The 136,926-nt window shown below is 51.4% G+C and overlaps 6 protein-coding genes across 13 annotated transcripts in view; 4 read left to right on the top strand and 2 right to left on the bottom strand.

Moving 5' to 3' along the window:
• SEC14L5 (SEC14 like lipid binding 5) overlaps positions 1 to 28,088 on the top strand; it is a 37,709-nt gene extending 9,621 nt beyond the window's left edge. For all 3 annotated transcript variants that reach the window (XM_062503342.1, XM_062503343.1, XM_062503341.1), the window contains 14 exons: positions 9,872 to 10,021; positions 10,111 to 10,242; positions 12,333 to 12,461; positions 13,049 to 13,259; positions 14,885 to 14,997; positions 19,350 to 19,539; positions 19,826 to 19,914; positions 20,308 to 20,378; positions 21,025 to 21,196; positions 21,830 to 21,964; positions 22,336 to 22,473; positions 23,201 to 23,446; positions 24,325 to 24,503; positions 25,514 to 28,088. In XM_062503342.1, coding sequence (XP_062359326.1) covers positions 9,872 to 10,021; positions 10,111 to 10,242; positions 12,333 to 12,461; positions 13,049 to 13,259; positions 14,885 to 14,997; positions 19,350 to 19,539; positions 19,826 to 19,914; positions 20,308 to 20,378; positions 21,025 to 21,196; positions 21,830 to 21,964; positions 22,336 to 22,473; positions 23,201 to 23,446; positions 24,325 to 24,503; positions 25,514 to 25,619 — 2,061 coding nt within the window. In that variant the 3' untranslated portion in view covers positions 25,620 to 28,088. The remainder of the gene's footprint in view (positions 1 to 9,871; positions 10,022 to 10,110; positions 10,243 to 12,332; positions 12,462 to 13,048; positions 13,260 to 14,884; positions 14,998 to 19,349; positions 19,540 to 19,825; positions 19,915 to 20,307; positions 20,379 to 21,024; positions 21,197 to 21,829; positions 21,965 to 22,335; positions 22,474 to 23,200; positions 23,447 to 24,324; positions 24,504 to 25,513) is intronic.
• A 1,754-nt stretch (positions 28,089 to 29,842) lies between these two features.
• On the bottom strand, positions 29,843 to 40,424 carry NAGPA (N-acetylglucosamine-1-phosphodiester alpha-N-acetylglucosaminidase). The gene is made up of 11 exons (XM_062503349.1): positions 40,255 to 40,424; positions 39,548 to 40,033; positions 36,939 to 37,078; positions 36,258 to 36,366; positions 35,907 to 36,035; positions 34,914 to 35,122; positions 34,079 to 34,126; positions 33,650 to 33,778; positions 32,552 to 32,683; positions 32,347 to 32,407; positions 29,843 to 31,245 (listed from the first exon to the last, which is right to left on the bottom strand). The coding sequence occupies exons 1-11, from the start codon at positions 40,422 to 40,424 to the stop codon at positions 31,017 to 31,019; spliced, it is 1,842 nt and encodes a 613-aa protein (XP_062359333.1). The 3' UTR covers positions 29,843 to 31,016.
• Positions 40,425 to 46,098: 5,674 nt separating this feature from the next.
• On the top strand, positions 46,099 to 55,359 carry ALG1 (ALG1 chitobiosyldiphosphodolichol beta-mannosyltransferase). The gene is made up of 13 exons (XM_062503454.1): positions 46,099 to 46,306; positions 46,382 to 46,459; positions 47,659 to 47,762; positions 48,223 to 48,371; positions 48,872 to 48,961; positions 49,528 to 49,638; positions 50,489 to 50,604; positions 51,498 to 51,536; positions 52,081 to 52,140; positions 52,892 to 53,002; positions 53,937 to 54,051; positions 54,769 to 54,844; positions 55,165 to 55,359. The coding sequence occupies exons 1-13, from the start codon at positions 46,099 to 46,101 to the stop codon at positions 55,297 to 55,299; spliced, it is 1,392 nt and encodes a 463-aa protein (XP_062359438.1). The 3' UTR covers positions 55,300 to 55,359.
• Positions 55,360 to 56,743: 1,384 nt separating this feature from the next.
• EEF2KMT (eukaryotic elongation factor 2 lysine methyltransferase) lies at positions 56,744 to 62,474 on the bottom strand. 2 transcript variants are annotated; one of them, XM_062503318.1, is made up of 8 exons: positions 62,391 to 62,474; positions 62,242 to 62,304; positions 61,527 to 61,607; positions 61,230 to 61,331; positions 60,926 to 61,059; positions 59,451 to 59,758; positions 58,375 to 58,524; positions 56,744 to 57,678 (listed from the first exon to the last, which is right to left on the bottom strand). In XM_062503318.1, the coding sequence occupies exons 1-8, from the start codon at positions 62,472 to 62,474 to the stop codon at positions 57,578 to 57,580; spliced, it is 1,023 nt and encodes a 340-aa protein (XP_062359302.1). In that variant the 3' UTR covers positions 56,744 to 57,577. The 2 variants fall into 2 exon arrangements, with proteins under 2 accessions (XP_062359302.1, XP_062359303.1); XM_062503319.1 differs by having other exon boundaries at positions 61,230 to 61,607; positions 62,148 to 62,304; positions 62,391 to 62,472.
• Positions 62,475 to 63,388: 914 nt separating this feature from the next.
• Positions 63,389 to 66,187, top strand: NDUFB6 (NADH:ubiquinone oxidoreductase subunit B6). 3 transcript variants are annotated; one of them, XM_062503509.1, is made up of 4 exons: positions 63,389 to 63,648; positions 63,724 to 63,816; positions 64,883 to 64,927; positions 66,038 to 66,187. In XM_062503509.1, exons 1-4 carry the CDS (start codon positions 63,469 to 63,471, stop codon positions 66,104 to 66,106), a joined length of 387 nt encoding a protein of 128 aa, XP_062359493.1. In that variant the 5' UTR covers positions 63,389 to 63,468; the 3' UTR covers positions 66,107 to 66,187. The 3 variants fall into 3 exon arrangements, with proteins under 3 accessions (XP_062359493.1, XP_062359495.1, XP_062359494.1); XM_062503511.1 differs by lacking the exon at positions 63,724 to 63,816; XM_062503510.1 differs by lacking the exon at positions 64,883 to 64,927.
• A 10,677-nt stretch (positions 66,188 to 76,864) lies between these two features.
• On the top strand, positions 76,865 to 127,796 carry CAPN15 (calpain 15). Of its 3 annotated transcripts, XM_062503678.1 has the most exons (15): positions 76,865 to 77,081; positions 77,170 to 77,336; positions 79,969 to 80,009; positions 87,301 to 87,620; positions 113,382 to 114,876; positions 118,216 to 118,424; positions 118,629 to 118,812; positions 121,520 to 121,743; positions 122,583 to 122,708; positions 123,349 to 123,501; positions 123,666 to 123,827; positions 124,476 to 124,702; positions 124,893 to 125,053; positions 125,325 to 125,503; positions 125,916 to 127,796. In XM_062503678.1, the coding sequence occupies exons 4-15, from the start codon at positions 87,445 to 87,447 to the stop codon at positions 126,091 to 126,093; spliced, it is 3,474 nt and encodes a 1,157-aa protein (XP_062359662.1). In that variant the 5' UTR covers positions 76,865 to 77,081; positions 77,170 to 77,336; positions 79,969 to 80,009; positions 87,301 to 87,444; the 3' UTR covers positions 126,094 to 127,796. The 3 variants fall into 3 exon arrangements, with proteins under 3 accessions (XP_062359662.1, XP_062359663.1, XP_062359661.1); XM_062503679.1 differs by lacking the exons at positions 79,969 to 80,009; positions 87,301 to 87,620; XM_062503677.1 differs by lacking the exons at positions 76,865 to 77,081; positions 77,170 to 77,336; positions 79,969 to 80,009 and having other exon boundaries at positions 86,800 to 87,620.
• The last annotated feature ends 9,130 nt before the right edge of the window (positions 127,797 to 136,926 follow it).

Here is a 136,926-nt window from a genome sequence, read left to right as displayed (position 1 = left end):
CTTTGTGCATTACTATATGAAAATAAGTCACAATTTTGGGAAAAAATAACAAAGATCAGGTGGTGGGAAGTTTGCAAGAGCATCAGCTCCTATTGCCTGTGCAGTTGTATTTTGTGCTTGAGACAAAACTACTGTGGAGCCCCACATGTGCCTGATGTGAGTCAGTGCTGCTTTCTGCTTGACCTCATTTCTTGGTGCTGCCCACGGCATGTGCTGACACATATCTGTGCAGCTGGGAGCCCAACACACGCACATGGAGAGCCTTGGTGTGTGTTTCTGTGCTGGCTGAGTGCTGCTCATCAGGCCAGGGCAATTCTGCTCCTGCAGTGAGAATTTGGGTGGGGGTGGCTCCTCTTGGAGTGCCCGTTTGGTGTGGGTGTTTTTCTCATGTCCAGCATCCCGCAGAGTCTCTGATAGACCTGTGGCAGCTCATGAGTTCCCTGTCTGGTCTTCAAGTGAAAGCTGCAACATCTGAGCTCCTGGCCTGCACTTCTGTGCAGTTCCCTGATTCTTCTTGTTTTAATGGCAGTTCAGTGTTCTTTGAATCACAGAACAGTTTGGGTTAAAGGGACCTTAAAGCCCATCTCATTCCACCCCTTGCCATGGGCAGGGACACCTTCCCCTAGTGCAGGCTGCTCCAAGCCCTGTCCATCCTGGCCTTGGGCACTGCCAGGGATCCAGAGGCAGCCACAGCTTCTCTGGGTGCCTTGTGCCAGGGCCTCTCCACCCTCCCAGGGAACAATTCCTTCACAGTATCCCATCTAATTGTGCCCTGTGGCAGGGTGAAATCATTCCCTTTGTCCTGTCACTCCATGCCCTCATCCAAAATCCATCTCCTGATTTGTAGGTCTCTAATGTTCTTTTCATTTAGTTGATCTGCAGTTTTTTTATTTCACAGGTAAGACAAAGCAGGGAGTTACCAGTGGATAGTTCTGCTTCAGCTCAGTACAGTTTGAGTGTCAGGTTCTAATGAGCTGAGTGACAAATTTAATTCAGGCTTCAAATGCTGCAATTTAATTATTTAAAGTCAGAACTTACTTCTCATGGAGTAAGCAGCAGAAGTACTCCTTCTCCATCATCTTTACTCTTTCATCCTGTACACAGGATCATACCCATGAAAAGCAAACATCCATGGTCCTAAAGTGAGATGTCTGTGTCTTGTTCCTGACCCTCAGGAGCAGTCCCAGTGATTGTCAATGGGTTTGGCAGTGGTCCTCACTACTGTCCCTCAGTCATCAGCCTTCTCTGCACTGGCAAAGCTTTTGCTCCTTTCCAACAGCTGAGGATCTAGCTCAGGGTTAAATGCAAGAGTCAGGACAACTAAAATCAAAATGCATCACTCTTTTCACAACCATCCCAACATTGTTCTGTGTCAGCAGTGTTAAGAGGTTTGTAGATGCAGCCTAATTGAAAACAGCTCCTTGCTATTTTGACTGTCAGGCTTAGCTGCAGGAAAAGAAACTCTGAATGCTGGAGGTCAGGTCCTGACAGCCAGAACTGCTTTCCATACACTTTTTCAAACTTATTTTCCTCTTCAGCATCAACGTGCATTGTGTTAAAGTTTTTAGACTTTAAGTAGCTTTCTTGAATAACTTCTTCCTGTTGCCTTTAGCAGATTGAATGTATAAAGAGACTGCTTAAATCCTGGTGTGCTAGGTATGCTCTCCTCCCTAATGCTGTGGTGTTGTAAAGGGTTGATATTTCACTGGCTGATGAAGTGATGCTCCTGCAACAGAACCTCTGAGCCCCCTTTTGCTTCTTAACACCCAAACAGCTCAGGGTGTGCTGGTAACAGATAAATGGTGTGAGAGCAGTACAATGCACAAGCAGGCTGATGTCTTGCAGGGCTCGCATCAGCTCTGTGGGTTTGTTCACAGTGACAGTTCAATGTGTGTGTTCACAGCCCAGCCAGGCCTCAAAGGCTGCTGCTGTCTTGCTTCCTAAGTGCTGCAGATTGCTTGTCAGGTCACCCACAGTGCCACGTCCTACAGTGCCATGGCACTGATGCACCACAGAGGACACTTTGGGGGGTTCCTAAGTGCAGAGTTGTAATTACAGGCTGGAATAGCCCCATCTGGAGTTCCAAGGTGTTGTCACTGTTATGGTTTTAAATAAAGAAAAGCAGAATCTTAACTTAAATATTTGATGCTGGCTCATAGCCGCTGCTTTCAAGTGTGAGCTCTGGAGCCAGGAGAGTACTTGCTGCAGGGAAGCAGAGCAGTTCCTGCCAGCTGGAATCCTCAGAAGCAGCAGTGAAAGCACAGAGGGCTGTGTGGAGCAGCCAGGGAGGTTGGAGTGGAGTTCTCAGTTCAGCAGCTGCGGGAGTGTCAGGGAGAGGATCCTACTGCCCTCTATGTCCCTGGGTGGCTGCAGGTGACACAGGAAGAGCTTTGCAGTGTATCCAGTGCTTGGAAGTTCCTTTGCAACTGTTGTGATGCAGGTAATGGCACAGCTTTTAGGTACTGCCTGTAATGGTGTTGCTGGGTGGCAGGACCCTGCAGATGGGGAGAGAATTATTGGTGCAAGGGGGAAAAATGCTTCAAAACAGGTGTTTTTTGGTGGTCAACCCATGCCACATGTGACATGAAATGCCTTGATAATAACCTAAGCAGTAGTTAAGAGGTATCTTCAAAGCTGGATTTGCTTTGTTTGTTATTGTTTGTTACAGATTATAGGTAAATGTTATATATTTTTATTGGTATATAGATTGTGGGTTATATAAAACTTGACAGTTTCTCCTTGGATGTGGATGGTGTGCCTGCACCCATGGGCTGTGCCAGGTATTATAAAGAAGGTAGCTTCCCTTGTCTCTACTTTTTGCCATGTTTGGAAGGAGAGTTCGCTGTGACTGCCAGAAGCTACTGGGTTAACATTTTATGCACTTAGAGATAATCTAGTGTTGACTCAAGACATGATGCTTCAGTGTGACTTGAAGGCTTGAAACTCTGCTGTCAAGATACACTAAAAATATCCCCATATCTTCCTGCTGAGCAGCATTTGGCACCAGGAGCCTGGGAGTGATGCTCTGTGTGTCAGCTGGGCTGGCTCTGCACTGGGTGCTCAGCCCCGAGCCCTTCCCCCTCCTCCCTTGGCATGAAGCAGGTTGAGAGTGAGCAATAGCTGGGGAAGAGCTGACATTTCTCCTGGGATCGTGGTGTGGGATGGTCCCCTCAAGCCAGCAGAAAGTGTTTGGTGAGTGCTGTATGTCACAGCTGCTGGATGGTGGAAGAGCTGCTTATTCACTGGGAGCTCTGGAGAACTGCTGGCAACATCTGCACATCACACTCTGTGTGTTTTGTGGGGGTGACAGAGGTCTCTGAGAGCTTTGCTTTGCCAGTGCTCAGACTCCATTTGCTGGGCAGGATGGTGCTGGCACCATGTGTGGACTGAGAAGGTTTACACTCATTCCAAGGATCTGTATGGGTTTACTCACCTTCTCCAACTGCAGCATGGAGGTTATTTCCTTGAAATTGCGTCTCAGGCTTAATTGGTGGGTGCTGGCTGGTGCAGGGATGGCTGAACTCTGAAGGGAACTCCAGTTCAGAGGCACAGCATAAGGAGACACTTCCAGCTCTGCTGTATCACCCTCATCTCATCCTCCAGTAGTGACCAAAAGACCCTTCTCAGCTGAAGAGAAGGTGCAGGAGACAAATTATAAACTCTTCAGCAGGGACTAAAAGAGGTGGTAAAATTTAGAATCGTAACTAATTCTTATATCTCAACCAGTATGGGCTTGTTTTAACTGTTAAGCACAGTGACCTGTCCAAGTCTGACCCTGACCCTGGCCAATTTGTATAAATTCTCACAGCAGCTTCTGGCAATGACAGTGTCCTTCCAAGTAGCCATTAGACTGTGAGCCAGCCTGTTTGATTTTGGGGTGAATCATCAAGCAGTAAATGTGTGATGTGACACTTGACTGCTGTGTTTTGCTCTTTCAGGTGTTAGTCACATGAGATCTCTGCTTCCTTGCCTTCCCATTTTGGTTTTTCTCTCTCCACACTGGGCTGTGGCAAGCAGTGGTTCCTGGATAAGGTGTCACTTCAGTAGTTTTTTGTAAAGGCTGAAGTCTTGTGCTGTTGGTGACCCCAACTGCTCCACACAGAGTTCCTTCTCCCAGCAGAGGAAAGAGAAGGCTGCACCAGGACAGCTTGAATGGGATATTGTTCCTTCTCAGACAGGAGGTCAGGCACGTTGGTGGCTTCCTGGGAGGGCTTTGTGCCTGTATTGCAATAGATGCTGCTGCTCCCTGAATTGTTTCTTTCACCAAAATCTGAAGGAATGAGGCCAATTATTGGCTCTAGTCCAGGCAGAGATAACACTGGGTCAATGTTTGTAGCCCGGGTGCTGTTGTCCCATGCATTTCTCACTGGCAAATCTTTTTCCTCTGGCCAGCAGAAGTGTTTCTTTTTTTCCCCTCGGGCCCCAAAGGCTTTTGCTGTGCATACTCTGCACCTCCTTGAAATGAAGTTCTATTTTCCCTGAATCAGTGCCTTTCTGTATGCTAAATATGCATTTGGTCTCTCCCACATTGTTCCTTGTATATTTTATCTTACTTGTGGCTAGTGGGAAGCTGGTACCTGATCTGTTCAAAGCACGTGGATTATTGTGTCTGGTGTGTGCAGACTCTGTGGTTCCCTTCAGATCAAGCAGTAGGAGGGACTGCAGGATGAAGTTCTTTTTTCCTAGAAGGCCTGAATCTGCAGAGGAATATTTATGTATCATTAGAGCTGCTCAAAATCTGCTCCAAATGCATCCTGTTCCTACTTAAAAGTGATGAGGTGTCTTCATCTTGCTTCTTGTCATTTCTTTTCAAAGGGATGATGATCTGGGCATCTTCAGCTCAAAATCTGGTATTGTACCTCCTCATCACTTCCCTTTCTCTGAACACAGGGGGTTCCTTTTTCCTGGCAGCCTGCATGTGGCTGTAACAACCTTGAGGAATCTCATTAATTAAAATAGATTTAAACATTGTCTGATCATGAACATTTGAAGTGTTTTAGCACAAGGATGAAGTCTTCTCCTTGTCATATATTTGTGTAATATTGACTATAAATTCTGTCTACATCAGGTGCATCACAATTAAGTTTCTTTGTGCTCCACACAATGCAATGTCCCCCCCACAGCTTTTGTGCTCTTGGAGGTCCCATCTCACAGAAACTGCCTCTGGAAGGACATGGAAACCACTCAGGACCCGGCAGGCTGGAGGGAACTGCCTGGAGGTGTACAGGGGGGGTTGGCTGCTGAGGTGTTTTGTTTCCAGCAGTAATTCACTGGTTACACGTCCCTGTTGTTGTGCATTCCTGAGGCCTCTGTGGTGTAATTGATTTCAAGGTCACTTCCGAGAAAACCCTGCCAAGGAGAAACAGGAGTAGCTGTTAGAAAGATCCTGCCTGCTGGCCACGTCCTGTGGGGCTTGTAGGAACAGCTCTTCCAGTGGAGGGGCAGGAGCACTGGCACTGCAGCATCTCTGACAGCCTGGGGCTGGCACTGTGCAGGACCTGCAGAGGGGGCCGAGCAGCTGCAGCAGGGGGGTGTAGGGGAGGGTAATTGCTTGTTTTCTCTGTGGCTGTGAGGCTTAGAATGTCACTTTTGAAGTCTGACACTTGTGGTTTTGTATAATTTGTTCTTGCTTGGCATCTGGCTGACCTTTGTAGTGCTCTCTTCTCATAGGTGTGGAGTTTGTACTGGTTACTGAGTATTTAGCCAACGGTTTGTAACACTTCCAAGCATGGCTTCTTGCATTGTTCTCAAGCCCTCTTTTCATGAGCTGATTTTCTCTTTTCACAAATAATCTGTTTGGGATGGGTATTTACCAGACCAAGTAGATGCATTTCCCAGGAGATCACAGGACAAAAGCTTGGGCAGAGCACTCTGCTGATTCCACAGTATCACTGTTAATGACTGCTCCTCGCAATTAATCATTTGTCAGCTTCAGTGGCACTAAGGGGTCTTTGTTGGGATGCAGAGGTCACTGTAACCAGCTGGAAATGTCCTTATCCTAGTTTGGGCTCCCTTCAGTGTGAAGGGAAAATCTGACAGTATTGCACCTTTGAAATCTTTGACTTTCCTGCTTGTTTTAACTTTTCAGCTAGAAATTGTTTCACTTGTGGTTTTTTATTATTAAATCTCTTCCTTGTTGAATTTTTTCACTCCAATGAACTGCATCTAAATGCTTTTTTCTTTACATTTAGATGCACCCAATAGTTCTAAGCAGAAGATCTTAATGAGTTCAGACTCCTGGTCCCTCTGTCTTCACTCAGCCCTCTTGTGAAATTTAATGTGTCGTTTCAGTTTCAGGATTGCAGAGATTTAAATGATTCTTTGAATTGTTGGTCACAGCCCACTACAATAAAAGCACTGATTTTTACAACAATTCTTTTGTCAGAAAGCTGGGGAAATCCACCTTGATTTAGGGAAGGACCTGGTGGGCCTGAGCCAGCACCTCTTGTGGAATGGTTGGTTTGGGTTTGAGGTGCTAATCTCTGTGGGGTTTAGAAGAAGGGAGGGAGTGGCTTTATGGCACCATTAATTTTATTATATATATACATATATCTGATTCTGTTGGAGACTTTAGTTATCCCAGTGTCTGTCTGAAGTGCAGACACACTCATCAGTAGAGCTTTAACACCCAGACCTGGCACAACACTGCTGTTGTTCCTTCTGGGAAAGGCACAAAGGGAGAGGCAAATCCTAATTCCTGTATCCTGCTCAGTGCAGAGCTCCTGCAGGAAGGATCTGAAGGAGCAAGTGCAGGCAACCAAGGCATTAAAGCACTTAATACCAAATACTCCATGCCTTTCATTTCTCTGGGATGTTCTGTTGTCCACCTTGGACTCTGCATAATCCCAGAGGAGGAGATGTAACAGCCTTGTGATGGCTTGGAAAAAATGCAGTATTTCTCTGTGTTTATAACCTCCCTCAATTTCCCTGTTGGAGCAGCAATGGGCTGTTGCACAGAGGTGATGATTTTGATAAGAGGATGCTGGGTGCAGAAACATGCTGCTCTCCTGCTCAGCTCAGTCTGCAGGGATGGAAGGTCTGGGTGCTCTGGGAACAGCTTTGCTGTGACTGCAGCATGGGGCTTCAGCTGTCCTTCATGTGATCCCAGGCATCTTCCCTGCTGTATTTTTAGAGCTGTTGTGCAAAGAAGATTAGCAAAGGACTTAATATCGAGGTGGATATGGATTCTTTCTCAAATATGGCAATGTTCCCCCTGTTTAGGCAATGTGTTTGGGCTCATGTCACAGTTATATCACCAAGCTGTGCACTGCCATGTGCCTCTGCCCTGGCCTCTCTTCCTGCTCCAGATGTTGTTTAGCTGACTGAAAAAGTGTCTGCACTCATAGTCCTGGTCTTAGTTTTGCTGGATCTAATGACAGTTTATTAGGGAGCCTGTTTCCAGCTGGATCAAGTCCATAGTTAGTGGAGAAAGAAGCAGCTGGGAGTCGAGTTCCAGTGGTTTACCTTCAGATGGGAGCCACAGGCACCTGGATTCAGTGGTGGTTTCAGACTGGCTCTTGTGGTCTCTCCATGGTGAGGGGACACTTATAGGTGAAGCTGCTCAAGTGAGGCCTTTGGAGGGTCCTGGTCCCACTAGAACACCTCTTGTTTGTCTGGAAGCTTCCTCAAATGTTCCTGGCACAGCTGCACCCCTGAAAGAGCAGAATCATGGAATAATTTGGGTGGGAAGAGACCTTAAAAACCCATCCAGTCTCACCCCCTGCCATGGTCAGGGTCACCTTTTACTATCCCAGGCTGCTCCAAGCTCTGTCCAACTGCCAGAGATCCAGGGGCAGCGACAGCTTCTCTGGACACCATGAGTCAGGGCCTCACCACCCTCACAGGGAACAGTTTTTTCTTAACATCTGATTAAAGTGTGTCCTCTTTCAGTTTAAGACCCTTTCCCATTGTCCTATCAAGCTGTCCACCCTTGCTGTGGAGTTAATTGGGGCAGCCTTCTCTCAGAAAACAGCTTTCAGTGATACTTTTTGCAAGGGTGTTAAGGGCACACGTATAGAATGACATGGGACAAACTGTTTAAAAACCTATAAATGTTCTGGTATCCTATTGACTTCTGAAGGTGTTCTCAGCATGCACTGTCCAACCACTTGGGACTCCACTAACTGAAGAGATACATCTTGTATGTGCTGGAACAGAAGAGACCAGCAAAATGAAGGCTTTGGCCTCAGGATAGCCCTGGATGGTGGTTGGGAGTGGGCAGGTGGAATACAAATAGGAAGTGTTGGCTCTGCCTGAGCAGATGAATGAGCTGGCAAGTGCAGGGAAGAGAGCAGGTATTGAGGTGTGCAGCCCTCCTGGAGCAAAGGGCACTGGGAAAGGATGGCTGGGAGTGTCCTGTGGCAATGCCTGACACAGATCCATGAACTCCCATCCTAACAAATGAAGCTGCTTAAAGCAGTGCGTGAGCTTCTCTTGGCCGGAGCCAGGTGGATCTCTGTTGGAAACAGTCACTTACCATGGGAATTTTGGATTTATCTAAACTGGTTTGATATTCCTGTGATGAGGTGTGAAAAGCACAGGTAGCAGAACATGGGAGAAGTTCTCTGAGAAGTGAGGCAAAGCAAGCAGGACATTGCCGAGGGACTGGGAGAGCAGGGTTTCAAACCTGCATGCTTTGTTCTGGCCAGGACTCCAGCTGGCAGCTGCTTGTACTTCCCTCCTGATACTGGAGCAACATGATAATCTGAAATAACTTCTTTCCCATCCAGAGGTCCGGGAGCAAGAGATATGGAATGTGTCCTTAAGTGCCTGGGCTATTCTGGGAGCAGGGGACATGAATCTGTGCAGGGGCATCCAAGCTTTGCATTGCTGTACTAATGGCGAGCTGACAGCATAGCCCAGCTCCAGCATCAGAACATCAATGTTTGCTTTTGGAGTAGAGAACTCATGAATATTTTTATTTTTCTGTGCTGTATAAAATGGTGATGTCTTCTGAAGATGGGAAGATGACAGCAGTTCTTAGAGGAGTTGCCTTGGAACAATGGGAAAAACATCTTAGGATGTGGAGCTCTGAGAGTCCAGTGGAAGAGTCCAGGTTCTCTTTCTGGAACAGCTGCAGTGGAATTCTGGGCAGATTGTGCAGCTACCCCATATTTGAAACAGCAACACAACATGCAAGAGGTTTTTCAGAAATCCAAGGAAAATGTTCCATTCTGCAAACATCTTAGAATTATAATAAAAGATGAATAAGTTAGGGAAGGAGCAGCAGCTGTATGTACTGCTTATGCAAGTTAACTTCAGTGCAAGTGCCAGGGAAGACTGGATTTCTGCTAGACCTGCTAAAGAAGCTTTGGAGAAAGGGCTTCTCAGAGGGATGTGCTATTTAGAACAGGGAAGTTTTCAGAGCCAGGACAGAGTTGCTTTAAAAATGGATAAATTGAGGCAAAGTGAGTAGCCAGTAATTGGTGGCATTACCCTTGACAGTTTAAGGCAACTGGAACTGTTTGGCACATCATATTTCAAGGCTTCATACAGACAGTATTGACCCAAAGATTATAAAATTCGAGTCTTTAGCAGAATTCAGCAGACCTGTGCTTACTTTTGCTAGTTAGGAGCTTCCTGATGTTAAAGTGATGATTCCCCTCCTAGTATTCTTCAACAGCAGGATTCTGTTTCTATTTCATGTGTGAAGGAAAAGTTCTGTTAGGACATGCTTGGCTGGTGACTGACATGGTGCTGTCCCTGCTTGTACCTGCTCTGCTTTAACTTCACCTCTGAGAAAACTGGGGCCAGCTCAGGGGTTCAGGGGCCTTTATTTTGTTGGACTTTCGCTGTAAGGTAATTAATTAATTCATAAAGAATTAAAATTGATTCACCCAGAAGCTGAAATTTACTTAATTTTCACTTGTAGGCCTATGAGAAACGCTTTCCTACATGCCCAGAGATCCCAGTGTTCCTGGGGAGTGAAATCCTGCACGAATCCAGGAGTGAGGACGGAGCCATCCATGTCATTGAGCGGAGCTGCAAGCTGAATGTGGATGCTCCCAGGCTGCTGAAGAAGGCAGGTGGAACCTTGGGAGAGAGAGGTCTGGATTTTGTTGGATTTTCCTAAAGTTATTCTTCTCTCTGTGTTTCCCCCCTCCTCTTCAGATTGCAGGGGTAGATTATGTCTTCTTCATCCAGAAGAACACAGTGAACTGGAGAGAGAGAACCCTGCGCATCGAAGCCCACAATGAGACCTTTGCCAACCGTGTGGTGGTCAGGGAGACCTGCAGCTACTCAGTGAGAGCTCTGCTGTGTCTGGCTGTGCTGGGAGGGGGGGAACTGTGCACTCACACCCAGGGGGAGGTGTCTGAATGGGTTTGAGCACCCCTGCAGCACTGGGCTGGCATTTGAGCCTCGGGCTGAAAAGGCTCTCAGATCCTGGGTGTGGGCTTGTTCAGTTGCTTTGGAGGAAAGGCCTGGAGAGGCAAGACAAGGAGGAATGGCTTCCCACAGACAAACTGGACATTTGGGAAGGAATTCTTCCCTGTGAGAGTGGTGAGGCCCTGGCACAGCTTGACTCTGGATCCCTGGAAGTGTCCAAGGCCAGGTTGGACAGGGTTTGGAGCAACCTGGGATAGGGGAAGGCGTCCCAGACTAAGGCAGGGGGTGGATCAAGATGGGCTTTATGGTCTTGATGATCTTAAAGGTCTCTTCCAACCTAGTCATTCTGTGTGTGATTCTGTGTGTCTATCCAAACCATTCCGTGATTTCATAGGGCTTGAGAAACTTCAGGTTGATTGTGTTTCCCTGCTTGGAGTGAAAGTGGAAAACAGAATTGGTGTTCTGGAACTGCTGGTATTCCCTCAGTTTCTTTTTGATTGAAATTCAGGCTAAGAAAAACTTCTAGAGCTTGGGCATGTCTATAAATCTGGATATCTAGAATTAAATCCTTACTATTCATTATTATAAGGGTCAGAGTGAAGTCTGGCAGTTAATCTTGCCCACAAATAAGTGACAGTTTTAGCACCTTGTTTGTTATTTTCATGCTCTAAAGATTTGGAGAAACGACTAGATGCCTTATTTGTGGTCTGGGCTGTCTCCCTCTGTGGCTGTTTCTGTGCTGTTTCACTGTTATGGTACTCTGAGGGCCCAGTCACCATGAAGTAGTCTCAACTGTTTCTGGAAGCAATCAGATCCTGCTTGTTGTTCCTTACACAAATGTCCACATCCTGTTACTTACCTGCCCTTTTGGAAAGCCTCTTGGGAGTAAGCAGGCTGTGAGGAGCTTCAGGCAAGAGGAGGAGTGGAAAAGCTGTGAACCTTTTGGATGGTGTGAGTGCTCCTGAACCAGAGATTCCTTGGTGGCTGCATGAGGCCTCCTCAGAACTGCTGTTAATCAAACTTCCATCATGGTCAGAGGCACTGACAGGTCTGAAATGCTCCCAGGTCAACTCTGAGACAGGCCCCTGCTGATTTTGGCTGTGTCCTTAGGAAGGAAACGTCAGCATCTGGGCTTTGAGGGGAACAGGGTGGGAGCTGCTGGCTGCATCCTCAAGATGGTTCCCTGCTCTATTTTTACCAGTTCCCTTTTCCCTGCCAGAGTGCACCGGAAGCAAGTTTATTCTCATCTTTCCTTTTCTGCAGTGTTCTCTGAGGCAACGTGGAGAAATATGATCCTGCTCCTGCAGTTACTTATATCTCCCCAGGGAATTTGTCTTTTATGGTATCTTTGTGTGGGGGCTGGAGTTGTTTTTCTTTCCTGTCAGTTTTTGAACAGCAGCACCTGCAGAGTGAAAGCTGTGCCTTCTCAGGAAAAGGTTAAGTTTAAAAGAGGAAAAAATTCTACTATATATAGAGGAATAGAGAGGAAATAAGGGAAAGGTGTGTGTTGAGCTGAAGAGTGGGGAAATTCCCTGCTGTGCCATGTCTCCAGTGTTTTGGGGAGAAGGCTGATTTTAGTGGCTGAGTGTCCCATCCAAAGCTAAAAAAAACCCAAAAACCTGGTTTGCATTTTTCTTCTTTGCAGGTGTAGGAGTTTTAATCGCATGTTCCACAAGGCCATCCCTGTCTTTCCATAAAGAGACCTTGACATGATGGTTTGAAGTTAGGCAGTTCCACTGCTAATTTTGTGCAGCTTTTGCTACTGCAGTTCAGGTCTGCTGGAGCAGGGATGGGTTTAAATCTTGATTTTCTTGTGCATGTGAAGAACGTTGGGTTAGCAAGAATCTGGATGTCCAGTTCACAATGGGTTCTCCCAATGGGAATGAACCTGGCTGGTCAATCTGGGTGTGGCACTGCCTCCTCTGCCCCCTCTCTGTAGCTGTGGAGGGTAAACAGCCAGTGTGGTGCCAGGGCCATGAGCTATCTGTGTGTTCCCCTGGCTGCAGGTTCACCCTGACAACGAGGATTGGACATGCTTTGAGCAGTCGGCCTCTCTCGACATCAAATCCTTCTTTGGCTTTGAAAGCACCGTGGAGAAAATTGCCATGAAGCAGTACACCTCCAACATCAAACGGGTAAGGTGGGCTTCCCTGGCTGCCAGAACTGCCCACTTCCTCTGTTTGCCTTTCTGTAAACACACCCAGTATAGTTCTGTGCCCTTGCTTATGGCTCTGAAATCCCTCAGCTGGGCAAAGCCAGTGTGCAAAGAGCGCAGGACGATCTGCTGGATGTGCAGGGCTGGTGCAGGCTGTGCCAGAGGAGGGTGGCAGTGAGTGCTGTGGGTTTTGGGCTCCTCAGACACTGAGGACACTCTTCTTGTGCAGGAACGGAAAGTTCTGGGTGAAAATCACCCCCTGTGTCTCCAGAGCTTGGGCTTGGTTCATTGGCTCTGGGCTGCAGGGGAACTGGGCAGTTTGTTAGGTCTGGGAGCAGGAGGATGAGGTAAAAGTGTTAGAAAGGCAACTGCATCCATAGACCAGCCATTATTGGAATTCATCATTCAGAGGGGGCTTTCTGGATGCCTTTTACAGGATCATGGGGATGGAAGGAGAGATTTCCCCTTTGTTTATCCTTAGCAGCATTAATCATCTGTCCTGAGGAAATTCTTGTGCCTTGCTGGCTCCGGGGGAGGCTTTTTCCTAATGACAGCTTTCCCCTTCAGGGCAAGGAGGTGATTGAGCACTACCTGAAGGAGCTGATCTCCCAGGGGATCACGTTCATCCCTCGCTGGAGCCCTCCTGCGGCCAAGGACGAGGGAGCCCCGGCTGTGGGACAGGCCCCCGGTGACATCCTGCTGGATTCTGGGGCTGCTGGCACCAGCAGGGAGCCGGCTGCAAGCCCCTGCCCTCCCCCAGAAGCTGCCAGCCCTGACGGTAGGCACTGCCCAGGCAGCAGCACTCAGTCAGTAGCACTGACCAAGGAGCTTATTTTCATTTCTCTTGACACCAGGTTTTTCGTGTGGAGTGTGGGGGAGGAAGAGGGAGAGCTATTTTCGTTTTTCAAGAAAAATAAACAATGGAACTTTTTTCCCCCTAGAACAAAAAAGCTGTGCAGGCAGTACGTTTTAGAGCTTAGAAGAAAATTAGGTTTGATCAGCCCTCTAAAGTAATTTATACCTTAAAATGGAAAAGGTGTCTTCAGTATGCTGGAATTAAGTATTTTATCTGTTCCAAAATGAATATTCTTGGGGACAGGTTTGGATGGGTTTTGGCCCTGTATCAGGCCAGGATAAACTTGAGTAATGTGTCCTAATGCATTTTTCCCACTCAATGCCTGAAACAAATATTATCCTTCTGTGTGTGGATCTGATGATATCTTCTAGACTAAATAAAATACTTCTCTGGCAAAAAGAAATAGGAGGCACCTTTGAATCCAGAGCTGTTTTAGGAGAGCCAGTTGTTGTCATTCCTGAGATGGAAGGGCAGCACTTGTTTTGCTGAGTGTAACTAGCGAAAAAGCTTGGAATTTGAAAAATATCTGTAGCTCTGTTCTCACTTGACATTGTCTGGGAGCTTTCCTGGAAAAAGGTGGAAATCCACAGAGAAGCTGACTGGGAGAAATTTTTGAGATTAATATTGACCTCAGAGTGCTGAGTCCTGTCTAGCAGAAGAGGAGAGCAGCCCTTATTTTTCTGCCCATATTTCTGTTCAGGACAGGATTAGCTTCCCTGGGCCTGCTCCCAACCTTTCTGGCTGTGGGGGTTCCATGGGATGTCTCACTTCCAAAAGCAATTTCTTTGTTATCCTGCTTATCCTCTGGGTGTCCAGGCATCCCTCTGTAGGTGATGGCATCTACTGAGAGCCTTGTGCCTGACAAAGAATCAGGTGAGGTGTCCCCAGCCCTGCTCCCTTGTCTTCCACCCCAACTGCTGCCTGGGCTACTCCCCCTGGCTGCCCCGTTCTGCTGGCTGACAGCTGCCAGCCCTGGGTGGCACATCCCTGTGTCCCTCAGTGCTGGCAGTCACCAACCCCTTGTCCTTTGTCTGTGAGCTGGAGGAGCCTTGAGCTGCTTGGTGTGCACAGGATTTCTCCTCCTGCCAAGTGTCTCCCTGGCTGTCAGAAATGTGCTGTTGTTCTCCCTTTGTGTCTGAGCAGAATAATGGCTTGATTTTGCAGCAAGCCTCTTGTCACTGCAGTTGTCCATGAGATTTAGGACACATGGAGATGGAAGTGCTCAGGTCTTGGAGCAGTTGGTGAGCTGAATGCCAAAGCTCATGATAGATCTTTCGAAGCTCCTGCTGGAGCAATTCAGGGCTGAATGGAATATTGGTGTTCCCAGAGAAAGGTGGAGTGATCCAGCTGTGATTCAGCACATGCTGCCTGTGGCCTCGTGCCCCAATCACCAGGAGAGTGTACCTCCATCCCTCCCTCCCTCAGGCTGCTGGAATGAGGCTTCTGAACAAATCTTGTGTAAATCATAGGGAACCCAATGTGTAGCAATAACTGCTGACCTCCCTGCTGGCTGTGCCAGTGTGCTCTGAGTTGTTTGCTCCCTCCAGCTGACAAACTGGACACTGATTACATCGAGCGCTACCTGGGCCAGCTGACCCCGATGCAGGAGAGCTGCCTGATCCGCCTGCGCCAGTGGCTCCAGGAGACTCACAAAGGAAAGGTGGGTGGGGGAGCACAGAGGGGCATCCAGGGGATCCCCAGCTGGGATGGGAAATCCTGCATGCACAAACACACTGGGGAATGAGAGGCTGGAGTGTGGCACCACAAGAAGGGACCTGGGGGTCCTGCTCGATGTCGAGCTGAATGTGAGTCAACCCTGGCAGCCCAAAGAATCACCATGTCCTGTGGGCACTGTCCTGCTCTGCTCTGTGCCAGAGTGGCCTCACCTCTACTCCTGGGCACCACAATGTTAGGAGAGGGACAGCTCTGATCTCTGCTCCCTGTGACAGGGACAGGAAATGGCTGGAGCTGTGCCAGGGGAGCTTTAGGTTATGTATCAGGGAAAGGTTCTTCCCCAGAGGGTGCTGGCACTGCCCAGGCTCTCCAGGGAATGGGCACAGCCCCGAGGCTGCCAGAGCTCCAGGAGTGTTTGGACAGCACTGCCAGGGATGCACAGGGTGGGATTGTTGGGGTGTCTGTGCAGGGACAGGGGCTGGACTGGATGATTCCTGTGTGTCCTTTCCCACTCAAGGAAATTCTGTGGTTCTCTGATTTTTCCCTGAGAAGCAGCACAGGCACTGAGGGACAGGTGTGTGTCTACTCTGCTGGGATCTCCAGAAGCTACCTGAGCTCCTTTTGGTTAAAGGAAAGTCTCTGTCAGACCAGCAGGGTAACTGGTATGTGGCTGGGAAAAGAAAGGGTCTAGAGCAGCTTGAATGCCTCAAGAGGGGTATAACTCCAGATTTCCTGATGGAGAGGGTTAGGAGGGAAGGAAAGAAGGACCAAGGATAGCACCAGAGAGAGTAATTGGGTGGACTTAGTAGATAAAGCATGCTTAGGAAGAGGAGCAAGTGATCCCTCTTGAAAGGAGAGAACAGCTGGATGTAGTTTCAACAGTAAAAGCTTCCTGACTTAGAAGGAGTCAGCTCGGTCAGGATGAGTTGGGTGAGGTACTCTGCATTTCTAGGTTTGGGAAGATCTTCGTTCTTTTTTCTTTACCTGGCCTTTCCAAAAGAAACTGCTGTTTACAAGAAGCTTTGCCAGTCCTGAATGCTGTGCTGTATGTCTCAGAGCTGAGCATGTCTCTGAATACAGGGAGCCTGAACATGATTTAGAATGCTGTTTTTTCTTGGAAAAGTGAACGTGAATCACCTCTGTAGAAATAAAATATAACAAAGATGTAGTGCTATTGTTCTGCTGCTGGTGAACTTCTGAAGTTCCCTTGTGTGTGAGCAGGCACATGGGTTTTCTTGGTACCCAGGAATGTGGATGGAGAAACAGCTCCCAGAAAACCTCAGTCTGATGAGAACAGGAGGTGCTGGGACAGTGTGAGAAGCTCCCAGCAGCTGAAAAGCTGCTGACACCAACAGTGCGGTTGAATTGTAAGAGGTGATAAATTCCCACCACCAAATATCTGCCAAAGCTGGTCAAGGCCATCAGCAGCAGATTGGAGAACTTGGACCAGAAGGGTGGTGGCTGCTGGGGGCAGGTGAGACTACAGGGATGTATATATGGTACAGAATATATTGTGTATGTATACACACCTGATGTTGCAAAGGGCCCCTTGAAGGACTGTGGCACCTCCTTGGCAGCTGCTCTCCTGTCACTGTGACACTCTGCCCTTGAGGAAGGAGCTGGGGCTGGGCTCCCAGCCAGCCAGGGGGTGCTGAGTGAGCTGTGGGAGCAGGAACAGCTTCACCAAGAAAAAGAGCTCTGCTGGAAACAGCTTTTGATCTGTCTGTGGTTCAGCCTTTGGTCAGATGAGAGGCCCTGGACAGGTAGGGATCAGACTGTGCTCTGAGACAGAGGGCAGGAGGCTTTGCATGGAGACCTGGACAGTGAAATGGTGTGGGCTCCATTGGGCTAGGAGAGATCTCACCTAGTGGGTCTGGGGTGGAAGGACATCCCAAAGTCAGGGAGGCTTTGTGCCTGCTGTGACCTGCAAGGATCCTGCTTTCAGCTGCAACAGGTACCACCTAAACCTTTGTTTAGGTTGAAAAAGTATCAACCCACACGTTGGTTTTCCTCCCTCCATGTCAGAGGTTGGGAAATGGAAGCTGGAGAAGGAAAAAGTGAGAGAGCATGAGCAAAATGTGGAACAGCTGCCCCTTGGGTGCTTGAAGCTGGGCAGGAAGTGGCAGCCCTTGTCCCCTGTGCTGTGCTGGGAGCCTTGGGAAGGTGCAGCTGAATCCTGAGCTCTAGAGACAGCAGGAGCTGCCTTGGGCCTTTAGGTGGCCTTGGTGGGCCTTGTCCCCAGGAGGATGTGGGCACACAGGAAGGGAGGTGCTAGCTACTGAAACTTCATGTTGAACCCCTTCACTGCCTGGCTGTTTTCTTCTCCTGATTCACTGACAGAGAGGCCAAAATCAGGAGCTTATCCTGCAAGGCTGGGGTTTTCTCTGGAGATCCTCTTACCTTGCTGTTCTTTTAATTCAGAGCAGGGATGGCCTTATTCCTCTGATAAAAATTATCAAGAAATAGATCTCCTGTTTCTTGGAAAATAGTCCTTCTTATTTTGTCTTCTGCCCTATTTCACTATCACTTCCCTGTTCCTTCCAAAGCAGACATTGCCTTTACAATCAGATAAGTTGTTGCTTAAAAAATCTGAGGAGTTGAAGGAGCAAACTGCAAATGGTGTTAAATTTCAGCAACTTGAAGCTCTGTTCAAGGCTTTGCACGATGAAGGAGAGTGCAGCAGTTTCACCAGTGAATACAGAAGCAGGCTGAAGTTAAACCTTCGTTTTCTTGCATGTGGGAATTGCTGCTTTGGTTGGACAAGGATAAAAGACTGATTCCACTGTGGAATTTAAGTCTTCTTGGAGCTTCCTGCCTTTGGTCCAAACAGAAGTGTTGGATTTGCCTCTTGCCTGGAGCTGTGCATAAGGGAGGTTTGAAACATGAAAAGTGTAAAACCTTCCACCAGCCATCCCCTGTCCTGCAGACATCCAGGGTGTTGTGTCTTGGGTCTGATGAGTGACAGCTGCCTCTGAGCAGCAGGAACACAAACCTGAATTATCTGGTGAACACTCTGCTGGCTTTAAACTTGCTGTGATACTGAATTCCTCCAAATATTCCCAAGATCATCTTTGGGAAGGCTGTTCTCTCCTTTCCAGGACACACAGATGCAGTGTTAGAACCAGTGTTAATCTCCCCTCTGCTCCTAAAGTGCTTTAAGATTGGTTTAGGCTGTCTGAACGCTGCCTCTTCTTTAGGTGATTCAGTTCTTACCATCCCTTGCTTGTGAATCTGAGATTGACCCCTCCTGACACAGCTGCCAGCCTTGCTTTCTACCCAGCTTTGTGTTTCCCTGAACATGGCAGTGGACAAACAAAGGAGCGTTGATTCCTGAACATGGGGGTTTGTGTTCCAGCAGGACTGGGAGTGCTTGGGTTTTGCTAGCACTGTATGGATGCTCTGGAAGAGAGGACCCCTGTTCCACAGAGCTGGAGTTTCTTATAGAAACTTAGAGAAAATGAGGCCAAGCACTTCTGGGGAAGTTGGGAGCGAGGGACTGGGAATCCAGCAGCACATGCAGCTTTAATCCAGTTGGATTTGCAGCTGACAGGCTTAGTCAGATTTGGCACTTCTGTAGAATCCGTCAGGTTCGTTGTTAATTCCTGCTGCTTGGCATTCCTGGCAAGTTTTCTTTGATTCTGCAGCTAAAGAGAACATGGCTGATCTGGGAGGAGGTTGAAATAAGACTTGCAGGCTTGCTTTGGAAAGCTTTTGTGATGTTAGGATTACTGCTGGTGCTGGGGTGAGTGATGGGGAAAAGGGTGCGTTGTAGTTTTGGTTGATTTGGAGCAAGAGTTACTGTGGTTTGTGGAGCAGGGAATCCTTTGGAAGCACTCAGCAGCTTTCTTGTTCAAACACCAGCAGCAGGGCCTGGAATTGGTACTGGTGGCATCACTGAGACTGCACACTTGTGATTCCCTTCCTGTGCCTGGCGTGGTCACTGTGTTACCTGTGGCTGTTTATTACCTGTTGCCATCCTGTGCTGATTCACCGTGGGCAGGTGAACTTGCAGCTCCTTGACTTTCACACAGTATTTTGGAGGGTCCTTGTGGATAACCAGCCAAAGGAAACATCAGCCAGACCGGGGTTTGCTGGGGCTTCTGGGAATTGCACTTGGGAAGGGCTTCCCACAGTCGGTGAGCTGGTCCCTTCTTTTGTGCTCCTGGCACCCTCTGCTGCTTCCAGCTGGGTTAGCTACAGAGACAGGGAGGCAAAAGGGAAGTTTAATATTTACCGTCTTAGTTTTAAGAGATTAAAAAATGGTGTAGACTGTGCAGCCTCTTCTGCAGGCCAAATGGAACATTCCAGTCCTGCTCCTGAGCCTTTCTCTTCTGGCAGATCCCCAAGGACGAGCACATCCTGCGGTTCCTGCGCGCCCGCGACTTCAACATCGACAAAGCGCGGGAGATGCTGTGCCAGTCGCTGGCCTGGCGCAAGCAGTACCAGGTGGATTTCATCCTGCAGTCCTGGAGACCCCCAGCCCTGCTGCAGGAGTACTACACCGGGGGGTGGCACTACCAGGACAAAGGTGAGGAGCTGCCCCTGGCACAGGCTGGTTCCTGGGATGTTAAAGAAAGCCGTGTTGGCATTTCTAAAGCAGTTCAGCCTGTGAGTAGCCACTGTGCTTCCCTGGAATTGTATTTCTTGTGCACAGATCAGGCAGATCAGTCAGTGCAAAGCAATTTCTCTGAAAAGGTTGCTTTTGGCAGGGATTTTTATCCTTTTCGAATATTGAATGTGGCTTTTAAAAATGGTATGGGAGTGATAGCCTGGGAGACTGAAGTGCTCCCCTCTCTAAACCCTTTGTTTTGAAGATGGGCGGCCGCTCTACATCCTGCGCCTTGGCCAGATGGACACCAAGGGTTTGGTGAAGGCCCTGGGAGAGGAATCCCTGCTGCGACATGTGAGTTGTGTCTTTGTGTGTCACCTGTTCCCCCTGGAGTGTTGGGGAGTCTTGTCATAGTGCATCAGGAATCCTGGATTGGTTTGGGTGGGAAGGACCTTAAATCCTATCCCATCTCAACCCCTGTCATGGGCAGGGTCACCTTCCACTGCCCAGGCTGCTCCAAGCCCTGTCCAGCCTGGCTCTGGACACTTCCAGGGATCCAGGGGCAGCCACAGCTTCTCTGGGCACCCTGTGCCAGGACCTCCCCACCCTCTCAGGGAACAATTCCTTCCCTATATCCCACCTAACCCTGCACTTGCTTTCTCTATTTCTTAAAATAAGATCTCCAGGTCATCCTGGTTACTCAGCCATACTCAGGTTAATCCCTGTCTGTGCTGTCTTTGATTCCAGGTTCTGTCCATTAATGAGGAAGGACAGAAGAGATGTGAGGAAAACACCAACATCTTTGGCCGCCCCATCACGTCAGTATAATTGTTTTTCCTGAGTCCTTGCAGACTCTCCTTGCCATGGTGAAGGATGCTGCTCTGCTTTGGGATGTTGTCCTTAAGGCTGCAGTGTAGACAGCAGTGTGTGTTATGGGCTGTATGGGGACCACAGATATGTGTATCTGTTTATATATATATAAATTTATTTGTTGGACTTAAATGCAGACAGATCCTGCAGTTTCATTGGAAAGCAAGTATTGATCCTTCCTTACACCATTTTCATATTGCATCTCAGAATAATGTAATCTTCCTATCTTGGTGATTTTAATCCACATCTTTGAAATTCTGGGGATTTTTCAATACAGGAGTCTGTCTGCCAGATTCCACTTTCATTTAAAATGCATTTCGATATTATTTTTAGAAATAGGCCTGCATACCTTCACCTTCTCCCAGAGTGATAGATGTTCTTGCCCTTGGTGGGGGTGGGTGTCTGTGTTACCTGGAGCTCACCTGGATTCAAGTGTGTGCTGCCCAAGTGGAGATGTACTTTTATTAGAACTGCTTGTGTCCCTTGTTGGCTTCCCTGGATCCTGCACGGGCTGTGGGGTTACTGTGGATTCTAAACTGAGTGGCCACCACACTCTAAAGTTCTGATAGGTCTTTTTCTGCGTGATGATTTTAGATCCTGGACATGCCTGGTGGACTTGGAAGGGCTCAATATGAGGCACCTCTGGCGGCCTGGGGTGAAGGCCCTGCTCAGGATCATTGAGGTGGTGGAGGACAACTACCCTGAGACCCTGGGGAGGCTCCTGATCGTGAGAGCACCACGGGTCTTCCCTGTGCTCTGGACTCTGGTGGGTGAAACCTGGGCTCTGCAGCATCACTGGCACTTGTGCAGGTTCACAAACAGCTACATCAGCAGAGGCAGGGAGGGAAAATCTCCAGGCAGCTTGTGGTGAGCTCCTTCAGAGGCCACAGCAGAGCCAGGTCATGGGGTGACTGTAGCTCATTGGGTTCTGGTGACTGCCATCCACCAGGACAGGATGAGAAACCTGAGTCAAAATTCCCCATTCCACCCAAACTTGGTGGGCTTTCACATAGATAGGAAAAGACAGATACCTTTTAATCTCATGCTGTAGGGCTCTCAAGGGTAATAGGTAGTAAATAATAAATCTGGTTCTGCCTGGCACCTGCTGACTGCTCTGGCAATGTGAGAACGTGGTTGTTACATTTCTTGTGATGTTTGTAGGTGAGGCAGTCACTGCAGACTTTCTTTACATGAAGCAGAGAGTGTTGTGAGATGATGATCCAGAGAGAAAGAACATTTTCTGTTTGTTATCCCTCTCTTTGGGAAAAGCCTCAGAGCTGTGAATTACTGCACACTGCTGAGACATTCCAGGCTAGAGCCCATTGTGGTGAGATGGCTCAGATGGTGTCTCCAGCTGCCCTCAATGACAGCCATGTCTCATGTGCCCTTTGTCTTTCAGGTCAGTCCCTTTATCAATGAGAACACACGGCAGAAGTTCCTCATCTACAGTGGCAATAACTACCAGGGCTCAGGAGGGCTGGTGGACTATGTGGACAAGGATGTGATCCCAGACTTCCTGGGTGGAGACTGCATGGTGGGTTTTCTTTCCTCTTGTGCAGGTGCAATCTGGAGCCGATTCCCTCTTCCTCACCACCCTGGCCTTCCACTGCCTTCTGGAAGGGGTTAAGCCTCTGTGCTGGTCAGCATCCCCCTGCTCTAGGCACAGGGCAGTTCATTTGGGCACGGGGGCTGGCCCCTGCAGTGATGATGCTGCCCTGGGGATCCTGGAGCAGGGTCAGAGGGCAGCTCTCTACAGGGACTTCACATTAAGTTCTAGAGAACTCAGAGCCACTGTGCAATTCTGGCTCAGCTGAGGGGTCAGCCCGTGTCTGACAGCCAGCAAGTGTTCCTGGTTCACTGCTGGAGCATCCTAAGCCCCCCTGTTTGTCTGTCTGGCCATTGCAGTGCACTGTCTCAGAAGGGGGACTCGTCCCCAAGTCCCTTTACCAGACCGAGGATGAGCCGGAGAACTCGGATCACATCCGGCTGTGGACAGAAACCATTTACCACTCTGCAAGTGTCCTCAAAGGAGCCCCACACGAGGTACAGAGCACAGCTTGAGGTGCTGGGCTGGAACAGTGACATGTCCCCTCTGCTGGGGCTGACTGGAGCAGTCAAGGGTTCCCACAGAGGGAGCGGGAGAGGGCTCAGCAGCAGCTGCTGTTCCTGGAAGGGAACAGCTGGAAGTGTGGGAGTTAAGAACAGCAGTTTGAGCAGCAGTGTCTCTGATCTCTGCTATGGCCTGATCTTCTGTAAGGTCCAGTCTCTTCCTCCTCCTGGGAGAAGTAAAGGCCACTCAGTTTCCCTTCAGATAGTTCAGCTCCCATTCCCAGGGGCATAGCTGGGACAGTAAAATGGGTGATGAAGGAAGGTGTGTGCTGGGAACTGCTTGATAGGAGTCACCAGGAAACAGGTGATCCCAAAAAGGAGCAATTAAGTGTCAAATCAGTCTTATGGCCTCTCTGATGGGGAGTGAACTCTGATTTGGCTCTTAGCTGTGTCCTGCTTTGTGCCTCAGTTCCACTGAGGTTTTCCTACAAGTAACTCATTTACTACTAATGCTGATATGGGGAGAAAAGGTAAAGACAGTAAGTGGGTGTACTGTGGTAGGGCTGGGAGTGGGAATTGTGTGTATGTCCCTCAGGAATCAAGACCATCGGCCAGCTGAAGGATTGTGGAGACAAGTGTGTTTGCCCCTGAGTGGGGAGAAACACACTGCTGCCACCTGACCACTGACCCTGCAAGGAGCTTGTTCTGTTCCTTTCTTAAGATACTTGTGGAGATACTGGAAGGGGAATCAGTCATCACCTGGGACTTTGACATCCTGAAGGGAGATGTGGTGTTCAGCCTCTTTCACTCCAAACGAGCTCCTGAGCCAAGTCACAAGGAAGCCACATCACCAAGTCCCTCTGCTGCAGGGGACAATGTGCAGCTCATTGACAAGACCTGGGTTCTGGGCGTAGATTACAGCCGGGTGGAGTCTCCTCTGGTCTGCAGGGAAGGAGAGAGCATCCAGGTCAGAGGGGTTTGGGTCCTGCCTTGGCTTCAGGGTCCTGCAAACTCCAGAGTAATTGGGAGGTAGGGAGGGAATTGATAGCGTGGGAAGTCAGGTACTGCTAGAAATGGGGGCTGTGGTCGTTCCCAGAGCAGGGAAGGGGGGATTCTGTCCCACTCAGATGAGACCCCACCTGCAGAGCTGCCTCCAAATCTGGGGACTAAAAGCAGAAGGATGTGGAGCTGCTGGAAAGAGCCAGAGGAGGCCATGGAGATACTCTTGACAGCTGGAGCCCCTCTGCTCTGGAGCCAGGCTGGCAGAGCTGGGTGTGCTCACCTGGAGAAGAGAAGGCTCCAGGGACACCTCAGAGCCTCTGCCAGGGCCCAGAGGGGCTCCAGGAGAGCTGGAGAGGGACTGGGGACAAGGGATGGAGGGACAGGACACAGAGAATGGCTTCCCACTGCCAGAGGGCAGGGATGAATGGGGTATTGGGAAGGAATTGTTCCCTGGGAGGGTGGGGAGGCCCTGGCAGAGGGTGCTCAGAGAAGCTGTGGCTGACCCTGGATCCCTGGAAGTGTCCAAGGCCAGGTTGTATGGGGCTTGGAGCAGCCTGAGACAGTGGAAGAGGGTGGAATGGGATGAGCTTTGAGGTCCCTTCCCACCCAAACCATTCTGTAATCATTTTATGTGAAAGTGGGAAATCAAATTTAGAGTAAGTCATTGGAAAGAGACTCCAAGCTAAAATTCTAATGGAAAGTAAGCTCTAAATAAGCTTTTTTTTTTTCCCCTACTGGTTCTACAGGGCTGTCTCTCAGGCAGGTGAATGACACACCTGTGCTGGGTTGTTCAGCCATTCCCCAAGACATCCATGGTCACCTGTTGTCCCTCCTTATCTGCAGGGGTCCCATGTCACACGCTGGCCTGGCTTTTACATCCTGCAGTGGAGGATGCACGGGCCCCTGCCCTGCTCCAGCTCCAGCCTCCCACGTGTGGATGATGTCCTGGCCTCCCTGCAGGGCTCCAGCCACAAGTGCAAGCTGATCTACTACTATGAGGTGCTGGCCTCCAAGGACTTCAGGTAGAGCATTTACAAGGAGCTTACTACGAATTGCACTGAGTGTGAGTGAAACACTTGGATATCAGAGGGGGAATGCACAGGGGATGTGTTTCACTGCTGAGTGATGGACACAAAATTGGTGGTATTGGTGGCATTTTGTGCAGCCAATCTTCTCTGGTGCTGCAGGTATTTAAAAATTTTCTTGACTCTGTCCACCAGTGGAATTTGTGCTTTGGTTCTTGCTTGCAGCTGCCTGAAGAGCAGGAGGTTTTTGACTCGGGAGGGTTTTTACCTTAGTTGGGAATATTTTGAGAAGCTGCTTTTGGAGTAATTTGTGTATCATCTGGGCTATTTCCCAGATGGTTTTGTTTGGCACTTGAGAAGGATGAGCACTTCTGAACAGGTGAACAGCCAGCCTTGGCAGGGTGTGCCTGGCCTCCTCCTCCTCCAGTGCCAGAAGCACCTCCCCATCTCCTGTTAGTCTGAGCTCTGTGCAAGTCCTTGACCCTTCCCTAGAGCTGGAGGAGGCATTGGGCAGAAGACACCTGAAGGTGATAAGCTTGAGGTGTGACCTGGCCAGGCCCTGTGGGGTCAGAGCAGCAGAAATGCCTCACTCCAGTCATGCTTGTTCGTTGGGGCTCTTCCTGAGCCCAGCCTGCTTTTGGCAGGAGGAGCTGGAGATGCTGAGTTGGGACTCTGGTGTTCAGCAGCCTGGAGTCCCTGGGTACACAAGTCTGCATTTGGAATGTACTGGAGCTTTCCTTTCTCCTCAGGGACAGCTCCCATAGGTTCCAGCTGCATGCCCTTCCCCAGAACAATAGTCAGAGACCAGGAATAATATCTGTAACTGGGAAAGAATGTCTCTGACTGAATTTTTCATTATGACATGGACATTCTTAGAGGGCAGGTGGGAAATAATGGGCCAAAAAGCACTTGTGTGAATGCTAGAGAGGGGGAGCTCATCTGTGGGAGGAATAGTTATCCCTTCATTGCTGCCTTGCTAAGAGCACATCTGTTCTGTCCCATCCCAGGGGATCCATGTCAAGCCTGGAATCCTGCAACAGTGGCTTTTCCCAGCTGAGTGGAGTCACCACATCTTCCAGCCAGTCTCAGAGCAGCTCCCATGTTTCCAGATAGCAGAGCCAAGGCTACAGCAGCAGGGGGACCCCGGGGCTGCTCCAGTCCCAAACCAAAGAGCTCCAGGGCTGAGCCGTGGCGCAGTCGCAGCCATTTGGACACAGAGAGGCCTCTGGGAGCTGCTTCGGCCACAACAACTGAAATTCCAAGGGCAGGTTTAGGAGTTTTGGGTGAGCTGCCTGCTTCTCAGTAGCCTCCTTCACCACCTGTGGATTTTGGGTGCCTGTGAGTTTGCAGGAATCCATTCCACTCCACTACAAAGGGCTCTTCCCATCGTTCCTTTTCCTGCAGAGGAGGCTGATGTTGCCTTACCTGTTGGACCTTCAGGTAATTCCTGGGTGGCAGAACCAGGGCAGTGTCCTGGGTGCCCACGGGGTACTGGTTCCACACTGCACAGCCAAGTGGGCATTCCAGGGGCAGGGCCTTGGAAGGAACTGCCAGCACCTGAGTCACAGGTAGGGTGGTTCAGAAATCACTTCCAGGCCAAACCAAAAACCTCTTCTGGTCTGGCAGGATGCTCTGGAAAATGTGTTGGATTTTTTTTAACCCTGCTGAGAAACAAAGTCAAAATGGTTTTTTTTGTTTTGTTTTGGTTTGTTTTTTTTTTTTAGAAATTCCAGGCATTGAATCTGCCTGCAGTGAGTGGCATCTTCCAAACCACTGTTTCTTTTTACTCAGGTTTACAGCAATAATTAGTAGGTCTGTCCCATTCCCGAGTGGAGGGGAACCAAATCCAATCCTAAAGGGCTAAGAAAAGCAATATTTGATTTCCTGAAGGCACAAGATTTTTCTGGCAGTATTACAGAACTTGCTTCTTTTAAACATGAGCTCACTTGAAATCTTTCAGAGAAGCATGTGTGTATGTAAGCACTTACTGAAATCTATTTATTCTATATTACCTTATTTTAAATTAATTTTTAACTTATTTATAATGTCAGAAATTACTATTTATTAAATACAGTCACCTTTTTTTAATGGGATGAACTTTGATTTAGAAAGGAATAACTGATTGTCTTTAATCCCAAGTAGTCTTTCTGCTTGGATCCTGATCTTTGTGATCACTGGATGTTCTTGCAAAAGGGCTGCATTCAAGTAAGGGCTGTGTCACCTTCCTTGCAAGGAAAGGTGAGAGTCCAGTGCTTTTTTAGACTATTTTTTAGGATTAAGAAACAAGGATTGAGTTCAGGACTTGTCATGAAGATTGCAGTCTTCCTAAACACCAAAAATGCCATGTTTGTCCCTAATATCTGATTGTTCATGTAGTCAGGTTGGGGAGCAAAGTTATCCATGTTCTTGTCCAGGTGGAAAAAAAAATGAGAGGGGGTGTCAAATATTCACCAAGTTTTTTGTCAGCAATCTGTGAAGTTGTTCATTCCCACTCTGCTTTTTTTTAATCACTGATTTTGAAGCACCAGGCTCTGCCAAAGGAGAAAAGAGCCAAAATACTTGGGACAATGGGAGACAAAGACCTTGACGTGGTTTTGAGTTGTCTGGTGGTTTTTTTTTTTTAAGGATTGGAGCCAAGGGAATCACTGTGCGCCTTGCATTTCTCCCTGTGAAGAGGGAATTTTGTTATGTAGAGCTCAGGGAAGTTCTAATTTCCAGTTCTCAGTTGTTCCATAGACTTCAATGTTTCTCCCAGACAAATGAAACTTCTGTCTCTGGCATCTCAGCATAGCTGGAGTCTGATAGAGAGGAACAAATACCACCTTTCCTCTGGAAAGTCAGGAACTCTGGAAGCAAACGTTCATCTGTGTATCTCTCATGGAAAATACTTGACTCAGAATAAAATCTGATTCTAGAAACAGTTTCAGATTCCCAAAGCCCCAGAAGCAAACCCAGCCCTGTTTCCCCTGTGCTGTTTCAGGATTTTACTTTCCTTGCTCACATCTTACAGTGGCAACATTCCTGGGTTTGCTCTGGGTAAGAATCTCTTCCTTTGCCCTGGATTTTTTTTTAATTTATTTTGAAATGTGGGATATGCTGTTTGCTGCCCACTAGAAGTTTTGGGTGTTTAACTTTAGTCAGTGAAGCACCTGGAACTTGGTCCCTGACACATCTCTGAAGGATGAGGTCAAGGGCTGGTTCCACAGAATGTTCCACACTCTGGGGATATCCCAATCCTAGTTTTTCCTCTTGTCCCTTGGCAGTACCACTCCTCTGCCTATCAGAAATCATGGCACAGGTTTGTGAAGCTGCTAGTGATGCCTCCTTGGCAAGGCTTCCTGGTTTATCTCACCTGATAATTTACTTTGAAACCAATTTAAATAATTCAGTATTTTTTTTCTTTTTTCTCCTGAATATTAAAAGGAGAAAGGGAGCAAGAGCCTGGGTGTTGTGCTGTGCTTTTTTAAACCTGACCTTGTGAACTGCAGATGCCAGAGACCCAGAATTCTTGTACATCACCATTTTCCCCCTCAAATGACATCAATCTACTTCAGAAAATAAATTCAGTTTTCTTCACAGTGAGCTGAGTCTGGACAGGGCTCTGGATCCTCAGAACTCCCTTAAGCCAGAACCTTGGCAATGGTCTCATTTTGGGTGATGCAGCAAAGCCCTACCTGCTCCCTCCCCAGCAGCTGCTCTGCAGCAAGGCCAATGAGCTTGGGCTGTGTGCAGGGAATGAGCTAATTAAAACCTGGCTCCCAGTAAATTGGGGTTCTCCCTGGTTCAGATATTCCCTATGCAAACACAACACCTACCTCAGAGTTCGTGCCATGTCTGGGGGGTGGTGGGGGAGTGCAGGGTACTCTGCAAGGTGCCAAGGGCTGTGCCACAGGTTGCAAACACAACCAGGTGTGATACCTTCAGTGCCAGGGAGTTCTCCAGCTTTGCCCCGTTCCCTGGGCTCTGTGCCAGGACTGGGAAGGGCAAACACAGAGTACGGAGGGTGGATGTTAGATGACCCCAGCTGCCATTCTGGGCACAGTCTTGAGCCGTTTCTCTGCTCTCCGGCGTGCAAAGGGGCTTTGTTGTTGCCGAAGGATCAGGGCTGAGCCCCGGGGCTCCTCCAGCCCCACAGGTGTCACCACCGAGCCAGGGCAGCGCGGTGAGCCGGCACTGAGTGCTCTCCCAGGGAGGCACCGGAGCAGCTCAGCCGTTCCTCAGCTCCGGTACTCACTGCTGGGAACAGAATTCCCGACGGGCACCAGGCCAGGGAGTCCCGAGTGCCTGAGATGCAGCCGTGTTCCTCTGCTCTGAACAGTTCCGTCCATTCCCTTTCAGGAACTGTGAGTAGCAACTTGGAATCCCAGTTTGGTTTATTGGCAAAAGATTTTGAAAATGCCATATGCTACTGGCACTTCCCAGTAGGAAATGGCAAGCCCAGCTCTCCACCCTGGCCTGGGAAGCTGCTGGGGCTGAGGCCAGCCCTGCTCCAGGCAGGGAATCCCTCATTTCAAAAGGCATTTTACAAGCCCACACTGCTTTAATATCCCAGATGTTTGCACTGTGAGCGATTAATGCAAGGAACAGCTATTAGAGACTTACCTGAGAGCAGCTGTCAAAGATTCCTGCATGAAAATAGCTTTAATATTCCTCTAACATGTTTGTGATGTTCCTTACATCTGATTATTTCTCTCTTGGAAGGTGAAATTGGAGTCAAGTCCCATTTGCTGCTAGTGACACTAACACCCACTTCCAGGCTTTCAGTTACACAGAAGTTAAATGGGCATTAATTAAGTTTTTTTAGCAGCACTTACTTCCCTCCTTTGAGGCTGGCTTTGGTTTTACACACTGAAATCCTCATTTTTCTCAGCCAAAACCCTCAAACCTCCTGTAAGAGCCCACTGCAGGGCACTGGAATAACAGATAACCTCCAGTGATGGTGTCTGTGGGTCCTGATAGAGCTGTACTTTTGGGTATGTGGGAAATAAAACATCTCTGAGAACATGTGGAATTGTTTGATTCAACTGTTGAAATTGCAGGGTAATGAAAAGTCAAGCCTGTGGTGCTGCTCTCTTTGCCCCTAGAAGCAGAGGTAAGGCTTATATTCACTTCTTCCTGCTTTTTAACTAAAATGTTTGGGCTTTTTTTCTACAGAACCAGCATCTTTTGTTTAGTTTCCTAGCACAGAAGTGGGCTGAACAGTATATCCTGCAGTGTAGGTGTTATTAAAAATAAAAGAGCCCCTGGGTTCCAGTGGGTGGCTGAGGTTAACTGGGAAAGGATCACTTCCTTCTGCAGCTGCATATCAGGAGGTTTGAGTTTCAGACAGGTTCCACTAATAGACTTTATTCAAGTTTCAAATAATCTGTAAATCATAGAAAAATAGAGTCTCTTGGGGTTACAGCCTGATTTGATGCCAACACTGGCACAGAAATTACACATCCTTTACTTGGAGAGGTAAAAAGGGAGTGAGTGCATAAAGATGTGTGGGGCTCAGACAGGCTCTCACCCCTCTGCAGCATCCAAGGGGCTCATCCAAGGCTGGGTTTCCCTCATGGGGAAGCAAACTCAAACACTGTTCTAATGTAACTGTGCAAGAATGTGTTCCAAATTTCCAGAGGAGGTGCTCGGGATCCTGGCTGGGCTGGAGACCTTGCTGCTCCATCTGAGGAGTGCCCAGCTGGGCCAGGGCAGCCCAGTCTGTGTTATGCCACCCATGCCAGGCTGTCCCTGTCTGTGCCCCTCCCCACGGAGACAGCTCCAGGCTCTGTCAGTGCCAGGGTCCCTCCTCCCACACAGCCAGGCACAGCCTCTGGCTCCTGAGAGTTGGAGAGATGCAGAAATGGAACCTGGGATCTGACAGGGCTTCCTGTGGTGCTGTGCTGCAGGAGCTGCCCCAAAACACAGCACTCATCACCCCCTGGGGCTGCTCTGGCCTGAGGATTGGTCAGAAAACACTCCAGCCCTGCCCAGGGCTGTCACAACCCTGTGTGTCACCCCTGAGCCACCACCGTGGCTGGGACAGGAGTGCTCTGCTGGCACTGGGTGCTGCACCTACTTCAACATTTGAGAACAAACTTTTTGTCACTTTTCTGATTAAAATCTGAGCTTAGCAAGGAAAGGCAGACATTGACTGTAATACTCTTAAGCCCAGCTTTGTACTAGAGGCAGTTTAACTTCCATCTTAAAAAGCACTGCTCAGGTGAGCAGGGATCTTTCTGAGGTGCCTGTAACTTGCATCCCACATCTGTTTCCCTCAAGTGTTAGAAGGAACTAGCCTATCTACTTTCCTGCTGCAGCTATTCCCTCACCCACAGGATGTCCTGCATCCCCTAATGCTGCAGTGCTGGGTGCTGGGGCAGCAGAGGAAAGGAAACCACGGCCTCAGTAGGACAGTTCTCGAGCTGATGCTCCTCAGGCAGCAGTCTGAGGCTCCCAGTGGGAACAACCCCAGTCCCAATTGGTGCTGAGGGGCAATGCAGGGTGAAATACCTCATCCTATCCATGACTCTAAAGGAACTCTTGGTTTGGGTCCTGAGTGTCCTCGGGCTCCTGGATCTCTTCCTGGTCCCAGGCAGCAGAGGTGGGGCAGTGAGGGGTGTCGCCGTTGATGTCCCTCAGGGGGTGGTACTGATAGTCCCGGTCCCGCTGCCGCCCCCGCAGCACCAGCGCCACGTTCCCCAGGGCACTCAGCACAAGCAGCAGGGCCAAGGCACAGCTCAGGGCCAGCCACGAGCTTCTGTGGGACACACAAGTCATCACCAACTGTGGAGGGAGCAGGGCCCCTCACGAGGCCTCCTTGGAGAACTATCCCCTAGATAAGAATCGTTCAGGCACAGTGACTAGGCTAAGAGACCCTTCTCCTCGCTTCAGACCCCTTTGGGGCTTTATCTCCTTGTAACACTATTGGTCCCATTTCCTTAGCCCCAAACCATTGGTCATTCTGTCAAGCCATACTTTCCCTATAAAAACCCCTACTTTGACCCAGTTCAGTGGATTGCTGCTGTCCCTGGACTCCCCTTGGCAGAGGACAATAAAGAACTCTGCAGAACTTCTACACAGCGCTCCCGCTCTCATTTCTCTGCGCTGGCCAAAGGTGCCTTGCAAGCCAAGCTGAAATCACTTGGAGCTGGACTCACTGTAAGAGCTGATCACCTGAACTCCAGGCACTGCTTCCATCTTGGTACCTTGTGGCTGAGACTGCCTAGACTCCAGAAGAGGCTGTTTCTTGTGGGACTTCGCTATCCAGGAAGTCACGTGGAAGCCAGGGTCGGACCGACCACTGGCCCGGTCACAACAACCAAGAGCTCACCTGTGGCACATGTGCCCAGTGTGCAGAGGATTGTCCTCCCTTCCCTGTATTCCCAAGCTTGTGGGCTACTCTCACACAGGAGAGAACCAGGAAATCCTTTAGGTTGGAAAAGCCCTCCAAGATCACGGAGTCCAACCATTAACCCAGCACTGCCAAGGCCACCAGTGAACCATGTCCCCAGCTGCCACATCCACACAGCTTCTATATCCCTCCAGGGAAGGCGACTCTACCACCTCCCCGGGCACCCTGTGCCACTGCCTGACCACCCTTCCAGTGAAGGAATTTCCTCAACATCCAAACTAAACCTCCCCTGGCACAACTCAAGGCCTTTTCCCCTTGTCCTGTCCCTGTTCCCTGAGAGCAGAGCCCGACCCCCCCCTCCCCCCCCCCCCCCCCCCCCCGCGCTGTCCCCTCCTGTCAGGGAGTTGTAAAGAGTGAGGTCACCCCTGAGCCTCCTTTTCTGCAAACTGAACACCTCCCATTTTCTGTGACAACCTCTGAGATGCACAGTAAGCACCTCGCACTTACTCTGGCAGAGAGAATTTTTCTTTGCTCTTTTCCTTTTTCTGGGAAGCCAAACACTGTCCAGCTGGAAAACAAAGAGGGAAGAAAGGTGGGGCGGCATGTAAAATTTCACTAAAAAAGAGCAAGGTTAAGCAGAGCTGGTGACTAAGCGAACACCAATATGCCCCGAAGCTGCTCTTCCAAACTCCACCCCCCTGCAGTGTGTTACCTCTGTGTAGGTGGTCCTGCAGTGCCCCGTGGTGGGTGATGTTACAGCTGCCTGTCTCGGGGTCACAGGGACACAGGTGGTCACACACACAGCGGCTCTGGCAGCTCGGCCCAAACCAGCCCAGGGGACACTCTGGGGATGGGAGCAGAAAGGGATTGGTCATTGCCAAAGCTCCACCTGCTCTGAGACCACCCAGGCTGTGGCTGCAGCTCCCTCAGCTCAGCTGAGCCTGCAGCAGCCTGGGAGCACCATCCTGGGAGTTCAGGGCTGCTCTCTGGTGTGCCTCAGAGGGGGTGTTTGTGTAAAACTGGGATCATGGAATCATGGAATTGTTTGAGTTGGAAGGGACTTTAAAACTCATCTTGCTCCAACCCCCTGCCGTGGATAGGAACACCTTCCACTGTTCCAGGCTGCTCCAAGCCCATCCAGCCTGGCCTTGGACACTTCCAGGCATCCAGGGACAGCCACAGCTTCTCTGGACAACATCTCTGGGATGGGATTGGCTGAGTGTTCCCACGACGGAACAGAGCATCGCTGAGAGAATCAGGCACCCAGGAAGTTCACGCCTGACTGTAACAAACTCATTCACTCAGATACAGGGGGGCCTGAAGTGGTTACATGAGGCCAGACAGGGCCAGCTCCGTTAGCACTGGTGCAAGGAATGTGAAGGTGGGATGGCAGGACAGTGCTCTGGAGCATTCCGCAGGCACTGACCTGCGTCACCTGAAGTCTGGGCTACAGCAGGGCCTGGTACAACACCCTGGAGCAGAGGATGTTTTGTGTTCTCTCAGGGGCTCTGGGAAAAGAATGCAGTTCTTTGGGGCTGAGATGAAACACGAACCCACAATTTTCTGTTGATAAAGCAAACTCCTCTTTCTTCTCTGCTCCTTCCTCTCCTTTTTAACCCATTTGGGTAGGACAGGCAGGCCGAGAAGAGCTGGGAGCCAGCTGGCAGTGTTCAGGCCTGAGCTCCCCTGGCAGAACTGCCCCTAGCTTTGCCTACAAGAGGTGGCTCAGAGGTGACACAAAATGCTGTCCCCAGCCCTGGAGGTCGCTGAGAGCAACCGTGATCCCGTACCCTGCTCACAGGGCCCTTACCCTGCTCACAGCTGGTGCCATAGAAGCCGGCAGGGCAGGAGCAGGCTCCATACACGGGGTCACAGGAGCTGCTGTGCTGGCACTGGCATTTCTGGCTGCAGGATTCCCCGTAGAAACCAGGAGCACAGGCTGCAGGAGACAAGCAGAGATGTCACCAGGGCCCTGGCAGCAGAGACAAGCAATCCCAGCACACAGCACAGCTGAGGGTGTGGAGGGATGCTCAGCAATAAGCTCAGTGTGTACCCTGAATAAGGAGCAAGGGCTTGAGTGTCTCACATCAAGCTAATTGCAGATGCTCCAGCTGCAATTAAACTCACACTGTCAGAAAAGAGCAGCCCAGCCCACAGGTGGCCTTTCCCTTCCCTGCAGCTGTTGGAAAGTGGTTCCTACTCCCCTCTCCCTGGCAGGGGAGTAGCAGTCAGTATTTACCTTCAGTGCAGTTGCTGCCAGTCCAGCCAGGGTCACACAGGCATCCAGCTATACAAACACACGGAACAGCATTACTGACAACAAAACAACACTTGCAAGCAGCAAGGACTTGAAATTAGGAGCCTCTGCCTCTTGAGGTACCTTCTTACCCCTGCCAGCAAACCCCCAGAAGAGGAACCCTGCGCTCACACAAAGGGTGGGTTCACACACACCCCCTCCCAAATGCAATCCCTGCTGATGGCATTCCCTGGGATCAACTCTGGGTCAGCTAAAGGCAACATCTGCAGCCACCAAGCTCTGCCCAGCCACTGCACCAGGGCACACTTGAAAGAGAATTGAGTAAGGAGGACAGGAAGAGAGTAATGGGATGGGGGCACAGAGGGGGAGAAGCTGGGGGCAGACATTCCAGCAATCCCTAGGTTCAGATTCATGGAAGAGTAGCATCTGCACACTTTTAAAAATTATGAAGTGGGAGAGGCAAGTAAAGGAACAGCAAGGGGAAGGGCAGAAGCATCTGCTTTCACACAGCATAATGCACAGCCCTGCCCATCAGCAGCCTCACATAAAACACAGAGCACAACCCTGGGGCTGAAAGGGAAACTGAGGCACAAAGCTTGAAGTTTCCAACCCCAAGCCCTGGCCCAGCCCTTCTGCTAGCTCCTAAAGACAACGAGTTCTGACCATCTGTGCCTCAGGCGCTGGAGGAGAGGAGGGGAAGCAGCCCTACCCAGCCATCTGATGCCTGGCAGGCAGGCACACCGTACTCCCCAGGGATATTCCCCAGGAATGCACCTCCCCTGCACGCCCCTCGGTGCTGTCCAGCGCAGGGACTCACAGGCGCTGCACACGCCGTGCAGGCTGCAGTTGGCCGGGCCGCAGTCCAGGGTGTCACAGGCGGGACCTGCCCAGAAGTGGCTGTCGCAGTGGCACTGCCCGGCCACGCAGAGCCCGTGGCCGCTGCAGTCAGGAGGGTCACAGTCCGGCTCGTGCACACACACCACGGTGGAGATGCTCCGGGGACAGCGCCACATGTTGTCAAAGGGGCTGGGGACAGCAACAGGGGACATGAATAGAGCCAGCACTGCGCTGCCCAGCCCAGCCCAAAACCCGCTCTGTAACCCAGAGATTTCATCCTGATCCACACTGCCAAACATGAACATTAATACTGGGGAAAAAGAAACATAAAACTACATGGGAGTCAATGTTTTAACTGAGTTATGAATCCCATCTGATAAGTATCATTTCAGACATGGAATTACAGAAGCAACACAGTCTCCCTTAAAGCAGTCCCAGCTTCCCTCATTCTGGCACCCAGCACACATTTTCTTGGATGTTATTTGCTTTGATATAAATTATATCACTGTGGTTATATCAACTAAATGTTAAATCCCTTCCTGTTTACAGTCAGAACTGACGAAAAAGTTGAATTTAAAACAAAATACTCTTTAGATTCTCTCCAATGAGGCAGGTCAGGGTCTCCCAGTCAGTGTTTCTCTTCCATAATAATAAGCTGCTGACAGATCTCTGCTAATTCCCATGGATGTGCAGCTCTGAATCTCCCAGACTAAGAGCTGCTGCCTTATCCGATTCCCACATCAGCCACTCAGTCACAGCCACAGCTTTGCTGCCTGTATGGAACCAGCTCAGCTTTAAACCTGGATGACTAAGTGGAAAAAACATGAAGTCACTCAATCTCCTTAAATTCTAGAGCTGCTCTCTCCCACAGATCCTGCCACCTGCCTTTGCTGTGCCCTCCCAGCCAGGCCAAGGCATGGTTCTGGGCTCTGCACCCTGCCAGGAGCCCTGGGCACAAGCCAGCAGCACCTACCAGTGCTCAGAGGGGTAGTTGGCCAGGGTCCCATTCAGCACCAGCGTGGCAGAGCCTCCACCATCCAGGTTGATAGCATTGATGACTCCCTGCTGCTTCAGGAATTCTGCCATTTCCCACAGGTTGACCCTGCAAAGCAGAGGTTGTTTGTTGATTTGCCTTCAGTGAAGCTGTTAGATCAAGAGCTTGTTGCTCTCTGTGGTGGAAGGGGAATCCCTCTCATCCCAGGCATCCTGAGGAGGGCTGTGTGAGCCTCTTCTGGCTCTCCTGAGCTCTGCAAGTCTCTGCCTTAAAACATGCCCCCGACAGCAGCAGCAGTGTCCCTCCAGTCCAAGGAATTTAAGCCCTTACCCTCTGGATTCTGTCTGTCCATCCACATGAACCAAGACCAGCTGGCCCTGACGGTCGTGTCCCACCGCAGTCCTGGCTGAGATCACGTTGATGAACCTGTCGAAGGTTCCTGCAGGACAGGGAACAATTCACACTCAGCTGGGGCACAAAATGGGCTGTTAAGGCAGATCTGTCTGCAAAAGAACTCCCAGTAAGCACCTCATCTGAACTGAAACACGGTGAGAGCACAGCCCAGGCTCCTCTTGTTCATCAAAGCCCTACAAAATTGCTCTTAAGTTCTTATCTGGCACAGGGACAAAGCAGGGGATTCACAATCCCTTGGCTTTAAACTCCTGTAACAGGCACCTACTTTGAGTTTCTCTGGGCAGGTTAGACAGGATAAGAATTCTTAGCTCTGAGGGTGGAGAAGCCCTAGCACAGGGTGCCCAGAGAAGCTGTGGCTGCCCCTGGATCCCTCAAAGTGTCCAAGGCCAGGTAGGATGGAGCTTGGAGCAGCCTGGGATAGTGGAAGTTGTCCCTGCTCACAGCAGGGATATGGAATAAGACCGTTTTTAAGGTACTTCCAATTCAAATTATTCCATGATTCTAGGAAAGCTGGATTTCTTAAGTGCCCCTTCTCCCAAGAGCCCCAGGGGAAGGACAATCCATGGCCAGGCTGAAGCCAGGCCCCACAGTATTTACCTGTGGTTTGAGTGTCACCACACTCGGCCACCCAGCTCTGGTTGATGTACACTTCTCCATTCCTCAGCAGCCAAACCACGCCACTCACAAGCTGCACAAAAGGGTTGGATTGATCCAGGACATCCTCCTCAGACAGGTAACTAGGAACAGAGGGCAGGAGTGTCACCCACAGTCACAGCATGCCATGGTAAAGCCTCTCCTACTGCCAGCAGGCTCTTGAGGCAGGGTGAAAGCAGAAGGTAGAATGAAGGATAGCTACATCCAAAACCAGGGGCCAGGCAGTGTGAAACATCACTTTAACAGCCAGAGCAGCCCCTGCTCTCTGCTCTTCTGCACAAACCCAAAGCTAGTGATGGTCCCAGGCCACTGTGCCTGAAACAATGTGGCCAGCAATGGCAGCAATGTGACCAGCGGATCCAAGCCAGGGTAACAAGGGCAGCAAGCATCTGGCAGAACACAAGGACAGAGGCACTGCCAAATACTCAGGGATCTGTGGAAGCAGCTGTAACATCTTGATGCCTGTCAGCTTCTATTCTCCAAAAATGTCACCCCGAACAGATTTGGAGAGCATCTGGAGTTACAGCATCCAGCCTGCCTGCAGCTGCACTAGATGCTGCCTGCTCCTTCCATCTGGGTGTTGTGTGTCACCACAGGAAGGATGCTGCTCTCTCCTGAATGAGGGTGAAGAGGAACAGATGCCTCATCAGAGCCTGATGCTGGGGGATGTTTGCAACTGAGAGGACAGCAGCAGAGGCAGGAGCTGGACAGCTGTGGTCTGCCAGAGGTTTTGGGTTTAAAGGTGACTTTTTTATGTCTTGTGGGAGCTGGATGCTCAATTTTTACTTGTATGGTGTCTGTGACTGCAGGCAAACAAAGCGTTGTGCTCTGTAGAAAAGTGTAACTGCAAATACCTCAATGGAAAACATGCAAAACAAATTCCCTCTTCTCATGGGAAAGGAACAAGAAGACAACATGAACATGGATGAAAACAGATCAAACAACAAAACAGTTTGGGCAGGGACTGACAGCTTTTAAAGCCTGTATTCACCCCCTGTCAGCCCAGGGAGCAGCAGCAGCTTTGCAGGGTGGGGTAACTGTGCCCTGGGCTGCACCCTGCTGGTTGTGATGAAGGGTGAAAGAGTGAAGTTATGAACGACTTTCCCCATTGTCCTGACAGCCAAAATTATTTACACCCAAACTATTTTTCTGATCGTGGTTTGGAAGGCACAAAGCCACCAAAGACCACAACAGCTCCATTTAACAGGGACATCCTGCCAAAGCTGGGGAGCAGCAGGGCAGAGCTGAGGTTAAGGACTCAACAGTGACCTCGAAATTGCTGTTGGCCCACTCCACAGAAGCTCCCTCATTGAACGGACGTGTCACTGACGCACCCAGCCCCTCTATCACAAAAATCAAGTCCATGGTACTCAGGGCTGCCAGAATGGCTGCAGGATAAAGCCCTGGTTTGGCACACTTAGTGTGGCTTCGGAGGGATCCTTCCTGAGGCCTGGGAGTGAGCTATCAGAAGGGTGGAGGATGCAGCTCCAGGCTGCTGCATCTTCTGAGACCATCAGAAGGGTCCTGGGAACCCTTCTGGGACTCCTAGGATCCTTCTGCTGTTGGGGAAGGGCTGGCTTTGCACTCCAGCAAGCACTACAGTCCCTCAGCCAAATATTCCTCACCAAAGGGTGATCAGAACTACTGCCTCCAGCTGCTTGGAGAGGGTCAAATGCTCAGGTGAGCAAGAAGGCCAGTGACACCTGGCCTGGATTGGCCACAATGTGGCTGGCAAGGCCCAAGCAGTGACCCTGGATCCCCTGTCCTGGGCACTGCTGAGGACCTCCAGTCCTGGGGGCAGTCCTGGGCCTTTCACAAGGACACTGAGGGGCTGGAGCATGTCCAGGGAAGGGAACGGAGCTGGGGAAGGGTTTGGAGCACCAGGAGAGGCTGAGGGAGCTGGGAAAGGGGCTCAGCCAGGAGGTTTTAGGTTGGATTTTGGGAAAATTTCTTCATGGAAAGGGTGGACAGGTACTGGCACAGCTGCCCAGGGCAGTGGTGGAGTCATCACCCTTAAAGTGTTCCCCAAAAGTGTTAATATGGTCAATCACAGGTTTGCTCAGAGAGGATGTGGAGTCCCCCATCTTTGGGGATGCTCAGAATCCAACCAGACATGTCTCTGAGCAGCCCATTCCATCCAACCTGTGCTGAGCAGGGTGCTGGATGAGGCACCTCGTGAGGTCCCTTCCAAAGCCCAGCCTTTCTGTATTGCAGCCAGAGCGCAGACACTCCACCCTGCACGTCCTGTGTGGTGAACACAGAGCTCTCTCCCCTCCCACCCTGCCCAGTGTCCCTACTGCAAGCTGGGAGAGGAGACACTGAACCCTAAGCAGCTGGAGATCATACGTTACTGAGCTTCTCTTCATCCTAGGACACAAGCCAAGAGCCACAGAGATAGCTCCACAAGGTACAGCAAGAACGTCCCTAGCTTCAGCATTCGAAGTGAACTTCTGCTGTAACTGGGGTGGCCAAGGAGGCAATGAGCTTCCTGCCCAGTGTTGCCTGAAAGTCTTCAGGCTAGAGAGCATTCTCCACATACCCCCAGCTCTTACCCGAACACCATAGTGCCATCTTTCCGGATGCCAAACTGAGCGTTTTGTAAGCCTCCAGAGTCTCTCACCAGCTCTCCATCGCTCACAACATTCCCAAGGCACTCTCCAGTTTCCATGTTAAAGTACCCGCCATTCTGGGCCACCAGACACTTCCTGAGCTTTGCAGTCTCCTCCACGGGGACTCTGCGTTGAGCCAGACAGCCGCCGGCACCGCCCGGCTCCAGCACCGAGAAAGTCCTCAGGGGGTTCCTGACGAAGGTGAAATGGCCATAGACCACCTTTCGGTCGCTGCCTTCTGGGTGGATGTACGAGACAAACGCTCTGGTGACAGCCACCGGGCCGGCCGTGCTTTTGTCGCCGGGCCACGCTTCGTGCGTGACGTTCCCGTACTTGAGGGGCTGGCAGTCCCTGACGTGCCTGTGGCCGTGCCGAGGGCCGTGCTGCCAGGGCGGGTAGGGCCGCAGCTGAGGCTCGCTGGGGGGGCTCCTGCAACGACAACACCCGGTTGCCCCAAGGCCGCAAACGCGGGGTGATGAGAGCGGCGCAGCTCGCGGTGGGCACGGCCTCGCTGACACCCCAGGCCAGCCTCTCCCGGTTCCCGGCGTGACCCACCGCGGTTCAAGGGCGGCTGTCCCGCTTGGCACCCGCTCCACCAGCCCGACCTCAGGGCGCCCGGCGCCGGCCACAGGCGGTGCCCAGACACTCACCCGGCGCCGCGGGCCACCTGCAGCGATCCAAGCACCGCCAACGCGGCTGCGAGGACAGTCCCGACCCCCGCTCGCCCCGATCCCCGTCCCGGAGCCGGGGACGGGCCCGCCCCGACCCCCGCCCGGCCGAGACCCCCGCCCGCGGCCCCCGCCGCCCCACACGCCGCCATCTTGGCGGGCGCTCGGCGCGCGGGCGGCGACAGCGCCCTCTGGCGGCGGGCGGGGCCGGGACAGCGCCCACAGGGACGCGGGCCCTGAGCCGCTAAATTAAAAGAATTAAATCACAGATCGTGCAATGGTTTGGGTTGGAAGGGACCTTAAAACGCATCCCCTGCCATGGGCAGGGACACCTTCCACTGAGCCAGGCTGCTCCAAGCCCCGTCCCTGGCCTTGGACGCAGGCCCAGCTGCGATCCGGGGATCCGGGGGCAGCCCCAGCTGATTTCTGCTTGCTGTGTAGGACTGCTAAGCACCTGCAGTGTTCCAGGGGAGCTAAGAGCAGAGCAGAGAATGAGTTAAACTAAACTGGTTTTGAGTAAGTAGCCTTTCAGGAAAGATGGGGGAGACAGAAACCTGCTGTGTAACAGCATTGCCTCTAATTAATCTTATATGGATATTCACATCTGACAAATACTTAGGTTTAAACCAAAAGAAATGCACTGTCTCAGCAAGTTGTGTTACCTTGATATATTTAATACATCTTATTTAATTCTTAAATCTAAGAAGTTCAATTTTCCAGGGAATCCAGGGGCAGCCACGGCTTCTCTGGGCACCCTGTGCCAGGGCCTCACCTCCCATACAGGGAAGGATTTTCCCCAGTATCCCTTCCATCCCTGCCCTCTGGCACTGGGAAGCCTATGTCCTATCATGTAGTCAAAGACCCTTCCCAGCTGTCTTCAGGCCTTGATTCCATAAATGATGTGGTACAAGGACAGGTATCACCTCTGTGCCTGAGGAGACACAAACTTGAGGCTGTGTTGCAGGAGGAGAACACAGTGTTCCCATAGCCAGTGGATCATGCCTCAGCTTCCCCAGGATCAGCACTTCTGGTCCAGGTAAATAAATGTGCTGCTGTCTCAGGTGTCTTGCAGGTGGGAAAATGTAGTTTTATGTCACAAATTAACCAGAAAACTCTCTTAGGACAAGCCAGTGCATTAAAAGATCTTAGCTAATGGGTTATTATGTCTCCAGTTCTATTCAGCCATGGAGAACTGCGGGTTTCCTGCTTGTGTTTCCAACTGGAAACAAGCTGTCCAGTGGAACTCCAGAGTAGCCTAAAGGTGGTTTTCATGGTCTAAACTCAGCTCTACATAGAGCATGAGTAGAGTGCTCTGGGAGCTCACTCAGGTTTGTGCTTTGTCTTTTGCTCAAACAACTTCACCTTTTCACAAGGATCATCATGTATTAAGGGTTCCACTGGGAGGCTTCCACCCAGTTCCCAAACTCCCCCAGTCTTTTCCATTGCTTACAAGAGAGTCTGGAATCACAACATGCAGTGTAGAATCCACGGGCCAAAAGTCACCTTTGGAAATCAACAGGGAGCAGAAACTTCTTCCAAACTGGAATGAGAAACAAAGTAGTATTTGAAAATTGAATAGCCTCTCCTTTCCATATAGCACATTTGCTTTTCAGTTTACTTTCTTAAGCAGTTCCTTCTACCTCATTAATATTAAGTGTAAGTGGAATACAAGGGAATTGTTTCCAGAATTGCTCAGAGGAAAGGGTGGCATTGCCAGAATTGCAGTATGTGTTTTGCAGTGACGCATGATTTCCCCACTAATTGAGATTACTACCTGCTCTTAAAGATAACCTGTCTCCATTCCAGGAGTGTCACAACCATATTCATGTCCCCAAAATGCAGAGTCTAAAGTACATGTGTGTGCAGGGGCTCGGAAAACACCTTGTGACCATGCTGCACGGAATGAATTCAGCAGCTGAGCCTTGGTATGAAGACACAACCCCAACCCCAACTGAAGTCTTATTCTAAGTCGGGCTCTAAGTCAGAATATCTCTGTTTTATCCACTCAGTGGAGGTCAGCCAGTGGGTGGGGTTTGTTTTTCTGTTATCAGAGTGAATATCATGAGAGGAATGTGCATGCTGATGTCTAGAGCTAATACTAATTCCAATTATATATTGGAATATAAAGCAGATATTCTTCTGTCTTGAGCCTGAAGTTCAGTCCAGCTCTGAAAATTTGGGCATGAACAAAATTAGGAAGTATTTTATCCTTTTCCTTTTTGAAAATTTTATGTTGTGAAAAAACCTTGTCTAATAATTATTAATTTGATTTTCCCTGTGGTTATCAGCCATATACACTGGTTTTACTTTTCCTGATTATCTCCCTTCTTCCACTTCTATGCCCTGGGAAGAAATAAAAGATGTATTTCTATAACCTAAACCTGTACCTGTCTGGGCTTATTAAATAGTTTGTGGGAAACAGCTGACATTGAGGTAAAGCAGGCATACAGTTCATGCCACTGCAGGTACTAAACAATAACAATATTTTCATATTTTAGAGCATGGGGATTTTTAGAGGAAGATTAGGGCCAGTCCTTTCTTCAAACACCACAGGGTTTTCATCTGCAGGGCAAAGCCAAGGGGTGTCCCAGCAGCAGCAGCTCCATGCTGGGCCACCAGCAGAGGCATTTCAGGCCACCTGGAATAGCTTCCAAATTGAGGTCATTCTGCAGCCAACTCCTTTCATCTCCACTGTGGCAGAGGTTGTGCTTTAGAAACTGAGCAAAAAGAGAACAAACACAAGAAGCAAATTGCCTTGCTGTTAAAATTGGCAATAATTTATCCCTCATGATATAGCACAGCACCAGTGCTCTGAGCACTTTGAGTTTGTAAGCACTGTTAGTCTGTACCCCTCACTGCAGGTGTGATTGGTGCAAATACTTCTTACTTGGATTTTCCTTGTTATTTTTTTCAGTGCAAATTATAAAAAAGAAAAAAACAAAAAAACAAAACAAAAAACAAACACCAAAACAAAAAAAAAAAAACCCACGTGTTTTTAAAAGGTTTGAACTATATATATCATGTGGCAATAAGAGTAACCAGGGTAGCAGCAGGTTGTCATGAGATCTGCTTGAGAAAATTGAGTTGGAGACTTCTGGGATGAGTGAAGTTCCATTTGTGAGAGGGATTTTGGCTGGTCTGTCTCTGTTTATTGCACTCACAGTAGTCCATCGAGGGCAGGATGGACTTAATGGGGGGATGGAGCTTAAACAGGCTGTTTCTAGGGTAAATGCAAACAGCATTTCCAAACTTTCTGAAATGGTCAGGAAGAAGAGACAGGACAAGCCTTTTGCAAAACAGAACTGCTATTCAATGCATATGAAAAATTTTATGGGCAGACATCAGTAGTCTCTGGAAATGCATTTCTCTCAAGTGCATCCCTGTTTTCAGAGCCTCAGCCAGAAATGATGACTGCACCTTATTTATCTTTCTCCAGCTAAGTGCTCTGAAGATAACATAGGTCAAAAGGACTTTTATTGCAACTCATTTATTGCACTCTACCTTCATAAACTAAAAGTCACTGCATCCATAAAGCTGATACACTTGTAATTTTAAGTACTTTGATAACCTGCCAGAAAATGCAGCTGTATGGACTTGGGATGTTGTGCCTGATAGTGTTCAAGAATCCATCAGTCCCTCATTCCATTGCAGCCAGGATATTCAGGGAACTTTATTCATGGAAGTAAACAGAAAAGCAATTTGCATTTTGCATTAAGATGATACATAGCAAGGAACTGTCAGGTGAGATAGGAGGGACTGAAACAAGGCATTCCCAAAAGATCAGACCTCCTACAGGTTGGAATTGTCAGGAAAATCAATCCACAAACAACAGGAGTTTCTGTCCAAAAAGGAGACAGAGGAGTCATGTAACTTTATTCGAATAAAGGGAGAGATCCCCTGGGATATCTCAGATTCTTAGAGGACGCAGCCTCCTTTTTATCCCAATTTCCTGGCCGCATTTCCCTCTCTCTTTCCCCACTGGCTGAGGTACTTGAGAGGTACAGACTTCCAGGAATGCCTGATACCTAAGATTTCCCTCTAATGCATAACTCTCCCTTTTAATTTTGAATTCTTATAAAATTTATGATTTTTCCTCGTTCTTTTCCTCGTTTTCCTCCTTCTTTCATCTTTCAATATCCAATTTCATTTATCAGCAGACCTACAGTTTGTTTGTAATGGCAAATATCTTTTTCCATCCATCAATCAGTGGAATCCATCCCATTGTTTCTTTTATCTCTCAGTGCTATTCTTATCTACCATCAGACGCACAGCTCGTTTGTGAAGACAAACCCGACATTACTCTCAGAATGGACATGTGTCTGCCATGGGCTGTATGTGTAACAGTAGGACAGGAATGTGGGACAGTGGGGTTTTCTTGAGGAAACCTTGGCTCCCCAGGGAATGGGCACAGCCCCGAGGCTGCCAGAGCTCCAGGAGTGTTTGGACAGCGTTGCCAGGGATGCACAGGGTGGGATTGTTGGGGTGTCTGTGCAGGGACAGGGGCTGGACTGGATGATCCCTGTGGGTCCCTTCCCACTCTGGAGATTCTATGATTCTACGCTTTACCAGTAGAAAAACACGCATTCAGAGCAGAATCTTTGAGCAAACATTCCAGGCTTTATTTTGTTTTGGAACCAGACTGCTCAGACTGGTAATTAGTTATATGTTTTAAAAAGGAACAACGATTTAATTGTTACCACCCACTTCCTGTTTGGCCATCTGGAGAGTTACACTGAAAATGCAGTATCTGACATCTGGCTTTGTCATAGATGGCAAAGAAACATAACTGGAATAGCAGGATAGCATTCAGATGTGGGGCCACAAGGGTCTGAAGAGGCAATCATGGAGTTGTGAAATTTCTTGGTTGGGAAGAGCCCCGCAGGGATCATCCAGTCCAGCCCCTATCCCTACACAGACACCCCAACAATCCCACCCTGTGCATCCCTGGCAGCGCTGTCCAAACACTCCTGGAGCTCTGGCAGCCTCGGGGCCGTGCCCATTCCCTGGGGAGCCTGGGCAGTGCCAGCACCCTCTGGGGAAGAACCTTCCACTGACACACAGCTTAAACCTCCCCTGGCACATTCTGGTCCTGTCGCTGGTCACCAACATCTTTCATTTGTGTTTTTATCCCTGTTTCTCGTGAAGAAATACTGTTTGCTCTCTTCACTGTGTGACAGCTCCTATTGGATTCTTGGCCAGTACAACTGACTTGGTTTTAAACTTTTGTAAAACTGACTTAGTTTCAAACTCTTGTACAACTTAATGTTTTTTCAGTGCGGTATTCATTCACTTCCATGGTGCTAAGGTAACGTGGCAAATGTTTCTGTCAGCAGGCTTCTGTTTGTTCTGTATTTCCACCAGAAAACAGGCATCAGCAAGCTGAACATAGATGGAAATTGTTTATTAGGTACACGTATGAGGAACCAGTGGGATGCAGGTGTTGGAGGGATTTAGTACCTAGCAGGATCAGGTATTGAGACAACAAACAGAAATGTATAGAGTATGAACTCAGACCCAGAGAAGATCTCGTTAGAATGTAGCTGAATTCGAGCTAAAGAAAAGCACACACATCGGGCGGTAATGGGGCTGCACTGAAATCAATCCTGAATTCGAGATAATCTAAATTTACCAGGAACCCCACACTGCGGACGAGTGTCCAGTGCCGCTGTAATTAACGAACCCCTCTCTGTTGCTGTAATTAATTACTCATTCTCTCGGTAATTACCCCGGTCCCGCCGTCCGTCCGGGGTCCCCTCGGAGCGCGGTACCTCCGCGCCGCCAGGGGGCGCGCCCGCCGCGCCTTTCCCGCCCTTGCCGCGCTCCAAGATGGCGGCGGCGGGGCCGTGGCTGTGGGCGGCGGTGACGGGCGCGGTGGCGGCTCTGCTGCTTCTGCTGCTGTGGCGGCGGCGGGCGGGCGGCGCGGGCCGGGTGTGCGTGGCCGTGCTGGGGGACCTGGGCCGCAGCCCGCGGATGCAGTACCACGCGTTGGCGCTGGCCCGGCACGGGCGCGAGGTCGCTCTGCTGGGCTACCTCCGTGAGTGAGGGGCGGCCGGGGCGCCGCGGAGCCGGGCGGAGCGGCAGCGCCGCTGACCGGGCTCTCCCTCCGCAGAGACCCGGCCGCACCGGGACGTGCTGCAAAGCGAGAACATCCGGCTGGTGCCCGTGGCGGAGCTGCGCGGGCTGCGAGGTGCGTGCGGGCCGGGCCGGGCAGCGGAGGGAGCGGGGTGTTCACGGGACGATAAAGAGCCCGCAGCGTGTGCGGGTCCAGCCCTGCCGCACGCACAGCTCCGCACTGTTTGTCTCCCTTTCTATGCTAAACAGGAGCCACTGGAAGTAAACACTTCCCCGTACACTGGTGCTGCTCACGTGCAGAGTGAAATGTGGAAATTAATTTCATTCTGCCTCTTCCTCCCCCCATTCCACTTGTGTTTACCTTTGAGAAGCTGTGGTCGCCCCATCCCTGGAAGTGTCCAAGGCCAGGTTGGACGGGGCTTGGAGCAACCTGGGATAGTAGAACGTGTCCCTGCCCGTGGCAGGGTGTGGAATGAGATGATCCTTAAGGTCCTTTCCAACCCAACCCATTCAATGAGTGTTGGATTTCTTTCCGTACAAAATACAGAATGAGAATTTGTAGGAATCACGAGATGTTTATGTAGCTTTATAGCGATCATAGAATAAAATCACAAAGGTTGGAAAAACCCTCTAAGAATGTTGAGTTTAACCATTCCCCCAGCACTGCCAAGGCCACCACTGAAACGTGACCCCAGGTGCCACATCCACTTTTAAATCCCTCCAAGGATGGTGACTCCACCACTGCCCTGGACAGTTGTGACAGTACCTGTCCACCCTTTCCATGAAGAAATTTTCCCAATATCCAACCTAAAACCTCCCCTGGCACAGCTTGAGGCCATTTCCTCTCATCCTGTCCCTGTTCCCTGGGAGCAGAGCCTGATCCCCTGGCTGTCCCCCTCCCCCCTCCTTCTGCAGAGCCAGAAGGTTCCCCCTGAACCTCCTTTTCTCCAGGCTGAGCCCCTTTCCCAGCTCCCTCAGCCTCTCCTGATGCTCCAGCCCCTTCCCCAGCTCTGCTCCCTTCCCTGGGCATGCTCTGGCCCCTTGCTGTCCTTCTTGGAGTGATCTAGCCCTTGCAGATCCATCTGCAGAGCCTTCCTACCCTCAAGCAGATTGACACTCTTGCCCAACTTGGTGCTATCGCCAAACTTGCTGAGGGTGCACCCAATCACTTACCCAGGTTGTTGGTAAAGTTGTTAAACAGGTGCCCATTTTCATGTTATTTTGACCTGTTTCTGCAGAGCTGGCTGATTCTGATGTTCACATTTCTGTGGGGAGACCTTTGATATTCTTACCTGTTTTTCTGTCACTTTGCAGTGGGTCCAAAGCTTTTCCAGTATGTCCTAAAGGTGCTGGTGCAGTCAGTGCAGTTACTGTACACGTTGCTCAGAATAGATCAGCCATCCTATATTCTTCTTCAGGTATGTTTTGTGTTGGGAGTGATTTCAGTAAAAATAAATAGTGCTACATTACAGGGCACTTTTAGCCATCTCAGATATTGTTCTAATTATTTCAGAGCTGAACTGGCCTCATCAGTGGTATAAACCTGTGTCCAGGTATTTTTTGGCTCTAAACTTTGATTTGTCTGTTAACAAGTCAAGTTTTTTCTCTTTCCTTTAGTTGGGCTTTGAAAATTGATTGCCATGGGTAGTAGTAAAGAATAGATCTTACTGGAAATATTGTTGTGTTTTTTGGAGGGGAATTTTGATCTTGATCTAAGGGTTAAATTTCAAGTGCCTGTCAGTGTTTAAAAGTGAATACAAACAGTCTCTGTTCATGAAGCTTCCTTAAGGTGATGCAATTTCAATTTGATTTTTGTTTCTGGTAGTTGCTTTGTGTTTGTCACTCGGTCACAGCTATTTTGGTTTTGTTTTTGAGCAGAATCCCCCAGGCTTACCCAGTATAGCTGTTGCCTGGGTGGCAGGGCTGTGGTGGGGGAGCAAACTAATCATTGATTGGCACAACTATGGATACACCATCATGAGCCTGAGTCACGGGAGGAACCACCCACTGGTCCTGGTTGCAAAATGGTTTGTACAGTCATTTCTGCTCTGTATAAATGACATGCTGTGGTGGAATTCAGAATGGAGGCCAGTGGGGAGAATATAATTGGCATGGGGAGGGGTTTCTGGGCCTTGCTTTGTAAAACTGGTTTCTGTTCTGCAACTGCTTTGTGGAACACATGGGAGGGGTGTTGCAGGAAGTAGGCAGGTTGCTTTCCATACATATGCAAGTATTGATCTTGTTACTGGAATTTCTTTATATGTCCTGGGTTTTTTATTCTCTAATGCTGCTTTACACTCCAGCTTTTCTTTGAACAGCTCCTTGCTGAATATAATTGGTTATGTGTAGTTAAAGGCTTTAAAGGCTTTGGAGAATAGAAGTCCATAAAAAAATTGCAATCTGATTTCAGTTCTGGGGGCAGTTGTGTTTCTTTGGGTTTTGTTTGGCTTTCATCAAGCATGGGCACTGGGGACAGTTGCTGCAATTGCCTGCCTGTAGTTTCTGACTGACATTTCATTTTTGTCAGGTATGAAAAGCTTTTTGGCCGCTTGTCTGACCATAACCTGTGTGTCACTGATGCCATGAAAAAAGATCTCTGGGTGAATTTCAAGATAAAGTAAGTCATGTGCCTCAGACAATTTAGCATATGTGTGCTAAGTAAATGAAAGAACAGGTCCCTGAGGATTTGGGGTTCAGAGGGATCTTACAAAAGCAGCTCTCCTGAGCTCATCCGTAATCACTGAAACACATCAGCTCAGTTGTGTGATGGGCCAGTGCAATGTGGGCATTCAGGAATCTTCATTATCCTTCTAAGCCCCATTGACTGGGGTGGCAGTCCAGGAGCCGTGAAAGTTTGATGGAGTGGGACAGATATCACTGGGATTTGAACAATTACTCTGGCCTGCCAGCTTGTCTTAAGGGCTTCAACATCAGAGCTGCTCAGGGGCGGTTATGGAGTAAGTTTGAGTAAGTGCCCAAAGAAAGGAGTTCGTTGTTACTTGTGTCCACCTTGGTGTGTTCCAGCAAACTTCAGAAATACAGGAAGTTGTAAGAGTCAGAAAATAAATTGCTATGTTGATTTTGGCCGTTTCTTTCTGATTACATTGTTGCAGCCTGCCACCATACCACGTGCATGTTGATACATCTGTGTCTTATTTAAGCTGCACATTTTTTTCCTTGCAGGGCTGTAACATTGTATGACAAACCAGCATCTCATTTTAAGGAAACACCATTAGACCTCCAACACAACTTGTACATGAAACTTGCCAAGGACTACGAGCCCTTCAAACCACGGTATGTGCAAGTGCAGCTGGCCCTACAGTCCTTAACCAAGGGACATGGAGTTGTGGCACCTAAGTTACCAGAAAAACTTATGTGGGGTATTCTGATCCCAAGCAGGCACAGGGGGCACTGAGTTGCCTTAATTGTCACTAGGAGAGGCCAGAAGAAGTGAAATGGTTGAGCTGTGGTCACATTACACGAGCAGTAGAAATGTTTTGTTTTTAAAGAAATTGGAATAAGCACAGAGGCAATCTGTGAAGAGTGTCTAGGGTGGAACTCTGCAGTTGTCTGCTTCCCACTGACCCACACTGCAGTGGTTGGATGCTTCCTTAATAGCATCCCTTCCTTAATTACTGTGGAGAGCCTTCAGGATCTTGGTCCAAGTGTTAGGCACTCCCCCCTGGCCATGCAGGATGTCACTTGTAGCAGATGTACCAGGGAGTTAAATTCACTAAACCAAGGCTTGAAAAAGAAGTGAAATCCACAGTGCATGGTGGGGATTTTTTGGAAATGCCCAGCTCACAGTGTGTATGTTCTGAGTTTAGTTGAGTAGATGTGCTCTTGGCCTCCATGCTGTGCTAAGTATGATATAGATTGTGGAAAGGGAGGCTGACTCTGCTCAGCTTGTGAAGGAAAACATTTCGTTGGAAAATGGAATTGTGCCTATAGCAGCAGGCAAAAGGGCAAACTGGCCTGCCCTGTCCTGTTATTTCTGTAATGTAATGATTCTGTTTCTAGACAAGTTGAGCAGCACATCTGAAGCCAAATGTGTGGCAATTCGTGCCAGTTAAGCAGAGTGTTCCCTGCTGTTGCTGGCTGTGTGTGCAGCTCATCCTCAGGAAGTTGTGTTTCCATAGTACAGAGCTGTCAATGCCAGTGCTGACACATCGGCCTTCACGGAGAGGGATGGGAAAAGTGGGAATGTGGTGAAGGCCAGGGGCCGGCCAGCCCTCCTCATCAGCAGCACCAGCTGGACAGGTTGGCAATCAGTTTCATTTTTCATATCAAATAGGGCTGTTTGTACTTTCTAACACCTGAAGTTACGTTTGTCCTATGTTTTCTTGGGAGAATTTGAAGACAAGGTGTGTATGATGCAACTTAATGTTGTGTAACTTACATAAAGCTACAAATGAATGATTTTTTTAGAAGTTACATTTTAATTATAGACCTCAACTTTAAGAATGATTAAAAGAGGTTTCGTACTTAGTTTGTTTTTTAGCTTTCATTCTAGACATACTGTCTTGCATGGTGGTGTGAAGCAGATTAAGAAACTCAAATATTTCCTCCTTACTGAGCACCCTGAAGGTGTCTCTGCCCATGGCAGAGGGCTGGGATGAGATGAAATTTAAGGTCCCATCTGACCAAAACCAGTTCATGATTCCATGATTTCTCATGGTGTTTATTACATAATTAAGTACATTTTTTCCCCTCTGTATGAGGAAGAGGAGAGAGACTGGAAACAAATCCACTGCCAGTGACCATGGGCAGGATTGTCTTTCTCTTTGAATAATCAGGGCAGTTTTTGCACTTAATTCTCAGTTTTAGAAATTTGAAAAATTTAACTTGATAGCTTCAAAGATGTCCAGTATTTGTAGCTGGTTTGTCTGTCATGTCTGTCTTACCAGTAAGGGAAATAAATAAACATTCTGCATGGCTATGGACTTTGATTTATGAAAATAAACTAGGGGATTTTTAATAGCATATTTTAGTAAATAGTAATCTATAAGTACAGACTGTGTACTTAACCTTTGAGTACATGGTCTACATTTAAATTGTGTAGGTGAAGGTGAGGAAAATCTCAATTGTTATTTAAAGACAAAAATTTAAAATGGTAGAAATGTGAATATCACTAATAAAGCCTTCTCTTTCAGAGGATGAAGACTTCTCAGTCCTTTTAAGAGCTTTAGAAGGTTGGTATGAAGGAATTAATCTCACTTTTTCAAAGAGGGCACTTAAAGGTTTTGCTAAAGAGCAGTTCTTCTATATTCAGGAGAAAATGCAGTTGTATTTGATTAATTAGCACTAATTTCAGATTATTAATTGAAATACAGCATTGCAACATCTGAATTCAATTAGAGGAGTCGTCAGGAAGAATTAAATCTCTAACTGGCTCCTGAACTGCAGTTTTATTTTCTGAGGTATTACACCTACTCTCCACAGGTATCTGCTAATGGGAAGGGAGGGAATACTTTGTCTTATCTTGTAAACTTTGCAGCTGCAATTCTAAATTGATCTATTGAAGCAACTGACTGGGGAGCAGTTGAAGAAATGCTTCATGCATAAACAGCCCAATTTATTTCTGTAGAAGTCTGTACAGGTTAACATTGCTGAATTTACTGATGTGTTACTAATACATGATTGTAGTGGGAAGCTCAGTAATTAATGCACTGTCACCACTCTTCAGCCAAGCTCCCTGAGATTTGTCAGCTCTGACCAGTGTTTTATCTTCTCCAGATTATGAGAGGTTTATCAAGGAGGGAGCCAAGCTTCCAGCTCTAGTATGTGTGATAACAGGTAAGAATGTTTGTGTTGCAATTCTTACAGTGCCAACAGAAGGTTTAGTTGTCAACTTTTCTTCTGTGCTGACTCTTCTGTTGCTGGTGGGAGAGAGGAGGGATTGTTGCCTTTGTGTCTGATTATAAGTGATTTATAGCTTTTTGCTGTAAAATTTTGCTATAAATTTTTTTGCTATAAATTTTGAATTATTGCACCATCCACCAGTTATGGCACGTCTTTAAAGAGCCTCCCTGTCTGCTCCAGCTCTGCATGAAAAACAGTCTTAGGTAAATGTTGAGATGATGCTGCAGCAGCATTGTCAGAGGAAGCAGCCTCAAGCTGTGCCAGGGGAGGTTTAGACTGGATATTGGGAGAATTCCTTCATGGAAAGGGTGGTCAGGCACTGCCACAGCTGCCCAGTGGTGGAATCTCCATCCCTGGGGGCATTTAAAGCCATGTGGATATGGCACTTGGGGTGTGGGGCAGTGTTGGCCTTGGCAGTGCTGGGGAACAGTTTGACTTGATCTGAGAAGGCTTTTCCAACCTTAAAAACTCCATGATTCTACGTTGACAGAAAACTCATTGAAATACTGACTAAGAGAAATCCAGGTGCACATTGCTGTTAAGGCAACTTAGATTTTTCATGTCCTTTTAGGGTACCACAAGTGTTGTATCCTATTTGTGCATCTGATCCAGCAGGAGCTTGTATTTCACAGACCACACTGTTTTCAGTCATCTTGATCAAACATTATTTTTCTGTTTGAAACAGGTAAAGGACCTCTGAAAGATTACTACAATGGACTGATCCAAAAACTGGACTTGAAGCATATCCAGATCTGTACACTGTGGCTGGAAGCTGAGGATTACCCTCTTCTGCTTGGTAAATAGTGCATGATGGAAAAGGCTTGAAGATGTGTGGGATGCAACTCAGCACAGTTGCTGGGGGCTGATGCAGACTACACAGAAGCTGGGAGAATATAGTCAGGAATGTTGGTGGTTAGTGACAGGATATTAATGGATTTGACTCATTCCAGAAAAGCTGCTGAATTCCCCTGGCTGGCTTTTCCCTGTTTTTCCAAGAAGTAGCTGTGTTGCTGTTTCAACCTGTTCTTTGCACTCTCTGTTTCTTCCAGCTGTGCTGAAATACAGGTGCCTGTGCATGTTCTACTTTACTTTCAGGGTCATTCCAGTAAATGAAATTAAAAAGTTGTTGGCTGAGCAACCAAAAGTAGATGAAATTCTAAATTAACATGTCACTGGAATGTTATTCCCTTAGCATTTTCATTGCAACAGCATAAAGTGGGAGTAACAGAGTTATAAAATACATATTTGATGTGCTCTTCATTCTGCAGGGTTAGAGCCTGACAATTTATGTGGCTGTAAAACTGTTTATTTGGTCCTTTTCAAATAATTCATATAAAGTCTGTAAAATCAGACTAATTCCTCTGTTTGAGCTGACTTCAACTGGGAGAAGTCACTAGTGAGCCATGCACTGTATCCTGACTGGATTGTGATGGGATTTTCCTTTACTTATCCATTTTTAGCAGATTAAGAGGCTGAAAGGCTGTTTTAAGATATGTAAAACTTAAAATCTCCTTTAATTTAACATGCAGTCACTTATTACTTTTCTAAACCATAACTAATTTGAGTCCCAAAACACTCTGTGCTTTATTTATTTCCCGATTGCTTAAAATTGTGTCTGAATAGTTGAAAGTTTCACTTGCACCATGCAAAGCAGCACAGAAATAAAGGTTTGCAGGAGGACAGAGGAGCTGCTTTCAGAGGATTCAGACTGTGTTGTGTTGGTTTTTCAGGCTCAGCAGACCTGGGGGTGTGTCTCCATAAATCCTCCAGTGGTCTGGATTTGCCCATGAAGGTGGTGGATATGTTTGGCTGCTGTTTACCTGTGTGTGCAATACATTTTGAATGGTAAGAGTTATTCTATTACAACTCAAGGGGATCACATAAAACAATGTTCTTACAAAGCCAGAGTTCAGCAGCTTCTGAAATACAGGAATTCAATGAGATTCCTGTATTATGACTTTTTTAAAATTCAAAAAGCTAGAAATCAAGGTTAAGTTTTAAAAGTTAATGGTAGTTTCTACAAATTGGGAGCATTTAATGCAAGCACTTTCCTTACAAAATGCCTGTATTCCATTGTTTCCATATATTTAATTTTTAAAAAAGCTTTCTTCTGCATAGACACATCTGTTCAGTGATGGGCTGAGTGTATGCATGGGCATCCTTTGAAATTTATAGTCCTTTACAAAAGATGATAAATTCTCTCTGAAGATTTCATGATGGATCATGGACAGATTTTCCTTGTGGAAAAAATAAAAATCTAGTTTTAAAGTAGATCATTGCCCTGGTTTTAATGGATGTCCAGATGAGAGGCACAAAGACAGAATGGGGGCCCTTTGGTACAGCTGTGGTAGATTTAATCTGACATAAAAAAAGAGAAGAAGTCTTTAACTGTTTAAAACTGCCTGTTTAATTCCATTATGTCAGGTGTGGAGCTTGTGGTATCTGGAGCCATAATGATATAGATATCCTGGCTTGGTCCCTTTGGATGTCACTGTGCAACATTGTAAATGTCCCACTCCATGCTTTTTGCCTCAGTTTTCCTTCTGTGACTTTTCTTCACAGTTTACATGAACTGGTGAAACACAATGAGAATGGTCTGATATTCAGGGACTCGCAGGAACTTGCGGAACAACTGAAGGTAAAGGCTCTGACTGATTACTTTCCCTTCAGAAAGAACTCCAGAGGTGCCACTGTGTGGGCAGCCTTTTCAGATCTGAGCATCACCTGTGTGTTTTGCATTCTCACAAGGTACTGCCTGGCCTGGTGAGCACTGCTTACCTCACTTCTGTTTAAATGTGAACCTGAAGTGGGCAAAAGCATTTCAAATACTGTTCTTTGTTGGTGGGGCCAGGCCCCAGAACTGCAGCTGTAGCTGAGGGTTAGCGCTGGGGAGGCTGGAATGAGCCTGAAATGGAATGCAATAGTTATTTTTCTGTGGTTTTGCTTTTTAAATTACAGATGCTTTTCTTGGATTTCCCTGCAATGGACGGGAAACTTCACAGCTTCCGAGAGAACCTGCGAGCGTCCCAGCAGCTGCGCTGGGACCAGAGCTGGGACCAGACTGTCCTTCCCTTGCTGGGGAACAAGGAATGACTGGGGGGAACCTATTCCTGCAGCTGCAGAGATTTGGGAAGCAGTGAATAAACACTTTGTATTGTCTACATTTACAGTTTCTAACTCCTTTGTCTTGGAATGGGGCTCTCACTCTTTCCTTACAGTTTCAGCTTCCTGGGTGAGTAGGAGGTGCTGAAGGTGCTGAGGCTGTTTGTTGTGTGACCAGTGCTGCTTGAAGGTCCCTTTTTGGTGAAGATCCTTGAATACAGAATAGAAACTATTACCAGCTTTACCTCCTGTACAGTCAGCAATTTAGTGGATGATTTGGGGGTGGTGTTTTTGGCATATGGCAGATACTTTTCAGCTGGTCAATTCGATGGCAAGTTAATTGCCCAGGCACTGAATGTCTTCTTGTGTGGTTTTACTGGGACAGAACCATTTTGTTTCCAAGTTGTTTTTCCTTTTGACAATGTGTATGAGATTGTGGAAGCACAGCACTGGTGTGTGACAACTTCCCTGGGCACTTAGAGCAAAGCAGAGCTTGCAGTGAGTGTTCTCTTTTGTACTCTGAAATGAATGTGCCCATTTGTCATGGGAAAGAACATAAAATAATCTCTTCTTGAACAGATGAATAGAAAAGGTAAAAATAAACCCAAAATACATGAGCGAAGCATGTATAACTTAGTCAAAAGGTACTCTGCTTTGTGAGTGCTTACTCAGGTACAGCCTTCAGCTTTTTATTAAGGTCAGTGTTCACATGCAAGCCTAATGCTTACAAGATTTTTTTCATCACTTTTTTGGTGATAAAATAGATGTTGGTCATTGGTAAATATGCTTGGTTTGGAGTCTGTTTACAGCTCCTCAGAGCTCTTGCTTCATGGTGGGAGGTGAGGACAGTGGGTTCAGCACCAGCAGTTTTAAACTCTGAGCAACTATTGAGGTCATCTGCTTTTGTCAGAAGAGAAAAGGTGAAAATAGAGTCAAGTTGCTTTACTGCACGAATTTGGCAAAACCTCCAGCTTATTGATTGAAGAATGATCCATAAAGATTGATTTGCCAATTTTTTAGTGTTTTTTTTTTCCTATTTTCAGTCAAAATCCTTTCAAGAGTTTTGGTCATTCCTGTGCACATGGAGGTAAATTAGGCACTTCTGTAATTAAACAGTAATGCCAAAAGCTTTAGAGACGTTTCCTCTTCCTATAATAGAACTTTTTAGATCCAAAATTAGTTCTGTACAGAACCTATGACTTGAATTTTGTGTAAGAGGAGATAAAGGAGCTCCTGTGTAGGCTGCCAGTTTGTGTTTACTCTAGAAATAACACCTTTGAGTTCTTTTTGGGGACAGGGAACCAAAATCTGGGCTGGGGTTATTTCTGCTTAATCCCATCAGTCTCCTTTAATATGAAGAAGATTCTTCAGGTTTTAAATTAGGTATCCTGAGTTTTCTCTCCATTGCAATAGAAGGAGGAGGCTGAAGTTTTTTTCATTTCAAGTAGTTTTTAATAGAGAAAATTAAGTCAAAAGAGAAGAATGAGCAGCACTTTGATTTTTCTGCTTCAGGACCAGTGCTGCCCGACAGGAGAATGATTAATGGATGATGGGAAGTTTCAGAGCAGGGGAGCTCAGTCCTTGCTCTTTGCAGGATACCTGGAGCACTGCCATGCAGAGTGATTCCTTTTTCATGCCCAGCCCTGCCTGAGGGGACACATTCCCAGCAGCCACTGTGGAAGTGGCAGTCCTTATGTGAGGGAAAGGGACATCAACTCTGACTTGTCATCATTGCAGAGTAAAGATGCACCTGATTTACAGCAGAGGCATCCTGGGACACAACTACAGGTATTGGTCACTGTTTCATTGGGGGTTTTTAAACTAACCCAAACTGCAAGTATATACAGACCTAAAAGACCAGAGTAGACTACTACAGCTGCTTTTAGTATCAACACCCATTGATTACTTTGAAACATTGTTTTGCTCTGTTGCCTGTGTGAGATCCTCATCCTGTGATCCTTCAGGTTGCTCCCAGTACTTAAAAATCACAGTTGGGAAAAAAGAACCCCACTTGAATTCTGTTGTCTTCTACAGAATCCAAGTGAAGTGTGATTGGGGCTTTTTGGTTTCTGTTGCCTGAGGTTCAGTCACTTCCCAGGGGCAGTAGCAGGCTTGGATCCATTCTGGGAATTACAGGAAGGAAGGACTCCAGGTGTCCATGTGTACAGTTGCATCCTCAGAGCCTCGTTTCCAGAATTCAGGACAATCTTAAAAGGCTGAGACAGCTCCTGTTGGTCTCAAAATTCCAGTTCTGTTTGCCAAGCCAAGCCTATACAAATATTTGTAGAACAGTTACGTCTGGCTGCACATCATAGAGAAAATTACAGCTGCTGTGGGCTGGAATAGTCTGCCACCTGATCCCAGCTTTATCTGTGAAGAGAAACACTGGCAGTCATATTTATGTTTAATAAAACAAAGAGCAAAAGTTGCTTGACAAGTTCTGTAAGAAGAGATCTTTAGCATGCTGTGATTGACAGACAAATGCTTATTAGTGTTTTTTTTTTTAAATCCCATTAATGCCTCTGCTGAGCACTCAGTGTCACTTCATGAACTAACCAGAATTTCACAGAATATCCTGAGCTGAAGGAACCCACAAGGATCATCAGGTCTAGTTGGTGAACACCAGCTGAACAGCAAAGACTCCAAAAGATAGGCTTTAGAAGTGTATATGAAGAAAAATCCCCAAATCCCTCATTTAATCTCTAGTTGGGGGTTTTAACCCTCAAAGAACAGGTAAGATAAGATAAAGGGTTGAGGTGTTATCACTGTGACAGTGCAGCACTGATGGCTCCCTCCTTTAAGCTTAAACCTTATTTTACTTTCCTACTTGCACCAGACTTATAAATCATCTTTCACAGATGTAAGCTGTGATAGCCAGGATGTACCTAAAGGTGAGTTCCAAGCTCCTGATGAAATCCATGTGCAAAAGCTACTGCTCTTAAATCCAGCTCTAGGATAAGATTCTGCTCTCGGACAATGCTCCTGCTCCTCTCTAGCAGAGAACAAGTAATGGGGAAAGAGGCAAAAAGGCAAAACTATTGAATGCTGGATGGAACAGGCACCCACCCAGCTCAGCCTGGAACAGCTGGTACGTGTCTGGATTCCGGACTGTGGAGGCAATGAACACCTCAGGAGCTCTCCTGTCTGCTCTGCAGGTGGAGAGCTTCTGTAGCAACCCAATGAGGGCTAAAATTATCTCAGGATCATACACCACATCTACAAAAAAAAACAAACAAACAAATACATACAATATTTATTGAGAATTGAGCAAAACCCAGAATAAAAACAGAAAAGCAGAAATACAATCATCACAGTGCAGGAAACCATTGATATTTTGTGGGCTATGCCCTCATCACTAAAACTCAGTGCTCCTTTTTGTAAATGTATTGTTAGATATTTTATTTAAGGCCATCCTAAGGGAGGCAGCAGAACCACTGAGTGCTGCTGCTCTATTCCCACTGCCCTTGGCAAAACAAACCTGCTTTGTCAGAAATAAGTGGTTTAGAGGATGATGCCAAGGACTTGCAGAAGTTTTCATCTGGAGTCCTTCCCTGGAGAGCAGAAATGGTGGTGAGAGGTCAGTGAACACCAAGGGCAGCGGAGTACTGATGCTCAGAGGGGCTTGCTTCCTACACAGAGGTGTCCAGGTGTGTGCAGCACAGCAGTTACTCATGCTGCAGTGTGATAAGGGCACATCCTGCTGCAATGAGTAACAACAAATAGCAGAGAGATGTCAACGCCCCTCAGTTCTTGCCTTCAGAGTCCAGCTGGGGCTGGCTGGGCACTGAGCAGTGTCATTGGCATTAGGTACCACGCAGTGACTTCATTTTATAGAATTCCCATTTACTGCATCCTGTGATACCTTGGATGCCATCCTTGCACCTGGATTCTCAGGTTTTTCTTTGCAAAACTCCAAATCAGGGTCTAAGACCCACAGCTGAGACATTCTGCTCTCACTAGGTATCACCACTATCATCCTACTGGCACTAGATTTTCTATGATTGGATTTTTTACAAAAGTCTCTCTGAATTTATACACAGACAAGTCAAAAAAAAAGTCTGTAGTTGGTTTTTGGTATTGTTATTCCTCAAGAGGCTGCCAGGGTTGCTGAGTCCTGCCCATCCCTGCTCCCCGTGTGGTACCTGCTGCAATGACAACGTCAGCTCCGAGACCCAGCAGCTGTTCTTCTGTCACTGAGCCCCAGTCAAGCTCAGCAACAATCACTTTTGGTTTTTGGCAGTTCTCTCCTTCCACCTCCTGTCCTTGGGACTCTGTTTGGATGCTCCAGGTCACGTCAGGCTCTGGGATGAAGCCATTTAGCTTGATGTTTTCTCCCAGCTGTCTGAGAACACGGGGGTGGCAGTCACTAAATATGAATGTCCTGGGTTGGCAGGTCTTGCAGATGGCAATTCCAGTGAAACCAATCCCACTCCCTAATTCCAGGACTGTCCTGAGGGTAATGGAGTAAAAAGTACTATCAGGATTGAGTTGGAAATCAAAACATACTAAATATAATTCAAGGTAAAATCAGTTCCAGATAATTACAATAATTTTTAAGTGAACCACCCACAATCTAACCTTTGCCCCAAGCAAATGAAGAGTTGGGAATAAGTGAGGGTGGAATTGTCAGCATAAAATAAATCAGCTGAAATGCTGATTTCTGTAAGGCACAAAGCATTCCCACCTGGCTTTAGCCATCTGCAGCACAGCTGTTTCCACCTGAGCTGGCTCTCCAGTTTTTAGTCAGTGGAGAAAAACAGACACTAAGCAGGACAGTTCCTTCCATCGTGAGCTTAATTATTATTATATTGTCTTTCCTCAAAAGTTCTTGCTTGTCTTGACTGCTTATAAATAAAGTAGAAATTATGTGATCAGAGGTGCCCACTAATAACCCAATATTGTTAATCCTTGGTGAATCCCATAATGGATTCACAGTCGATAGTTAAATTACTGAAAACTGAACAACTGACCTCCCAGAGCAGGTCAGACTGCACAGTGCAAGGGTTTGATCCTAAACCATGTCTTGACCGGTCCTTTCCTGGGTTAGAGTTTGGCAGAACAGACAAGAGCAGCAATTATGCAGCAGCAAAAGGGTATAATTTCAGTTATTTTGTGTGTATAGTCTGTTATTAAACATTTCTAGTATTAAGTTGCAGTTGTGTAGCTCACACTATCAGAGGGTTGGAGCCCCTCTGCTCTGGAGCCAGGCTGGCAGAGCTGGGTGTGCTCACCTGGAGAAGAGAAGGCTCCAGGGACACCTCAGAGCCCCTGCCAGGGCCTAAAGGGGCTCCAGGAGAGCTGGAGAGGGACTGGGGACAAGGGATGGAGGGACAGGACACAGGGAATGGCTTCCCAGTGCCAGAGGGCAGGGATGGATGGGATATTGGGAAGGGATTGTTCCCTTGGAGGGTGGGCAGGCCCTGGCACAGGGTGCCCAGAGAAGCTGCAACTGTCCCTGGATCCCTGGAAGTGTCCAAGGCCAGGCTGGATGGAGCTTGGAGAAGTCTGGGACAGAAGGTGACCCTGCCCATGGAATGATGTCCCTTCCCACACAAACCATTCTGTGATCCTGCAGGAATGAACACCTCTGTCCTCATTCCTCCTGCTGCTGCCATACCTGTCCCTGAACACAGCAGGGTTCTGCAGTGCCCACTGGGCCAGCAGCAGAGCAGCCTCCCAGGTGACGAGCCCCGTGGTGCCTCCGGAGATCAGCGCTGTGCTCTCAGACAGGCTCACACAGTCCCCTGTGGGCTGCAGGACATGGGAAGGCAAAGATGGATCAGCATAGGCCATGAATTTAGAGCTTACAAAGGACCAGGGAAAAGGAGGGAAGCACTCCAAGCTTCAGGGTGACTGCTTTTAAATTATTGCTTAATTTGGTGAGTAAATGTGGTTTAGAACAGTGCAGTGTCAGTTCTTACCAGTAAGTAGTTTTTGTAACACTGAGTAGATTCTTCTTCTTTTAAAACATCTGCCAGTGCCTCATATAGTTCATCGAGGGGTTCAGCTGCTGTGGATTCAAGCTGTGGGGAGGAGAACAGGGCAGCTTTGAGCATGATGTTGTCATGAAACAGAAAACAATTGCACTCCAAGCCCTGTTCTAGTACAGTGTATTTACACTGAATGTTGTGGTTGGCTATTACATGAGATATTTTCAAGGGGAAAAAAAAAAAAAAAAAGAAAAACAAGTGGAAAATAAGCCGAAAAGCAAGAGGTACCTTTTTGATGAGCTCAGTGAGGAAGCACCTCCTGTACTTGGCCGAAGGGGGATATTTCACACACAGAGGGTGAAGAATTGTCTACAATGAGAACAGCCACAGAAACCAATTACCTGGGGCAGGGTTTAGGAAACACACTAAGGACCAGAGAAGAACCATTAATGGGGTCTGGGTAGCATGAAATGCATTAGAACTTAGTCTGTACAAGAGATGCTAAGCCAGAAATTGAAATGGGATTATTTCTGGCAGGATTTACAGATCTGTGGCACAAATTTCTTACTTTTTGTGGCAACAAAAAACTTTCTTATTTTTCAATAGAGTAAAGAGGAAAGTGGAGTGGAAATAATTCAATTTACTCTCCTCCTTCTTTTGCCCTTCTCTTCCTTCTTTCCATTTGGGCTGGCTGCCTGACTTGTGATCTCCATCCACAGGGACAGTTTAGGCACCACCATTCCCTGTAATCCCGAACATCCAGGAGGGGCTGCGCTGACTGTGCCATTCACCACAACCGTGGTCTGGCACGCGGGTCTCGATTTTGGTCTAAGAACACCCAAATTCCAAGGCAGAGAAGGAAATCTTTAGTTCTGCACTGCCTAACGAAACACTGCGACACCGGCTCACCGATCTCCGTATTTCTGAGCCATTCCGGCGGCTTTAGGACAAGGGCTGGCACCATCCGCAGGTGGCACGGGGGTGACTCCGAGCTGTCCCTCACCTTGTGCAGAATATCCGCCAGCAGGGCGGAGTCCGGTGTGGTCCGCAGGCTTTGTTCGAGTTCCTAAAAGAGGATAAATAAATAAATAAATAAATAAACAAACAAACAACGCCGCGGGACCGCCTCGCCCCCTCCAGGGCCCCCCGTACCGGCCAGGGCAGCGAGCGGAGCGGCCGCACCGCCAGGAACCGGCGCTGGAAGCGCAGCGTCAGCCCCGGCGGCGGCTCGGCCATAGCTCCACAGCGCACGGCCGGGCAGGCCGCGAGTCCCCGGCCTCGCCTGGCGCAGTCCCCGGAGGAGGAGCAGCCCAGAGGGCGGAGCGGCACCGCGAAACAGGGAACGCCGGAGCGGGGATCGAACTCGCGATCCCCGGGACGCCCCGCGGCTCTCCCGAGTGAGCTGCCCCGGCCGGAAGGGGGCGCCACCCGCCAGCGGCGGCCGGACCGGGCTGGGACTGAACCGGGGAGCGACGGCGTGGGAATGGTGGGAACGGGAAAACAAACACCGAGAACAGGGAACCGTTTGGATCAGCGAAGCATCGAGATGACGGAACACTGGAATCGGGGAAACATGGAATCACTGGATCATAAGAATCACGGAAACATTGTAATTATGGAATCACGGATTCACAGAATATTGGAATAATGGAATCAGTGGAATCATGGAATGGTTTTGCTGGGAAAGGTGGTTAGGGACCATTTCATCCCACCCCCTGCCTTGGGCAGGGACACCTTCCACTGTCCCAGGTTGCTCCAAGCCCCATACAACCTGGCCTTGGAAATTTCCAGGGATCCAGGGACAGTTGCAGCTTCTCTGGGCACCTTGTGCCAGGGCCTGCCCACCCTCCCAGGGAACAATTCCTTCCCAATATCCCATTCATCCCTGTCCTGTGGCAGTGGGAAGCCATTCCCTGTGTCCTATCCCTCCACGCTGTTGTAAATAAACTCGCCCCATCTTTCCCGTCACTTCCCTGCAGGTACTAGAAGAGGCCACAACTGAATCACCCCTATGCTGTTCTTTCCCCAGACACTCCCGGTTCCCTGAGGTTCCCTCACGGCAGAGCCGCCACAGCCTCGTCACCGCCTCGGCGCTCTTGCCGGGACACGTCATAACTCCACGCCCGTGACGTCACTGCCGCGCGCCCGCGGCGAAGGACACGGCGCCCGAGCGGGGCCGAACCGCACCGGACCGGACCGGAGCGAGCGGGACCGGGCGGGCTCAGGCGCCATGAGCAGCCCTGTGGAGGATGAGAAGCTGCGGGTGCAGCAGCTCCGCGCCCTGCGGCGCCGCTGGCTGCGGGACCAGGAGCTGAGCCCGCGGGAGCCCGTCCTGCCGCCACGGCAGCTCGGGCCCGTGGCCGCCTTCTGGGATCGCTTCCTGCAGCCCGGGGATCCCTGGCGGCAGCAGGTGAGCGGCGGGACGCGGGCACCTTGCGGCCTTTCCTGGGCCGCTGCCCCGGCCTGACTGTCCCTGTGCCCTCAGGTGCACAAGTTCTACCAGAGCGGCCGCTTCGTCATGGTGCGGGTGCTGCTCCCCGCCTGGGCCATCACCTACTGCCTGAAGTACCACATTCGGGTGCGTGCGGGGCCCGGGAGGTTAAAGGGAATGCTCGGGAAGGAGCAGGGCAACGCTGGGAAAAGCCCAGAGCCGAGGGGAATGATGCGAGGGGTGATCCTACAGCGAGTGTGGGAATGTGCTGCTTACATGCGGTTGCAGATGTGTTCCTCGTGGTGTGTTCACCACTTGTGTTTCCTTGCTGGGGTAGCACTTATATATAATTCTGTGTGATACTTCATCACAAAGAATCAACCTTGTGAGACCCTACCTGCAGAGCTGTCTCCAGATCTGGGGTCCAACAGCAGCAGGACGTGGAGCTGCTGAGGAGAGGAGGAGGCCACAGATATGCTTCAAGGGCTTGAACCCCTCTGCTCTGGGGCCAGGCTGGGAGAGCTGGGAGTGCTCACCTGGAGAAGAGAAGGCTCCAGGGACACCTCAGGGCCCCTTCCAGGGCCTAAAGGGGCTCCAAAAGAACTGGAGAGGAACTTTAAACAAGGATCGAGAGAAGGGGGAATGGCTTCCTATTGGCAGAGAGAAGGGTTAGATGTGATACTGGCAAGGAACTGTTCCCTGGGAGGTTGGGCAGGCCCTGGCACAGGGTGCTCAGAGAAGCTGATCCCCCTGGATCCCTCGAAGTGTCCAAGGCCAGGTTAGATGGAGCTTGGAGCAATTGGGGATAGGGGAAGTTGTCCCTGCCCATGGCAGGGGGTGGGAGGTTTAAGATTCCTTCCAACCAAAACCATTTCATGATTTATGGCAATGTCCAGCTTTTCCTGTGAGGTGAGCAGCAAAGTTGTGTCTGAATTGCTCCTGCCCTGCAGAAACAGCAAGGCACATCATTCCTGGGAATAACCAGAACAGCTGTTAGTGTGGGGAGGCAAAAGGGCCAGTCCTGCCCTCCCTGGCAGATGTGACTGTTGTAGCCTCAAGTATTTCTCTAAGCAGTGGAAAATTTAAGAAGACTTGTGCTTAGCACAGTTTGTATTCTGGAAGGGTTGTGGTACCCATTTTGAAAATCCTTTCTGCTTCCTCCAAGTAACACTGTTCTGTTTACTCTTTCCCTCTCTTCTTCCCCTGCTTCCAGAAATCTCCGCACGGTATGGTTGTGGCAAACCCACGGATATTCCCGGTAAGTCTCTTATCACTTGTCTTACCATCCAGCTGTGTCACACAGACTGGAAGGGCTTTCCAGGGAGGTTTGTGCAGCACCTGAGAAATGTCTAGTGATAACTTTCCCAAGGGATGTGCTGGGTCCTGAGGGCAGCACAGGGACAGTGGGTTTGGGCACATTCATTTTGTCCCGTTTCAGTGCTACCTCCTCTGTAGCACCTCGCTGTCAGAACGTGGCCAACACTGCCCATCCTGGGTGGAAAATACAAACATTCCCTTTTGGGAATGGGTGTTCAAAGCCCTAGTGGTTATTAACACATGGAATCACACAGGAGTGGCTCTGCTTCTCCTCATTGTCAGCACTGAGAATATTGGTTCTGACTTGGTTCCAGGTGTCCCCAAAAGAGTTGTGTCACCTCAGCTTGGGACAAGTTTCATGAAGCAGAGAGTTTCACAATGTTTGGTCTTTTCTGTTTTCAGGCTGCTCTGAGCTGTTACTGATTGGTGTAACAAGTCAGAGGGCAAATATTCCCACAGAAGATCAGCTCTGCCCTTTCTGACTGCTGCCCATTTTTGGCATAATACTTTCTAATCATGCTCTAAAATAAAACTATAAAATATTCCATCCCAAACAACCACAAAGCAACACGCTGAGGGTCGAGCTATTGGCCTCTGTCTTCAGCCTAATTTTTCAATTGAGTTAGGTCAGCTCAGCAGGCCAAGACTATGCCTGGAGCTGGAACAAGTGGTGCTGGGGCAGCAGGCTGATTTTTGAGGGATTTCACAGCTCTCCATAGGCTCTGGGCTGTGGGTTTGGACTCACTGATCACTGCTGGAGGGTATTGCGCAGTGCTGTAAGTAATTTCTGAAACAAAATGGGCTCAAAATGTGTGGCTGCACTTCTGTAGTGGAAACAAAGGGTAAAGCAAGTACAGACTCCAGGTAATTTTGCTGTGATGTTATTCCAGTGGTCTGGGAATGTTGAGTGACTGAGAGTGTTCTGAATAAGTTGTGGTGAGATTCTTGCCTGGAAGTGGGTGGGGACTGTTGCAGATTCCCTGAAGGACTGGGCTGTGCAGGGGGAGTCTGGGTGCCATAAGGGAATGCTCACCACGCTCTCATCCCACAGGGGGACAGGATTTTAGAGACTGGAGAGATCATGCCACCCCTGAGAGACAAGCTCCACAAGCACCACTGATGGCCAGCTGATTTCATCCTTGGGTGGACATGGTGAGAGCTGCACCTGCTTTGTCTCTTCCATAAAAGAGTCTTTATTCTGCATTGTCTCAGCTCCTCTGTCATTTACTGTCTCCTTAGTCCATGTCATTCCAGGTGCTCCTCATGTGGGGAGTTCATATTGCTGAATCCTGGTGATCTCCAACCCCCTTACTCACCTTTCAATGAGGACAGTGTGGGCCTTGGAGTGAGGAGAGAGACACTCTGTATTCCAGGGATTTTGAAGCAGGCTGCTCCAGGGAGCAGAGTCATGCTGAGCTCCTCACACATACTTGGTTCTCCTCTCCCACTCTACCAAACCCTTTCTACTAACCTGTTCTGACAGACTTCCAGTGAAAACTTAGCTTCTACCTATGTCATCCCAGCTCTGTGATTAGGGAGGGTGGCAGAAGAGGCACTGCTGCCAAAAATCCTTTTTATCACTCTTTCCTTTGCCTTCAACCCTTTCTGAGGAGGAGTCTTCCAGCCCCCACATACCAGGGCACTTTGTACTAGGGAGACTGGTCTCTTAAAGAGCAGGGAGCTGAAGGAGGCAGTGATCCCTGTGGATCCCTTCCAACTCGACATATTTTATGATTTGAAGTGTTTTAGTAGCTACTTTGGGGATAGGAATGTTTAAACCAACAATCCAAAGGGTAACCTGGGGAGCTGTGACTGAATCCCCTCATGAAACTGTGAGAGACCAGCCCAGCCTGTGTGTGTGAGGAGCAGGGGACAGGTCAGAGCCCCTGTCCTGTGTTTGGGGACAGCCAGATCCCCCAGAATAGCTCTGCTAGGGACTTGAACCATCAGGGCCATGGCAAACACAGGGACAAGTGTCCAGCAGTCAAAGGAGATCAGGTAGGCCGTGGACCCCACGCCCAGACCCTTGCTACACCCATGTCCCTTTCTTTCCTTGGGTAAGCAGTGGCTCAGGGTGGGACAGCAAGTGGGGAATGAAGTGGTGGGGCAGTAGGATCCTTTGGGCCATCTCTGGGAAAGGTTGGGGTCCACTGGGCGGGGCTGGAGAGTGAGCAGGGGCTGTTGGGGAGCACTGTCACAGTAAAGATTCAAGGGGGAGACTGGGTGTTGATGGGCTGCAGGGGGATGAGACTTGTCCTTCCCAAGATCCTGGGGGTCCCTGTCACCACCCCTGCACCAAGGTGAGCCCAAAGGCCACAGTGAGCCCATCCCCGTGGCCAGTGACATGGGGATGCCCTCCCCTCCCTGGGATGCCCTGACACCTCCACCCTACTGATGACAGCTGGGGTACCCCAAATCTCTGAGGTCCCCACGCACTTGGGCAATGCTTGTGAGGAACTGGGGACTGTAACATCTTCTGGGGACACCACACACCCAGGGGGAATGCCTGATACTCCCAGAGCTCCCAGATTCCCCCAAGAGGGCCCTGATACTCCCAGGACTCTCAAATTCCCCTAAGGAAATGCTGACAATTCTCCTCCTAGTGAGAATTCCCGCAGGACTACAGGAAATTCCTAGTACCCTCAGAGTGCCACAAACATTCCCACAGCTCCAGCATGCCAAGAGACACCCCAGTCCCCCATGTCCCCATCATGTGGGGCCATTCTAGGCCACAGACTTAGTCCCAAGGACAGGTGTGGAGCCCTGGGATTACCTGGGGGTTTTGGAACAGATAATCTTCCCTGAGCAGAAAGAATGGATACCTTTCCCTCAAGCAGGGAGAGGTTTGAGTGGTCACAACCACACCAAAAAAAGACAACAGAGCCTACTGAACATGTCCTGGCACACCTGCAGCAGGACCATTCATCTCCATCCCCTCAGCTGTCCCACTTCAGGTGATCGCATGTGGCCCTGGGTGAGCAGGAGGAACCACAAGCCTGGTGTCAGACAGGGCACTGCTGACAGCTGCTGGGCCTCTGCAACCACCATGTGCCTCCACAAATACAGTCTGGGTCTTCCCTGGGGCATTCCTGGACCTCTCAAAGTTATCAGATCCAATTTCCCTCATACCAAAAACATGGGTGATGCGTTCTCTTGACAACAAAAGCAAAACTCTTCTGGGTTTTTACCATATTGTTCCCTCAAATGCCCTCAGTGTTGTACACACAGGTATTATACACAGGACTACATCTTCTGCATAACTTGGAGATCCCTATCAGCTAAAAATATATCACTGCTCAGTGATAGATGCACACATAGGTAATCACAGAGTCATGGAATGATTGGGTTGAAGTTCCTTGGGTTGAAGGAGCTTCAGTGCTCATCTTGCCCCTGCCATAGGCAGGGACACCTCCCACTATCCCAGGTTGCTCCAAGCCCTGTCCAGCCTGGTATTGGACATTTACAGGGATGGCACAGCCACAGCTTCTCTGGGCCCACCCTTATATATTTACATAGATATATTTAGTCAAGGGTTGCATTTCCTTGCACCTGCCTTCCTCCAGAAAGCCTTTCATTGCAGCAGCTCAAGGAAGATCTCTCAAATACAGTGATGGATCAGGACTTTCTGTTCTGCCCTTTGAGAGCCATCAGGATCTCTGTTGCTCAGGCTGCAGCTGGGAGGCTTGAGGGCAGGTACCAGGAAAGAACCATTTGACAGTGTGAAGTGGAGGTCATGGCAGAAGGAACAGAGAACAGAGGGAAGCTTGGTGTCCTGGGAAACGAGGAGTGGAAGATCCTGGGATGGTGGAACATGCAAACCCTTTCTCTCTCACCTGATGTGCCTCAGGCAGGAGTTGCTGGTTCCAACACTGGCAGAACGAAAGGGGAATTCTTGTGCATCCTGCAGTCCCTGCCAATCCTGGGTGTGTACCCCTGTGCTTGGCCAGCTGGGTCTGCTCCAGGCCACCTCCCATCCTCCAGGGCATCCCACGGCAGCTCAGGATCAGTGCCAGGGGAACTCTCAGAGAGATCCAGAGCCGTGTCTGGGCTGACACACATTGATCTATGGCTGGTTGGGTCTGAGCTGTGCAAGTCCATGGTGTGGTGAGAGGTGGCTGATGCTCTCCTATGTCAGATTTGGGAAGTGGTGGTGGGTGGGGGAAAACCTTTGCAGCCGGAGGAAAGCAAGGTTTGTATGGTAAAAAAAAAAAAAAGCTTGACCTGTGGAGCCAGGACCTGGACCCCTGAGTACCTCATGTGACACCACAGTGCAGCCACTGAATGTCCCCAAGTGCACAAGCTCCCACTCTAGTTAATGCTCCATAGCTGGTGACAGATCTTACTGGAAACACCCACCATGTTGGAGCCAGTGGATTCTTTTAAGCCCAAATTCTCCCCCAGTGGGTCCTGAGAGGTTTTGGCCTACAATGGGCAAGGCAGCCCCCTTGGCCATGGCAGGATTCCTGTGGATGTCCTGTGCAGGGCCAGCGGTTAGACTCCATGATCCTGGTGGGTCCGGGCTGGGATATTCTATGATCCTATAATTTTGGGGATACCTGCTTTGTGCTTTCCTCAGGCACTGCTGGAGCACGGAGTCCTTAGTTTCCCCATGCCAGGAATCCCATCTGTGAGCATGTGCAAGCATGGGGCTGCTCCTGCCCTGGCCCACTCCAAAGAACAGTGGCAGAACTGTGTCTGCAGCCTCTAGAAAAGCTCTGTCTGCAAATAAATGTGTTGATACAATTGACAGTCACATCTCAGAGATGGATGAATGGAAGCCCAAGCTCTTCAACAGCTTTTGGTCCCTGCATTATCCGACAGAAGGTCTCATTAACATTTGCCATTTCAGCACTCAACTGGCCACAGAGAAAGCCTGGGGTGCCCTTTGGGGAGGGTCCAACAGCCTAAAGACAACATTTTCCCTGTTTAGCCATTGTCATGCTTCACTTAGCAGCCAGTAATCCCCCTCCAAGATTTGTGGTTTAAATAATGCTACTTTCGCTGCAACAACGACCACTGATTTCCCATCAGGGTGTGCTGGACCAGCTGGGCTGGGTCCCATTTGGGACTCCCTCCCCGTTTTCACTCGTGGCTCCGGGAGGGAGCAGGTGCTACACGAACTGCTCCCAGCGCCCATCTCCGTGGGCTAGGAGGGTTTGCAGGTGCCTCTTAACCCGGCGACTCTGGCCGTGGGCCGGGTCGGGATGTGGGTCTGGAGTCCGAGGCCGGGTGGGGGTGCAGGCCCCACCTGCCGCTGTCCGTCCCACGCCGAACCACGGCTGCACATCGTCCGCAGCGCCGAGCAGCTCCCTGCCGGCTCCACCTTCGCTTCATGTGCCGCCAGGTCATTAAGAGCTGCAACTACAAGCGGCTTTTGCCTAGGTTGGCTCAGCTGCGGGCTCTGATACCCACAGGGAACGCCCGGATCCTCCAACCCCTCACAGCGGGGCCTGCAGGGGAGCGGGCAAGGACGCTCAGGGGCGCACGGAGCCTCCGTGTGAGGGCTCAGAGCCACGCACCTCCCTTGCACAAATCGCGACCCCGGACGAAAGGAGCCACGGGAATCCCGGAACACGCCACAACGCCCCCAGCACCCTCCGGGACCCTCAGCCCCGACAGGTCCCGCCGCCCCCCGAGCGTAGCGCCGCGACCCCCACCCGGGGGCGGTGCTTTCCTGCGGGCCGCAAGGCACGCTGGGAGTCGTAGTCCTCGCCCGCCGCACAGCTCCCTCCGCCCCTCACCGGCCGCTCCGGCCCCCGCCCTCCGTGCGCCCGGAGCTCGCCGGTCCCTCGGCCCCGAACCACCACCGCTGCCCGGGGCTCCGCCAGGCCTGCCCCGGCCCCGAACCGCCGCTCCCGGTGCCCTGCTCGGCCGCCGCTTTCCGCTTCCTGCGCGCGGCGCCCCTCGGGGCTCGTAGTCCCGCCCCGCTATTCACGACGGTCCCTGCGCCGTCTCCGCGCCGCACGCCCTCGGCCGGGACGGGGCGCTGCGCCACGGCGGCGGCGTAGGGCGGGCGCGGGGCTCGGGCGGGCGGGAGGAAGGGCCGGCGGGGCGGCCGGTGCGGGTGCGAGCTGCTCCGGCCGGGGGAACGAGCGGGGCCGGGGGCGCAGAACGGCAGCGCGGCGCCTCCACCCCCAGGTGAGCGGCGACGGGGGCGCGGGGGAGAGAGCGGGGGACGGACGGGCCGCCCGCCCGGGGCCTCCCGCCGCAGCCCCGCGGGCCCAGGTTCCCGTCCGCGCCGGGCTTCGCCTGGGGCTCTCCCGGCCGGAGGCGCCGGCTGGGCCCGGCCGCCCCGCACCACCTGTTGCCGGTGGGCTCGAGCGGGGGCTGGAGGCCGGGGCGGCCCGGGGAGGGCGGACGGTGCCGGGGTCTCGGCTGGCGGCCGGGGTGCCTTGCCCGGGGCTTTGGAGCGTCCTGGGGGCTGCGGGGGCCCCGCTCGCGACCCAGCCCGGCCGCACAGCCTGCGGGGTTTTAACGGGCTTGAGGGTCGTGCAGCAGCCGGGGGAGACGGGGAGGCTCCGTGATTGCCCGCGTTAGGCTGCAGTGCCTGACCTGCCTTCGCCCGGCGCCAGGAGATCGCAGCTCCCGGATCCTCCCGCAGGCAGGGGAGCCCCGCTCGGGGCACCACCGAATGCCGGCTCGGGGCTGGAGCACGGCAGAGCCCCCAGCACCCCGGGCTGCCTGTCCTTCTGGTCTTCACTCTCACCTCCAGCTTAGACACCTGTGCTGGGGCTGAGCAGGGTTTTATGCGGAGTTTCTCAAGCCTCTGCGAGTTTGCCCTTTAGAATCCGTCGCCTGGCTCTTAATCCTTGGGTCTTGAACATCCTAAGGTTGTTGGGTCCCACTCTCTCATCAAGATCCCTGGATTTTGCTGCATGTCAGCTCAGCTGCAGTTGAAGCATCTCAGTCTCCAGGTCCTGGATGTAGGAGTTTTAGAGGATGGAAGAAGCTCTGTACTTGCCAGCTTCTCTGTTTACTGAGGTCTCTCCTCTGCCTGCGCCTGCTCCTGGGGTACATCCCCCAAGCACCAGAAAACAACTGTTCAGGGTGATCATCCGCGGGCCTGTCAGAGGAGGTGGGATAACATGAACATTGTGTTTGAAATGTCATAATGTTTCCTCCGAGCGTTTTTTTAGCTGGAAATCTTGCTGAAGCTTGGCGCTGCATAGGCCTTCAGGCCCAGGATGCTGCTGGCTGGCTTCTCATGGTCAGACAAAAGGTTATCTGGGAACTGCTCACTGCACGTGGCCTGGGGCACTGGTGCAGGACAGTGCTGCGCTGCTGTGGGTTGGTCAAGAGGTGATGGGGACTGGGAGATGTATTTGGAGGTAGCCAAGGTGGAGGTGAGGGATGCATATCCCAGACTGTGGCTCTTGTGGCTCTGAATGAGAGATCTTGCCATGCTTTTCAGGTGTCATCAGAGACTTGTGCTTCAGGGCTGTGCTCTTTCCTGAACTGGAGCAGGCCTGCGGTGACAGACTGGCCACGTGTGAATCTAAGAGTCTGCCGGTGGCTTTTGTCTGGCCATTTTTTTGAGATCCTGTTGAACAGTCTGGCTTGTGCTCCTGAGTGCACAGGAGCAGGGCTGAGCTCTGCCTGAGCATAACCTGTCTGAGGCATGATTCAAATTACCCTGATTTTATGTATGTGGGGATATTAAGTCGTTTCAAGTTGCATCAGCTTCTGTTTGTGTCCAAGGCTTTAACAGTTGAAGGCAGAAGGCAAAGCCCAACATTGCTTCCTTCCCTGGGACTGGTTGAATGGCTGGAGAGCCCTTTGAAGGTTTGATGTGACTGGCTGGGTTTGCTTTGGCAAGAGGGAGAGGAGCCTCCTCCAACCTGATGTCTTGGTGCATAAAGGAACTGGAGGCGTGGGCCAGGCATGGTGTCTCCTGAATGGGAATAAATCTTGGAAAACAACCCAGAGTTGCACGTAAAACAGTCAGGCATTGTGCCCAGACTCAGAGCTGTCTCATGGTGGTGGAAGGGCTGGGTGACCCCACAGAGGAGCCTGGATGCACTGATTACCTCTCACTCTCCTGGCTTGCTCCCCCCTTCTGTTTGCTCTGGGCACCCTTTATTTTTGCTTGGAATTCCACTGGCTTTGCAGAGAGAAGTGGTTGTGGCCCTGGTGTTGCCTCAGCCAGCTAAGTGCAGTTGGCTTTAATTCGTGGAAAAAATGCTGCTCTCCTCTGTCCTGCAGGTTTTGTGGGAGCTTTCCAAGTTTGCACTGGTTGCTTGTGAGATCTAGAGAGAGGCTCAGCCTGTGCTGTGTGTCCATGGTCGTGTTGCTCTCCACTGGTAGAAACATCATCTGCTCCTAGGTGGAGAAATGCTGTTTTCTTCCCATCTTCCTGCTTCATCTGAATCCAGGCTTGTTTTTTTCTGGCTTTGTTCTCACCCTTCCTGCAAGCAGGGGGGTCTGGGAAGGACCAGACGCTGTGGCATTCCTCCAAGTGAGGGTTTTTAGGAAGCAGAGGGAAGCTGGAGTGAGGGACTGTGGCTGCCTGCAGTCAGTGGAAGCAGATTTGGAAAGTGCGTGTCAGCCCAGTGTCCTGCCACCATGGCTCTCTCCCAGTGCCCAGAGCTGGGGGGAACCTTGTGAGCCCCCAGTTTGCTAGAACTTGGGGCTCTGAGCAAGGTCACACTCATGCAGCTTCAGTGGGAAAGCTGCTTACGTGGGTGGGACAGGTGAGTCAGTGGCTTCCTCCTCATTTTCCGTCATAATCCCACTCTCTGGAGCTGCCTCCCTGCTCCCTGGAAGCCTCTGCATCTGCCTGTGTTTGCCTTAACCATGCTGGTTGCTCCTGAGAGGCTCCCTCCTCTCCAGGCCACAGTCATTGAGCTGGGCAGGGAGGAGCAGGCTGCTCCGAATTTCTGTCACATTTGCTGTTTGGAGTGTTGACACTTGCCTTGCATTTAGCAATGGCAGCTGAGGAAGCCAAGAGAGGCAGAAGAGCCACTGCCTGCTCACAGGAAACATTTAGCTCTTGCCCTCACAGTGTGCTGGCAGCTCTTAGGTTGGCTGATAGGAAATGCCAAAGGTGCTCCCAAAATTAATTCATATTCAGTTGCTTAAAAGATGAGGAGCGTTTTTGTGTGCCGTTTCCTCTTGCTTTGGAAGGAAACAACGCTGGTGCCCTGGTGCCTGGGCAGAAGGGAGAAGGGGGAGCCCTGGCAAGGAAATAGGATCCAGAGAAATGTGTCACCAGCAGAAAGAGCAATTGTTTTCCTGCATTTCCATGGCAGAGCCTTGTCCTGTTCAGGCAGCCCATGTTTGACAGCCAAGATAATACATTTATATTGATGTAATTAGCGGGATGTGGAGTTTGCTGAATGGCTTGGGGGCAGCCTGCTTTTCAGACTAACTCCAGCAAATAGATCAGGGAGGATTGGAAAGCTGCCGTGGGTTGCTGGAATTGGTCCGTTGGGTTTCTGGGGGTTGAATACATAACTGCTGATATTTCCTATTGTGCTGTACCTTGCCTATTTGAAAAGAAAATAACTCAAGGGAACATGGGGCTTTTTATGCCAGCTTGAGATGATCAAGTTTGATTTCTAAAAACTGAAGCCGAGTCTTTAGGCTTGCACATTAAAACCAATGTTGGAACCATATCTCTGTTCCTCCACAAATGCGTGCCTCCACACTTTTCAACAGTGTAAACTCTAATGAGTGTTCATAAAAAAAGAGAAAGAGCTTTTCTGTTCCTGCAGTGCAGCCCCTTTTGTAGGAAATGCTGTGGGCTTGAGCAGGCTCAGCATCAGGGACAGTGACAGTGACACTGTGCCAGGGCACTGAGCTGGTGTCCTGCCCCAGCCCTGGTGTAAGCAGCCCTTGTCAAACCTCAGGGTTATCAATGCATTCTCAATTTGTTGAAATAGATATCAAGACCTTACCAAAAGCTGTTGTCCCCTCCATTTCTAATGTGATGCTTCCAGTGGCAGTGGTGCCTTGGGGTTTAGATTTTATTTTTTTCAGATTCTCTGCTGCTTAACATATAACTCTGAAACTTCATGTTAGGTGTTAGTAAGTCCTCTTCATGGGGTAGTTAGACAAAACAATCCATTCCCAGCTGGAGAATCAAGGACACCCATTATCCAAAAAGCATAAACAACGTCAAAAGGAAGGGGGCAAACCTGGGGCCTGAGACTTCATAACTTGGGCTGTGGTTGGACAATTGACCCCGATATGTAGATGAACCAAAACTGATAAAAGTGTGAAAACTCGTGACTTGAATCCATCTTGGATTTGACTTGGGTGTAGCCCCAGTGGGGCTCTTGCACTGCTCATTCAATAAATTCCTATTTTATTCCTTTTGCTCTGCCTAGTCTCTGTTCCAGGTCAGCCTTTCCAGACATCAGGGCCAGAGTTTCCCCTTCAGCAGCATCTTGTTCCCAGTCCTAGCCCAGGTGATTTCAGTTTACTGAGGAGATCACAGGCAGCTTCCCAACTTGTATCCTTCTGCTCCTGTAACAAAAACGGTTGCAGAGAAAGTTACTCATGGACAACTTTGCTGGCAGCAAATCCCCTGTGTTTTGTGCTGCTCCACAGCACCAGGGTCTTTGTATGCTGAGCTCTGTCCTCTCCTTTGGCTGTCCATAATCCACAGAGGCTCCAGCACTGATGTGATCAAGGTCTTGCTCTCCAGCTTGCCCCTTGTCAGTCTGCTTCCTGCAGACTGGCCAGCAGGCAATGCTTGGGAAGTCCTTGGAACTGCAGCCCAGCCCAGCAGGTCTGTGCTGAGCTGCTGGGTGCTGATTGCTTTCCCTTCCTATCCCGTGGTATGTGCAAGGATAATGATGTGATGTGGCACTTGGGGGGTGCTCTGTCTGCTGGTCTCACTCCCTCATTCACTCTCCTGAATCTCCCTCCTTCCCAGTGTGGGAGCAGCTCAGTGAGTGCCTTGGAGGTGTTGTGTGCCTGGAATTCCCAGTGTAGCTGCCAGACCCTTGGGCTAAAAGGATTAGGGTGGGCCTTTTGAACCTGAAGGGTTCCTGAATCAGTCCCTTATTTACTCATCACTGGTCCCTGAGTGGTGTCCCTTGCCCATTCCATACACCCTCCCTCTGCTGCTCTGGTTCTGTTAGCAGCACCTGTCCAGGTGTTCACCACAGGGCATTTTTTTCCCACTGCCTGGAATTATCAGTGGTGGGGAGTGCTGTAAGAGAAAAGCTCTTTGTGAGCTCACCATCACCTACCCCAGGGGTATCATACTGCATCTGATGGTGTGGCTGTGGGGATGATGAACAAGGTGAGGGGGCAGAATGGGGTCTCTTGCTCTGCCATGCTGCTAAAAAGGCTCACTGATCACATGGTGCCAGCTCAATCCTTATTTTTGTCCTTCCTCCCCAACCTAAAACAGAGGAAATAAGAGTGTGCTGGAGACCCAGATGCTTATGGACAAGGGTTTTTGTTGCTTCCATCTGCTAACAGCCTGTCCCAAAGGAGACAGCATTTTCCCAAAGCAGGGATTTCATTAAGACAGGTTGTTTTGAGAGCAGAGAGTATGAAGGAGAGAGGGGAAATATCTTGGAGGAGGGAGGTTTGCCAAGGCAGCTACTCAAACATCATGGCTTCTGGGGGTGGGATGGGCATATTTGGCATAATCAGAGGAATTTGTACTTCAGAATCTCCAGGAGATGTAGCTGCTAATGATGTCCTGGCTGTGCAGAGTAATTAACATCTGTTTCTGTATTTGAACATTCAGGCAGTGTGCCCCGCCAGACGTCACTGCGGTCCCATCCAGCCCCTCGGGAGATCCTGCCCTGTTGCTAATTGTGGAGAACTGTCCAGAGTCCTCCTCACACGATCCTGCTGTGCTCCATCCCGCTGTGCTCCGAGGTGTGGCACTCCCTGCTCTGATGACAGCTCACACCAGGATGCTGAGCAGCAGCTGCTGGCAGGGAGTAGGGCCAGTGGTGGGCATGGAGCTATAAAGTCACAGCCAAAGGTTCTGAGAGCACGAGTGAAGAGTCTGAGCTGACCCAAAAGCTGTCTCCAGAAGGGACCAAGCTGCAGCTGGATGTCGTGGGAAGCACAGAAGCTCTACGTGCTGGAGTTCAGGGGGATGCTGATTGAGGGACCAAAAATGTGAGGTAGGTTGTCTCTGCTGGTGCCATGCTGATGGGCCTGGAGTCTCAGCAGTCATTTATTCTTACTTGCCTTTTTTCACTCTCTGTCTAGCAGCTTGGGACAGCTCCTTCCAGGCTTGGTATGCTCCCAGTGCTTGGTGCAGGGACCTCCTAGCATGCTCCACTCAGTGGGTGCTAGCAGCAGCCACTCAGGACCAGGGACACCAGGCTGACCCTCCACTGACTGGCACTGGACCTGCCAAGCAGGAATTGTGTTGGGTGAGAGGCTTTTCTGACTCAGGCTGGTGCTGGGCTGGGCTGGGAGGGGCTGGAAGGATGGAGACTTCTCTCCTCTGGTTTGTGAGCACAGTTGCCCTGCTTCGTGTCTCTCATGCCTCTTTTTCTGTCTTCCTTCCTTGTCTGAATTCCTTCTTTGAGTGTGTCCATGTTGTCTGTGTGAAGGCTGCGTGCTTAAATGGGTGGGGATAGCAATGTCCTCTGGTTTTCTCATGGTGAAGAAGAAACTGAGAGGGGAAGAGAAACTGTGGGGTCTTCCAGCACCTTGCAATCTTAAGCAGTGGAAACTGCATGGCTGTTCCAGGGTGTGTTTGAGGCAGTGCAAAGGCAGGACAATAAGTGAAGAAACTCTGCATAGCCTTGCCTGCAGTAACAGAGCTGTGGCAGTTCCCAGTCCCCTGGGACAGAGAAGTGACTGTGTTGAGCCTCATGTGGCTGGGCTGCTCTCAGCCTGGGCATTCAGAACCTGTGCTGTGAAGGCAGGATGAGGTGGTGGGAAGCCAGTCTGAGCTTGGACTGTCAGGATACGTTTGCAGCATGTGATGGTGTTGTCCTTGGATTCAAATAATCCAGGTTGACATCTCATCCAGGTCGGGGCTTTGGATTAATCAGGTGGACACTAGTGCTTGCTGTGTGTTGGCCCATCTGGTCTGGCTGGATGTTTATGTGTTGTTGATGTCCAGCCACAGTAGAAGGTCTTCAGGAACCTCTCATAGCTTTGGTCAGTGAAGCTGGGCCATGAGCTCTCTGGTGTTTTGAGTGGTGACTGTCACCAGGCAGATGTTGGTCAGATCTCCACCATGGCTTGTTCTCATGGGTGAGAGGGATGAGGTGGCGTTCCTGCTCTTGAATCTGTTTTGATGCAGCCTTGGAATGTCTTCCAAAAGCTACTGCCCTTGTTCGTGTTGTCTGACTTTGCCATTTCTTAACAAGCAGAGCCTGCTAGAAGGGAGCCTGTGAGTCTGCAGCACCTCACAAGGCTCAGGCAGCTGGATGTGTCTTGCAAGGCACATGGGAGTGACTCCAGTAACATGATCTCCTCTGAATCTGTTCTTTTGGTTCAGGATGCAGCCAGCAGCCCTTGGTTAAAGCTCAGCTCCCTCCCCGTGCTGGAGGTACCTCGTGTGGCTGGCTGGCCACCATTTGCTCCACCATTACTCAAACCATCTGCATTGTGTTTCAGCCATCTCAGAGTACAGCCTTTTCCTCATATGACCATTGTGTTTGTTCAAATGACTGTTCCCAAGCAATATTGCTTAAGGTGTGTGTAATTGAACGCATGCTACAATTCCAGCTGTACTGGTGTAGCTGAAGAGAAGCTGCTTGTGATGGAGAAGTGAGCCAGTAAAACTACTCTGGTGAGGAGAGGGGAGGCCTGTGGTGGTGTTGGGCACTGTTTTGTTTGTATCACTTCCTTGTACCAGGTGTTATTCCACACCTATAATTTCAATACAGTATAATCTCCTAACAGAAACAATGGCATGGCTGCCACATCAGTGTTCAGAAGGATTGATGTGTTTTTCAGGTGTCATCTGGAGGAGGAGAGGGGTAAGCAGTACTGCAGTGCTTTTGCATTAAATGATTGTGGTGAGCTGTGCTTCCCTGTTGCTCAGAGAAGCTGTGGCTGCCCCATCCCTGGAAGTGTTCAAGGCCAGGTTGGATGGAACTGGGAGCAGCTTGGTTTAGTGGAAGGTGGCAGGGGGTGGTAGGAAATGGGCTTTAAGGTTCCATCCAATCCAAACCGTTGTGTGATTTTATGATTCTAGACAAGGAACTTCCTCTCTGCTCCCTGAGTCTGTCTCACCTCCCTGTTCTCTCCTGGTTTCTTGTGCTCCTGGGGAAGGCAGGAGTCTCTTGTGCAGCTTTCAGCAGTTCTTGTGTTTTATCTCTTGGTTGGTTGTGATGGAAATGCCAAATGGCACCATTGTTTGACAGGCTTCTCCCACCTCTGCACTTGCCTAAGGCACAGCTAGAGATGTGTTGGCTTCAGTCTAGGCTAGTTGGTTGGAAATTAGGACATGGTGCCTGATGAAAGCCAGGGAAAGCCAAATTGCATTAAAATTGCAGGAGACAGCCAGGTGCTGCTGCCTGTGTGGCTTGGGCAGGGCACTGCATTGAGGACTGGAGCTGTCTCTAGGAAGGGATGCAACTGCATGTGTCTTGGGCAAATTATATATTTGCTGTTTGTCTAATCTGTGTTAGAATGAAAGCTGTGACTGGGGTGTCTGAGGACAGTGTGCTCAGGGACCATCTCCACTTCCTGTCTCTCAGACTTTGCTTTCCAAACCTGTGCCCTGAGTTTTCACTGGTTGTGAGACTGTTTCTTGCTGCAGTTCTCTTCCCCTCCCTTCTGCAGTGGCCAGCCCTTCATCTGCTTATCTGTCAGCTTAGCATGATCTGAAGATACAATCCCTTCTGTCCTTTTGGGAATGACCTCGTGTTTGTGCTGTGTCTGGACTTCTATGAATTTGGGTTGCTGAGTGATTGGGAGGAAGGAACTTCATGGGTCATCAAGTCCAGTTCTGTGCTGCTGAAGACAGGCAGTCATCTCATGCAGGTCATGAACTTGTCCTGGAACCAAGTGTTGGAACTCACGCTGTACTTTTTTCCCCAGTGCTTCTGGAGCAGCTGGTCCAGAGATCTGCTCTTGGAAAGGTTAGAAACCCTCCTCACACTTCCAGTGTCCACATTTCCTGGGTTGGTTTGTTGTGCCTGTGTCATTGCAGAGTGTCAGCTTGCAGATGAGATCATGACTTGCACATTTTTTTCTTTCCCTGGTTCTCTGTAACCTTTATGTCCTGCACCAGTTGTGGCTCTGGATGGAGCTTTATCCTGAGAAATGTTCTGAAGGCTGTTTTGTTTTCCCATTTGGGCATCTTGGGTTGGCTGGGACCATTTGTTTCCTTGTTGTGCTTTTGAGTGTTTCAAGTGCAGGTGGAGCTGTGAGCTGCACAGTTTGTGAATGTTAGCAAGTACAGAAGAGTGCTTTTTGTGCTGCTGTCATTTCTGCCTTCTTTTTTCGTGTTTGTCCTTGCTACATGTGCCATCTTGCCCCTTCAGGGGGGAGAGATGTCAGAAACATTTGAATCAAGGTGAACCTGATAAAGCAGTGTATTGAAGAACCAGTGCCTGGCTCTTACTCGTGGCTCTTATTCATGTTTATCTCTAGCTGTGAATGTGCAATAACAACAGTTCTGTTCAGCACAGGCTGGCACAGCCTCAGACAGGAAGATCTGCTGTTTACCAAGCAACACTCTGCTATAAGTGAGAAAGAGGGGAAAAAAGTGGTTTATTGCTGCTGGATAGCTCAGAGTGTAGTTAAACCTTTCTGAAAAAAGAGGAAACTAAGAGCACATGTGTTACTCAAGATGCATTTTTCCTGGCAAGAATCCCATGTATGTGCTCTTCTTGCAAAGCATCTCTGCGTATGCTCCTTCTCATTAAATCCATAGCATATTGGGAGCAGGCAGGCAAGAGCTTCCTTTTTTTATAATGCAACTGGTCTCAGCAGGCAGTCTGTCGGGGTGATTTTGCAGCCTGACATCTTTTGTAGCTGGGGCAGCCTGTGAGCTGAGTAGGATGACAGAACTCTGCTGCAAGGATTATAAACACAGGGAGGGAAAGATCTGGGAATGAGATCTGCTGGTAAAGCTACTCAGGATTGGATGCTGTGGCTTGTGTTGTTTGGTTCTTTCCCCTGTGAGTCTCTCTGTGGCATTTCCTTGCTGCTGGTGCTGAGAGGGCCCTGGCAGCCCACCCACGCCGTGGTGACACTCCAGAGTCGCCCACAATTGGCCAGGAGCTGCGGGATACAGCGGCTCATTGCACTTCACTGGAGCAGTGTTAATTAACTTAATAGAGCACTGGGGTGGTAGGGATTTCATTGTGTGGGTTTTCTTAAATGTGTGTTTACTCAGACCCTTCAGCAGTGCCCTTGTTGCCATTTTCATGCTCGTTCAGATCGTGGCTTTGCAGTTGTCACTGGAGATGAGGTTTGAAGTTAACCTTTATTTTGAAAAAACCTTCATGCTTCTCCTCTTTTTCTCCCTCCAGTTTGTGATTAAGATGCTGATTGCCTTTTCAGGTCTGTGTAATCCCCTCTTTCAAAGTGACCGGGATAGATTTCCAGTAACTCCCTGGATTATCTGTCACTGGTTTCCAGTGTCCAGTGCAAGGGAGAAGAGGAAACATTGTTCAGACTTTGATGATAGTTGCTCTGTGGCTAAGCTGGCTCTGCAATACATCTACTTTTCCTATCAATCTTTCACTTCAGGCTTCGGACGCCTCTTCCTCTGCCTGCATATTTATGGAGTCAGTGCTGGGCATTAAATGCAGCTTAGCCCAATTCAGCTGCTGTGTATGAATTTCTTCTGGCCTAAAGGTGGGCCAGAACCAGTTTCAAGGCAGCTGAAAGAAAGTAAAGATCCCCAGGCTTGCCATTGCATGTTGGTGTCTGTGGCCAGAGACATGTGCTGCTGTTCTGGACTTTGTAGCATGGAGCATGAGATCCCATTCTGTGCTGGTCTAGGACTCCAGGTTCAATTATCTTGTTACCTCGTTAACAGCCCATCTTGAAATCTGCTTCCAGACAGTTCACTTCAGCTAGTGGTATCTCTCTGAGTGGTGTACTGGTCTCACCAAGACCTGGAAAGCAGCTCACTTAAAGCTTCCTGTCCCCTCCATTTCCTGCAAGACCAGAATATCTGACTCTCTTCCCTCAGCCTTCTGCCCCAGAACAAACATTTGGGTGGGTGAGTTTCACCCTTGGCTCCCTTTTCTATCCTCCCCTGTGCAGTGCTTGCACACTGCCTGTCATCTTCGTGCCTTGCACACCTGAGGACTCCTTGGCCCTGGCAGGGAAGGCAGAGCTTTCTGAGTCACAGAACCCCAGGAGCTCTGGTGGAGCATGAGGGCTGGAAAAGCTTCCCCCATCCCAGCTGAATGTGCCAACCACTGTCCCATCACTCCAGTTATACCCCTGCCTCAGTCTGTCCTTGGAGGTGCCTTCCCAGCCCTCCCTGCTAGAAGCTTTGCAAGGAATTGGAACTTGCTGACACCTTAATTTCTTGCCAAGACTGCAGCACTTGGGCTGGCTTGGCAGGTGAGTGCAGGGAGAAGGAGCAGCAAAACTTTGTCTTGTCCCCAGCTGTGTGCAGGACATCTGCTCAGGACACTCTGTGTGCTCAGCACAGAGTGTTCCAGCTCACATGCTCCTGCTGCACTTGAGCCATGGAGCTCTCATTGGGTTGGTGTTTGCAGCTTGGATTTCAGTGCTGTGTCTGCCTGAGGTGGGTGTCTTGTTGCTTGCCTGCTCTTCCCCTGCTGCCTTGTAGAAAAAGAGAGGATTTTTCCCTTCCTCTCCTGGGGTTATTTCTTTTCTCAGGGTCATCTCAGCCTGGTGAATTCCAGCCATGCTCTTGGTGCCTGGTTTTTCATGTCCTCAGGTCCTGACACCCTGCCTGGAGCTGGGGGCTGGCTAGATCACACAAATGCTTGAGCTCCTTTCCCTTCCTTGGCTGGCATAACACCATCAGACACTCCCCTCTGCATTCTTAGCTATCCCAACCTGCTCTGGGACTTTATAACCTTAAACTGCCATGTTCCAGGTACTATACACCTTCCCAGCCCTGCACACCATTCCCTGCTTGCCCTGGCCTCCCAGAGCATGTGCCTCCTTCAGGGGAGATCTGCTGTACAATGAGGCAGGACTGGGGTTGCCCATTCTTTCAGGATGTCTGAAGTGGTCGTCTCCAGCTTGATGCCTCCACACAGCCCCAGCTCCTGCAGCTGCCCCTGTGCTCCTTGGTGTTTAAGGGTTTGGGTCACGTGCTGCAGTCCCCAGAGAGGAGGCTGCTCCTCCAGGGCTGTGTGTGGGCACTGGACAATGGCAGCTCTTAAAGAGCCCTGGTTTCTCCCTGCCAGCAGCAGCTTACATGGTACTGAAGGCAGAGAGCTCCTTCTCTGCTGGTGATGGTGGTCCCAGGTCCCAGCACATCTGGCTCCTCAGGGAATGGTCATGGCCCTGAGGCTGGTTGCCAGAGCTCCAGGGGTGTTTGAACAATGCTGTCAGGCATGGGGAGGGATTGTTGAGCCCTGGTGCAGCACCAGGAGTTGGACTTGTGATCCTTATGGGTCCCTTCTAACTCAGGACATTCTGTGGATCTTAGTCAGCCCCCAGGCAGAGGAGCTCACACAGCAGAGGGAGGAGAAGGGCTGGTACTTCAGCTTCAGTCTTAGAAGAAAGTCTCCTACAGCTTCCTCTGGGCACAGCTTTGAGGGATGTGTTTCCCTCAGATACATGGTTAGCCTTCTCCTGGACAGCTGCTGGCTCTCACCTCACACCAGAGCTGTCTGGAGTTCAGTATGTCTGATGATATTTTCTTTCCTGGATCTTCCCTGGAGCAAGGGAGTAGCTCAGAGTTGATTTGATTTATAGGCTGGAGGAGTAGAGGAATTAATGAAGTGGCAAAGTCTTGTCCCTGAGTTTCCAAAGTTGAGAACCAAGAGAGGCTGGAAAATTCAGGCAGGAGCAAAGCTGGCTTGTGTCAGTAAATTACTAGGAAAAAGAGTGTGGAGGTATCCAGCACAAAGGGGGGGGCTGCTGCATGTGGGACCAGCTGGGGTGAGTCTCACTGGTGTCCTCAGTGGCTGCAGAAGCTCCAAGAACTTCTGTCTCTTCTTCCTGCTGCGTGCCAAAGGGAAGAGCTTGGGGCTGATACTAGGAAAAAGTTCATCTTGCAACTTCCTAGATGCATTGAAGCACATGGGCTAGTTCCTTTTTCTTCTTTTTTTTTTTTTTTTTTTCCTCCAGAGCCAAAACCTACTTTGAAACTGGAGGGAAGGAAAGGGGGTTGGGTAGATCCCCACCCTTCCTGCCTGCTCTGCTGTGACTCCAGAGCTGGGGCCCAAAGGGTCAGCAGTGCTCACTGGTGTGGAGGAATAAGGTTATGTGGAAGCATCCAGCAGCTGCTTTGCTGTCCTGGCAGCAGGAGTAGCAGCATGGGCAGCTTGGCTGTCCTGCATGCCCTGTACATGCTTGCAGCCCAGGGTCTGGTGGAGAATTTGAAGAAGGGCCTGCATCATGTACCACAGATAAGTGGTTAAGTGGTGGTGAGATGCTTGGGGGTGGTGAGATCAAACCTGGTTTTATTTTGGAAATTATATTTTGGGAGCAGTTACACAGCATCAGTTCAAACCTGGTAATTATTGCAACTGCAAGGGGCAGAAAACCAAACTCCAAACTCAGCATCTTGCTAAGGTGCTTAACTGTTAATTTCCATGAGTGAGATCCACCCTTCTCAAGACGCTTCAATCTGTTCACATTTTTGCTTCCTCTCCAGATTAGGTAGGTGAAAGTAGCACTTTATTAATTAGAGGAAAATTCCTGCTCCCTCCTGCCAAGACAGAGAAACTTGTCAGTTTTCTTCTTTTTAGTGACTGAAGTCAACTCGCCTGTACAGCCAGGTGTCCTGCAGGTTATCTCCTGGGGCATCTCCCTGCCCAGTGGCAGAAGTTCCTCAAAAATAAGGCTGAGTGCTTCCAGAGAGACTTTCTTCTTCTTTAATTGACCCCTTCCCTTGCTGGGGTGCAATTTCCATTCTCACCTTGGCTTCTTGGAGGCTCCTCATGTGCTTAGTTCTGGCCAAAGGCATTTTGGGGCTCAGCGTGGTGAGCACAAGCGTGCTTTGCATTGGGCTGTAACACTGCTGCCCACTCCTGTTCTCAAACTGGTTCTCCGTCCTCCCCACCTTTGGTCAATGATCCCCCTTCAATATCATTCATTGGCTGCTCTCACCTGGCATGAGGGTGACCCTGAGGAGAAGGATTTACTGCTTTGCCTGGAGAAATCCGATTTCACGCATCACTCCCAGCCAAACAGCCCAGTTAGACCAGACAGTCTCAGAGATCACTCCGACTTAGCTAGGTTATCCTCCACCTATTTATAGCTCCCTTCCTCTCCCAACTCCACCCACTGTGGGGTTTTACTGCAGGTGTTAAAGCAGGGCTCCCAGTTTTCCCCTCTCTGCAGAGTGGAGCTGCCTGTTCTGGCTCCCTGGTGTGGAGCTGACAGAGGAGACGGGCTGGGAGAGCAGCACCACGCTGGGAGCAGCAGTGATGTGGGCAAGCAGGCATGTCTGGCTCTTCTTGGGATGAGCTAAAACTGGCCTTTCCATAGGCAGCAGGAGGAAGAAAAGGGCTCTGCTTTACCAGCTTGAGGAAGTGGTCTTGAAGCAGGCTGTGGAATTGCTTTACGTGGCAGTTTAACCCAACTCAAGGGGGAAAAAAGCTACTGATGCCTGGGCATCCTTCCTCTGTTTGGCTCAGCCTTCAGTGAGGGGCTGTTCTACTCAACTTGCCTTTACTTATCTACTTTATCATGATAGAACCTGAGTTTTGAGGTAAGAGGCAGTTTGTTGTTCTAGTAGATGTCAGACGTGCATCCCCTGTGCCTTTGCTGCTGGAGCAGGTAGGGCCCCTGGCATGGGGTGGAAGAGCCAGAGACATCACAGGTGTAGGATGACTGATGTCTCCAGATAGAGTTGATGATACTTAGAAGTGCTCTTCCCCTCACATCGTGTGTGTTTCATTTAGACAGAACATCAGATTAGTTACAAACTAACTGCTTGAAAATTGACTTTTAAAAGTGAAGCCTTGCTCTTGGGTCATGGGGATGTGGGGCTGATGTACAGCAGCGAGGCAGCCCAATTAAAACAAGGAGGAGGCAAGGAAAACTGTTCTTGGGCTTTTTTTCAGATTTGTTTGGTTCATCCAGGCTTTGCAAGCTACAGAGACTGTGACAGAGCAGTCGACATTCTCCAGTTAATGACCTAATGCAGGCACATTCTAGTATTGAGCTTGTAGCAAAATTGCACCTGCTCCTTGAGTTGCTGCTTTCGAGAGTCTATTATCTATCAAGGCCTTTCTTGATCCCTTAGATCAATCCTGGGATTGAAAAGCTGTACTTTAGGACTCCACGTATCAGCAAAAGTAGTTTCTTTGCAAAGGTCTTTCTGTGGTTCATTCATCTCCTTAAATCCTGGTGGGTAATTGAATATGCTCAGCTGTGCTAATTTTTCCATCTTCCTTGTTTCTTCTTTCTTGCTCTGTTAAATGTTACCTTGATCCATTGCTCCTGGCATGCATCCAGATTGTCCTGCCTTTTCACTTGAAGGAGAGACGTTTGTGTGTTTCAACTTCTTTTAATACAGAGGACATGAAATGTTTCTGGAGTTTAATTGTGAGGATGCTTGAGGAATAAATTCCACAAAGTAGGAAAGAGAGAGGGAGAAAAGGAGGAGCAAAGCCCCAGACCTGCTTCAGTGGGTAGGGGCGTGCTCAGGATCAACTAAAACTTGCCTTGAGCTGAAAGTAAATAGTCACAGAAAATACTTGTGCAGATCCCCAGTCTGTCCAGTTCCAGTCCTCCTGGAGTGTTAGTGGGAAACAGGAAAAGGGGGATATTTTATTTTACATATAAGCACACAAGCCATCCAGTCCTTGTAGCTAAGTAACTAAAACTGGTGTGCCAGTCAGAGCCCAGACTAACCTGGTGTGTGTGGTTCCCCAAGGGCTGCTGGCTTGGGCTCCAGATGGGCCTGGCTTGTCCCGTTTTCTGCTTCTTTCCCATGTGTGAAGGGTTTTGTGCTGGGCTCTGCTGTGCTCTCCTCCAACAGTCGGTGCTTCCCGGTGCCAAGGAACTCCTGGTGCTTAACTTCAGGGGAGCCTCTTCTAGGGCCCCCACATTCCCCATCTCTACAGTGACACAGCCCATCCCATCCCATGCCTGTGAGCTCTGGGATGGGGACCCTGATCAGAGCATGCATTGGTAGGCTTTAAAACTGGAGGGTTGTTGCTTAAATCATACCTTATCTTTTTCTCTTTTTCTTTCCTTTTTCCCCCCTTTCTCTGTGTTTGTTTGTTTTTTTTTTCTTCCAACTCTGATCAGAACCGACCTTCCTTTGTCCAGCGTGCTGGGATCTTTGCAGCAGCCCATGCCGCAGCGCCTCGCCCGTTCCACCCCAGCTGCCCATGCCACTGGCTTGGACCTAACCTAGGCTCAATCTCAGCGTGGCCTGGGCAGGGGGGAACCATGGGGAGCTCTGCCTCATCGCTGGCCGCAGAGACGGAGTCGGACCATGGCTTCAGTAGCTCACCCTACCCGGGGCACCCGGCCGTGGGCTGGTACAGGAGCAGTCCTGGTGGCCCCGTGTGGGAAAGTGCCCTTATAACACGGCAGCACCAGCACTTACAGCACCGGCTGCGAAGGTAAGGAGGAGGGGAAGGAGCCTGCTCACCTGCTCACCTGCTCACCTGCTCACCTCTCAGCTTTGACCCGGCGCTGCCTTTCGGACACGAATTGCTTTGCATCCTACTGAGTGTTGGGTCCCTTCATTCAGAGGCTCAGTTCAGTTCCTCAGGAAGCCAGAGCCAAATTCCCACCGATTTGAGTGATGCCAAACCCTGGCTTTACACAGGGTGGTGTCTCCTGCAGAATGGATTGCAGGACTCATCCCAGCTATTCCTCACTCACCTAAATTGTCAAGGTGGCTGCCTGGGAATGGGATCTCAGTTCCTTGTTTGCCATGTTCTTGTGGCTCCTTTTCTTTCTTGACTCCCAACCACATTGTAGTGTCACAGGCGGATGATTGTGTCTCCAGGTTGGGTGGCAGTAAGTTGCAAGAGTTTCTGAACTCAGAAAAGCCAGAGAAGCTGTTTTCATGCAGAAGCAGTGAAACACTTGAATGACAGATCCACAGGAATGAAACGTACCAAAACAGAATTACTCTTAAAACCAGATTAGTGTTTCCAGCCCTCAATTCCTATCCCACCTCGATGAAATCAGCACCTCAGATGTGTCTCTGAGCTGTTGCCTCTGCCCCTTCCGCATCAGCCACTTGCAGTGAGGAGTTTCTCTTGTTTTTGGGGGCTGGTGTCCTGCATTCAGTCTCTGACAAGTTGAGAGATTTATAAAAAAGCATCCCAAACCCCTCTGTCCAGGGGCTTGGCTACAGAGGCTGCTGTGTTTTGTGCTGATAACATTTGAGCCTTTGTCTAATGCCTGCTTTGTGTGGACTCCAGCCTGGATGGGTGTCCATACCTGCTTGAGTCTGTTTGGAGCTGCTGGTCATTTAGGAATAGCTGCTTGCTCTGAGTGTCCCTGAGCTGTCCTGGCTTTCCTCTGGAGGCGTTTGCTGTGATGTTGGTGCAGTATCAGTGGTGCAGTCCTTGTTTTCCTGCCTTCCTGCTGCTCTGAGGCTGGGATGTGCTTCCTGGGCTCTGGTGCATGACTCTAGAGCCTCCCAGCAATGTCAGGCTTTGCTCCTTTCTGGCCCTGTCTTGCACCTTCTTGTTGGGCTGGGAACAATGTGAAACCAGTAAGTTGTTGTCTTTACTCTCTAGCATGGACTTGAGTACCTTTAAAAAAGGTACTTTGTGCAGTTCCCAAATTCTGTTGCTGTGTGTGCTAACCTGTGTGGCTGATCCACAGCTCTGGTCGGTGATCTGTGCTGTGTGAATTTGTCCCCTCTGGTTTAGAGGGATCCTGCAAACAGAATTGGGTTGTTCCTGCAGGATTATCCCTTCTGGACAGCTGGTTTTCCCTCTATTGCCTTCAGGAGCTGGGAAGGTGTCTCAGCTCACAGATAAACTCCCTGGTATGGCTGTGCACTGCCAGAACTGAAATTTAGGAACTTCCAGTGTACACCTGGCTCTGGGCACTAAAAAAGACAGTGTCCCTGCAGCCTCATGTGTGGTAGCTGAGGCAACTCATGACTGCAAGTCTGTATTTTGAGGAACTAAGCGATACCTTGAATTTCCTGAAGAACCAGCCTTGGTGGTGGAGCGGATGCTGGGGCAAGAACAGGAACTGCTGGTCTTGGTGCAGATAACGCCCGTGTCCTGTGGAGACAGGGGTGGCTTTTGTGATAATTCCTTATTTCCCCTGCTCAAGGGAGAGCAGAACTCATCCCAGCTCAGTGTCGTGTGGTTCCTGGAGACAGGAAAATCTCCGCCCGTGATTCACTGAGCAGTGAGTTGCATGGGAAGAACTCGCTCCAGGCACTGATTATGGAAGCAGGTTCAAAAGACCTGCTGAGATCAGCCAGGCTGCCAGGCATCAAAGGGCTCCTCCCAAGGAACAGCAGGGCCAAGGAGCAGTGGATGATTGGTTTCCAGAGATGAACAGATAAATATATTCTTTCAAAAAATTAAGTCAATAGACCAAGTCAGGGTAGGTATCCTGCCTGTGCATGTCCTCGTCCCCAGAGTTGTGTAGTGTAGGAAGGAAGTGGAGTACTGAGGAGTCAATTTGAGGCTGGGCAGGAGTTCTGGGACAGACTTTGCTTTTCCTGCTGATTTTCTGTCCCTGCCTGCAGCCACCTTCAAAGCTGATAATGCTTTGGCTGGAGCAGCACAGAGCCAAGCTGCTCTGGGCTGTCTCAAGGATGAACACAAAGCTTCCTTGGCAGAAAAACAGGGACACAAATACTTAGTGACTTTGGTCTGTACTTGATGGGGGAGCTGGGGGAGTCATCACTCATGGGATGGGAATAAGGGGAGAAATCAGTGCTGGTTGGCTTTCAAGATTTTAGAACCTGGGAGGAGGCTTCAGTGTCTTCTGTTGACTGAGTGAGGCTGATGGTGTGGAATTCCCTGTCTGCTGAAGACAGGGAGACAAGAGGGAGTAGAGAAAGGGCCTTAGTGGTAGAAGCAGCAGGCTTGTGACAACTGGATTTGAGTCCCTGATCTTTTCTGGACGGGGCTGTACAGTCTCTTTCTGAGTGTCAGCATTTAAAAAGGAGCCTGTCCCTTTCCCAGTGTGCCAGGAGGACACAACTACTGAAAGACTGGAGGTACAAGGTATTAGGTTGATGCTGGAGGGATCTGATTGCAGAAACCTCTGCTTAGGGCAAAGATGTTTGGTTTAAATTCACTCCTGTTAGCTGTGTGCAGCCAGACAAATTCTGGCTCAGCTACAAGTCCCCTTGGGCTCTGTCTTGCTCATGTGCTTGAAGGTGCTTGGCCTGGTCTGTTGTTGTGTTCAGCTGAGCCTGGGCATCCATCATGGCCAGGCTTCCTGATGTGCCAAACCCTTCCTGGAGCTGGAAGCAGGAAGGGCCAGTGCCACGGGCTTGGTGCTGGCAGCAGCACATGGCTCCATTGCTGTGGCTGCCACCGTGGAATGGTTTGGGAGCAGTGGGATCACAGTGGTTTCTCCTGCTGCTGCAGGAAGGGGTGGTGGCACCTCTCTAGGGTGCATCCTTCCACACTGTAAGGAGTTAGGAGGGAATTTGGGCTCTGAACTGTTTCCTGATGAGCTTTAAGGGAATGTTCCTGTTCACCTATTCCTCACTCCCAGGATTTATTAAGAGGGTCCTGTTGAGTACCAAAAACTTCTGGACTTCACTCTTAGGAGAGGCCTTTGGGGAAAGAGTTGCAAGGTCTGTGTAGCTGACCTAAGTGTCTCTGCCCACTGCTTGCTTTGGCTGCAGCTCTCTGAATGCCTTCTTCTTCCAGAGGATATTCAATTTCTGGGCTTTCCTGCAGTGCTGTACAAAGGGTTTTTATTTTTCTATTAAAGCCTTTGCAGAATGAAATACCTCTGGGTCCCAATGACTGTGGAGGGAGGAACACACTCTTATTATTCTTCTATTTTATTATTATTATGTGCTAAAAATAAAAATTTGCATTAAAATACGTAAATCTCTCTGCGTTTAGAGGAAAGTGAGGGGACCTGCTTTTGTTGTTGGCAGGTGGTGGGAGGGCACTTACTGTGCCACCCCCTGCTCCCCAAAAGTACCACTTCTGGGGAAAATCTCTGGGCAAGCCTGAGTGTCCTGGGTGTTTGTGAGCCCTTGGCTTAAATACATGAACAGCAGCAAGTCAAAACTGCTGGGTATTTCTGCCTCTTCTGCAGTCTCTGAGTTGTTTTGAGGCTGGTGGAGATTTTAATAACTGAACTCTGGCATATGGAAGTGTGGAGGGAGCTGTGTGGAACAGGAATGTGGCTCTATGCTGCTCCTTCACCCCCTCCTGTGGCACTTCAGCTCTAAGTGCAGCACAATCAGAAGTGTCTAGAGGACACCAGGACAGTGTTTAGTCTGGAGAAATGAAGGCTAAGGGGGGGGTCTTCTGGCTCTCCACAACTCCCTGACAGGAGGGTGCAGCTGGGTGAAGGTCAGACTCTGCTCCTGGGGAACAAGGGACAAGAGGAAACAGCCTGAAGTTGTGCCAGGGGAGGTTTGGGTCAGATGCTGGGGAAAAAATTCTTCACAGAATAGGTGGTCAGGCATTGGAACAGGCTGCCCAGGGCTGTGGTGGAGTCACCATCACTGGAAGTGTTCAGAAAACATGTGGATGTGGCACCTGAGGACATGGATCACTGGTGGTCTTGGCAGTGCTGGGGGAATGGTTGGGCTCCATGTACTTAAGAGGACTTTTCCCAGCTAAATGATTCTTTGTGTTTCTTGTTGGGGAAACCAGGGCCCAGATAAATGAGATTCTCAGAAAAAAAGCTCCCGGTAAAGCATCAGATGACTTCAGGGAATCACATCATAATTGCTTCTGTTTTCTGTCATCAGATCTCAGGTTGGGTGTCAGCCTTGGGAGGTCTGGCAGCCTCAGTGGTACAGGTACCCCAGCAGACCTGGGGTGGGGCAGGCACAGATCCCTGCGTTTTATCAGCAACCTGCATGGATTTGGGTATGCTCAGAGGGTTTATTTTGCACCTTTCAGGAATCACTGACTGGTTGGGGTTGGAAGGGGTCTCTGGGGTCCAGCTGGTCCATTTCTCTTCCTAAGCCTCCATGCAAAAGACAGATGTGGAACAGATGGGGATCACCAGCACATGCTATTTGTATCCACAGAGGAGGGATGAGGAGGGAAGAAGGAGCCACTCATCCAAACCACGAGGGCACTACCACCAGCTCTCATATTCAGGACAGGCTTGCTCATCACACGGGAGTGAAGCCTTTGTTCCCCAGGTACTGCAGCGAGGTGGCTGCATCCCTGTGCGAGTTGTACTCCCTCTGGAAGTTACTGTGGAGTTCAGCTGGGATTTGGTGGAATAAAGATGCTGCAGGTTGTTGTGGATACTTGTTTGATGGGAATTTTGGCTTGTAACTGTTTGCTCACCAGTTCTCACCAAAGCCTGTGGTATCTGGAGCAGTGTCTTGCTCAAGGAGGTGTTGCAGTTCCAAGGAGCTGGCGGCATGGAATGCTGTTTCATCTGCCTGAGCCTCCCAGCTCTGCCCATCCCTCTCCACGCTGCCTGCTGCAGTGGTTACAAAGCCTATTAGTTGTTTAAATTAGGGTTATTAATAGCTCTGGAGCCATGGATAACTGGGAGGGTGGTGCAGAGCAGTGGAGACCAGAGTTCTCAATAGATCCCCAAACAAACCCTCCCTTTGCTCCCTGTGTGCCCTCCAACCTTCCTCATTTCCATGTCCCACAAGAGCCATCCTGCCTCAAAGGAGGTCAAATCCAGGGCAGAGGCAGCTGGAGTATGTCCTCATCTTATGTGGCAGGCTTGGCCAAATCTGAGCAGAAATGCCTGACCTTCTTGCTTGGATGTTGCTGTCACAGCATGGAGAGCGCAGCAGAGCTGTCCCTTTGACAGTGTCAGCCTGGAGAACGGAAAAACCAGTACCTTCACCTGTTTTGGGGATGCTCCTGTCTGCAGGAACTGAGTATTTTGCTCCAGGACCACGGGTTCAGGTCCTTCTCCAAGTGCAGGTGTTGGGGAGTTTTGCTTTGGATGCTGCAATGCATGAAGGATTTTAGCATCCAGCTTTGGTTGTGCGTAGATCCAGCTTAATCTCTTTTGGGAATAGGTCCTGCAGATGCAGTTTTGCTGTGAAGGAATCTGGTCTCTTGTAGGTAATGCTGTGGGAATATGTGGTTGAGGGGGGAAAGCCTTTTGGTACTTTGTGTTTTTTCCAGGTGTGTTGGGGGTGGGGAGGAGGAGGAATTGGTAACTTGTGACTTTTTGGGGTTTTTTTAAAATTTTTAAGAGCAGGGAACAGTAAGAGGAGCCAGAGCAGAGATTTTTTTTTTTTTTTCCCAGAGTAACCTTTCTGCATTGCTTCTTTGGCTATGTGGGGAGGAACATGGTCTCATGTCTCATGGCAAATCACTCGTCCCCCTGAGAGGTGTCATACATGTAGCCTGGACTTGTGAAATGGTCTCAGTCCTCTGGCAGGAGCTGGTGAATGGATGTGATGAGAGTGGGAAGCTCAGGAATCTGGCTGAGCCGCTGCAAGGAAGGAGGAAATATAGGGAAGTTTGTGTTTAAAGAGTTATTTCTTCTCTTGGGATAAGGATGGAAGCAGCAAACACATCCCCTGACAGTGTGCAGCATCTGTCCTGGAGGGAGATAGGCTTGCAGTGACCTCATGTGTTGTGGGCTTGTGAGAGGAGGGCTGACGGCAGGAATATCCTCCTGCTCTCAGAGGGGGCAGGGAGCTCCCTTCCCTGTCTGCACCCAGCATTCCCTGGGATCACTCCAGAGCCCATTGCTTCACTCTCAGATTACCAGGTACTGGTTGCTGTGAAAGGCATGTGCTGGATTTCTCCAACCGGTAACTTAATCCAGTTTGACACTGGTGGCTCTGGGCTGGAGTCTGACTAACACGAATCAGAAATGGGAGGGGGGGTGCTCAGAGCTGCACCCAACTCCCTGCAGCCTCTTCCCCCCATGTCCCTGAAAGGCTCTCTTGATTCCAGCACTGCCAGAGCCCGGTGCTGTGTGTGAAGGGGAGGCTGTGCTCAATGAACTCTCTGCAGGCCTTTGTTCTCTGGGATGAAACCACCCTCAGCTTGGGGCTGCTGCCAACAGTAGGGCACAGAGAGGAAAGGTGAGCCGTGCTTGGGTGCTGTTTGCATTTGCCAAGCTGAGCTGCATCTCTCTATACCTGCCTAGGGGTCCACAACCCACCCAGGTGCCTATGCCTTTTCAGCCACTCTCTTCAAAAAAACTTCCCTGGGCTTTTCTTTGACTTGGGCACCTTCCCATGCTTCTCACCACCCTGCCAGCATTCCTGCTCTGCCTGGCAAGGCATCAGGATCTCAGCCAGCACCCCTTGCCAGCCAGTGCAACTCACAGCAGCCCCAGGCATCAGAGTCCCTGAGAGGGGCAGGTGCTGCAGGTCACCGTGAGGAGCTGGGAAGAGCTGATCCAAAGAGAAGGAAGCTGCTCCTTCGTTACAGATGGCATTTCTGAGGCTGCAGCAGGACATCCAGACCAGAAGGAAGCTGGAAGTGGAGTGTGAAGGCAGCCTGGAGCCCTTCTGGATGGTGGCAGGACTTGGCAGCAGGAGAGCTGGGGCTGGGTGGGGGGTGAGGAGAGGGGCTGCAGGGCTGCAGCTTGGAGGGAACTGGAGGCTGTTCCAAGTCAGCAGCTTGCAGGGAGCTGGAGGGGGCTCACCTGCCTTGCCCAGAGCTGTGCAGAGCACACTGCATCTGCAGACACTCTGGTGTTTGGAGCATGCCAGGAGAGGATCCAAAAGAGGATTTTGGGAGGCTGGAGCTTTTGGTGGGAGAGGACAGTGTCTGCACTCCTTGGCTTTCAGCAGCATTTCCCAGCTGGGGAGTAGGGAGAAGGCAGACACAAGCAGGCTCTTTTGTCTTCCTTAAAATCTGATTTTAATCTCCCTGCCTTGGAAGAGCAAAGCTATAGGTAGGTAAATGGATAGATGTGTGTGTATATATACCTGTATTTTTCCCCCTGCTTCCTTGGGACACCAAGGAGAGGACACCTTTCATTCAGAGCCCTGGTGCTGGCTGGCACTTGCCCCATCCAGCACTGGGACATTCCATCATGCCACCAGCTGTACCTTCCCTGCCCAGGAGCTGAGGCTTCTCCTGCTGCCTTACCAACAGCTGCTGCGTCTGTCTGTGGGGAGGGATAAACATGGTGCACTTGGTGCTTCTGGAATGTGGAAAGACTTTAGTTCTGCAGGAGCTTCAGGCTGCAGCTCATGGCACAGAATGGACTGATCAGTGACATTGCTGCTGTCTTGCCCAGCAGCCCCTGTGGCATGTGCAGTGACTGGCATTGAGCACTTCACACATGCCCTAGAGAATCTGCAGCAAAGCTTCACCCTGGGTTATGTATTCCTACAGTAAGTGTGTCTTCTGGGCACACTGGTGTGGGCACTGCAGCCCTGCTTGCTCAGGGACTGCTGTTGGTGGCAGTGTGGTGGGGAGGGCACAGCAGCTGACAGGGCCCTGTGTCTGGTGCAGCATTTCAGTCTCCAGGGAACGTGTGCTCCTTCCTCCTCTGTCCTGTGCAGGTTGGCAGTGATATCCTTCAAGGTGTCCTTGAGGAGTACTTGTGCTGAGCTTACCCAGGGCTGTCTGTGAGAGTGTGTGTGACTTGATAAGGTTCAAGAGCTTTAAACAACAGCAGGAGCTGCTCTACTTGGTAGAAAATTGAGTGTTGTGCTGCAGGGAAGGGACACTGAGCTGTTGGAGCAGCCCCAGTGTGGCCTTTCTGGGGTTGCTGTGCTGGCAGGATGCTTCTCTCTGGCACATGGACTGGGGAGGGTTAATGGAACATGCTCCAGCCAGGAGCATCCTCTAGATTCCAGCTGTCAAAACACTAAGTTAAGTGTGTGTCATCTTTACAAGGCAGTAAACAGTGCTGTGGTCTGAATTACCCAGCCTGGAGACCTCCAGGGTGCAGTATAACTTGTAGGGGCTTCCTTGGTAATTCCAGCCTGTGTGCCTGCTCCAGGAGTCAGCCACATGTGTTGCTGGCTCAGTTAAGGTGGCAATAGCTCTAGAGCTTGAGGTATGAGCAGAAGGAGCAGGTTGGGCTGCCAGGTGGTCATGTGGCTCAGTCTGCCCCAGCACAGCATTGTTCTGCTCTATTCCTGGCCCTTCCATATAACCCACCAAATCTTCCTCTCTGTCTCCCAAGAGGCTGGAGAAACCAAAGAGCCCCCATTTTGAAAGGGCACAGTGATGCCAAACTGAGTCTGAGGCCAGTTGTGGATTCCTATGTGGAACCTGTGTTAGGGGCATTGGGACTGTGGTGGGCTTCTGGTATGCTGCAGTGCTCCTGTGTCTTCCTGGAGCATGGTGTTTGCTGATGGGAGGGTGATCTGTGACTGGCAACTGCCTGGGATAGCCTGGAGGCACCGTGGACTTGATGCTGATTGGGGCAGGATGTGCATGGAACGGTTTTGTGCTGAGGGAACCTCTGTCACTGCCTACACAGGATGCTGTGCCAGAAGATACAGGCCAGGGTCCACCCTGCACACCCTGAGCTATTTCACCTACACACTGGCACTGGATGTTGTCTCAGGATTGTCCCAGAAGCTGCCAGTGCCAGGAAATGAAATGTCAGGTAGGCTGTGCATGATGAAACATTCTCAGCCAAACCACAGGAAGGTCAGTGTTTCTTATCCCATTGAGCCTCTAGAGAACTGTGGCTAATTGTCCCCTCTAAAGTTCAAGGCACGTGAGAAAGAGGAGTGACCTTTATAGGTTAGGAGTGCACACACAAACAGATCCATTGCTGTTGGGGGACTCAGCGTGTGCACAGGATCCCATCCTCTCCCTTCTCCCTTACAAGAAGGAACTGCACTCAGTTGCTGGCTGGGGTGCCTCAAGGAGGTACTTCAGTGGCAGGGCTTGAGAGCTCCCCAGTGCCTGGAGGGTCAGTTTGGATTCATAGTTTGACCTCTCAGTAAACTGAAACTCCCAGCCCTAGGTTTCTGGAAAGAGGAATGAGCCTAGCCTGGCTTTTTGTGCAGGGATGCCCAGGGACTGAAAGGCCAAAGTCTCCTTGGCTGTAATTCTGAAATTCCTCCATGGTTTTGGCAGGACAGGACAGAGGGCTTGCTCAGGGCATGGGGAGTTTCCCTGATGTCGAAGGAAAGCTATTCTGCTGAAGTTCACTAAAGAGGTTTTGATTTAGATTTTTTGGAGATTGTGTGTCACCCAGTTGTGCAGATCAGAGCCAGGATTCCCTGGCAGCTTCAGGGTGCTGTGACCTTTCCTTGGTTTCTTAGGGGAGGGGACAGTGGGGGCCTCGCAGGGGAGGCTCATGGCTCTTTGAACATGCAGGAATATCGATCCATGACTTGACAGCCTTTTTCCTCCAGATCTAGTGTGCAGAGCAGGCAAGTTCCTGGAGGTGCAGGGGATAATTTAGCTCACCTCTGACCTCAGCAGGTAGGAATGGTGTTTAACCTGTGCCAGAATGGGAAGGCAGTAGGTGATGTTTTGGTTGGGGGTGTCCCTTTTCCTGTCTTTGGTGGCTGCAGTGTGGAAGTCATGTGAGCAGCCACCAGCCTGCAGATGCCCTGTCCCTTCTATGCCATTCCCTGCCAGCTGTATTTATTGAGCCTGACAGTTCAGGTGCTGTGGAGATGGACGGATTTCTATTAACTGTACCCTGTGTGTGTCCCACTGCAAAGTGAGCACAGGCATTGACATTGCAGGGTCTGAAGGCTGGAGCAGAGCAGCTGGAAATGCAGAGTGATTGGCTCAATGGAGATGTGAGAGATGGACCAAATAGCTTTGGAGCTGCGGTGTTGCTCCTGATCCATTTCCCCTCCCCTCTCTTTCATTTGCTCTTTCTCTTCCCCCAACACTCTTCCAATTCTGTTTTAACAGCACTACAAATTGCAGCATAAATCTTCAGCTGAGCAGCAATTTGGCTTGGCAGCCACCAGTAAATCTCTTCTTTCAGCCTCCCCATGTGAGGGAAGTTGCAGTGGGAGTAAGGGGATGTGGGCGAGTCCTGAGTTTATAGTCCCATCAGGTTTTCCTGGCTCTTTCCAGCTATGGGCTCATAGCCTTAGTCCCACATCTCTCTGGTCCTGGGAAATAGGAAAATTCTTCTCCCACCCCAGCCTTCAGTTCAAACATCAGATGTGGTGGGAAGTGATGTGAAACAGCCTCAAACATGGAACAGGAGGGGTACCAGCATAAGTTCCAAATGCTGTTGTTCAGGTGTGTGACCCTAAAGTTGTTCCCCCTGTTCTTGAAGACAATACAAGGTGGTCTTCATCTGAGCAAATGGACCTGTCCTTACAAACTACCCTGCACATACAGGTGCTTTTGTTGCCTGATGCAGAATGTGTGTATCCTCCATGGGAGGTGTGATGGAAGATAGCTCTGAGTGGTGTGTGAAAGGAATAATTTGGCCATTTAGTCCATACAAGGGATCTGTGCACAGTCCCACACCAGGAGCTCTTTTTGTCCCAGCAATCGTTTTCCAGCTGTGGGTTCTGTGTCCTTGGCTATATTCTGCCTGTGTTAGTAGCCCCCTTCCATCATGTTTGAGCTTGACCACCCTGATGTCAGGAAGGAATTCTTCCCTGGGAGGATGGTGAGCCCGTGGCATAGGTTGCCCAGAGAAGCTGTGACTGCTCCATCTCAGGAAGTGTTCAAGACCAGGTTGGGTGAGGCTTAGAGCAACCTGGGATAGTGGAAGGTGACCCATGGAATGAGATGGACTTTGAGGTCCCTTCCAACCCATTCTGTGGTTCTGTGAATATGAGACCAGGATAAAGTACAGATCATGCCTTCTTCTTGGCCTCTTCTTGGCTGGATGTGAAGCTTCAAAGGCATTTTCCATGCTGGATTCTTCGAACACTGGGCAAGTGTTGAAAGACACAAGGAGAACTCTGCCTGATGTCAACAACCACTTGCTTTTTGTGTGATTTACTGGTGAGAAAACAGAGGTGCAAAGGGAAGAGACACCTGTTGCAGAAGTATGTTAGAAAGCGGAGAGATTCTGGGGCTTTGGAGCAGGGTTTCTTTTTTTGTAGAGAAGCACAAATCCCTGTAGTGCTGGCTCCAGATGGCCACCTCACCTCTCTCTGTTCTCTGGGGAGCACAGGCTCTTTGAGGCAGACCACAGACCCTCACTTAAAAAGAAATTCCTTAGTTGGCCTGAAGACAGAGAAATGAAAACAACAAGTAGAGGTTCCTCTTCATGCAGCCTGCTTTCCTCAGGGGTTGCTTTTGAAATGGCTGTGCAAACATACCTCAGGCGTGGGGAGCTAAATGGATGGAAACAAGTGTCCTTTGGTCCCATGAGTCCACCCTCCTTGCTGAAATGTCCCTCAGTTCCTCAGGTGAGAGAGAAGCTTAACGAACTGAGCTTCTTGCTCCTTTCCTTGCCTCCTCCCCTCCCTGCTGAGAGTAGGTAAGGCTGTATTGTGAAACATAACTATGGATATCAGCCCCATTAGTGTTTCCCTTCCATCCCACGTTCTCAGCTGAAAGGCCTCCCTGCCTTCATCCTGCATCATACATCCCCATGCTTCCTTCCAAGAGCTGCCAGTGCTACTCTTGAGCCCATTTCAAATGGAACCTGGAGAGAGTTGATCAAAACTTATTCCAAGCATCTCCATGCCAAGATATGTGAGCTCCTCCTGTGGTACCCTGGCAGCTGGGGTGAGGGACACATCAGCAGGTTTCCCTTGGGATCCTTTTCTCTCCCAAGAGAAGCTGGGCTCCTGCGTTGTGGGATCTTTTTTCAGCTGTGCTAACCCAACTCATGCACAGACCTCTTTTGTTAGTGGTATTGGGGTGATGGAAGCCCTCTATAAGCTCCTGGTTAGATCCTGGCACTGGTCTTGTCCTGAAGATTTGGCCTGCATCCTGTTCAGGAGGTGGCAGCTGTCCTAGAAAGGACACAGCAGTCCTGAGTATCTCCTGAGCTGGTATAAACCTCCTCACTAGCACTGGAGGATGTGGTGTGATGTAGGTGAGCTGGAAACTCAGTCACAGCCCTGGGGTGATGTTTGCAGGGAGAGCTGGCTCTGCTCCTCTGGGGCCAGGCACTGATGCCTGGGTGCTGCTCAGAGGTCCTGGGAGCCTTCTGGATCTCGGGGTCAGATTCCCCCCACACATGCACACACCCTTTATTAGCTGTAACAAACCATATGCTCCCTGTTATTTAAATAGAATAAATTTAAAGATGGAAGAGCCTCCAGGAGCATCTGGAGGATGCTGTGGAAAATCGGCAGCTGAAGGAGCTGTATGTGAAGTGAGAGGGGAGAAGAGCCCATAAAGGGCTCGGTGGAAAAAGAGGAGTGTCTGGAAGTCTTTTATCTTCTCATTGCAGTGTTCAGATGCACTTCCAGCTGCTTTCTATTCTGGGATGCAGGGAAGTGTGTGCTCCCACACGTGGCTCTTGCAACTCAGAAAGAGAAGCTCTGGATTGACCCAAAGGTTGGGAATCATTCTGCTGTACAGTAAGAGGAATTCAGGATGGTGAAGGTGCATTGCCAAGACTTGAGAGATTCACATTTCATTTCGGAATTTGTCTTAGACTTAGTGGTCTGTCAGTGCATTGGCTGCTGTCTAGTCTCCATGGAAAGGGAATCCAAGGCTCTCCTAAACAAAAAATGTTTGCTGCAGGCACAGAGCTGCACAGGGAGAAGTCTGTACAGGTGTGAAGCTGTATTACTTTTGGGTGCTGATGGTATTTCTTAGTGCAGTGGGAAATTTCTTGGTGCAGTTTCTTGGAGCAGTGGGAAAGTCAGTCCCAGTTCTGTCTGGAACTCCACCAGATACTTTGTGGAAAAAGGGAATGTGGCTGCCAGGCAAGCGTTGCAAGCTGAAGAGGATGCAGCAATCTCTCTGTATTCACTAGAGACCAAATGGACCCTGGAATTCCTTTGCTTCAGGAGGGGCTTCTCCCTGTTCTGTCCTGGCTAATTCAGGCAACTGGCTTTCCAGATTCTCCTTGTTTTGGGTTTCTTAAAAGTGAAGAATTTTATTTCCTGTCCTTCTGGACTGCGAACTCTCCACTGTCAACAAGAAAGTCACTTATGAGCTCAAGATGCAGATATGAACATCTCACTTGTGCTACATTGCTGGATGTTCCCTCACCCCATGTCCCATCCTATACACTTCTGCCCAAACCTTCAACCCCTTTTTGAGGCTGAAGGGCCAAGGCGTGACCCCACTGGAGCAGGGGGTGCTGAGAGGTGGCAGTTAGCAGCCCTGAGAGTGGGGGATGAGCAGTAGTGGCTGGCTGGCTCACAGAGTGCTCGCCAGCATCCCAGGTGGGCAGGCAGGGATCTCTTGCAGCCTGGTTCTCCTGAGCTGCTGATGGTTTTCCCCTCCCCCCCCCCCAGGGAGTGATGCATATCCCACTTGACTGCCAGGTCCTTCCCTCTCCTGGTGTGGTTCACCAGCTTTGACAGGAAGGGCCAACCCCGCTGCAGGCTTTCACCATTTGTCAGAATAAATTGCTTCTTCCTCCTGGTGCATGGGGGAGATGCTGGTTTGTTTGCCCTGAGTCTTAGCAGCACCTGAGGCAGCTTCTCCCCCTCCTTGCTCTTCCTCCCCACAAGCCTGCAAGGAGAGCAGAGCCTGCTGCAGCTGGCAACAGGCACCTCAAAGCTGGCCTGATGCAGCAATGGATTTTGTGTGCTCTTGCATTCAGCTGCCTGACCTGACATAACCTGGGAAGGGAAACAGAGCTGGAGAAGGTGCTGTTGCTCCAGGAGCAGGAAAGGCAGGTGACATCTGTGAGGTTGGTGGGGTTTGCTGCTGTGGCCCCTCTCCAACCCAGGTCAGTACAGCAGGAGGGCCTGGCTCCAGCCCAGCGGTTGCACCAGGCCTTGGTGTGTCTTTGCAGCACCTGGCAGGGAGTGTGAGTCCACTCGGAAGTTGTGTGTGGAGCCAAGGACTCGGTGGAGTGTGTGTGTACAAACTGCAGTACCCAGTTCAGCTGGGACTCTGTGCAGCTTTGGACAGGGTTCCTGATGTAGGAGAGGGGATGTTCAGGTTTGCTTTCTGACCTTCTGTCACCAAAGGAGCTGGTGATGTGCCCAGGCAAGTGGAGAGCTGGCAGGGTGTGCTGGTGGTGGCTGTGGCTGTGGGGAGCCTCCATCCTCACCTGTCCCTTGCTGCCAGGTAACGTTCGTAGCGTAGCTGCAGTGGCTTCATTACTGTGCCCTGAGCAGGCACACACTGAGCTCCAGGGATGCTGAGAGTTGCCAGAGTTCCTCTCTCTTCTTCTGGCCCCTGGCAATCTTTCTTTCTCTCTGCAGATCAGTGCAAAGCTTGTTGGCTGAGATATTAAGCATGAGCTGCTTTCCTGAGGTCCAAGACTGGCTTAGCTCTTCATTAAGGCCTGTTAATCATGCTGAGGAGCCTGACAGCTGCTGGCCATGGAGCACAGGGCCCTGCTGCTTTCCACTTCTCCAGGATGGTCCTGCCTGGGGTTCCCTGGAGTCACTGGCAGCCACAGGAAGGGCACTGCCTGCTCTGGCATGGGACAGTGCAATTGCAGAGCTTGGCTTGAGAACTTTCCTCATTTGCAGGAAGAGTTCCCAGCAGCAGCTCTGCCAGGAGCTGGCATGGTGGCCAAGTTAAAGCCCTGAGAGAGGAGGAAGAGGAGGCTGGGGGCTCTGCTTCCACCTGCCAGGTTGCAACCCCACTCTTCTTAGTCTCAGACCTCATGGAAACATGAGTCTCTCTCCCTCCATCCCAAATGGTACCAGGCTCTTATTACTGTTGGTTTTTGTCTTAATTGCACCTTGGAGCTATGCTTTGATTTATTTTATCAGGGAGAACTTAGGGAAAAAGATTGTTGTTTCTGAAGCAAATAGCAGCCTGCCTGATGTAGGGCTGTGAACTTGTGGGATAAAAGGAGAGAGGGGCTTGGCAGTGCCCTCCCTGCTCCTTCCTGTGGCTGTGCCTGGTGCCAGGATAGCTCCAGCATCCCACACCCCCCTGGGGTTGCAGAAGGGGCTGGCAGCCCCCAGCAGCACAGGCCTCAAAGGCAGCGAGTGGCTTTGAATTTCCTCCTCACACTGGGAAGAAGGGATTTAATTTATTCTCTGAAGGTACAGGGTGGTGTTTGCAGCTGAGCTGATGGTGCTGGCTGTGAGTGAGGTGGGGCTGTGGAGCTGCTCACAGAGCATCACCTGCAGCTCCTCAAACCTGTGCCATGCCTCGTTCTCCAGACATGAGACACCCAAAGAGATGTCCTCTACTCCATTTCCTCTTGCCTTTCATCTGAAATCCTTCAATTTTGAACTCTTCTCATCCCTCCCACTTTTCCTACTCAAGATTCTGTTGGATTTTTAAATGAAAACCTGCCAGATTTTTAAATGAATTAGTGTAGCAGTAGTATTAAAGAACATCATCTTCCCAGCTGTTCCTCCCCAGCATCTTGCTAGTCCCAGAGCTGGTGCATTGGTCATAAATTCTCTTCCTGCTGTTCTGGATATTCCCTGATTTCTATACATCTTCTGTTGTCCTAACACCAGAGGAGGCTTGGAGATCGGTGTTCCCATCCCTGTATGATGTGACTTACTCACATATTCAATGTTTACTCTGTTTTAGGTGGTCACAAATTTTGCTGGAGAGGTTTATTTTACATGGGAAACTTTCTGTTCACACCAAAGATGGAGTGTAGTTATAAAAACCATACAGGGTAGCTGATCCAATTTTTCCCAAGCTTTCTAAAAAACAAAACTACATTTCTCAAAGTGTTTTCTTGCTCCAAGTGTGCAAGAAGCTGAAGCTTCAAGTATCCAATAGAACTTAGGGCTATCAGTCTTCTAGGATTCAGGCCTTTTAGTGACAAAAAAGATAAAATTCCTGAATTCTTGTGTTGCATTTGCTGGAGGACTATGGGCTTTTTTTCCCCTGAAAAAGCAGCTTTTTTGGGAGTTGCAGGCACACTGAAGCACTCACTGATATTTTGGCAGAACCAGGTGTACTTTGTGCTTTCTACACCCAAGTTACACCAATTTTATGCCACTGTGACAGACCCTCATAAACTGCTGTACCTACTTTCTGTATTTGCTGTTGAGAGGGTTCAAATATCCATTATATGTAGATTTTGGTCAAAGTCAGTGTTGTGTAGTCAAAGCAAGGCTGTTCAGTTCATCACCTCCTTGAGCCAAATCAATGTGTTAATGGCCATAGTATCGTGCTTAAACTCACAGTATGAGTTTAGGGCACAAATATCCTCCCCCTGCTATAATATTTAGGTGCAAATGGAGCTGGGTGTTTTTTGCTTTTAATTTCCCCAGACACACAAAAGGTCTGGGGAAATTAGGTACAGAAAAGGTAAATAAAGTCATTGAGTAAGAGGAATGATGGCAGCAGTAGCGCTGTGCTAAATTGGTTTCTTTGAAGTAATGTGTGATTGCAACTGCAGGAATTTCCTCTGCTTACATGCAGGGAGGTAAGATGAGGTTATTAATTATAACAACAGGCTGGAATTGATCTTAATGAGAAATAGTGCAGCTTTGGAGGAGCTGAGGCTGTGCTGGTGGCTGTCTCCAGGGCTGGGGCTCCAGAAGGACCTTCCTGGCCAGTTCTGCTGCCAGCCTTGCTGCTCCAAAGCCTGTCCCATGATGATCCTGTGCTACTGAGCGGCTCCCTGGTGGTTTTGAACAAGTCTCATTGCAATTGGCTTTCTCATCCAGGCCCTGCATCTCCACAACCTTGGACAGGTGCAGGAGGTGCTGCTTTAGGGTGAGAGACCTCATCAAAAGCTTGTGAATTCAGAGCCTGCAAAACTTTCGAGTAAAGGTTGAACTTGGACTTCGCTGACTTCCTTAGAATACTCAAGTCTGCCTCCTCCTTTTGTATCCCCAGGGATTGTAATTGTTGCCCTGGCAGACATATGGGAAACCTGCTCATTAGCCAAGGAGCCTTTGGGAATGGTCTTGTCCCAGCATGCCTGTGCTCTGCCAGCCAAACTGGTTTTCTTCTGAGAGTTCATTTCTTACAACGCTGCAGCAATTAAGGTTACTTATGCCCAGCCTGTTTTTCTCACAAGACAAGCCTTCCAGATTCTGATTCTGCTTTGATGAAGAATGATGAAAGTTTCTTGTCTCCTGTCCATCAGTTGAGAGTAACACTCTGTGTGTCCCTAGGCTTGGAGAGAAGGCAGCGTGGGGCATGTTCCTTCCAGGTGTGTGTCACTTGGCATTCCTGCAGCAACTTCAGTAACTTCAGATGGGCAGATCCCTCCAAAGACTCTGCCCCTTCCCTCCCTTTTCTTGAACAAAACCCAGGGATTTCAACCATGAAGGCTCTGCAAGACATGAGAGTCTCCTCAACTTCCCTTCTCCATCAAAGCCAGACTTTGGTGCGTGTCATGGGAGCTTTCAGGGTGCTTCTGCCCCAGCTGTGCTTCTGCCCTCCTCCTCCTGTTTCCCACCGCACTCTGAACACATTCCTCTGTCTCTTCATGGCTGGTGAAGGATAGAGGAGTGTTCTCTCTGTCTCACTTGCACCCCTTGCAAGCACTTGTATTTACAGTGCATTGCTTTGGAATTGCCCAATGCTCTCAGGAATGAACAGGGTGGGGTTGTTGGAGTGTCCTGTGCAGGGCCAGGAGTTGGACTCACGATCCTTGTGGGTCCCTTCCAGCTCAGGACATTCTGTGATTCTGTGAAGTCCTTTCTTGCCTGTCCCACAGCAAGATGTCCCCTCTCACCCTCACATCTGACAGACAATCCCTGTTTTTGGGGAGGTGACAAGAGAGTGAAGTGCAGGGCCAGCTGTAGTCTGAGAGTGTGTTCTGTGGCTTTGTTGCCTGCCAGAAAATTCCTGTGCTGAGTGCACTCTCTACAGATGGGCCAGTGTTTTTTCTCTCAGACCTCTCATTAGCAGAGTTCAGCTTTCCCCTGGGAAATTCTCATTAAAACTCCCAGCCTCTTCTCTCCCTGGTTGCTGGAGTACATCTGAGCTGCCGAAGCTGTGTCCAGTGAGGGAAAAGAAGAAACTAAATAGAAACTGTGCAAGAGCCATCTAGAGGTTTGGTGCAATGGGACCAAGAAATTCCCAGGAACTGGAGTGCATCATCAGCTTGGGAAACCCTTCATGTCTGTCTGAGCCTCTTGGCACCTCTGGGGAGGGTTGTTTGATGTTGCTGGGTCTTTTATGGCCCCATTCACCATCAAGTGCTCACCCTTGAATGGTTTCCTGCTGCAGAATTAGACCTTATTTCCCCCTCCTGCTTTGATGAGGGATTTTTGCCTGCCATCATTCCTTTATTAAACAGGACAAATCCAGTTGTCCTGTTTCAATTCATTGTAGGTTATCACCAGTAGAAAATGCCATTTCCTGCATGAATGTGATTGTTCTGCTCCAGTGAATGGTCAGGAGTGCTGATATTGTGCAGGGAGGAGGGAACCTCCAGAAAGAAGGGATGTCCTGGCCACAGATGAGTTTGTCCTGGAAGGGGACCACGCTGGTCCCTTGGCTGATTTTCCATCCCCGACCTAAGCTGTGTGTCTGGGAACTTGACAGTTTGTCCTGGATTGACACTTAAAGAGTGAGAGCAGATATAAATATATGATAAAGCTCTGGAGTGCTCAAAAATTAGTATTTCAGGATTAAGAAATCTTTATTTCCTCAAGTGCTTCAACAAAAGGAGGAATTTGTGTAGTTGTAGTTGTGGTTCCGTTCCACCAACTGAAGGAACAAAGGTTGCTCAGAGCAAGGCCCCAGCTCTTGTCCTGGCTCAAGGGTGTGCCTGGTGTCAGAGGTTGCATGAAGAAAATGGTGACCTTTTTGGAGCTGTTTTTGGTGTTGGGGCTCTAAGGTGGTCAGGGTGCTGGAGTGTGAGTCATTCAAAGAGAGGGTGAGGGAGCTGGGCTCAGTCAGGAATTCAACCCAAGAAAGATGCTACCCTGCTGGAGTGAGTCCAGAGGAGCCCACTGAGCTGATCACTTAGAGCTGGAGCCCCTCTGCTCTGGAGCCAGGCTGGGAGAGCTGGGGGTGTTCACCAGGAGAAGAGAAGGCTCCAGGGACACCTCAGAGCCCCTGCCAGGGACTAAAGGGGCTCCAGGAGAGCTGGAGAGGGGATGGAGGGACAGGACACAGGGAATGGCTTCCCGGTGCCAGAGAGCAGAGATAGATGGGATATTGGGAAGGAATTGTTCCCTGGGAGGGTGGGGAGGCCCTGGCAGAGGGTGCCCAGAGAAGCTGTGGCTGTTCCTGGATCCCTGGAAGTCCAAGGCCAGGCTGGACAGGACTTGGAGCAACCTGGGACAGTGGGAGGTGCCCCATGTCAGGGGATGGAATTGGATGATCAATAAGGTCCCTTCCAACTCAGATATTCCATTATTCCATAGTTAGTTCCAGCTGGAGAGGAAGCGTTGAAGGAGCTCTACCAATATATACAGACACATCATCCAGAGGTCAGGGCCAGGATCTTCACAACAGCACATGGTGGAAGGGCAGGAAACAGCAAACATAGGATGAAACAGGAGAGTATCAGACTGGATGTAAGGAAAAGTGTTTCTGCCCAAGGACAGTCAGTTAGTTGAGGTTGCTGCCCAGAGAGGTTGTGAAGTCTCCATCCTTGGAGGTTTTCAAGACCAGACTGTCTAAACCTGCTGCAATCCCTTTAAGAGATTCAGCTTGAAGCAGGAATTTGGGGTGGAGACCACCCTGTGGTCTTTTCTGACCCGAATTACACTAGGGATCCTCCATGCTTGCTCTTGTGGAAGTGGGGTGCTGCTTTTGCACACACCTGGAGAGGTGCAGCCTCTGGTTTTTTGGGAATGTTTGTGCCATTACAGTGGGACCACCTGGCACTGCCTGGCATAGACACTTTGATACAGTGCTCCAGGAAAGCTGGCTGAGTTAGGGGAGGGTCTCTTTGCTGTCTCTGCCCTTGCTCAGCAGATTTGGGAGAAAAGGGTAAAGAGACAAATCCTTTCTGGTGCTTTATTTTTGTTCATGTCTCTCCAAGACAGAATATCCTGAGTTGGAAGAGTCCTGGAAGGATGGGGTGAAGGTCACTGGTATTAAAGCCTGTTTTATTTTCTTGTTTCACTTTGGAGGCAGGATTTGGAAGTACTTATGCAACCTGCCCTGTTTGGATGATGCCAGCAAGGAGCTGGCGACACTTTCCTTTATAGCCTTGGGGGTTCAGAAGTCTGAATCAGAGACTGTTTGTCTCCACCGATGCTCCTATAGAAACTTGTACCAAGTGGAAAGTCCCAGCTCCCCGTGTTTCTGTGTTGTTCTGCCAGTATATCTGCTGCAACCTTCCAGGTCCAGCCTCCCAGCCCCTGCCTGGCTCTGCAAGAGTGAGTCAGCTCAGCCAACAGCATCTCCTCGCCCGGGCTTCATGATCCCAACCCACATGTGCTCCTAACGTTGTACTGCCACAGGGATTCTGAGTGGCTCCTGACCTCCTGCACCCCTTCTTGGTGGGCACAGGTGCCTTCTGCTCCTGCTGGCTCTGGAGATGTGGTAGGTCCATCTGGGAGAAGGCTCAGCAGTCCTCTCTTATGTCTGGGTCCGCAGTGCTACTGAAAGAAAGTTAAATGGGAAATATTAAATAGAAAGCATGGGGTTGAGGGGAAGGGATTCACAGCTCGCAGACATTGAGAGGCAGGAATTGTTTAGGATTTTTTGGTAATTTTTCTTTTTTTCCACAAAATTGTAGTGCTTTATCTTGTATTTGTGAGTGAGGATTTTGCTGGGTTGCACTGTATGTCAGTGAGCTCGGGGTGTGTGTTGCTGACTAGAACAATTGATTTTTATTTATTTGTTTATTTACTGTGAGAGAGAAACAAAGCTGTAAGTTTTAAGACTTTAGCTGCTCTGGAGGAGTTTTATTTAGAGAAACAGCCTGATTGTGTTGCTGTGTGTGATTGATACAAACTCCTCTAATCCTGTTGCCAGTGTGGGCTCTGCAGCAGAGCCCTGGGATCTCTCACTCTGGTGCCCAGGTCACCTCGAGCCATTCTCTGGCAGTCCAAGGTGCTTCTGCCCAGAGCTGGGTGCCATCTCCTGCCCTGGAGCTTAGCTGCATATCATACAGCCCAGGAAGGACACAAACTGCAGGTTTTTGGGCACTTCCTACCTTGTCATGTTCCTTCTTGTTTTGCCCTGCTTCAGAGAAGTCTTTGGTCTCAGATGGTGCCCAAAGGTGGTGGCCATCCATGGACAGTTTGGTGGCTGTGTGGGAGCCAGGGCTCTGCAGCAGCTGGACACACAAGGCTCAGCAAACTCCTCGCTCAGCAGAGCCTGGGGCGGGGATATCACTGTCCTGAAATGGTTTTGGAAGGTGACCAGCTGGAACCTTCTTAATCCCTGGAGCAGTGAGATTCCCTGGGACCTGATCAGTGTGTTGAAAGCTGCCTGCTTGGTTGAATACTTTCTATATTATTTTTTAAGCATGATAATTACACTGCTGTGATTGCCAAGGTAGGGGCACTCCTGCCAACGTGGTGGTGCCTCCTGCCAGCTGATATCTCCTGCCTTGGTTGGGGAGAGCTGCTGTGGTGAGAAGCACAGCCATGTGGATCCAGCCCCATTCATGCACCTGGAGGTGTGGGGTTGTAGCCTGTTACCCTTTCCTTGCACCCCAAGCTGCCCTTTTTGTATGCACCCCAAGAGAGGCTCCAGCAGCTCCCTGATGCCAGGCTGTGGAGCAGAGCCCTGTGTCACTGTGCTCCCTGTGAAGTGTCCCCCAGGAAAGCCCTCCCGTGGGTGGATGCTGCCAGGTCCCTGGTTTTGGAGGAGCTCCTCTCCCGCAGGAAGGTGGCAGGCAATGTTTATCTCAGTTGTGTTTGCTGGGGCTGAAGAGTGACTGTGTTAACATGCAGCAGATGGGCCTGGTGAATAGGTGCTGGAGATAACCCTATTTCCTCACGAAGCCTTGCTGCCTGCTGGGAAAGGAGCCAGCCAGGCTGTTTAAGGAGAAGTGTGGAGCTTGGGCAGGCTGAGGATGGATTTCTCCTTCAGCTCGTTCAGTTTTGGGAGGAGGTTGTTCCTGTGGGGCAGAGGCTGCTGCCACAACCCACTGTGTTCTGGTATGGGTTGGACCATGTAAAGGCAGATTCTAGCCTGGCGCCTGCTGGGATCTTTGGACCCTAAATTTAATTCCATTCCAGGCAGGGACTGGAACTGTCTATCAGTCCTAGGCAGGGGAAAGCAGGCTGCAGGCTGGTGTCCTGCCAGTCATCAAGGCTGGGGGATTGATGGTTGGGAATCCGGAGTTGTGGGACACAGCTGAAGGTTCGTGTCCCATGTACTCTGCTGTGCTGTGTGTATCCCACTCACTTCCAGGGAAAACTGGGTGGCTGCTGGGCACCACGATGTGCAACAGTAGGCAGGGAAGTCTCCTGCCAAAGCTTGTCACACTGGTGGCCCAGCCACTGTAGAACCCTTGAGGGAAGAGCTGATGGCCCTTCTGGAGGGCGTTCTGGTTTTTCTGAGAAAGTCAAATAGGTGGAAATCCCAGCAGCAGTTGGACAGTGTTAGGGGGTGATTCCAGTTGCATGGGGCGAGAAGATGGAACCAGGAGGGGGACAGCATGACCAGAGAATGTCAGAGCTCCCCAGGGCCTTTCCAGGACACTTTATTGTCTCGGCTTCCACCTCCCTTCTGGCTGCCTGGAGCCTGGATCTCCTGCCCAGCCAAGTGAAATGGTGCTGCCTTCCCTGAGCCTGCTGATTGTTGCTGATGCCACATAAAGCAGGTCTGGTTGCAGCTCACCCCAGCATCCCCTCATGTGGTACTTCTGTCTTTTAGGTTATCCTGGGTTTTCTCCTCTCTGTGGGAAGAGACAGGGTGGTTCCTGTGGTGGCATTGCTAGAAGCCTTTGCCTGCTGGGTGGGACCATGGGATGTGTGGGAAGAGGCTTGGTGGCTGTATGTCCCAATCCACAGAAAGCACTGCGGCATCCATGCTTTGGGGTGGATTTTTTGGAGCCAATGCTCTCCTTCACTGTGTACAGTGGGTAACAGCATGGAACTCTGCAGGAGGATGGAGGTGGATGGCACAGGTTGCTGACAGCCTTCCCTTGCCTTTTGCTGATGCCTGTGGTTTGATGAATCTCATCCAGTAAAGACAAATGGATGTGACAGGATCATGGTGCCCTTCATGGCCCCATTTGCTTCCAGAGCCGGGCAGCAGCTCCTTCCCCTCCTCTGCCTGAGGAATGATCTCCCTTTCAGATGTTGTGGACATGGTGCTGCCACAGGGGAGAGGGATGTACAGTGGCTCCCAGCTGTAGGATTTGAGGCAGAAAAATCAATGTTTATATTTCTCTTAGCTGGGAATAACTCCAGTAAATAAACACCTTGCAGAGTTCAAACGATGCAGGCACCGTATATGAACCAGAATGAATTTTCAAGCTCTCTCTTGCAATAAAATGGATTTCTTGATTTCAGGCTTTATTTAGAGAAACGTTTGATTTAAGAAGGGAGTTGAAGGTTATATCTGATCTCTCTGAGGTGAAGCTGCTCTTCCAGTGGCTGTGGAGTATGGTGTGGAAATGTGGTTGGATTGCTGCTGCTGCTGGAGTGTTCCCAGGAGAGTTTTTCATGTACCAGCCAAAGGGAGGGTCACTTCCCTCCTCCCCATGGGGGTTCTGCCTGCATCCTCTGCCCCTCCAGACTTCCCTGCTGCATTGCAGTGTGCTCAGAGCCTTGGGAAGCTGTGTGTGCAGGTGCTGCTGCTTAGGATTCTGGAGGCCAGCCAGGACCCGGTTCCTTCCACGGGCTGCACCGGTGTCTTGGAGCTGTCTGTGCCTGCCCTTTATGGAATTAAACACCCTCCTTCCCTTTGTTCCAGCCAGTGTGGTGGTTGAACTCAGCTGCTGAAGGGACGCTGGAGAGGGAGCCAGTGCTGAGCCCACTGAGGTGCAGCTCCCATGACTTAGGCTGTTCTTGGTCTCTGGAGGTCTGACTTTGCTGGTCCTGGGAAGAGCTGAGGGCAGGGGATGGACTTGGAGGCTTCTTCTGCACAGCTGACCCTGTCTGTGGTCTCAGGCAAGCAGAACAGGGTGGAAGGACTTGGAAGGGTCCTGCTCTGCTGGTAAGAAGCACAGCTGACCTGGAGCTGGGGTTCAAGATTGGGTTTAAGACTTGGCCATCTTATCTGGGGGCAGGAGTGCGTGAAGGAGCGCTCCAGGCTCCTGGTGCATGTTTAACTGAGAGAGAGCTGGTTTGTCCTTGTGTGAATGAGAAGAAAACTACTTTAGCCCCACCTTTGCTCCAAGCTGCAGGAAATTACCTGGAGCAGGGGGACAAAGGGCATTCTGCAGGGCTGGGTTTGTTCTCAGTGTGAGGGCACCCTGAAAGCACCAGGAGGGCTGCACGGGGGAAGGCTGCTCTCTGCAACCCAGGTATCACCATGGTCCTTGGAGCTGGGGCTGCTGTTTCCCTTTCTGAAAATTGAACCTGCCTAGAAAACATCATTGTGGCTTTCTGCCCCAGCACAAGGTTGTTCTGTCACATGTTGGACTCGTTCCTCTGTCAGGGCTTCAGGCATTCCCAGGCAATGCTGGAGGTTGGTGCCAAGGGCTAGTGCAGCCAGAAGGGCATTATGGCCTCTCTATTTCACAGATAAGTGGGGAGGCAGCTGGAGCTGGGACACAGTGCCTCTGTCTGCTGAGCTTGGAAGCTGCTGGTGAGCTGTCCTGGTACTGGTGCACCATGGAGCTGCTCCTCCCAGGCTGGCTGGGCCAGGCTTCTGGCCCCAAAACCTACAGCCAGGTAGAAGCACCTCTGCACACCAAAGCCTGCCTTCCCTGGCTTGGTGGTGTCTGGTGTGGGATAACACAGTTATCCCAGTGTGGATAAATGGTGTGGAGCTGAAAGGAGAGGAGGGAGACGGGAACAGGAAGTGAGACAGAGTTGGTGTGGAGTAGAGAAGGAGGAAAGAGCTGATACTGGAACAGCAAGAAGGCAGAGCAGGGTATCACCTCCTCCAAAGAGTTTCAGACTACCTGCAGACACACAAAGTTGCTAGGGTTGGGCACAGAGTTGGTGTATGTGCTCAGTAGGGCACAACCCCACTGTGAGGATGGGGTCAATGGGTTCTGGGCTGCTTGTTTTGCCCTTCCTGGAGCATTTTGGATAGAAGCCAATGCATTGCCATGCACTTGGAGAATTTGTCAGTGCCAGAGGAGCAAGTGCCTGTAGAGCAGTGACTGGATTGATGGTTGTTCCCTTCCTGGAAGCAAGGTCCTTACCATGCCAGCCCAGGAAACACGTGGTACCGCTGCATATCGGGTGGCCTTGGCCTCAACCTCACCCTGTGTCTTCTTTCTTGCAGCCACTCCCACTCTCCCGGCTCCATGGCTGCCGTCCGCGAGTGGTCCTGCACGCGCTGCACCTTCCTGAACCCCGTGGGCCAGCGGCAGTGCTCCATCTGCGAGGCCCCTCGCCAGAAGCCCGACCTCAACCACATCCTGCGGCTCAGCGTGGAGGAGCAGAAATGGGCCTGTGCCCGCTGCACCTTCAGGAACTTTCTGGGCAAGGAAACCTGTGAGGTCTGTGGCTTCACCCCGGAGCCGGGACCCAGTGGCTCCCCCTTGCCTGTCATCAACGGTATCTTGCCCAAGCCTGCCGTGCTGGTGGAGCCCAAGGGCACGTCCAAGGAGGAGTCTGCCAAGGCAGAAAGCAGCAGTGAGGACTCAGAGGGGAAGAGTCCTGATGAAGCAGAGCTGGAGAGCGGCTGGGCTTGCCAGCGCTGCACCCTGCACAACACGCCCGTGGCTAATTCCTGCTCCGCCTGTGGTGGCCCACGCAAGCTCTCCCTGCCCAAGATCCCACCAGAGGCGCTGGTCGTCCCTGAAGTCATCACCCCGGCCGGATTCCACATGGCCCCCTCCACCCCGCAGCCTCTAGTCTCGGCAGAGATCTCTGACGGCGATGCCGTGGCCGCCCAGGGTCCGGCGGCAATGGAACAAGAGACCCAGAAGATACCAGCCTTCAGCCCCTTTTCCCCAGGCCTCCAGAACAACCCTGTGCCCCGAAGCCGGCGGGAGGTGCCCCCACAGCTGCAGATGCCGGGCCCCGAAGGCTCCCAGCCCTCGGCTACGGGCTCTGTGGGCCAGAAGGGCTCTCCCCAAGGCCAGGCCAGGGCTGCCCCTGCCGCACGCTTCCCAGACCTGCTGTCCAACAAACGATTGAGCGTGCTGGAGGAGGAGATGGAGGTCAGTCCGTCCCATTGGAAATGCAGCTCCTGCTCCCTGCTCAACTCCGTCGGGGCCAGCAAGTGCGAAGTTTGCAACACCCAAAAAGGCAGCGACACCATCAACCTGGTGGGGGACTCCGTGAGGTTCACCCCGTGCAGCCCATCCAGCCCTGACTTCACTACCTGGTCCTGTTCCAAGTGCACCCTCAAGAACCCCACTCAGGCCCAGAAGTGCAAGGTGTGCGGTTCCTCCAAGCTGCACGGCTTCCAGGAGCACGGGGCGCCGGGCGAGGCGGCCCCGCGCTGCCCCGACTGCGGCGCCTGCGACAGGGCCGGCTGCTCCTGCGGCGCCAAGGCCCCGTCCGCACGCAAGGTCGCTCGGCTCTTCCCGGCCCCGCTGCCTGGCGGGCAGGACAAGCCAGGCCAGTGGGCCTGTCCTGCCTGCACCCTTCTGAACGAGGTGAAGGCCAAGCACTGCGGCGCCTGCCACACCCCCCAGCAGTATGTGGCCCAGCACAAGGGCCTCAAGCCCCTCAAAAGGAGGGAGAGCATGCATGTGGAGAAGAGGAGGCAGACAGATGAGGGTGAGGCCAAAGCCCTGTGGGAAAATATCGTGACCTTCTGCCGGGAGGTGAGTGCTTGTTTGTTTCTGGCTTCCCTTTCTGCTTCCCCCATAGGTCTGGGGCAGCACCTTCCATGCCTTGGGGTCCAGGGATCTTCCCTTGCAACAGCTGGATGCTGGTTGTTAGCACTGAAATGTCATCTTTTGGTGCAGAATGATCTAAGACAGCCCATACAGCCCACTCCTGGTGCAAGGGCGAGGAAGTCTAAAACCTATGCTAAACCTGGTAATTCTGAAACTCAGTGGTATTTTAAATCAGTGAGAGAGAACTTCTGAGATGAAGGGGACATCCTTCGATGGTCAGTCCATCTTCTCTAGTGTCCAGTGGTGGGAAAAGTGGGGAGCGTGTCCAGGTTGGCTGGTGGCACAGCTACCTGTGGATGCAGGAAATCTGGGATGCAACAAGCAGAGGCTCAAGATGAGCGTGCCTGCAGAGGAACTGCAGGTGTTTTGGAACCACGGGCTGAGCCTTGGCGTTCTTGATTTGGGTGTTGCAAATGCAGAGGTGCAGCACAAATGGCTCCCCCTGGTCTGGGCAGGCCAGCTGAGCTGTAGCTGTACCTGGCTCTAGTTGAAGGTCTCAGGAGTACATGCTAGCACCCACCTTCCCGCTGTGAGCTGTCTGGTCCAGTCAGTTTGGCTTCAGCCTCAAACACCACTCTGATGGCCTCATTTTTTTTTCCCTGTATGGCATTGAAAGTTTCTGTGCATGCTGCCTTCTCTGGCCTCCTTCTGGGGGAAGCCTCCAGCTCTTCTGCAGCAGGTGGAAAGGTAGTTGCCGTCCCATTTAGATGTACAGACAAGGCTTTTCCTGCCTGGTCTGAGGATCGTGTCCATTCCTGTGCCTCCACTGCACAGTCCAGGGAAAAGAGATGTTTGGCTTGGAGGGGGAGCGCTGAGAATGATCTTGTTGGGGCTTGTGGTTTTTTTTAAATTGCTGTGTGTCCTTCCTAACAGGCGTGGGTGTCTTTATAGCAGAGACCCAGATTCTGCTTATCCCTGTCCTTTAAGCAAGTGAATAGCCTCTTTTGTAGGCAGGGAACATCTGTTACATCAGGAATCAGGCCTGAAGGATGAATCACGATGATGGCCAGGCTGAATTAGCAGCATGGCACTGCCAGGAAACGGAGCTTGCCTTGCCCTGTCCCGCTCAGTCAGAGCCTTGGCTGAGCCTCTTGTGCTCCTTAACCCACCAGTAATGGGCTGTTAGATCCATGTGGGCCATCTCCCAAGAATCCCCCTGCACCCAAACCTCAGCTGTGCTCTGGCACTGTTCAGGTCCTTGGTTAGGCATGGAAGCAGTGGAGGGACAATGCTGCTCCCGTCCTTGTGCTCACTCTGCTCCTGGTGTCCCTCCCAGTGCTCCTGGTCAGGCTTGGTGTGTGAGGCAGTTCCCTGCTGCCTGAGCCTTTCCCAGCCTGTTCGGCCTGGCCCTGGAGGAGTCAAACTGGCCAAGTTCTCCCCAGTCTGTTGTCCCCCTGCCCCACGTCATGTGGAGCAGCCCCTCTTGCTGCTCCCTGCCAAAATTTCTGCTTGAGCTCCTGCTGTGGATTTTCCTTCCTCTGCTATTCTTCTCAGTGTTTGGTCCCTTTTTTAACTTTGCCCTTTCTCTTCTGTTGGGGAGTAGTACAGAGCTGACCTCTTTGACTGGAATCGTGAAATCAGAATTTGGGTTGGAGAGAACCTTAAAGCTCATCTCGTTCCAACCCTGATGACCCACCTCAACTTCCACCAGACCAGGTTACTCCAAGCCCTGGCCTGGCCAAGCCTGGCCCTGGACACTTCCACAGATGGGACAGCCACAGCTTCTCTGGGCAGTCTGTGACAGGGCCCTGTGACAGGGCCTCCCCATACTCACAGAGAAGAATTTTTCCTCAGTATCCAACCTAAATTTCTCCCCTTTTAGTTTAAAATTTTCCTCTTTTCCCATCACTACTTGTCCATGTGAAAAATTGCTTTCCCTCTTATTAATAAGCCCCCTTTAGGCACTGGAAGGGGTTCTAAGGTCTCCATGGAGCTTTCTCCAGGTGAACACCCGCAGCTCTCCCAGCCTGGCTCCACAGCAGAGGGGAGGGATCCTGCCCATGGAGCATCTCCATGGGTCTCCCCTGGACCTGTTCTAACAGATCCCCATCTTTCTTGTGCTGAGTCCTCCAGAGATAGACAAAACTGGTGTCCTCGTTTGAAAAACCAACCCCCAACAACTGGGGTCTCACAAGGGCAGAGCAGAGGGGGAGAATCCCTTCCCTCATGTCCTCATGGCCTTGCATAGCAAGTTCCTCCAGAGATCCGTGTGCAGGGATGGGTCACATCCAGGTCCTCAGCGAGGATGTGGGGAATGCTAGAATGGTGGCTGCTCCTCAGCAGCACGGGGCAGATGCTCCCCTTAGAGAGCAGGACAACTATTAGCTGTAAAACACCCTCCTGCAAAAGAGGAGCTGGAGGTGCTAATTGAGGCACCACAAAGGAAGCATTCAGGTAGGATTGCCACAGAAGAGGAGGTCAACTACTAGTTCGGTGTGCATAAAGCTAATTTAAATCAGAGCCAGCTTTTGCAGAAAGAATTTAATTTAATTCAATTTAATTAACAATAACAAAGAAACACCTGTACTCATTTCACCCCGTGTTAGACTGAAAAAGCCACCCTTCTCCACTTGGTGAAGTTCTGTGCTTCTGTCCACGTAGTTAATGCCTATAGGATTACCTACCCTTCCACCCATCCTATTATTTATTATGCAGCAGGTATTGCAGGAGGGCTGGGATGTGGGATACTCTCACTCTGCAATTGCTTGCCTGGTTGTGGTCTGGCTGCATGCAATTGCAAAAGCTGCCCCTCCCATCCTGCATGGATGTGCCTGCGGGGTGGCACAGGGCTGCCAAGCCCAGCGTGTCCCCTCCCGGGCAGGGACAAGGCTCGGGTTGAGGTGTGTTTGTGTGCCAGGTGGCTCCTCGCAGCCTTGCTATTCACAGGCTTTGCTGCTTCTGGAGGCAGCCAAGGCCCCCCACAGCCCAGCTTTTAGCACCAGCACAAAGTGTGAGACGGTCTCTGCCCCGGGAGGCTCCTGTGAAACAGAAAAAGGCAGATTGGAGTCACGGCCGGGAGCTGGGGGCCGGAGGGGTGAGCCTGAGGCAAGGCTGAATGCTGGACTTGAAGCACAAGAAGTATCTCTGCTGCTGCCAGCAGACACCAGCTTAGTCCTGCCCCTCTGCAGGGCTGGGAAGGGACAGCCTGGGCCAGGCAGGAGGGCTGGGGGCTCTGCTGTCTCTCAGGGGGACTGTGGGAGGCTCTCCAGGACCCCAGTCCCAAATGGCTCCAACTGATGCTCTCCTCGCCTTTTGCTCTCACAGAACAAAGTCAATTTTGTAGACGACAGTTTCCCCCCTGGGCCCAGGTCCGTGGGGTTCCCAGAAGGTGACAGCGTGCAGCAGCGGGTGAAGCAGTGGCTGCGGCCCCACGAGATCAACTGCAGCATCTTCAAGGAGCGCTCGGTGAAGTGGTCAGTGTTCCGCACCCCCCGGCCCTCGGACATCCTGCAGGGACTGCTGGGCAACTGCTGGTAAGGGCGAGTGAGCCGGGCTCACACCTTCCTGCCCCTTCCCTCTTCCTCCAGCTCCTGCTAGGCCCCCTCAGCCCTACTCAAACCCATTTATGCCCTCAGGCTGTAGCCCATGTTCTGCTTCACCCCCTCCCAGCGCTGCATGGCCGGGCAGCTCCTGCTGCCCGCCCGTGCCCCGCTGAGGCTGCCCCGCCTGCCCGGCAGGTTCCTGAGTGCCCTGGCCGTGCTGGCTGAGCGGCCAGAGCTGGTGGAGAGGGTGATGATCACCAGGACACTGTGCCCCGAGGGTGCCTACCAGGTGCGGCTGTGCAAGGATGGCACGTGGACCACGGTGCTGGTGGATGACATGCTGCCCTGCGATGAATGTGGCTACCTGCTCTTCTCCCAGGTCAGTGCCACGGGGGGATGGCGTTGGCAGTGCTCGAGGGGGCAGGGAGGCTCATCCCAGGTTCTCTCAGAAGAGACAGTGGAAAGAGGCACTGCTGGGTGTGAGGCCCCTGCTTCATGCTGCATTTAGAGTGGTAGAGTCACTAAGGTTGGAAAAGGCCCCAAAGATCAGTCAAATCACTGATCACATACTCCCTGCCCACTAAAACATGCCACAAAGCACCACATTGACTTGTTTTTTGAACACTTCTAGGGATGGTGACTTCACCAGTGCCCTGGACAGCCCATTCCAATGCCTGATCACCTATCATTAAGGAATTTTCCTGATATCCAATCTAAACCTCCCCTGGTGCAACTTGAGGCTGTTTCCTCTTGTCCTGTCCTTTGTTCCCTGGGAGCAGAGCCCAATGCCCACCTGGCTGTCCCCTCCTGTCAGAGAGTTGTGCAGAGCCAGAAGGTTCCCCCCGAGCCTCCTTTTCTCCTGGCTTGAGCCCCTTTCTGGCTCCCTCAGCCCCTTCTGGTGCTCCAGCCCCTTCCCCAGCTCTGTTCCTTTCCCTGGACACCCTCCAGCCCCTCCACATCCTTCCTGTCATGTGAGGTGCCATTGACCTTCCAGCCCACCTGGGCACATCTGCCTCATGTTCAGCTGCTGCCAAGCAGCACTCCCAGGTCCTTTCCCAGCAGGTACCTCCCAGCTGCCCAAAGCCTGGAGCTGCCGGGGGATGCTCTGACAAGAATGGAAGATCCAGCACTGGTTGCACCCTGTTTGCAGCTCAGGACACTGCACTTTGCTGTGTCTTCAAGACAGCTGGACTCTCTGAGGCCATAATATATGTCTATTTAAGAACCTTTTTGGCATTTCCCAGGCTGCAGTGAAGAAGTTTCATTTTCGGTTGTTTTTCCCTCACTCCTACTTGCACCACAGCCATTTCAAGAGTGAGGGAAAACCACCCTTACTCTTCATATAAAAGGAAAACATTTTAACTTGTATGTTTTGCACTGTGAGGGACAGAGGGAAAGCTGTTTCTTTCCTCTGAGGGGAGGTCTGGCAGCTTGGCTGTGCCAGGGAGGGACTGTAGAGAAGGAGGGGATGGCACATGGAGCAGCCTGTTCCAAGCCAGTGCCCAGTTGCTCTGAGCACGCTGGGGTGGCATCTGCTCGGATCAATTGAGCTTCCTCAGCCCCTCCAGGACATCACTCTGCCCTGCCCTGCCCTGTCCTGCCAGGCCCAGGGGCTCTTGCTGGGATCATGTCCATGAAGGAGACTGAGAACGTCTCTATTGAAACTCAGGACACAAAATCTGCCAAGTACCACTGTCAGGAGGAGACAGGGACTGGGACTGCTGGCTTGGATTCCGTTCTGCTAATCCAGTCCTCTGGATTTTGAAACAGAGCCATGTCAGGACAGGACTCAAACTTCAGAGAAGGGAGCAAGAAGGAGTTGGTGTCTACATTTTGCCTCTCAGTAGGTAGAGGATACAGATGCATTTCTTTATTTCAGTATAAGATTTACCTGTCTTGGTTTTTATCTTTGCTTTCCATCTTCATGAATTTCAAGTCTGCTTTTGGAGTTTTTTCAAGATTGGAAGTTTTCACATGGGCTGGACTTGCCTTGCCTCTGTTTTCAGGGGCATCTGAATGGTGATTAGATTTTTCTGCTGAGTGTTCAGCTGTGGGAGCTGGATGTGGGGGATAAAAAAGGAAAATCAGAGTTTTAAAAATAAAAGAAAATCAGGCTCTTATCTGAGCTCCCTGGCTCTGGTTCAGGCAGAAATAAACAACATGGATTTTGTTGAGTGAGCGACCCAAAAACCAGCAAAAAAGCACTTTTAAGCTCTCTTTATCCATCAGAAAGAAATCTTCATTGCCCTCCTTTCCTCTGCCAGCTCTTGGCTGCCACCTGTGAGTCACACAGGCACAATGTACCAGTGATTTTCCCTGCTGTTCTCCAAGCACCGGATACCAAACCCCATTTACTGGGAAAAAACTTGCATCTTGTAATTAGGCTTTGTAGTTACTCCCTGTGCTGAACTAGAGGACTTTGCCAGTTCAAGTTTTTGGAGCTTGTCCTTGAAGCAGTGTCTGTGTTCCCTGGGTGGAATCTAAAAAGTCTCGTGGCCGTGTGTGCTCTGGGCAATCTCCTCTGCCAAAGGGCTGTTGTTTTGGGTTTCCAGAGGTCTGTGAGTTAAAGACAGCTGTTCCAGATGTACTCCACATCACAGAATCTTAGAATGCCCTGAGTGAGAAGGGACCCACAAGGATCATGAGTCCTACTCCTGGCCCTGCACAGGACACCCCAATAATCCCACCTTGTGCCTGAGAGCCTTGTCCAAAAGCTTCTTGAGCTCTGGGAGTCTTGGTGTCCTCTTCCATTATTAAATGGTTCTAAGTTCAGGTTTCGATGGATGGAAGGGGCTCAAGGTGGGCACCCACCCTGCCAGCCTGATTGTTTCACCCCAGGGTGAAGCTCTGTTAGTGTCCAGGCCTCTTGGGTGTTCATTCCAGGACTTCTTCCCAAGGGGAATTGAACTCTGCAAACAAAACACTGAACAAGGAGCAAACGGGTCACCTGTGGCCAAGGGGACAAGGTCCTGGCATGGCCTTGCTGCTCCTGCCTCTGGAGCCCCAGGAGGGCTGGTGGAGATGGCTGTGAGGGGCTTTCCCACCTCCTGCCCAGCGTGGTGACCTCTCCCTCCCTGTCTCTGCAGGCCCAGAGGAAGCAGCTGTGGGTGGCCCTCATTGAGAAGGCACTGGCCAAGCTGCACGGTTCGTACTTCGCCCTCCAGGCTGGGCGTGCCATCGAAGGCCTGGCCACGCTCACGGGGGCCCCCTGCGAGAGCCTGATGCTGCAGGTCAGCTCCACTAACCCTCGTGAGGAGCCCATTGACACTGACCTCATCTGGGCCAAAATGCTGAGTTCTAAGGAGGCTGGGTAAGACGAGGCAGGAGCAAGGACACTGGAGAGGGGGGTGAGGGGGAACATTCTTATCTTTAGAGGCTCAGGAGAGGGGTTACTAAATTAGCTGGGGTGGAGTCCGCCACCCTTGCCACTCATCTGGAGCATTGGTGGAGCTCCCACTCAAAGCTCTAAGAAATTATTTCTCCTGTGAGTAATTCTTATGTGAAATGAAGAGCCTGGTGAACTTCCCCTGCACGTCACTGCTGTCTTGCAGGAGTTAGGAAGTGGCACTGAGCCCACCTGCTTTACTTTGGGCTTTGTGTGAATGCTTGACCCTGCTTGTGTCTCCCACCCATATTAACTAATGTTTGCTTAATGACACCTGGCTAGCACTGGTCCAGAGGGGGCACAGCCAAAGCAGTGACCTCCTGCTCATCACTTGGGCAGGACGGCAGCTGGGTTGGCTGAAGGCTGGGATATGGGGCCACATAGATGGATAGCTCCCACCACATGGTGTCCCCCTAAGCCTGACTGGTGCAGACCTCTTGCTCCAAATAGTGTCCTCACCCCTGCCAACTTGTTTAGCTGATGGACCACCTGCCTTTCTCAGTGGCTTTCTGCTAGCCAGCAGAAGTGAGCAGAAATCGGGGGAGATTTGGAGCCTGGGCTCAGTGTGCACATGGGCAAGGGGAGTGAGCTCTGGCCAGCTGGGCACTGCCTGGGGAGTGTTGTTGATCCCAACAGTGTTGTTGCAGAGAGGGAGCATCCAGGAGCCTCCTGGAAGGAAGCTGTCCCATACCTTGAGTGATAGGGATGAGCTTCTCCCCACACCAGGCCTGGCAGGACCCCAAGGGTTTGCTGTCCCCATGCAGGTTCCTCATGGGTGCATCCTGTGGTGGAGGCAACATGAAGGTGGATGATGTGGCCTACGAGAGCATGGGGCTCCGGCCCCGGCACGCCTACTCCATCCTGGACGTGCGGGATGTCCAAGGCTTCAGGTGAGCTCAGGCTGGAGCCTGCCATGGCACTGCACTGCTCCTGCCAGCAGGAAGCCTGGGGACAGATAACTGAGGACATGGTGAACAGGACCCTGGGGACTCTTTGGTGTCCCATCCTCATGGCCAGCAAGGATGACACCATCCTAGGCTGTCACATAAATGCAGTGTTGTCATATAAGCTGTCCTTGCTGGTGCTGGTTCCATGTCCAGGGGTAGAGTGTTTCACCTGGTCTCACAAGACACAGAGGACTGAGTTGAGCTCTCGCTTCAGTGAGGTGCTCAGAGGATATTGCTCACCTTTCGGTGGAGGGGAGATAGAAATGGGTGCCACCCTGACAGCTGGGCTGCTGTGGGAAGCTTTATTTTTAGTCATGTCACTCTCAGCAGCCACTCCCCTGCTAAGCCCCTTCTCCACAGCACCTGGCTGAGCCCCTTTGGGCAGGGAAGGACAGAGGGAGCAGCAGCAGGTCCAGATCCACAGGACAGGCGCACCTAGGGCCACGATGTGGGCAACACATTAGTTCTGGGTTGCTGGGGGGGCGGTTTGGAAGGCAGGAGTGAACGGGGTGTCCTTTTGTTGGAGGGGAAAGGCTGGGTCTTTCCTCCCTTCTGGGTCTCTGACACTTTTCCCCTTCCCCAGGTTACTGCGGCTCCGGAATCCCTGGGGCCGCTTCTCCTGGAACGGCAGCTGGTCGGATGAGTGGCCACACTGGCCACTCCCCCTGCGCCATGACCTGATGCCCCATGGCAGCAGCGAGGGTGTCTTCTGGATGGAGTACAGTGACTTCATCAAGTATGGCACCGCCAGAGGCAGAGCTGTGGGGTGGGGAACAGGACAGGGATGGAAAACGGGACACGGGGTGATGATGGGGCAGGCGGGACCAGTCATCCCTAGGGAATGTGGGTGTCCTGCAGCATGCAGGGTGCCCATAGGGCCTGAGCTCGGCTTCCCCACAGGTATTTTGACTCCGTGGATATCTGCAAGCTCCATTCAGACTGGCACGAGGTGCGTGTGCAGGGCATGTTCCCCAACAAGGCCAGCGGGCCTGTGACGGTGACGTCGCTGACGGTGTTGGAGCGTGCAACTCTGGAATTTGCCCTCTTCCAGGAGGGCAGCAGGTGAGCTGGGCAGGGCAGTGAAACTGGTGGGGCTCAGCCTGCAGAAAAGGAGGCTCAGGGGCAACCTTCTGGCTCTGCACAACTCCCTGACAGGACAGGGCAGTCAGGTGGGGGTAAAGCTCTGCTTTCAGACAGGATAGGGTAAATGGCCTCAAGTTGCTCCAGGAGAGATTTAGATGGGATATTGGGGAAAATTTCTTCACTGAAAGGGTAGTTGGGCCCTGGCACAGAGCCCAGGGCAGTGGTGGAGTCCCCATCCCTGGAAGGATTCAAAAACCTTATGGATGTGGCACTTGGGGACATGGGTTAGTGGTGACCTTGCCAGTGCTGGGTTAATGGTTGGACTTGATGATCTTAGAAGATTTTCCCAACATTAATGATGTCACAATTCTGTGATTCTGTGGGCCCAGAAGATATCCAAACACACTGACATCTCACCACATGGCATCCCCCAGGGTCACAGAGCTCAGGATGGGCCCCCGTCACCATCTCTCCAGATCTTGGGAACTGGCTCACGTTTAGCTGGAACCCAACTCCTGAATGCAGGGCTGGTTCCTAGGGCTGGATATTTGGGGCAGTGGGGATAGCTCTTCCCTGGATCTGCAGCCTGTGTCCTAGGTGATATGTGACCCTTCCTTCCTGACACAGGAGGTCAGACACAGTGGACAGCCACTTGCTGGATCTGTGCATCATGGTTTTCCGGGCCACCTTCACCAGTGGCAACAAGCTGAGCCTGGGCCGGCTGATGGCCCACAGCAAACGAGCTGTCAAGAAGTTTGTCAACTGTGACGTGATGCTGGAGCCGGGCGAGTACGCGGTGGTGTGCTGTGCCTTCAACCACTGGAGCAGTGCCCTGTCTGGCCCTGCTGCCCAGGGTGAGGGGATGGAGGGGCCCTGGGGGAGGGAGAGGTGCCAAAGGCCTTGGTTCTCATCATGGGGACCTTCTTGAGGGCAGAGGTTGCCTTTTGCATGTTGCACATCCATCAACCCAACCAGCACCATGCTCCTGGGGATTGTGGAACTGGTGATGGTTCCCTGATTCCCCTTCCTTGTGTGTCTGTGCAGCTTCCAGTCCCACCAGCAGCCGACCAGCCACTGATTATTCCAGCTACATCCTGGCTATCTACAGTTCCCGCCTGGTGATGGTGGAGCAGGTGGAGGCACAGCCCACCACACTGGCAGATGCCATCATCCTGCTGACTGAGAACAAGGGCGAGCGCCACGAGGTGGGTGGGGAGCACAGGGAGAGGGGGTTACTGTGAGGAGGGGGGTGATGCTGCCAGGGGGAGCCTGGACCTGTGGGGTCCTCAGGCAGGGCTTGGGCAGGGCTGTGCCAGCTCTGGCTGCCACCTTGGATGCCCACCCCCTTTGCTCCCTGGAGCAGCATGTGGCTCCTCAGCAAATGGGCAGCCCTGGGCTGGAGTTGAAGATGACAGCGCAGGGGTTTTGATTTGGGGTGCCCGGAGGCTTCATCCCCTTCCCTGCTGTCTGCCCCAGGGCCGTGAGGGGATGACCTGCTACTACCTGACCCACGGCTGGGCAGGGCTCATCGTGGTGGTGGAGAACCGGCACCCTAAGTCCTACCTGCACGTGCAGTGCGACTGCACCGACAGCTTCAACGTGGTGTCCACACGGGGCAGCCTCAAGACACAGGACAGCGTTCCTCCCCTGCACAGGTCCGGGGTAGGCAGGGGTGGGTCAAGAGGGCTGGCAGGAGGCTGGGAGAAAGTCAGAGCCCAGGCTGGCAGGGAGGTGTGAATAGGGTGGGATTCCTGAGGCAGAGGTGGGATTGCCAGGACAGGGTGGGATTCCTGAGGCAGAGGTGGGATTGCCAGGGCAGGGTGGGATTCCTGAGGCAGAGGTGGGATTGCCGGGACAGGGTGGGATTGCCAGGGCAGGGTGGGATTCCTGAGGCAGAGGTGGGATTGCCCAGACAGGGTGGGATTCCTGAGGCAGAGGTGGGATTGCCAGGACAGGGTGGGATTCCTGGGGCAGAGGTGAGATTGCCAGGACAGGGTGGGATTTCTGGGGCAGAGGTGGGATTGCCAGGCCAGAGGCTGCTGCCCTGAACCCCTGGCTCTCTCACAGGCAGGTGTTGGTGATCCTGTCCCAGCTGGAGGGCAACGCCGGCTTCTCCATCACACACCGCCTGGCACACCGCAAAGCCACCCAGGCCTTCCTCAATGACTGGGTGCTGACAAAGGGCACCCACAACCCGCTGCTCACGCCCGAGGTGGCCGGGCTGCACGGCCCCCGGCCCCTATGACGAAGAGCTCCCCCTCCCTGCCCCGCTGCCCCGTTCCTGTCACCGAGCCGCTGGCCCGGGGTGCCCCCCGAGCCACCAGCACTGAGCTGTGGGGCAGAGCCAGTGGCACCCCCAGCACTTTGCCCCACGCTGCAGGGCCGGGGTGAGTTCTCAGGGCCAGCACCAGCCCTGCCTGCTGCCCCCTGCCCTGGCACCACTGCCTCCCACGCACTTTACAAGGAGCAGCTGGGGGCATGGGGCCATCTCAGGATCCCACCTGCCCCGTACCTGTGCTGGGCCCGATGTCCTCTGCCCGCCCCGGGGACTGTGGGAGAGGGAGGGGCTGGAAGTTGCTGTCAAGACCCCTTCCAGGCACCACGCTCAGGACTCTGCCCCTTCCCGTGGTGCCAGGGCACTGGCGCTGCAAAAAGAAGAATATACCTCTGATGTCTGTCCGTCTGTGTGACCCTCCGTCTGTCCCCGGGCCCTTCCCACTGTCTTGTTGCCCCCTTTGTCTGCTGCCAGGACCAGTGTGGTGCTGAGGTTGGGCTGGGGAATGCCAGGGTCACGCTGCCATGATGCCACCCATGCCAGGGACCCCCCCACCCATCCTGGGTGCTGGGGCTAGGGGGGAGAGGGCACAGGGTTATTGCAGAAAGCTGCTGCTGAGGGGGTTTTGCTGTGGTTGGGGTGAAACTCAGAGGTTTCACCACCTCCTCCTCGACTTAGGGTGGGGAGCAAGGCCTCGGGTGTTGCTGGCAGGGGCTGCAGTTCCAGGGCCCCTCTCCCCGTCACACAAGTGTTACTATGCAAAGGTGGGAGCAGTGCCTGCAGAGAAGCCATGGCCTGAGCTGGGCTCAGCCCCCAGCACTGCCCTGTGCCCCATGGAGGGAATGTGGGCAGCAGGTACAGACCCGGGGTCAGGAAGCAGATCCCTGGAATTAGCACGAGTCCATGTGGTGGGGTGGAGGAGGTTTTGGGGGAGATGCAGAGAGCCCACTCCAGAGCCCGAGGGCTGTGGGAGGCAGTGAGCACAAGGTGAGTGCTGCTGGCCCTGTGGGTGCTCCAAGGTGGGGGCTGATCCTGGAGGAAGCTGCACCCCATGTTTTCAGGGCATTGTGGCTCTCTGATTTGACGCGTGTGTGTGTGTGTGTGTGTGTGTGTGTGTGTGTGTGTTTTGGGGGTCCCCCTGTGTACTGTCTCCTTCCTGAGCTGTGTGGACTTACAGCTGAGGGGGGGCGATGGGCAATGCTGGACCCTGTTCTGGCAGGGACTGTGCTGGGGGGTCTTGCACCCCAAATCCTGCACCAGCAGCTGGGCTGGGCAGGGGGTGCAGAGGGCTCTGCCTGACCTGTCCCTCAGTGTCCCCTGGGGATTGGGGGGTGGTGGGGGTGTGGGCTGCCCTGGCACCCTCCCAACCCCCCTCCAGCTGGGGCTGCTGAGCCAAGCTCTGTCTGTATTTCTGTTTGTTGATCTGTTTTCTCTCTTTCCAGCTCCTTCCTCCTTGGGATGATTTGTCCTTCACTTTTTTTTCTCCTCTCTCTTTCTGTCTTTCTGAGCTGTGAATATTTTTAACCCTGTAAATACTGTCCAGCTCTTCAAAATCATAGGATATTTTATCAATTGTAAATCAGATCAGTAATCCCTGTATGATACGAATTATCCATGGGTGGTTTTCAAACTCAGGTTCTGATGGACCAAATAAAGTTTTGTTTTTTACTGAAGCTGCCTGTCTTTGCTGTGGAAGAGACAAAAGGGATGAGTGGGCTGGTTTGAGCGCCAAAGCAATGGGTCTTGAAGGCATTTCCATGGAGCAGTGACAGTGGGTGCTGTGGGGAGAGCTGAGCACCAGAAAAAGGAGGATTCGAAGCTGTTGTTTAGGAGTGCAGAAAGGGGCGGAAATAAAGCAAAACAAAAGCAAAATCCAGAAATTCCCATAAAATGAGCATTGTTCTCTCGCAGGACCAAGCAGGGTTGTGCCGTGGCCGGGAGAGGGCACCCACCATCCGCCTGGATGCTCTCCCGCTCCTGCCTCAGTTTCCCCACCCATTCCATGCCGGGCAGCGCGATGCCCGTGCCCACTGCATCGCCGGCATCGTGTCCAGGCTGGGGATACAGGAGCAGCTCCCTCCTCGCAGCAGCCAGGGCAGCACCCCTGCTCCCTGCCGTGCCTTTGTCCGGCGGCGGGGCCGCCTGGCGCGGGGAGAACTTTCCGGCTGAGTGGAGGCGGCCGGCTGCCAGCCCGCTCTCGCCCGGGGTGGGCACCTTGAGACCAGTAGGGAGAGACAGAAGGAGAGGATTTCGCTCTTTCTTACAGCAACTTGTAATAGATTTTTCCGGGCGAAACATCTTTGCATTCAGGAGGCCCTGTCACAAGCCATCAGCCTCAGCCAGGGAGAAACAGATGGAGAGTTAATTTTGGCGGGGAGGGCACTGCCACGCTCCCTCCTCTCCCTCAGTCTGTTCAAGGGAGAGGAGCCGGGTTTAACCCTCGCGGCCGTGCCGCCCCTCGCTGCTGCCTCCTGGCGATCCCGGGGGGTTGTGGGGCCACCACGGTCCCCCCGCCCCGCTCTGTGCCAAGGACAGGCCGGGACATCTCAGCGCAGTGACCTGGTCTTGTGATGACCAGCCCAGGTGGGTGATCATGTCCTGCCTTCCCACGGCTCCGCGTCCTGGTGAGCCCCGCGCCTGCCAACACACTGGGAGCAAATCCTGCCATGCCAGGAGCTTGGCACGGCAGTGCCCGGTGCGGCCGGGGACACTCGGGTGGGCTGGTGGTGGAGGGGACACCATCTCCCAAGAGATGTCCACGTGTGTGGCAGTGGAGGGCAATGATTCTGTCTGAACGCTTTGGGAGCCCTCAGAACACCCCCGACATCACGGACCGGGCTGAGAGCAGCGGTGTAGCCGTGGAAGAGGTGGAGGTGAAATCAAACCCTAATTGTGCCTGATTCCCAAGGGCTGTGAGGCAGCACTAACTGCTTTATAATTACAAATAATTGTGCGGCAAAAGATAAAACTGTGTTTGACACGTCAGCTCTGGAGGAGGGTGTTGCTTCATAAGGAAATTTGTCATCCCTTGGCTGTCAGTCTTAAGCCTGAGGTCTGAAGGGAGAGATGGGGCGGGCAGAGGGAGCAGTGGGTCAAGGGAAGGATGGATGGAAGGGAAGGATGGACAGCAGGATGCTGTGCAGAGGAGATGAAGGAGGAGTGCTGTGGCACCAAGCCGTGGGAAGAGCAGCGGCACAGGTGTGATAGCTGAGGTAGGGAGCAGTCAGGGGCTGTCCCACTGCCCTGGCAAGGCTGAGACACCTCACCCGAGTAGCTGTGACTGCAAAAATGACAGCACAAGTCACCCCCGGGGTGACCAGCTCATCTGGTGGGACAGCATGAGCAGGGCCGGCTGCCAGGGCCATGTGAGCCCACCCCGCTGCTGCTGCCGTCCCGCCGGTCCCCTCCACCCGCAGGGCTGGTGCTGCTCCTCCCTGGGCACACGCGAGGATGCTCGGGCAGATGAAGGTGAAGGGTGGTCGGGAGCTGGAACAGGGTGCCCAGAGAAGCTGTGGCAGCCCCTGAATCCCTGGAAGTGTTCAAGGCCAGGTTGGACACTGAGGCTTGGAGCAGCCTGGGATAGCGCGAGGTATCCCGTGGCAGGGGGTGAAACGGGATGGGCTTTAATGTCCCTTCCAACGCAAACAAGTCCGGGATTCTCGGAGGCAGTTTCATCAGTACGGTCACCACCCCTTGACCTGCTGAGGCCAGAGAAGTATCCCCCGGGGGCAGAGGTGGGAGTGTGGATCCTTGCTGTGGGATCTGGCCGGGATCTGGCCACTCGTCAGGTCCTGGCACCGCCGGGACCCCGCGGCTGCTCGGGGAGGGGGCACGTCAGGGAGCGAAGGCTCGAGCACTCTCTGTGATTCACTCTGACTATAATGGGAGCTGCTGGTGAATATTTTATAGCTCCCACAGGCCAGATAGAACATATTGTGCATTTTACGCCACAAATCTCCGCCTGGAGACAGAGGGAAGCTTTAAAAAGAGCAGCGCCCGTGCTGCGATGGGTTGAGGGGGGCAGAGCTGCAGCGCCGGTGCCAGCGTGAGCATCGCAAGGGTGTTGTCGCCCACCTCTGTCACCCTCCCCGGGGGTGCCGGTGGGTGCCCTGAGCCCAGCAGCGGCCCGGGCACGGGGGATGATGCTCTGCGGCCGCAAGACCAGGCTGCGGTGGGTGGCTGCGGCCGCTGCCCCGGGCCAGGCCTGGCAGCTCTGCGGCTCTGCGGCGCAGGCGAAGTGCTTTGCCCGGGGCTGAGCCCTGCAGGAGGGTCCCTGCCTGCGCCCCGGCCTGCCTCCCCCTTCGTCAATAATGCAGCCCCTGCCCCGGGCGCCCGCCGGCGCTGCCCGCAATAATGGATCGGGATGCGAGCGGCCCCCTCCTCATCCTCCGCTGGGTCCCGCGCTCCCTGCCAGGAGCTGGAGAGCCACGGAGGAGCCTTCACCTTCACCTGCACCAGCAGCTGCTACTGCCCAGGCAGCAAGCACAGGGACGGGAAACCCCATCCTCACCCCGGCACCCCCAGAGGGAGCGGGCGCCGCTGGGGCCAGAGCTCCGGCCTGGCCGCGCTCAGGAGGGACACAGGGCACGGTCATCACTGCCACCGTGTGCCAGGGACCTCAGGCTGGGACCTCCAGCCCTGCTGAAGGGCCGTGCGTGCACGGGTGAGCTCTGAGTGTCAGGGTGCTCAACCTGCTCCCATCGAGCACGTTCAAGTGCCAGGCAGGGAAATATTGCTGATCCTGCAGCTGCCTGCACCCACCTGGGCTGGGCTAGAGCCGGGGGAGGGACCTGGGACCACTGCAGCCGCGGGAAAGAGGAGAAGGAGGAGGAGGAGGAGAAGGATAGAAGCACAGGCACCAGTGGGTCAGGGGCAGCCCACGGGTGCTGCTGTAGGTGGTGACCGGCCCTTTATCCTCCCAGCCCAGAGACCCCCAGCCACCACCCAGTGGGATGAGGATCTGATGCTTGGGGTCATTTTCTTCTCTCTTCTGATGAGGGAGAAAGCCCCCGAGATCAGGCCCAGGTTACTTAGAGAGCAGTGCCCAGTCCCCTGACAGGGCCGTGCAAGTTGAGAGGGCACAAGCAGCCACCAGAGAGGACCAGCCTGTGCCTCATCATGGACCCTCCACCTCCCATGTCCGCAGCTCTGGTGTGTGAGCAGAGCCCTCCAACATCCCCCCACTTCTGAATGGGGGTACGGCAGAGCTGCAGAGGGCAGGGGTGGAGCTGCCCTGGGGTGCTCACCTGGGGATCACGGTGGCACACGGCCGGGCGGCTTCACAGCAGGGCTGCCATGACATCCACGCTGTCCCTTGGCTGAGTTTCCCCAGGGACGAGGTCACCCAGAGAGACATGAGGAAGGGGAAGACTGCCGGGATGAAGAGGAAGATGCCATCCCAGGACGGCTCCTCTCGTCCTCCTCCTCGTCCTCCCGGGCTTCATCCGAGGGTTGCGGGCGCGGGGCCGCGCAGGGTCCGGGCCGGCACAGCTGGAGCCGCCCGGCCGGGCTGTCACGGGCAGGGCTATCGAATCTGAAAGCAATTAAAGCCATCACCAGCGCTCGCTCGGGGCTGGCTCCAGGCTGCAGGGAACCTGCCACAACAGATCATGTGCTCGATGCTGCTGGCCCGAGGACCTGCTCCCACCCGCGCCCCGACACGCAGCGGTGCCAACCCCGCGCGGGGGAGCACGGGCTCGGCCAGGGCGTGAGGCCACCGTGACGGGCCACAAGGTAGCCCAGGTAGGCACCTCGCTCCTGCTTCCCCTCCATGGGGTTCAGCTGCCCGGGGGCTCGGCACAGGGACTCGGCTACCAGCTTCGGTCGCGGCCGCTTGTGGTGACGAGGAGCTGGCGGTGCTGCGGTAGCGCAGGGAGTTCCCGTGGGTCCCGGGGAGGGTTTGTACCGTGGGGCTGGCGTGGGCACAGCTGGCAGCTGCCTCCACCCGTGGATTTTCCCGGCAGAGTGTCCATAGCTCGTGACCCATGACTTGTTCCACACAGTGACAATGGGGACAGCCCCAGCGGGTCGTATCCTGGGCTGGGGGCAAAAAGCTGATCTCGGCAGCTGCTGGAAGCAGGGTGGGTGACGGAGGGGTGCTGTGGAGGGGCAGCACCTCTCTATCGTGGGGTGAGGAGGGGACTCTCACCAAGGCCCTTCTACCCTGGAATTCCCTTTCCCTTTTCCCGACGGGGAGCAGTGCCAGGATCACCTGCCCTCCTCCTCCCCCATCACTATTTTGGGGAATTTGCTGCCGCCTGCCCCTCTCCCATGGCTGGGGGTCTGATCCAGCCTTCCAGGAGCATCTCCCGGGGCTAAGGCCATGCCGGTGCTCCCGGCGGGGCGAGGCGGGCCGGGGGGTCCCCCCTCCTCGGGCACCGCACAGTTAAGCAGAAGTTTGCTGGTACGGAAGTTGCACATTGTCTTGAGGCACATTTTCTGTTTTTTCACTTGTGAAATATTTCTGTCAGAACCAGTTAATGTACAAATTAGCAGCGGTGGTCTCTCTTACGTCTTCTGACTCACTAATTTGACAGGGGGTGTTTCGGTGGCGGAGCTCACTCTTGACAGGCAAACGGGAGGTCAGGGACCCGCAGGGGGAGGAGGCACCAAGCCGCAGCTTCCCAAGGGTCTTCTCCTTCCTAGCCCACCCCACCGTTCCTGTTCACTCAGCCCTGGCTGGAGCAGTTAAGCTCGGGTTTGGTGGTTTTTTCCCCTTAAACGAAATTTTCCCCAAAAAAGGGGGGAAAACGGGCTCTTGGGGTGGGGTGGGGGGAGTCCAGGAGTGGGAGTTATGCTTCTGGTGTCCTACTGGCAAACCCAAGGGATCCAGCATGAGGAAGGAACACAGACATGGGAAGGGTTCCCTGCACCACGGTCACATCCTTCACCTTCTCCAGCCTGGGAATTCAGCTCTGCATTTCAGGATGCCCCCCATCCCCTCAAGAGCCCCCCTCCTCCTCCTCCTGCCATTAGAGAGAAACTAATTGATGTTCCTATTCTCTGTGCACATCATAATCCCTCCACCCCGGGTTACCGATGAGCCAAGGGGCTTCACAGCTCTCTCTTACTTCTCCATCTGTATCCCTGGGATATTGGTCAGATGGGGGGGCCCAGCGCTGCTGGAGGGGCTGGGGGCAGCGGCTGTGGAGGGAGCATCCAGAGCTGGCTGTGCCTGCAGGATGCAGCCCCGGCGCTGAGCAATGCTCTGGACCATGGCGTGCAAGCTGTCCCTGGGCCAGAGGCTGGTGTGACAGATGGGCCCCGCGCCGTGCCCCGAGGTCAGCAGCTTCCCCAGGCCCTCTGCTGAAAACCAGCAGCCTCTGCCCATGCCACCCTCCTCTGGCATCCAGGCTCTGCAGACAGTTGGCCCAGGATGGGGCTGGGTGGAACTGGGCACCTCCTGGAGCAGGGGAAGGAGCTGCATCTGTGGCTGCTGCCCCCAGCCCTGCTGCCCCCAGCCCTGCTGCCCCCAGCCCTGCTGTACAAGCTATGCAGCTGCCAGGGGCTGGGAAAGAGCCCAGGAAGGTGACCCTGGCTATGGGAAGGGCAGCTTCAGTGCACATGGATGCAGCTCTCTCCTTCTCATGTCCCCTCTTTCTACTGGTGATTGCTGAGGGCTTTGTGAGGGTTGAGGTCTCCTGCTCATTGAGTTTACTTTTAAAGAGCTAACCTCCCCCATCCTGTGACCAGCAGCCACCTGTGGCAGACCCCTGCAAAATCCTTCCTCTTTGGGTCAAGCAGGGTGCCTGGGTGACCAGATTTGGTATTTTATCCTGAAGTGTTCTGAGCTGAGATCTCAAACCAGCCCAGCCATGGTCCCCACCTCCCACAGGGTTCAGGTCTGTTTTCAAAGATTCTGTACCCAAATCAGACCCCCGAGATGTTACCCTGTACCAGTGAGACACCAGTAATAGTGAGAAAGACAGTTTTATATCCCACTGCATAGAAACAGTATCTTGGTCTAGCCTCTTCCAGGAGCCCCTTGGCAGCAGCAGCAGATCTGGAAAGGAACTGGAAACTCCTGGTTCCACTTTCTCAATGAAAATGGAAGTCTGCTTTCCAGTGGTGAATCCATGCCCAGCTGGCAGATGAACCAGTCTGTGGTGATGCTGGCAAGGATGCCTAGGTGGTCCCTACACAGCCCTGCACCACAACATGGAGGTGATCATGACCCTTGAAGGAGCTCAGATCTATCATCGGACCCTCCTTGTCACAACAAGGCCAGTATCAGCAGGATTCATAGGAATCACCCACCCCAGCACCTGTTGGCAGCTCCATGAAGATATCCCACTTCTTTCCATACCTTAGAAATCCTCCCTGGCCACGAACTGGCATGGAAACCACCCTGCTTCCAACAGGGACAGCTGCCTGCTGCTTCTACCACTTCTGGTTCACTTTTGGCAAAAGGATTTGAACAGAGGATTGACTGGGAGAGAGCTTTAGAGTGAGGCAGCAGCTTTCCCTCTCAGCCAGATCCTGGTCACCTTGGGGCCACCTGAGAGGCCCCATCATTCCAGGGTGTCATTGCAATGGAGACTCTCTGAGAACAGGGTAGGATTGGATAATACAGAAAAATTCATCCCTATGGGGATGGTGAAGGCCTGGCACAGGGTGCCCAGTGAAGCTGTGGCTGCCCTTGGGTCCCTGGAAGTGTCCCAAGTCATGTTGGGCAGGACTTGGAGCAACCTGGGATAGTGAATGGTGTCCCTGCTCACGGCAGGGAGTGGAACAAGATGATCTTTGAGGTCCTTTCCAACCCAAACCATTCCAGGATCCTACAAATGGCTCCCCATGGCACACGCAGTGGCTCAGGGAGGGCTCTGTACAGGACTTGCGGTGGCTTTTAGGGGCTGCCTGGGGACTCCAGTGGGGAATAACCCACCTTCAGGAAAGCCTGGTGTGGTTGGAAAGCAGAGACAGCTCAGAGCTGATGGATGACCCAGGGCTGCTGCAGAGACCTCCCTAAACCCAGCCCCTGCCAGGGTGGGTGTCTGGCTCTGTCTAGGGCTCCTCAGCCCTTCTGTATCCCACGGTGCTCCAAAAGCTTCCACGGCAGCAGCGCTGGCACATCCAGTTCCCACCGCCGCCCCAGCACGGCTCTGGCCGCGTCCCAGCAGGGACAGGAGCGGGACCGTGGCTGTCCAGCCCGGTACGAGGGGCTGCAGGAGCGGCAGCAGCTCCGCCGCTGCCTGCGAGGGAGCTGCCGCATGCAGAGGCGGCCGGGGCGAAACAGCTCAGGCAGCGCAAATCGACTGTGACAGCCCCAGAAAGGCTGAGCCCGGGGGTGCGGAAAAATACAAGTTAGTTTCCTTTTCCTTACCATATGCTCCCCTTCAGCTGTGGGCGGCAGGATAATTACTGCCATCCACCATGCTGGTCTGGCTTGTCACACAGGCTGCCGCCTGCTCCGCGGCGAGGGCTGAGCCGGCACCGCCTCCCCGGCGGTCCCACGTGTGTGACACGCTGGGATTTGGCTTCCTCGGCCGCAGGTTTGGTTCTTCCCGGCACCAGGGATATCAACTTGAAAGCAGCAGAGTGGGGGAGAGAGATGCAGCCCCTTTCCTCTCAGTTGTGTCACCTTGCTGTTGACTTTGGTGTTAGTTCCTCTTCACTAGTGACCCCCAGCTGTGCTGTAGCCAGGTGAGGACCCCTTGTCCCTCTTCACAGGATGCTGCTGGGGGTTGTCCTGTGCTAGATCCCGTGCCTGGATGCCAGGAGTCCTCTGGAGACAGCCACTGGTTGGGCAGATTAGAAGACAAGCTCTGCGGGGCACCCCAATGGTCGGGGAGGGGGCAGGTTGTGAGTAGAGGGCTGGACCAGAACATCTCCAGAGGCATTTCCAAGTCCCAGGAGGGCTGGGGCTCTGTGGGGATGCAGCTGGGGCCGTGCAGGGGGAACACCACGGGCCGAGGGATGCGCTGTCACCCTGGTGTGGGCAGGACACCCTTCTGCCCTGCAGGAGCAGGCTGGGGGCTGGCAGGGGAGCAGCTCTGTGCCTGGACTACGAGGTCCATAAAAATGGGATGGAACTCTGCTACAGTCCCTGGACAAGCACCCATGGCTCTGTCCTCCAGGACCATGTAGACCAGAAACCTTGAATCATGGCTGGTTCCTGGTACCCTCAGAGATTCTCTCTGGTCAGGGACAGGTTTTTCATGGTAATCACTCTCCCTGGGCATGGAGTTTTCGTTTCCCAGTTAATGCCTGGCTTGAACATAAACTGCTTCAGTGTCCTCATTTAGAGAAGAGAAGAATGAAGCTTCAACCAGAGATGGATGAAGCTGTAGCTGCCCCTGGATTCCTGTAATTGTTCCAGGACAGCTTGGACAGGGCTCGGAGCAACCTGATCAAGTGGAAGGTGTCCCTGCCCGTGGCAGGGGGTGGAATGAGATGAGCTTTGAGGTCTCTTCCAAACTGTTCCAAGATTCTTTGAGGAGCCTTGGCACACACTCAGCATCTTGCAAGACTTGTTTCTCACTGTGGACAACGGGACCTGAATGGGGACACGGTGCCACAAATCGATGTGGTCTTTCCAGACTGCAACAGCAGCCTCTGCCTAGCCACGGGCTGTGCTTCCCATTGCTGCAGCTGCTCCTTCTGTGGTTCCTGTGGTGCCAAGAGCACCACAGCCCCCAGTCCTGAGCCCCATCCGTCATGAATTTGGACAGCACGTTTACTCAGCACCTGCCCCCGCCTCAGTTTCCCCATCTCATCTGATCCCTCTCCCTCACCACAGCAGCATCCCGAAGGAGCTGGACAATGGCAGCCGAAACACTGGGAGATGCAACAGCTGAATAAACC

This window comes from Cinclus cinclus, chromosome 16, assembly GCF_963662255.1.
Source record: "Cinclus cinclus chromosome 16, bCinCin1.1, whole genome shotgun sequence".
Taxonomy (NCBI): Eukaryota; Metazoa; Chordata; class Aves; order Passeriformes; family Cinclidae; genus Cinclus; species Cinclus cinclus.
Note: the sequence above shows the minus strand (reverse complement) of the source record. Positions and strands in the feature narration are given on the sequence as shown.

Bases quoted from the DNA above. Each gene is read 5' to 3' on its own strand.
- NAGPA (XM_062503349.1), bottom strand. From the start codon at position 40,424: ATGGCGGCGTGTGGGGCGGCGGGGGCCGCGGGCGGGGGTCTCGGCCGG. The intron at 36,036-36,257 runs GTAAGGGCTTAA...TCTGCTTTGCAG, and splicing joins GGACAGACAGAATCCAGAGG to GGTCAACCTGTGGGAAATGG. The intron at 33,779-34,078 runs GTAAATACTGAC...TGTCTCCTGCAG, and splicing joins TGGCAGCAACTGCACTGAAG to CCTGTGCTCCTGGTTTCTAC.
- ALG1 (XM_062503454.1), top strand. From the start codon at position 46,099: ATGGCGGCGGCGGGGCCGTGGCTGTGGGCGGCGGTGACGGGCGCGGTG. The intron at 54,052-54,768 runs GTAAGAGTTATT...TTTTCTTCACAG, and splicing joins TGTGCAATACATTTTGAATG to TTTACATGAACTGGTGAAAC. The intron at 54,845-55,164 runs GTAAAGGCTCTG...TTTAAATTACAG, and splicing joins AACTTGCGGAACAACTGAAG to ATGCTTTTCTTGGATTTCCC.
- CAPN15 (XM_062503678.1), top strand. From the start codon at position 87,445: ATGGGGAGCTCTGCCTCATCGCTGGCCGCAGAGACGGAGTCGGACCAT. The intron at 87,621-113,381 runs GTAAGGAGGAGG...TCTTTCTTGCAG, and splicing joins TTACAGCACCGGCTGCGAAG to CCACTCCCACTCTCCCGGCT. The intron at 121,744-122,582 runs GTAAGACGAGGC...GTCCCCATGCAG, and splicing joins CTGAGTTCTAAGGAGGCTGG to GTTCCTCATGGGTGCATCCT.
- EEF2KMT (XM_062503318.1), bottom strand. From the start codon at position 62,474: ATGGCCGAGCCGCCGCCGGGGCTGACGCTGCGCTTCCAGCGCCGGTTC. The intron at 61,332-61,526 runs GTACCTCTTGCT...TCCTCCCCACAG, and splicing joins TCACTGAGCTCATCAAAAAG to CTTGAATCCACAGCAGCTGA. The intron at 57,679-58,374 runs GTGGGTGCCTGT...TTCTCTTCACAG, and splicing joins GCTGTTCCAGGCTGAGCTGG to ATAAAGCTGGGATCAGGTGG.
- NDUFB6 (XM_062503509.1), top strand. From the start codon at position 63,469: ATGAGCAGCCCTGTGGAGGATGAGAAGCTGCGGGTGCAGCAGCTCCGC. The intron at 63,649-63,723 runs GTGAGCGGCGGG...CTGTGCCCTCAG, and splicing joins GGGATCCCTGGCGGCAGCAG to GTGCACAAGTTCTACCAGAG. The intron at 64,928-66,037 runs GTAAGTCTCTTA...CTCATCCCACAG, and splicing joins CAAACCCACGGATATTCCCG to GGGGACAGGATTTTAGAGAC.